The sequence below is a fragment of the Ambystoma mexicanum genome, chromosome 2q, assembly GCF_040938575.1.
Source record: "Ambystoma mexicanum isolate Mex_15411 chromosome 2q, UKY_AmexF1_1, whole genome shotgun sequence".
Taxonomy (NCBI): Eukaryota; Metazoa; Chordata; class Amphibia; order Caudata; family Ambystomatidae; genus Ambystoma; species Ambystoma mexicanum.
Genome location: NC_090924.1, coordinates 1,042,127,883 through 1,042,272,061, shown reverse-complemented (window position 1 = coordinate 1,042,272,061; position 144,179 = coordinate 1,042,127,883).

Sequence of the window (144,179 nt, the reverse complement as noted above, 5' to 3'; positions counted from 1 at the left end):
ACCTTGGTCCCTAAAAAGCCACAATGCCTTTACAGCTGGTTAATAGAGGATCTAGAATCCCTCTGTAGACACAAACAAGCCGTCGAACACCTCTGGAGAAAGCATCCCACCACTGCCAACAAGGATGCCTCCACTTCCACTGCAAAAACTTATAAAACTTATCACCACCAAACCCAGCTCCTAAAACACCAGGATCACCAAAACTAGCTCCAACACAAGAGAGCTTGAGACCCCTGCCCCTCCCACTTCCTATGTTCTCAAAGACAAGACCTGGAGCACCACCATCCAATCAGCGCTCTCTAGTAGAATTCACAATCTGAGAGACAAAACCATTTCCAAAAAGTCCTCATTCATCTCCAAAACCTTCCTCCACTCCCACTCTCCTCCCCCTCCATCCTACTGGCTTTGGCCCTCTTCCAATTTTCCGCAGTCACTGTAACTGATGTCCTCAATACTATCAGAACTGTCAAACCCTCTAACTGCAAAGGGGATATCAGCCCAGTGAATATCATCCAACTCTGCACTGAAACTCTTGACCCCGCCATTTCATGAACTCATCATTTGCCTCTGGTGTTGTACAAATAAATATTCTCAAAATACTGGATTGCACTGCCTACTCGCAAAACCAATCCTATCTCGAATACCACATCCTACTCGGTGCCGACCAGTCCGGGTTCAGCTCGTACCACAGTACTGAAACAGCCATCCATTTCCTCAAAATTCAACTCGACAACATCCACAACTCAGGTAACCTTATCGTTCTCCTCCTCCTCGATCTCTCAGCTGCATTTGAATCATTGACCATGACATCCTGTGTGATCATCTCAGATCGAAATTCCTCTTCTCCCCAGAGACAACCACATGCGTAAAGTCCTTCATTGGCAACAAGGTCGCCGACACCGTCACGGTTCCCTTTGGTGTCCCCCAAGGGGCACATGCATCTCTCCAACCCTCTACGACATCTACATCAAACCCATGTTTGATCCCTTAGACAATCTGGGCATTCCGTACACTAATTTTGCTGATGACACACAGATCCTTCTAAACATTACAGGCAACTACCCCCATAATGAATAATCTCTGTGGCATCATACAGAATTGGATGGCCAATCACCACCTCTGCCTCAATGACGAAAAAACTGAGACACTTGTCATCGGCTCCCCTGACAGCCTGAAGAACCTTGACCCTTCACACGTCTCCCTCACCATTGGTGGCAATTCGATCCCTTTATCGAGCCATGTAAAACACTAGGTGTCCATCTAGATTCTGAACTCAACATGGACAAGCACATCAACTACCTTGACTCCTCCACAGCCTACACTACCAAACTCATTAACCTCAGTAGAACATTTCTGTCACCAGCTAACTGCCTAGCACTCGCCAGAGCCATCATAGGCAGCAAACTGGATTACTGTAATGCACTATTCACAGGCACCTCCATTATGAACCTATCAAAACACAAGGTGCTTTAAAGTACTGCCATCAGAGCTGTCTGAGGTTTAAAATACATTGACCACATCTCATAAGCAAGAAGAGATGCCCACTGGCTCCCCGCCAAAGCTTGTTTTGAATTTGAGATCCTCACGATCGTCCACTGCTGAATTCACATCATCGCCCCTGACTACGTTAACTCCAACAGAACGCCCTCTGAATGCCTCTTACGTTCCTCTTCCTCCCTCTCTACTCACCCCTGTTGTCATTGCCTCCACTCTCTGGAATGCACTCCAACCTCTCATCAAATCTGAACCTTCTTAATTTACCTTTCGAAAACCTTTAAACACCTGACTTTTCAACAAATGCGAATTATTCATTTTGCACAATGAACTATGGACCGTATCTTATACATGTCTCCCTGATGCTCTGATTATGACGTTGGTTTAACTGTATTTTGTATTTTGATACCAGTGCCATGATACCTCGGTCTGTGGCGCTTTACAAATTAAATAAATTAAAAAGAAAAATGAATCAAGCTCCTTCTATGGTGACTTGCCCATATTTCCTTGAACCATTGAAGATGAGTCAGACTCCTTCTATGGTCACTTGTGTCTAATGTATTCGTATCTGCTGCACCCGGTTACCTACGGGTTTGGTGCGCATTACCAAATAAACAAACAAACAAACAAGAAAACCTTCACGCCAATCAGTGAAGATGAGTCAACTCCTTCTGTGGTGACCTGCGCACCTTCCCATCAATCCATGAAGATTAGTCAAGCTCCTTCTTTGTTGATTTGTGCACCATTACACCAATCAGTGAAGATGAGTCAAGCTTCTGCTTTGATGACTTTCAGACCTTCCCGTCAATCCATGAAGATGAGTCCAACTCCTTCTATGGTGACTTGTGCACCTTGCTGCCAATTCGTGAAGATGATTCAAGGTCCTTCTTTGGTGACTTGAGCACCTTCTCGTCTATCTGTGAAGATGAGTCCAGCCCCTTCTTTAGTGACTTACACACCTTCTCATCAACCTGTGAAGATGAGTCAAGCTCCTTCTGTGGTGACTTGCGTACCTACAAGTCAATTCATGAAGATGAGTCCAACTCCTTTAATGGTGACTTGTGCACCTTCTCGCTAATCAGTCTGTGAAGATTAGTCAAGGTCCTTCTTTGATGACTTGCGTACCTTCTTGTCAAGCTATGAAGATGAGCCCATCTCCTTCTGTGGTGACCTGTGCACCTTCCTGCCAATCAGTGAAGACGAGTCAAGCTCCTTCTTTGATTACTTTAATATCTTCCAGTCAATCCATGAAGATGGGTCCAATTCCTTCTATGGTGACTTGCACACCTTCCCACCAATCTGTGAAAATGAGTCAATGTCCTACTTTGGTGACTTGCATACCTTTCTGTCAACCTGTGAAGATGAGTCAAGCTCCTTCTTTGGTGACTTGCACACCTTTCTGTCAACCTTTGAAGATGAGTCAGGCTCCTTCTGTGGTGAATTGCGTACCTTCAAGTCAATCAAGGAAGATGAGTCCAACTCTGGTGACTTGTTTACCTTCTCGTCAACCTGTGAAGAGGAGTCCAACTCCTTCTGTGTTGACTTGCATGCCTTCAATCCATGAAGATGAGTCCAGCTCCTTCTGCGGTGACATGCACACCTTCCTGCCAATCCATGAAGATGAGTGCAGCTCCAGCTGTGGTCACTTGTGTACCTCCCTGCCAATCAGTAAAGATGGCCCAACTCCTTCTATGGTGACTTACACACCTCCCCATCAATCCATGAAGATGAGGCAAGCTCCTTTTGCTGTGACTTGTGCACCTTTACGCCAATCAGTAAACATGGGTCAAGCTCCTTCTTTGGTGACTTTCATATCTTCCCGTCAATCCATGAAGATGAGTCTAACTGCTCTATGGTGACTTCCACACCTTTCAGCTTTCTGTTAGCTTGTGAAGATGAGTTGAGCTCCTTTTGTGGGGACTTGCGTACCTTTAATTCAATCCATGAAGATGAGCCCATCTCCTTCTGTGGTGACTTGTGCAGCTTCTCGTCAATCTGTGAAGGTGAGACAGTTCCTTCTGTAGTCATGTGTGCACCTTTCCTCTAATCCGTGAAGCTGAGTCAAGCTCCTTTCGTGGTGACTTGCATACCTTCAAGTCAATCCATGAAGATGAGCCCATCTCCTTCTGTGGTGACATGCGCACCTTCCTGCCAAATCCATGAAGGTGAGTGCAGATCTGGCTGTGGTCACTTGCGCACCTTCCCGCCAATCCATGAAGATGATATTAGAAACATTAAATAATTCCTTTTTTTATGGTTTCCTAAAACAAGACATTCCTCCTTGATTTCCAGTAGCATTTGAAAATAGCATTTGAAAATAATTCAGTGAACAGTGTAGATCTGGATATGACTTATCTAAAAGAGAGAGAGAAAGCAGTATGGTGTCTGGGTGATAACACCACCCCTGTAAAGTACAAAGCGAAAAATATATATGAAATAGTTATCTTCAAGCATGTGAGGTCACCGAATTGTAACTATATTATATGCATTCCCTCAAGTTCTGCTACATCACTCAGTCTGACTTAAGACCAGTCAGAGGGACTGAGAGCTCACTGGCAGATGTTAGAGAGAGCCTCCTCAACATTTGGAAATGTATGGCAGGCTGTCCATTCTCAATCCCTCCCGGCATCTCTCCACAGCTTAGAACATGGTGGACCACAGGATTCTAGTCAATTGCCTGCAAGATCATGCAGGCGTAACAGGAACTGCACAGAATTGAACACTTTCCATCAAGCCACAACCACCATTCAGAATAGTCACAGTCTAATCCACCCCTTAAAGAGGAGGTTATGGGTGGGGTACCTCAGAAAGTCATTTACTGCATTCTTGTCACTGTTGGAGAATGTATTAGGCCTGAACTGAGTGAAATCTTCCCTTCATATCATATGGCTACAATCCCTTTTAGTAAGCCTATTCACTATACAAAGAGTGTCATTTAAAGAAGCTATTTTTGAAAGGCTTAATTTTTTGTCTTTTTTGTTTGTGCCTTTGGTTATATAAAACCCTTAGCACATAAGAGCAAATAAACCATAAACACATCAATGAACATCCTATTCAACAAATGTTACAAAAGAGATAAAATGTTAAAACATGTAATAAAACATCAATCTTAAATTTGCAATTCATTATCAATAAAAAGGAATTTCATTTGTTTAAAAGAACCATAAAATAGGCCCTAAAGTGCATGGACAGAATGTAGCTAATCCCACAATATAAGAAACAGATACATTCATAAAATCAAATTTGATTGAATTGCGAAAAGGCTAGATTCAGCACCAGGGAGACCACTCCAGAATTGGTCAGTCTTGATAAAAATCCACAGAGGGCACAAGCGTTGCATAGCCCTTCTCCAGAATTGGTTGGTCTTGATAAAATCCATAGAGGGCAAAAGCATTGCATAGGCTTCATTTTGGTCATGCACTTTTTAATCCAATCAACCAATTTCATGTACATTACATGGCCTGCGGTAGTTATGGTTGAGTTGCTAAACCCATTAGAAGAGCACTTTTTGGGTGGCTTATAACTTCGCTCCCGCTGGACGAATCCTCACCAAACTTTGCAAAAAGAAGTATATAAAAAAGTATATGGCCCACTCTGAATTTTTTTGAAAAGTTTGGTGAGGTTTGGTCAAGGGGGGGCAAAGGTATAGGGGGGTCCCAACATTTCTTTTTTTCCCATTGACTGAATGGAGAAAAATGTTTGCTCACGCCAACAGCCCAAACCCCTGGATGGATTTTGACCAAATGTACAGCAGGAGCGGCTGCTTGGTCCCAAAAGCGTGCTTTTGTAAATTTGGGGAAAATCCATACAGTATTTATTTTAAAACGACCAAAAAGTGGGGCTCAAAAAATGTGCGATATCTATGTCCGCTCCGCAGACACACTTCCCCGTTCGCTCCATGGACCGGACCCCGATTGGCTTAGAAGGCAACGTGGTGTCCACGGACATCGGATGCGCCCATTGATTGGATGGTGAAAAGCGTGAAGTGCATCATATTTTTGGAAACGCCCGCAATCTTGGATTCGCGGACAGCAGCCGGTGTCCACAGACATCACGGTAAAACATTAAAAAACACAACATTGCACTTGTCTAACTTATTAAATAACCTCTGGGGAGGTGAGGGGTGATGAGGATGGTATGGGATATGGCTGCAAGAAGCAAAACAACAGGTTTTTTGCTCCATGAAAGTCAGCTAACCATCCTGAGAAGGTCGCGGACACCTCAGCATTACAGGGTTGGTGAAAAGCAGTTCGAAATTTTAATTGAAAAATGGCGCTCATTGATGCATCACTGCTCTAACGTTCACTCATAGACAGAAAACTAACATTTTCACAAATGTGAACATGGACCTTTAACGGAGGAACAGGAACGCAAGAAAAAGTGGTTGGTTCCATGTTCACCTGCACACAAAGCACTTGAGAAGATCGTGTTTGATAAAACTCTATCAAGAGATCTGAAGGGACTCACAGAATTCTGTCACACATGAGATTTTGAGATGTTCCACAATATGTGCCTAATGTACCGGCCCAAGAGATTGCATTTCAGTATACATGGTATGGAATCTCGTAGGCTACTTGCATTATTAGCGCATAAAGAGAACATAGGCAGACAACAATCTAGAACCGCTGGCAAATTTGGGATGCTTCGATACGAAATGGCCTTTGGAAAAAGAAACAAAAAGTGGGTGGTCAAACTAATATACCAGGAAACGAAATTCGATTTCGTGAAAGATCTGATTTTGACTGTGTTTGTCATGCATACTCATGGAATTGTTCGTGGATTTGTTCCTAAGACACATACATTGCCACAAAACATGCAAACGTGCGTTGTCTGCAGAAAGCAGAACTTGTGGAACGCTTTGCATCCTAATACAAAGGATTTTCAGCTATTTGTATGTTCAACAATTTTGATACATTGTACATGACCAATGGAAAACATATGTAACTTGTATTTCAAAGCTATCAAAAGTGATGTCATCAGTGATGTCATCAATGATATTTGTGAGGTCATCTTTGATGTCCTGGGTGTTATTCTTAGCAGTGCACGGTGGTGGCACGAGTTATGGTTGCTTAGCTTACCATAACTGGCGAATTTCAGGGGGTTTTTGATTTTACTTGTAACCATAACATCCTTTTAATAACATTTTTTTACTGAATTTCATAGGTTTTTATTAGTGCAACTTAACCATAATGTCCCTTTAACAAAGTGTTTTTGATGAATATAGATCTATATGTATATGTGTTTGCAGGCGTAAGGAAGAATGGGGAATGGGAGTAGGGGGTCAGGGCTTAGTTAGTGGTGTATGGAGGAGGAGCATAATAATAAAAGCTGGTCGAATTCCAGTTGACCAAAAGAGCACACCCAAAATCAAGACTTGCAAAAACAAGTCTTTCAAAACACCTGGCCTTCAGATTAACCCTGAGCACTGCTGCTGACAGGGTAATGCAAAGTTCAGGGCAACAGACCTTCTAGTTAAAAAGCACAGGAAGATAGTGCTACTTTTCCAACACAAAGGGCCTCATTAGGACCCAGGCGGTAAGGGGTTTACGGCGGCGTAAACAGTGCCGACCCTTACCGCCTGATTCCGAGGTCCCTTAGCGCCATGGAGGATTTAACACCTGCTTTTAGCAGGTGTTAAAATCCATGGCGCTAAGGGACCTTGTTGTTAATTACGCCACCGTAATTTACGGTGGCGTAATTAACGCCTTCCCCACTCCCATTATGCCCTATGGGGCAAAAATGGGAATGGGGAAGGGTAAATGGGGATTAAGGATTTACCGCCCCGCCAACCTCGGAATGGGGCGGTAAGTCCGCCAACCACCATGGCGTAAACATAGTTTACGCCATGGTGGTAAAGGTACGACCCAGGCGGTAACTTACCGCCTGGGTCGTAATGAGGCCCAAAGACGTCTTTATGGGAGGACAAAAAGGGGCACATGCCCTTGGCCCCCACCTTGGACGGCACAGAAGGCTGCCTAAACTAAAGAAGTCAGTGCTCATTGTTCACTAAACTTAAATGCACTTTATGGCATGCCATGCTGCTGAGGCACTAAACCTATTGCATGTCTAATGTTGACAAGTACATTCTGCTCTGATCAATACATACTGTCATGCTTTCTGTGTTATACATAGGTTGTGTGGTCACCATGATACAACGTTTTAGAGTTCTCACAGTTCTGTGGGAATTGTATTGACCATGTCCAATACCTAAAGTTGAAATGCATGTTGATAACTTTGTATGCCACAATGGTTCGGAAGATAGCTCAGTGTGTTAAGCACTCATTGCAGAGATTTGCGTTCATATTCAATATTACAATACCAAATTCCAGCAAGGCTGACTCAGCCTTTCCTATGTCTGAAGTTGATAAACCTGCATGTATACGTGCTATTATCACCAATGCACCTTCACCCAATAGCGGTTGCTATAAAAAGAAACATAGCATCAGTATGGCAAAGATCTAGAAATCGGTTCTATCAGATGCGGGATGTAAAACCTAGGCAATCACTCTCCTGGATGAGCACAAAGTGTTAGTCTAGAGAGGTGATTAGGCATCTAAATTCAAGACTATGGATGTGTTTGCAAGCAGACGATGCATGGATCCTGGACAAATCATATTATATCACTCACAGTGCAGTCTTCTGGGGAAAGATTTGAATTCCGACATACTGGTGTCATTGTTCAGCCCATTCCATGATCTTTCATTTTTATGCAGGCCATTTGAACGGAAGGGGTTCTGGATAGAAGAGAAGGAACCAGAAATCACAGGCACTAACAAGCATATTTTGAAGTCTGCTTACTTGCTTTTTTTTGTACAATTCTGCACATCACAAATAACTATTCATAGGTCTGTGCTTTGGGTGTAATTAAAGCTTTAACATACAAAAGAGAAACCAAGTTGCAATCTTTTAAGATTACAAGAATTAGTATGTTGGTATTCACTTGATGATGGAGGCAATAAAGCTAGAATCATTCCCATTTGGCATAATATGCTTCTGTAAAATATTGTTTTGAAAAATTGTCATGCTTGCTTATGTGTTTTGTGTACTTTGCAAGTCAGTTCTATAAAATGGGATTAAGTGCATGGTAAATTCTGGTAAAGAAATTGGTTACGTGTAGAAATTGCAGATTTGGAGCAAATCCCAGCTTCACCTCTTAACCATAACCTAGTGTGTGATCATGAGCATCTCATTCAATCTCAGATTGCTTAACCTGGTGAAATTGCCAATCCCTAACCCTTAAAAAACTGTCGGTCCTTCAGAGTGATTTTGTTCTCAGGGTATGATATTAAGGGCATGATACTTATTGCATTAAGTAGGAAAGAAAGAGTATCACTAGAAAATGACAATAAAATTAGAGTTTGTTATCATGTATACAAATGAAGTGTGTGTTTGAGGTCGTGCTTATTTCCCCCTGTATGTGCACCATGACCTGAGGCCAAAACATAAAGAAAGTACTTTAACAACATAGGGCAAGGTTAACGTCTAGATATAAAGCATCTCTTCAATTTTAAAATTCTTACTGTCAGTGAAGAAAACCACCAGGTATAGATATGTCAGTGAACAAAAACAAGTGGCCTAGATATGTGATGTCATCAGTGATGTCATCAATGACATTTGTGATGCCATCTTTGATGTCCTGGGTGTTAGTCTTAACAGTGCACGATGGTGGTGCAAGTTATGGTTGCTTAGCTTACCAAAACGGGCAAATTTCAAGTGTTTTACTTGTAACCATAATCTCCCTTCAACAATGTTTCTTCATTGAATTTCAAGGGTTTTTGTTTGAGCAACTTAACCATAACATCCCTTTAAGAAATATTTTTCAGTGAATTTCATAGGTTTATATTAGTGCAACTTAACCATAACGTCCCTTTAACAAAGTTCTTTCATTTAATTTCATGGATTTTCTATCAATGCACTCTAATTTGCTATAACCTCTTAATATACTACCTACCCCCAATATAGCAGCATTTTCAACCAATATACAAAGTTGTTTTAACTTAAAACTGTGGCATTACTCACCTCCTAGCAACATTTTGTAACACATTTGTACAGTTTTTGTAACTTTTTCCACTGTTTTTGTGTTCGCCGATGTCCTCGAACGTCTGACGTCACTGCAGACTTTCCAGACAGTGTCACGTGACCCTGCGCACACGTGCGGCATGATGATGTGTCCACAAACACATCTGGACTTCGCGAACAGGTCCGTGCTTCGTGAACAGTTCGGAACTGTATTTCTAGCTGATCTGGGAAGTTTTAAAGTGAAAGTGTACCCTTGCATAGCTCCTAGGCTTATTCTTCTCCATCTGCAATCTAGGAGAAAACACATCCTTTGATGAATATTAGCAGAACTGATATTTATCTTCAAAAATGGCATCAGCTATTGTCATCCCTTCTCACCACCACCACCACCAGCTGGAGGGCCTACACAATGGAAGAAGAGCACAATCATGCAGAAAACAATCAAGAGGACCAGGAAGATGAAGTAGAGAAAATGGCTACCTCCAGCACCCAGAAAAAATCATGGGTGCGGTAGTTCTTTACCACTGTTAGGGTAGTACCAAATGCTAAGGCTGCCAAGGTGAAATGCACTGAGTGCAACGTAGTACTCAGTCGCGGACAACCTGGCCAGTACTCCTACGGGACCAACTCCATGTGCCACCACACTAAATCCAACCACGGGGATTCTCTGAGAAAGGCTGTTCCTTTCTCAGGAAGTAGTAGGCTCTACCTCATCTTCCTCAACCAATACTGCCACCACACAAGCTACTCTTTTGGGGCCGAACATCCCACCAGCTACCTTGCAAGCCTTAAAAGAAGCTGTTGATCCATATCTTTCTAAAACAACAGTACTGTGTATATACTGCAACACACTACTTTGCAGAGGGAAGCAATTTCAAAGTGCTTTCAAGGCTGTAAACAAGGACCATGAGAAACACTGCCCCCTACCTTAAAATTAACGCACACCTGGACCCAATGACTAGGATCCACAGCTTTTCCCAACTAAAAATGGCCGCCTAGCGTGAAAACGTTTTCCATCCCTCCATGATAATCATGCATAGGATCAAAGATTGACCCATGCATTTGAATGATCATGAGATCAAGGCTGGGAGAGTCACAGAGCCTCATTTACAAAGTCTTTTTCAATGGAATTCCCATTGAAAAATGCCTTTTTAAATCAGGCCCATAGAATATAGTGGCTTGCGCTGTTTCTGTGCCTGAGTGCCTGTAGTTCTGCAGACTGAAAGTGCATGAGTATGTGTGTTTGTGTGAGCGCGAGTTTTAATGCTTCTCACCTTGAACAGATGTTTCACTGCTTGCTCCCCACTTATCAGCTGCCCCTCTCTGAGGCTTCCTCTGGGCATCTCAATGACCACACTAAATTAGACAAAATCTGATGGATTTAGGTGTTCTGTCTGTGGGCATCTGGCAGTTCAAATTGGTTGGCCATCATCCTGGGGGGCGCTAGTGCCCTGAATCTACCTTTGGTAGCTAAAGGCCTCCGTCCCAGCTCCCATGGGTTTGTCTTTCAGGATGGGTGCAGCCCTACCTGTGCCCAGCCATTCACATCAATTTCTGTTTTCGCAGGCCTGAAACATGATTCAATTGTCTTTGACCTATCGTGCCTGAATGCCTCTAGGTTTGATTTCCCTGCCTGGGCTTGGGATGGGAATGTGGTTCAAAACTCATTGCCATACTGTACTGCTACTTTTACCATGGCCTGCGGCAGACTTGGCCTCACTCTAAATATGGCAGTGTTTCAGTATTTCTCGCAGGTGGATCAGGCCTGATGTTTAGATTGTTATTCATTAAATTTCAACTATTGTGCTCTTATCTCACACCCTATACATGGACCTGCCTACGTTTCCACAACTGCTACAAAACGCTGCATGTGTTACAGCTATTTTGAATGTTTCACCCCCCTCCAGCCGGGCATGTTAATTTTCTCGTCACTACTATATTTTCCTCAACATAAATCGTTTGGGAGGACATGGGAGCTGGATGTGCATCCCAACAGTTTTGAACTTTTGCTTCAACCTTTTCATAAATTTGAACTTGGTTAATTCACTCAGGCTTACCTTTTATAAATGGAAGGATAGGGCACCTGTAGTGAAATTGCCAGAAAGACAAATAATATGTTATGTTATGTTATGTTATGTTACTTCGCATTTATATAGCGCCTTATGTACAATTGGTATGGTCTGAAGGCGCTGGTAGGTTGAACGCCCTTGGGAACCGAAGTTCAAGTCAGTAGAGGGAGTAGAGAGAGTCAAAGGTGCGTGTGAGCACCGGGTATGTGTGCAGCTGGTGTGGCATTCGTGTAATAGCTGCTTCTTAGCGGTAGGTGTGGTGGTTGAGAGATCAGGAGTATGTGTTCGTTCTGGCAGGATTTATCCAGACCGAATGTGGCTGCGTTAGGCCGGAGGAGAACGACTGGCTGGGGGGTGTGCAACCAGCGGTGTGTACTTAGAGTGATGGGGAGTATGCGGCAGATGTTGGTATGAGAACAGTTATACCGAATGGTGACATAGTATCTCTGTGTTCTAGTTGAATGGTGGTGTAAAGAAGAGAGTAGGTTTGGTAATGTGCTGTGATGGGTTACATGCTCCTTCAAACGTTCCATGTACTCCAAACTGTTCCATGTAAGTCACTCAATTCTATGCGCTCCAATCCGTTCCATGCACTCCAGTCTGCCCCATGCACTCCAGTCTGCTCCATGCACTGCAGTACGCTCCAGTCCGCTCCAGTCCGCTCCATGTGCTCCATGCACTCCGGGCACTCAAGTCCACTCCAGGCAGCTCCAGGCACTCCAGTCTGCTCCACGCACTCCAGTCCGCCCCACGCACTTCAGTCCGCCCGCCCCACGCACTCCAGTCCGCTCCATGCACTCTAGTCCGCTCCACGCACTCTAACTGTTCCACGCACTCCAATCCGATCCACTCACTCCAATCCGTTCCACTCCTCCAATCCGCTCCACGCACTTCAATCCGCTCCACGCACTCCAATCTGCTCCACGCACTCCCATCCGTTCCACTCACTCCAATCCGTTCCACGCACTCCAATCCGTTCCACGCACTCCAATCCATTTCATGCATTCGAATCTGTTCTATGTACTCCGATCCGTTAAGTGTATTCTAGGTTGTTTTGTGCACTTTATCCACGTACTTCACCCGTACCATCTACATACTTCATCCGTTCCATCCACTTATTTCACACGTTCCATCCACATACGTCACCCATTGCATCCACATACGTCACCCGTCCCATCCACATACGTCACCCATTCCATCCACATACTTGACCAGTTCCATCCACATGCATCACTCTTTCTATGCATATACGTCACCCATTCCATTCACATACTTCACCCGTTCCGTTCGTTCTACGCATTCAGCGGCTCTTATGCACTCATCCGTTCAACGCACTCCTTCGTATTACGCACTCATCCGCTCTACGCACTCATCCGCTCTACGCACTCATCCGCTCTACGTACTCACCCACTCTACGCACTCACCCGCTCTACGTAACTCATCCGCTCTAGGCAGTCATCCGCTCTACGCATCTGTCCGCCCTAGGCACTCGTCCGCTCTAGGCACTCGTCCGCTTTATGCCCTTTCCCGCTCTACGCACTCACCCGCTCTACGCACTCACCCACTCTACGCACTCATCGGCTCTACACACTCCTCCGCTCTATGCACTCATCCGCTCTACGCACTCATCCGCCCTACGCACTCACTCACTCTTACGAACCCTTCCTCTCTTACTCACTCGTCTGCTCCATACACTCGTCGGCTCTACCCACTAGACTGTTCTAAGCCGTCATCCACTCTACACACTCCTCCATTCTTACACACTCCTCCGTTCTTACACACTCCTCCGCTCTGTGCACTCTTCCACACTGCGCACCATTCCGCTCTGCGCACTCTTCCGCTCCGCGCACTCTTCTGCTCTGCGCACCCTTCACGCTCTGCTCACCCATCCGCTCTGCTCACCCATCCGCTCCACGCACTCATCCGCTCCCCATACTCATCCGCTCCCCGTACTCATCTGCTCTATGCATTCATCCGCTCCATGTATTCGTTCTTTACACGCACTCATCTGCTATATGCACTCATCAGCTCTACAAAGTCGTTCGCTCATACGCAGTCATCCACTCTACACACTCATCCGCTCTATACACTCATCTGCTCTATACACTTATCCGCTCTATACACTCATCCGGTCTGTACATTCATCTTCTCCCGCGTTCTACACACTCTTCCGCACTTCGGCACTCATCTGCTCTACACCCTCGTCCGCTCTACATACTCATCCGCTCTACACTCATCCGTTCTGCACATTCATCTGCTCTACGCACTACTGCTTTCTACACACTCCTCTGCACTTACGCACTCATCCGCTCTACACACTCATCTGCTGAACACACTCATCCGTTCAACATACTCATCCATTCTATACACTCATCCGATCTACACACTCATCAGCTCAACGCATTCATCAGCTCAGCGCATTCATCCGTTCCACATGCGTCATCCTTTCTAACGATTTCATCCACTCCATTCACATTGTTCATTCATCATGCATTACATCCATTTCATTAATTTAAATCTCGTTACTGTTTTCGTACAATTTATTCTTATTATCCACTTTACTGCTTTGATCTACTTTACTTGTTCTATTCTGTTTGTCCTTTTAGTTTATATTAGCAGTTATTAGATGTCAATTTCTCGCATGGATCTTGATGTTGTATTGTTATTTCTCTTATTGTTATTCAAGATCTAGTAGTTTGTTGGATTGGTGTTATTGAGATGCTGTTATTCTGTTTGGGTTCGTTTGCGTACGGGTTGGTTTTAGGGGAAGAGCCAGGTTTTCAGTAGTTTGCGGAAAGACATTAGATCTTCAGTTAGGCGCATGTGGGGTGGGAGTGCGTTCCACAGCGTGGGGGCCAAGGCTGAGAATGATGATCCGCCTAACCTGTCTGAGTTTGTCTATGGTATGACTAGGAGGCCGGTTGAGCTTGATCTTTGAGTACCTGGAGGGTGATAGGGTTTTAGCTTGTCTTGAGGATATTGAGGTTCCGGTTTTATGAAATGCTCGATGAGAGATGCATAAGGTTTTGAAAGTCACCCTTCGGGCCACTGGAAGCCAGTGCAGAGTCTTAAGGGCTGGGGAGATGTGGTCTCTTGGGCCGAGCGTAAGTAGCAGTTTGGCTGCGGCATTTTGTGCCCTTTGAAGTTTATTCAGTTGGTAAGCGTGGACTCCGAGGTAGAGGGGGTTTGCGTAGTCCAGTCTTGATATAACAATTGATTGGACCGTGGAGAGTCTGTTGGGAAAGGAGAGATATGGAAAGATGTGCCTAAGGGTTTTAAGGTGGTAGTGGCAGGACTTTGAGACGTTGTTGACTTGGTGCGAGAGTGTTAGGTCAGAGTCAAGGGTGTATCCAAGGGTTATTACTGAGTTAGAGGGGGTCGGTGAGTTGCCCATGGCGGATGGCCAGGGTAGTGGGTGTGGAAGAAGTTCGGAGTTGCCACATACCATGATTTCAGTTTTGGGGGGGTTTAACAAGAGGTGGCTTTGGGTCATCCAGAGCTCTATGTCAAGGAGGCAGGAGGCGAGGTCAGGTCGGCAGTTGAGTTTTGAGTTCAGGAGTTTTAGAATTAGTTGAGTGTCATCAGCGTAGTTGTAACACAGGATGTTGTGTGAACGAATTATTGGTGGGAGGGTGATCAAGTAGAGATTGAACAGGAGGGCAGATTAGCATGCTCCTTGTGGGACTCCTGTGTCGACTAGTCGGGCTTGGGAGGAATAGGTGGAGAGTATCGTTATTTGGTACCTATCTTTGAAGAATGAAGCTATCCATTTAAGCGCGGTTCCACGAATTCCTAGGGAATGTAGGTGGTCAAGGAGGATTGAGTGATTGATTGTGTCGAAGGCGGCGGATAGGTCAAGAAGGATTAATGCGGCACATCCAGTGGTGTCTGCCATCATTTTAAGGTCATCCCAGATTGAGGTTAGGGTGGTTTCAGTTCCATGACGGGCTCTGAAACCTGATTGTGCGGGGTCTAGGAGATTGTTAGCTTCGACAAAGGCATTTAGTTGGGAGTAGGCGGTTCAGTCAATGTGTTTGGCAAGGAACCTGGTGTTTGAGATGGGGCGGTAGTTTTTGGGCTCGAGAGGGTCAAGGGGAGGTTTTTTTATTAGAGGTTTGACATTAACCATTTTGAATGCGTCGGGAAAGATACCCGAGGAAAGGGAGTCATTTATGATGGATCTTGCGTGTTCTCTTGCGCAGGTGGAAGCGAACATTTCTTTGAGGGTTGTGGCCGGGCAAGGGTCTAGCGGAGAGCCGGAAGGTTTGCGGGCAGAGAGAAGTTTGAGAAATTGGTCTGGTGATATTGGGCTAAACGAGTCGAACGTTGGTTGCGTAGTGGTCGCAGGCGGTAGGTTGCCGGTCTGGGGGGAGGGTTGCCTGATGGATGTAAGAGAGCCAGTCTGGTGGTTAGAGCATTTGTTCTTTCGAGAGCCGTGGCGTAAATGTGGAGAGAGAGTGAGTCGCACAGTGATTGTGACGGGGTCGGGACGGTCGTAGTGCATGCTGGTTTGGTGAATTCGAAGATGATTTTGTGAAGTTCTTTGCTGGGGTTTTTGAAGTTTAGGATTCGGGAGTTGTAGTGGGCTTTTTTTGCTTTCCGGATTTTGGCCTTGTACTGATGAAGGTGTCGGGCCAAGGTGGCTCTGCTTTCCTGGGTTTTGTCTTTCTGCCATTTGCATTCTAGGTATTTATATAGTTGTTTAGGAGTCTTCAAATCAGGTGTGAACCATCTAGGGAACAGGCCACGGCGGGCTGATGGCTTGCAAGAGGGTGTGAGCCGCATTAGTGAGGTGTTGAGCCATGAGTCAAAGGCGTTGGGGGTTAGTTGTTTATTGAGTTGGCAGGTAGGTGGTGGAGACTGGAGGAGTGCGTCGGCTAGGTCCGGAATGATTCGTTTTTTCCAGCATTTGCGTAGATTTGGAGTTTCAGATTCGAGTACGGGAAGGGGGTCGGGTGAGTGAATGGCGAAAGAAACAATGAAATGATCGGACCAGATGATAGGGGTGGGGGGCTTAGATGTATCAGGTTGTGGGAGCTAAAGATGGCATCAAGAGTGTGTCCTTTATAGTGAGTCGGGCCGTGGGGTTGGAGGTTAATTGCGTCTAGACCGTCAACTAGAGAGTGTGTCATAGTTGGTGGGGATGTCGAGCCATATGATGAAGTCTCCAAGAAGGGTGATGTTGGGATGGTTTATTTGAAGGGTGGCAATAGAGTCGCAGAGGTTGTTTGAGAATTGTCTATCGTAGCCAGGGGGTCTGTAGATTATTAGGAAGCTGTGTGAGAATGATGGGCAGAGGGTTAGTTTAACGAGGAGTGATTCGCAGGAAAGAATGGAAGATTGGTTGTCAGTGATTGAGGCGTGAAAGTGAGACTTGAAGACGAATGCTATTCCACCACCTCTAGAGGGACGGTTCAGTGGGATGAGGGAGTAGTCAGGGGGGAAGGCTTCATTGGCGATTGGGGCGAAGTCATCAGAGAACCAAGTTTCGGTGATGAAAACCAGGTCTGGTTTGTCAGAGGCGAGGAGGTCAAAGATGCAGTCTCTGTTTTTTGCTACAGATCGGGCATTAAATAGGATGCAGTTCACTTCAGTAGGTGAAGTTGGTGTCGGAGCTGGAGCGGAAGGGGGTGGGGGGAGAGAGTGGAAAATGGGGAGGGAGAAGGGTAGGGTGGTTGATGATCGATGGGAAAAGTGGGCGAGCAGAATAGTTGGTGGGTTTCGGGTGGGAGTGGATGGATGCGTGTGTTGGGGTGATTGGGTTTAGCCGAAGGGATTTGAAGGTGGGGTGTGGGTGGTTAGGAGTTCCAGTTGCTGTTGGTGAGAAATCGAGGGAGAGGTGTTTCAGGAAGGGTGAAGCGAGGGGGGACGGTGGTGATTGGGTGAAAGAGGCGGTGGGTCGAGAACGGGAGAGCGATGAGGCTTCTGTTCTTGCTAGGGTTAGGCATTCAGTTTTTAGGGAGGGGGAAGGATGTGGGTGTGGGGGAAAGGCGGGGGGTGGATGATTGCAGGGCGGGGTGTTCCCGGTATGATAGTGAGGGGAGCAGGCACGATCAACGTAGGCTGGTCGGTGGGGAGGTTCGGGGGAGCAGTGGTCTTAGGGTGGTTGGCTCACCAACGTGCCCCTCTGGCTTGGTAGTTGGAAAGGGGAAGGGTAGGGGATGTGAAGAACGGTGGGATGATTTGGGAAGGGGGGTCGTTTCCAGCAAGCCCTGGTGGAGTGGGTGCACTCATGGTTAGTACGAGCTATTAGGTGTAGTTTCAAGTGCAATTTACACTTTATTGGACTTTATAAGTTCGGCTACATCACTGGGTGAGATTAGTCTTGGTTTCAGGGATATTATGTAGACAGAGAGGCTATTGGGCGCACTTCTAAATTCAACTTTTCACATAGGAGCTATTGGGTACACTTCTAAATTCAACTTGTCCCAGAGAGGCTATTGGGCGCACTTCTAAATTCCACTTTTCACAGAGAGGATATTGGGCGCACTTCTAAATTCAACTTTTCACAGAGAGGAATTTGGGTACACTTCTAAATTCAACTTTCATAGAGAGGCTATTGGGCGTACATCTAAATTCAACTTTCACAGAGAGGATATTGGGTACACTTCTAAATTCAACTTTCACAGAAAGGATATTGGGTGCACTTCTAAATTCAACTTTCACATAGGAGCTATTGGGTACACTTCTAAATTCAACTTTTCACAGAGAGGATATTGGGCGCACTTCTAGATTCAACTTTTCACAGAGAGGATATTGGCCACACTTCTAAATTCAACTTTTCACAGAGAGGATATTGGACGCACTTCTAAATTCAACTTTTCACAGAGAGGATTTTGGGTACACTTCTAAATTCAACTTTCATAGAGAGGCTATTGGGCGTACTTCTAAATTCAACTTTCACAGAGAGGATATTGGGTACATGTCTAAATTCAACTTTCACAGAAAGGATATTGGGCGCACTTCTAAATTCAACTTTCACATAGGAGCTATTGGGTACACTTCTAAATTCAACTTTTCACAGAGAGGATATTGGGCGCACTTCTAGATTCAACTTTTCACAGAGAGGATATTGGCCACACTTCTAAATTCAACTTTTCACAGAGAGGATATTGGGCGCACTTCTAGATTCAACTTTTCACAGGGAGGATATTGGGCGCACTTCTAAATTCAACTTTTCACAGAGAGGATATTGGGTACACCTCTAAATTCAACTTTCACAGAGAGGATATTGGGCGCACTTCTAAATTCAACTTGTCCCAGAGAGGCTATTGGGCGCACTTCTAAATTCCACTTTTCACAGAGAGGATATTGGGCGCACTTCTAAATTCAACTTTTCACAGAGAGGATTTTGGGCGTACTTCTAAATTCAACTTTCACAGAGAGGATATTGGGTACACTTCTAAATTCAACTTTCACAGAAAGGATATTGGGCGCACTACTAAATTCAACTTTTCACAGAGAGGATATTGGCCACACTTCTAAATTCAACTTTTCACAGAGAGGATATTGGGCGCACTTCTAAATTCAACTTTTCACAGAGAGGATATTGGGTACACTTCTAAATTCAACTTTCACAGAGAGGATATTGGGCGCACTTCTAAATTGAACTTTCACAGAGAAGCTATTGGGCGCACTTCTAGATTCAACTTTTCACAGAGAGGATATTGGCCACACTTCTAAATTCAACTTTTCACAGCGAGGATATTGGGCGCACTTCTAAATTCAACTTTTCACAGAGAGGCTATTGGGCGCACTTCTAAATTCAACTTTTCACAGAGAGGATATTGGGTACACTTCTAAATTCAGCTTTCACAGAGAGGCTATTGGGCACACTTCTAAATTCAACTTTTCACATAGGAGTTATTGGGCACACTTCTAAATTCAACTTTTCACATAGGAGCCATTGGGCACACTTCTAAATTGAACTTTCACAGAGAGGCTATTGGGCGCACTTCTAAATTCAAATTTCACATAGGAGCTATTGGATACACTTCTAAATTGAACTTTTCCCAGAGAGGATATTGGGCGCACTTCTAAATTCAACTTTTCACAGAGGGAATATTGGGTACACTTCTAAATTCAACTTTCATAGAGAGGCTATTGGGCGCACTTCTAAATTCAACTTTCACAGAGAGGATATTGGGTACACTTCTAAATTCAACTTTCATAGAGAGGCTATTGGGCGCACTTCTAAGTTCAACTTTCACAGAAAGGATATTGGGCGCACTTCTAAATTCAACTTTCACATAGGAGCTATTGGGTACACTTCTAAATTCAACTTTTCACATAGGAGTTATTGGGCACACTTCTATATTCAACTTTTCACATAGGAGCTATTGGGCACACTTCTAAATTGAACTTTCACAGAGAGGCTATTGGGCGCACTTCTAAATTCAAATGTCACATAGGAGCTATTGGATACACTTCTAAATTCAACGTTTCCCAGAGAGGATATTGGGCGCACTTCTAAATTCAACTTTCCACAGAGAGGATATTGGGTACACTTCTAAATTCAACTTTCATAGAGAGGCTATTGGGCGCACTTCTAAATTCAACTTTCACAGAGAGGATATTGGGTACACTTCTAAATTCAACTTTGATAGAGAGGCTATTGGGAGCACTTCTAAATTCAACTTTCACAGAAAGGATATTGGGCGCACTTCTAAATTCAACTTTCACATAGGAGCTATTGGGTACACTTCTAAATTCAACTTTTCACAGAGAGGGTATTGGGCGCACTTCTAGATTCAACTTTTCACAGAGAGGATATTCGGCGCACTTCTAAATTCAACTTTTCACAGAGAGGATATTAGGCGCACTTCTAGATTCAACTTTTCACAGAGAGGATATTGGGCGCACTTCTAAATTCAACTTTTCACAGAGAGGATATTGGGTACACTTCTAAATTCAACTTTCACAGAGAGCATATTGGGCGCACTTCTAAATTCAACTTTCAAATAGGAGCTATTGGGCACACTTCAAAATTGAACTTTCACAGAGAAGCTATTGGGCGCACTTCTAAATTCAAGTTTCACAGAGAGGCTATTGGGCGCACTTCTAAATTCAACTTTTCACAGAGAGGATATTGGGTACACTTCTAAATTCAGCTTTCACAGAGAGGCTATTGGGCACACTTCTAAATTCAACTTTTCACATAGGAGTTATTGGGCACACTTCTAAATTCAACTTTTCACATAGGAGCTATTGGGCACACTTCTAAATTGAACTTTCACAGAGAGGCTATCGGGCGCACTTCTAAATTCAACTTTCACAGAGAGGCTATTGGGCGCACTTCTAAATTCAACTTTCACAGAGAGGCTATTGGGCCCACTCCTAAATTCAACTTTTCACAGAGAGGATATTGGGCGCACTTCTAAATTCAACTTTCATAGAGAGGCTATTGGGCGCACTTCTAAATTCAACTTTTCACATAGGAGCTATTGGGCACACTTCTAAATTCAACTTTTCACAGAGAGGCTATTAGGCGCACTTCTAAATTGAACTTTCACAGAGAGGCTATTAGGCGCACTTCTAAATTCAACTTTTCACATTGGAGCTATTGGGTACACTTTTAAATTGAACTTTCACAGAGAGGCTATTGAGCGCACTTCTAAATTCAACTTTTCACAGAGAGGATATTGGGTACACTTCTAGTTTAAACGGTTAGTTTCATGCTTTATGAAAGCAACTATATCACAGACATGTTTGTAAATGCAAACTTCTAAATGTAATGCTACCACAGTAAGAAGATTTTACAATGGTTTAGTTTCAAGGTTAAGTGGTAGGGTAGTATGGTGGGAAGTAATTGCTTCTGACCCTGCCCTTGCCACACTTACTTATTGTCAGCTTCTTGCTTCTCCTGAGACAGAGGCAGTGGCACAATTGAAGGTACATTTATTTACACAGCTGGGAGAGTTTGTGACACCCTCGCAGGAATGTTACAAAGTCTCTCCAAAGTCAAAATCATTAGGCAATTGTGGGTGAGGACCTTAAGCCCTGCCCATTTACCCAAATTGAGCCCACCTCTAAAATTAGTAAGTGTGCCTTTGTCCATAAAGCAAGTTTATTGTACAACAGCTGGGAGGGGGGTTAGATGACATCTAACAGTCAAACTAACCCTGATCTCCCTGAACAACAAAGAACACATATTATAAACAGTGTGCAACAGTTAATACACTCCCCTAGATACCGTTACAAAGACATCCCACCAAGCATGATTTGTTGCCCTGTACAGAGAAATCTAAAACCCACACAGTTCATTGGACACAAACATCATAACACAATCCCCTAAAACATATAAATACAAGGTTTACATGTTCAGCACACCCCTTCCCAAAAACCTCTGCATATTTGGTGGCAGCCTTGCCTCTTAGTTACAAAATTACAAAATTCATGTTACTGACACACACAGACCTGCCCTAAAAATACCTAAGCACATGAAGATGCGAGAAAGACACATAGATTCCCTTTGACCTATGTGTGCTTGCTAACTGCATTGCCCAAACCTGTCTGGTGTCCGATTCTTATGACCATTGACCCTTCCTTTTCACATGAGTTCAGCCCACTCTCTGACAGCACAATCGCTCTCCTGAAATGTACGACTACTGATCTCCATAGGTATTTCTCTAAGTGTCCTGGGTGAAGCCATCTGTTCAAACAACCCCGCGGGTTTCATCAATGCCTATCCCTTACAACAATGAACTCTCCAGTTTAGCAGAGATCATATCTTCCCTTCGCCCTCCAGCACTTGAGCCATCTGCAAAGGGACTGCAACCACCCCGTTGACCAGCTTATGAAACCTGTTCCCTGAATGCTGACAGGCCTTTGCCATGATTGCGCAAACACCCCTCGATACATAAAGCAACCATCCTTCATATATTTAATATCTTTTATAAATTGGAAACATACTTCCCATACATGTATACCATTGTGTGTGCATTTTATACCTATTATGATATCCTCCCATGACCGCCATTCATACAGCTAAACTCCATGTGCACATATTGATCGCCTGCTTTACCTGAGTGTGCAGGGGCCCTCCGTGTGACAGTGTTTCATCGTTGTGTTTCTGCGCGCATGCAAATCTACAAATGTAATGCCTCTACACAAAATAACACAAAGTAACCTAAATGTAACATTTATCCCATTTACCATAAATATTGTAATATTTGCAGCAATATTTGAAAGTGACAGAAATGAAGATGATGACGTGTCCACCCCCCACTCAGAGGTATGGCATGCAAAGTTCAAACCTTTCCAATTTAGCAGCACAATGTATACAGGTTTCATACAATGGTCAGCAGATCTCACACATAGCAGTGTTGTGTTTACACATCCTTATCATCAGCTTGGGGTAAGCTTAACAATCACCAGTCTGCTCCTTCATTTACACAACCTTGTCAGGAAAGACCCTTCATGAGTCAGCTGTTCTTCAGACAACACAGTTGTGTTTGCGAAACCCAAGACCTTGTTTCACAGGCCCCTACCCTAAATGAGCATCACATAACCCTTCATACAAAATAGATGCAATACAGAATGGATGGCAGGCAAAATCCAAATGGCACCCAACTAATCAAAATGGCAGCCAATTACATTACAAAAATGAAAAACGAATCACCTTATTCCAATTTCTTCCTTCACACACATATGGCAATAGCATATGTGCAGTGCAAATGATATATTGGTTATGTGTCATTTAGAAGATACTTAATGGACAACACAGTATTATGGTTCAAAAACACCATCAAGGCAATCAGGAGGCATAATAAACCATGAAGCCAAATGCTGAGTAGTTTATAAATATCACATGGACCCTATGCAATCTCTTTAAGAGTTGCTTAGATTAAGGGTTGGTGGAGTAACTCACTTAGAAAGATGGTAACATATTTAGAATAATGTATTATGTGTATCCTTAATTGCATATGAAACTCTAAAGTTCTCGTTTCTTTATTGTATATGTTTGTTTCATATTAATTTAAAAGTGTGATAACAACAGTAAAAAATGAAAACAATTAGCAACAAAGATTTCATTATCACATTATATAAATCAGTCATAGTTTCCAATTCATACAGTGAATAGTATGGTTCACAGTGCATAGGGCCTAGTAATGAAGTTTTCATCTAATCCCTTCGGCGCCACCCATCTTTCACCCCAAACTCAACTGCGAAATACTTAACATGACCATCAGGACAGTACTCTTCACAGGGACATCATTTAGGGGTCGCCAGGGGTTGCAACTGCTACCCCTGTGGTCTCCCTTGCTACGCCTAAAAAAATTATTAAATTGCAGCTCCTGGGCCGTGGCCAGCAGCATGCGGCCCTTTGTTTCTGGAGTGGCTGGTTTTCTGGTAGCTCTAGCCGGTGAGATAGCTCGGTGGATTAAGTGCTCGCTGCTGGAATGTGTGTGTATGAGGTGCAGGTTGCAGGTTCGACTCCCGGCAAGGTCAACTCATCCTTTGATCCTGCTGAGGTTGATAAATGAGTACCAACACAGGTTGGGTGGTATTGAATGTATATTTGTACGTTATGTATCGCTTAAGCGTAAGTGCTATTTAATAACATATCATTATCGTTTGGCCTTACACGTCTGCTTGCATTCACAGTAATTTGGTAATATGGGCTTATAAACACTGATTTTAACGATATATATGGTGATTCATTCTTGTATGCAATGTATATCACTTTACAGTGATACCGCAACCATATTTCTCGCAGTGTACTTAGAAACAATGCTATGTAATGCCACTTCCTGTTTGGTCATGGGGTGAATGGTCGTGTTCCATCACTTCCTGTGATGTCCCTTTGGGGTGGGAGTCAGATGACATCAGATGTCAAGGGTCGTGTGATGCCACTTCCACAACCCCTGGCATTTTGGTGAAATGACATCCCTGACTCTTCAGGATTAGGTATATTTTTGAAAAGAGAACTTTTACAGAAATGAAAAGTCAGGCTTCCCAGCCGTCTTTATGTTTTGCAGAGACCATTCGAGGTTCTGCTGCCGAGACCAGGCAACTATTAGAAACAATTTAATGCAAAGTTTATGCCATCCTGAACAGCATATGTCTGTTCCACTCTCTCAAACTAGATAGCTTTATAAAATGTCAATGCCTCTTTCCTAATAACACAAATCTAGCAATTCGTCTTCGACTGAGTTGTCCTTCGTCGTTACAGGGTTTTAGACATGTTTATCTTAGAAATAGTTTTGACATTGAAATGTAATTCATCTCAACAGATGTAAATGATTGTTCTTTCATGATTAAGTTGTTTATGTTTTTGAGTTATGGCTGAAAATACTGCTTGCCAAAATCCACTGTAAAATATCAAATAAAGGACTCGAGTGTTCATCTGATATGTGTGGATGACCCAGTGTTTGTGGGAGACGACTGGGAGCAAAATATACAGCAAGAAATGAAAGATCAGACTCCCCCAAAGTAAACAATGTAAAACTATATGGAGCATTTGGCAGCATTCCCACAGTAATGTACAAGTATCCCCTAAAGATGTATCTACACTAACACATGCTTCACTCCAGTTGCACTTGCAGGGGGTGCAATGAGGACACATGCTATTGGTTTGGGAGGTGCTAGTTCAGAACCTTGAGCTTAACCATAGATTAAGATTTGCGTGTGTGTGTGTGTGCCTGCGTGCGTGCATGCCTGCGTGCGTGTATGTGCCTGTGGTGTGGCTGTGCTGTGTGGCTGCGGCCTACCTCTACTAAAGTGTGACCCTGACAGTGGCTAGCACAGATGCAAAGCCAAACCTCATATTGCATCTCCACCTCTCTGTACCCCGGAGGTACAGACATGCTGAAACAACTTTCCCCTTGGGCTTTGTTCACGATAGTCACTGTAGAAGAACCCTACACTATTTACAACCCATTATCACAAAATCCGTACATACAGTAGCCCATGTGAAGCTGCGAATCTCAGGGCAACTTTTACACATGTCATAGAAATTGTTGACGGGCTACATCCTGGTCAAAATGTGGAACAAAATGTGTACAAACATTTCTCCAGAAAATAAAGCAGCCTGAAGATGCAGGGCTCATGATGAACCATGTTGGAGGAATGCATTCACTTTGATACTTGCTGATGTTACTTCTCTCATCACAAAAACGCAGTCTTGTAAAGGGGATCTGTGGCACATGTGCACACACCCGCTTAGTCCATTGCGCCCAAAATGGTCAGGCAGACCTTGGTCTGGTGTTGCATATTGCATGACATTTGGAGATCTCCCATGCTTTTGAATGTCCATTTAAGCACATCTATGCCCTTAGTTATGACCCCTGGGGAAGACATGCCTTTCACAGATGATAAACCGTACCCCTTAGTGCAGCAAGCTTCTTTGTATACTGGAGACCACACCCACGACTTCTTGACTGGCAAATCATGTACTGGAACATTGCAACGTAACCTATATGACATGGCCACGACAATGTAGCAACCACATCAAAGACAAATTGAACTTCACGCACATATGACAATGGTAGGATGCCTGACTGGCTGGTCTTGTCGGTTGGGGCATGTGATGTAAACATGGATTTTCATAGTTTGTGAATACATGTTCAAAGGTTTTTATATAATAGTAAAACGGGTAAAGCCACAAAACATGATGAAAACAGGAGAGAGAATTGTAATGCAACAGATACATCTAGGGGGAATTCAGGAAAGTCAGAGGCGCTTCAGGCTAGCGGAGCACACAATAAGTATATACAGATCAAGTCTGATTAATGATAAATTAATTGTCCTCGGACTTCTCAGCCATGCACTCACCTGCCACCCCCTCCAATCTCCTCCTGCTTCACCTATGTACCTGGGGTCCATTGCCAGGAAGCAGTGGAGTGGAGATGGAGATGGGTGCAGTGTTTTTAAAAGCACCCTCCTATTAGGGTGATTGAACTTCCAGAAGGGGTAGTATGAAGGAGAGAAACTGCACAGTACATTTGAGCAACAGGTCTCTGTGTCATCGAGAGATGTTGCCGAATGCTGCCGACAACCTCCCTCACCTCATGAAACGCACCTCTCACCTCTGCAACACTCACCCTGATACTCTGAGCACCCTCCCTCTCCTCCTGGGATGCCCCCTCAGCGCCTGTCTTGCCTCCGTGGTAACCAGGGCTACTGCCCAACTTGCCTGCCACAGCATGCCTCTCCCCCTCTTCACTGCTCTCCCTTTGCAGCTCCTGCATGCGCACCAGGATGACCTCAAAGCAAGTCTCATTAAGTCCAGCAGCTGTTGCAGAAAGTCTTCCCCAGCACCACCAGGTGTGACCTGTTTCCTGATGTCGTATGGCAGGTCACTAGAAGCTATTGGATCTGGTGCTTTTGAAGTCGGCAGGGTTGTCAGCTCTGGAGTAGAAAGTGGTTGTACCAGCACACATGACATCCTCTTGTCTTTGGGAAAGCCGTCTTCTGCAGGCATGGTATCCCCACAAGATATGTCCTCAGTGTAGGATGCTGGCCGATGTCAAGTAGAGAAGTCAGACTTGCAGGGAAGGCTGTGGGAAAGAATGAACATGCTGAGGGTTACCCTCCCCAGGTTGCTCCGATGGATCCTCAGGCACAGAAGAAGAAATGGCACGAGGAGCAGGGGTTGTGTGAGCCACTAAAGCCACTACCCCAGATATTGCAGGGGGAAGATGTGATCCCTCCTGGACTAGCTGCTACAACTCCTCCTCCCAGTTTCCCTCATGTGTACAATCCTCCACCTCCCCCACCACCACTGCCTTCTTCATGCTCCTCCTGGGTGAATGCTGCAGCTCGCCTGTACCCTCCTGCTGCCGAGGGTCCTGGACCTTGTTGTGTACGTAGTACACGAGGTGCGCATGCGCAGCCCAGGTGGCCGGCGCATGCGCGTTAGAATAATAAAGGCAGTGCCCGGCAGTTCGCGCCGGAGCACCGGAACAACCAGACGTCTCTGCTGTGCGTTCTTGCGCGCCCGCCCGCGCGCGCTGGCGCTTAGACCCTGGGGGCCCGCACGCCATCACTGGGCCTACCCGGGTCACCACAGACCTGGGCCACTGCTTCAAGAGACCAGGAATACACACATTCCCTATCTTACACTGGGTTATCAAAATATGCATTTGCATTGCCATCTTGCCATTGTGATTACATGTGTACTTCATACAACTGGTTTACAAGATGAGTCAGTCTAGATTAAGAATTTGAATGAAAAAAGCAAACCTTGTAAGCAAAGTGACACATGACTGTGAAATTGGCGCACAGCATAGTGCAGGGCCTGAACATGTGGATGTCATGATTAAGCCGGCAGATACCCTATTAAGAATCATCCCTTTCCTGGTATTCAACCTCATGTTGCCTGTGGTTGACACCTGTACTATTCATAGTCACCTCTTCCCTTTGTCAGTCATGGGGGCAACCACACCATGTATACTGGAATGTAGGCGGGGGTGCATTACAACTAGTGCATGCCTAAGACCCATGAATAACTAGGAATACTTATGACATGCCCTATTACAGGCACCCACTCACATATGTCCTGGGGATGAGTGCCTTTGTCTGCACCATTGGGTTTGTAGTTAGAGACCTGCTGGAGGAACAAACCATTCAATATGGTTACTTTGAAGACATCTCGGAGTGATACTGTGCCTCAACAACTTTGTATGCAAGTATCAGATTGACACCTACTACAGTTCACATGTAGATAGATGGTGCAATGTCTGGTAGGGAAATGACCTATGGAAACTTCCTCTAGTGCGACTGGCCTCATAATGGCCACTCCATGTTATTTAGCTGATGGAAGTGCCCATACAAGCATGAGACTCAGCATGGAGTGCCAACATCTTTAGCACAATGCAGTCCCTATCACAATGTGATCTATGTAATACTAAGCATGACAGAATATGTGTGCGTATTAGCTGACCACCTCATGCATCAGAAGATGAACATTCTAGTATAAAAGGTTTGATCACAAGGATACATGACCTTTGATAAGAGCTCATGACATATCCTGCCAGGGTAGGCTGTAAGGTCCCTACAGCGTCCTGGTGTCTACTGCACCATCCTATCCCTACAGTTGTGTCGTTGGATGACCTGATTTATGTTACATTTTGGACAACTTGCACAGCATATGCAGACAGTTACATAACAAGACGTGCTGTAGATTTGTGCACTCAGAAGCACTGCCTGGGGGGTGCTGCAGATCCCTACCCACTGATACTTCCCAGGATGTGTCCATTGGAAGACTGAGAGCTACAGAGGGCTAATGTGGGACCACACACAATCCTAGTGTGCATGCATCTGAGGTCATTCCAATGCTTCTTCACCCACCTTGGGTTGTGTTAGTAGACCGCAAACACAGAGATCTTCTCAGCATTGTTGGCCCAGGATCTTGTCCTTGCAGCTGTAGCAGATTTTATGACATGGCACACTCCAGCCAGGGACTTCTTCCACTGACAATGAATGTGGCGCACAATAAAAAATATTTTTATCTTTAACTTACCACGGGCCCTTTCTTTGAGAAGGCACTCAACCCATCTCGCACCCAACCTAACAAACACCCCGTGTCGCAATGGACCAGTAATCAGGCCGGTGTGTATCAATATAAAATGTATTAATTTTATGGTTCAAGGAAAATAAAATGCAAAATCAAACAGTTGGGCAGCAACCACCAAAGTTGTGGCAATACAATTCAAAAGATTCCTACAACAGTCAGATCACAATCCGCACAATTTACATTAATCTTTAATTGGCAAGACAAAAAAAGGATTGAAGCATGTGATGGTGCAAAAGTTAAGAACTCCCCCTGCAACACTTCCCCCAAACCTCTGTTAACTTTTCTTTTGGATAGGAGGCAGGGCAAGGAGTCAGGAGAAAGAGGGAAAAATCGAACTGTGAATTCAGCCCACCACCCCAAGATGGGAGGCCAGAAATGAAAATGAAAACCTTAATCAGGAGCAAAACAGCATAATCCGATTTGACTTGTTTCTCCCACAGCAGTCTACAACCGCAGCGGGATAGTTAGGAAAGAATTTCTTATTGCTATACTTTAAAGGTAAAGGCGTTTACAGAGTACTAGCAGGGCCCTAATGCAATATGAACACAAGTAAGAAAAACGATTTGGGAATGACAAAATTGCAAAAAGAAAACACATGCGGCCGAAGGCAATGCTTTTTACACAGGACTTGAATGACAGAGAGCTAGGAAAAAGAGCTTGAGCTGTCAAATCGGAAATCGGTTTGCATGGAGAAGAAAGCACATGGAAAGGAAAATTACACACGCCAATGGAATTCCGTTTTATACACGATTTTGAAATGACAGGCTGCTGTGTAAAAGTTTATGGCTGTCAAATTGAAAGTCGATTTTCGCGAGCAAGGACAGATGTGCGTTCAGGTAAGATTCTAGGAAAAGAAGTTTGCTCACAATGGACTGTAGTTTGAATTTTCGCTGGGACAGCTACAAATTGGGATTTGTGTGAATGCACACAGTACAAAGGCACCCTCGGTTTCAATTACACCAAGGCTAATTCTGATGACTATATTTTAGAGACTATAGTTAAGAAAGGCATCTAGCATAATGTGGTTAATTTCAAAATGTAACCAAATTACACTGTGAATCTCTTTATGTGGGAATTATTTGATTGACTTGCAAACAAATGCTAAGGACTTATACAGATTCCTAAAATATTTCTCACAGGAACACGCTAACATGCACAGGCTAACACGAATTCTACTAAGAAAAAGTGAATAAATCAGATTGGCAGTTTTGGGATTTTCAATAGGATATTCTAAGGGATGCAGGATTCAAAAGAGAGGGGTATGCAATATTGGACTTTCAATAAGATTGTCTATGGGATGCAAAATTAAAAGAGCGAGATATGCAGTTTTTTGGGACTGGGGATAGGTGATACTTACAATGTAAGATTTGGTTTGAGATTATTGGAAAGCCAGCGGCTCTGGACAGCTAGGCCAAAGGATCTGGTCACTAGGCTCTCCTGAATGGGATCCGCTGGGCAAGGGCTCTGGTCACTGGGCTCTCCTGAATGGGATCAGCTGGGCAAGGGTTCTGGTCACTGGGCTCTTCTGAATGGTATCAGCGGCCTCCCCTTCTTTTTCCCTGGATTCTTGGGTGTGTGCCTGGATCTTGATGGATGGATCTGCTTTGCCGGACCTTGAATGAGTTATGAGTGGATTCCCAGTCGATTCTCTTGTTTGTTGTCATTGGATGGTTGTCCTGTGCGGATTGTTATGTCTAGTTCCTGGTGTTTCTCTGTCTCACCCTTAAATAGCCAAAGTGACACCACTCATCTTTTCAATCTGGGGGGAGTACCCTTGAATTACTCATGTCCTGGGATAGGACAACCCATCCTTCCAACCTCCTCCCCCTGGCCCTTTTGTTTCAGGAGAAAGAGCATAATTTTACTGTGTAGATTTACGATCTTTCTTTGTCTCACAAGCATATTCCTTGACAAAATGAGTTATGGATCAAAACATCAGATTTTTACTAGCCACCGTCATGAAAAGTAGATATGCAGATTCAATGGCTCAACGGGAATTGGGCAGGCAGATCGACGACTCTGTGCAAGGTAGCATTGCTTTTTGACACATGTTTGCCATTTGTATGAGATACATAATATTTAAAATTATGGCAATGAGTACAAATGTTCATAAGTAAATTTTGCATATTTTCCCCAAGTTTCATATTGTTTCAATTTATAGAGTTTGTCCTGGCCTTTTCAGTTCACCATGGGCTAGAAACATGCACATGGTCTCTTTCTATTCACCAAATATTTACATAGAAAACTAGCATAACATACAAATTCTTATTCATTCAAAGTGTTGAGAAAAATGTCTTAAACTGCAGCAGTCCTTTAGTGTCAATGGGGAAAGTTGGTCACGTGGGAGGGCAGTGCTACAAAACCCCTCCAGCCAAATTGTCTGCTCTTGGCTCAGCTTGCACAAAGGACATCCTGGGAATGGGTGCTGAAGGAAATCACACCTCTTGGTCAAACACAGGGCCGAGTCACTTTTTTTGTATTTTCTGGTGGTCCTGCCGGCCAGTCTAGTAGAACCAATAATTATGAAACCCTCAGCCCCAGCACATGTCCTTGTGGAAGAGTTCACTTCTAGGTGTGATTTCCCTTGGGATGTCAGGCTTCCAATTGAGCCCAAAAATGGTTTTACCCGTATTCTGTGTCTCAGGTGCTTGAAGTCTTGTGGGGGAGGAACATAATATACATGGCTTTGTCAGCCCCCACACACTGACATTTCTGTGCAAGCAAAAGTTGCAATTTTACATTGGCTTTTAAACATCATGTTTTCTTTCTTTTACATGTGTGCAGCTGCATTTGTCATTTACTGTTTGAAATGGGGTTTTGAAAGTCAGGATTTCTTTTAATTTAGTCCGTTTAAGGGGTTTGTATGTACTGTTCATTTATGGACGCAAAAGGAAGCTGCACAGGATTTCTTTGATATTGATATGGAAGAAAAGCCAAGCCATTTTTCATTAATTTTCAGTGTTTTGAGGGCAATGGTTCACATCAAAGAAAAACAAAGCTGTGTCAGTTGCAAGGTGAAATCCTTGCCCCTCAGGTGACTGAACAGTCAGACAATGCCGTTTTCGGATGTATTGCCTCAATCTTTGGCATTTCAGGTCTGTGTTTTAATGGATTACATAACTTTGTGGTGTTTTAGATGAAAGAAAGAATGAATTTCAGGGCCGTCTGGAATGTCATGCGCAACATGAGGATTTAAAGGACAGAACAGCAAATCTGGTGCCATTCTGAATGCAGGTCCTTTTCTTATGATGCAACTTGAAGTACAGCAAATTCAGAGCCATTCTTAGGGTGGTAGTGTCCGATGCTCGCCACCCATGTGCCAAGAAAAGAAAAGCAGAGCCGTTTTTCATGGCACTGTTTAATGTGGTTGTAAAGGTGAAGGGGATTTCTGCACCCCACATAATCCCCCGCCCACTCATCCATGGCCTTTTGTTGAGGAAGAGTAGGGGAGAGTGGGGTTCATTCAGCAGAAGTCTCCTTCATTAGGAAGAGGCACTCAGGATCCCCGTCCATCTTTAGTTGGAGGGTATGGGGCGGCAACCTCTTTCCTTCCGTCCATGCCAGGACTCCGGGGTGATCCTCACCAGGCTAGGCCAGACTAGGAGATAATGAGGTTAATTATCTAGTAGAAGATAGAAAAAAACAAGTTTAGTATATTTTATTGACATTGCTTCCCGGAAGCTTTACAACAGTGGAACCATGATTACCATTTACAATTTATATAGGGATCTTTCTAGTTTCACAATCACACCAAGTAAATTACTCAACAGAACAAGGTCAACAACTTGACTTTTATAACATCTTGGTTTCATTTTTACAATAACATCAAGAAAAATACTCCCTGTTAGATAGACATACCTATGCATCTCAATACTTCCCTCTGCTTTGTTTTCTTTCTTCTCATTCCGTTGGTTCCTTTGCTTTATTTACCTTTGGCTCATCAATCAGCTTCAAAGTGTGTCTGGGGTGACAGCTTTTTAACTGATAGATGTGGACCCATTTTTCTTCTGACAGTTCTCTTCTGGGGATGCGGATCCTATAGGCGATGGGTGAAATTTTGTCCACAATTTCAAAGGGATCGCGCTAGGAGGGGAGGAATTTCCTCTCCTTGGTCTGGTTCCTCTGAAAAATTGTACAAGTTGAACCCTGTCTCCTCCTTGATATTCTTTTTTAGTTGTCTGTAAGTCATAGTGGGTTTTTATCCCCTCTGTCGATTTCTACAGATTCTCCTGAGCGTACGCAATAGAATGCTGAAGGTGTGTTTTTCAGATTCTCAACATATTCATGTGTCGTAGACGCATTAATCAGTGTGTGCTCTTATGTTCTATAGAGCAGATAGTGGGGTAGCACCATTTTTCGTCCAGTAATTAGCTCAAATGGAGACATTTTGGTCACAGAGGATGGTGTAGATCTGATGGCCATCAGGACAAACAGTAATCGGATGTCCCAACTAGGTCCTGAGTCTTCCACAAACTTCTTAAGAATACTCACAATGGTTTCATTGTACCTCTCAATTCCCTGACTAGAGGATGGGCGGTATGCAATATGAAGTTTCCTTTTTACCCCAAGTATCTCCCACATCTTTGTTATCACTTTGCTGATGAAGTGACTTCCTCAGTCTGACTCAATCCTTTGGGGAAGGTCAAAACATGAGAAGATGTGATTGATCATCAGGGCAGCTGCTGTTTCTGCCTTGCAATTTGGGGCCAGGAAACATTCTACCCATTTGGTAAACAAGCATGTTATTGTTAACATGTACTCTTTCCCCCTAGAGGAGTGAATCACAGGCCTGTTGAAATCTACTTGTAAATCTGACGAAGGCAGTGTCATCCCCCTCTTCTGGAGGGGAGCTTGGTGTGTAAGTGAACTTGGCTGAAATTGTGCATACACAAGACACCCCTTCAAATATTGGTCTAAGTCCTGACCCATGTGTGGCCAGTATGCAACCTCTCACAAGATTTCTACAGTAGTATGAAACCCCTGATGACTGGCTATGGCCGCATCATTGGCGTGACTTAGCATCAGGTTTCAGAATGAGGTAAATTCCACCCACTGGTCACATCCAGAGATGGATCTCCTTACCTACAAACCGTCTTGGATTCAGAACATTTTGGGAAACTTCATCAACACCTGGAGATTCTCTTTCCCAATGTAATCGGTTTCCATCAGAGGAAAGTTCATAGGGTCCTCAATGTGCTGGTAAAATGTCCCAATAATCGGATGCCCCTTTTGTGCCGTGTTCAAATCAGCATCTGGGGTATCCTTACTCCACTGAGCAGTTGAGAGTTCATTGTAGGCATATGTTTGGGACCTGGTGACGGCAGGGATTTCAAGGAGATCCCCCTGGATGGCTCTGGTTTTGGCCAACTGATCAGCCAAGTCATTTCCAGTTTTGCCTGGTCCCTCTATTCTGGAATGACTTTTAATTTTTTCCGAAAGATGGTCATCCCACTGGGTGACCAGATCATCAATGTTTTGTATTAGTTTGCCATGCTTGAGTGATTTATTGTTTGCACACAGCATGCCTCTGGTTTTCCAATTGATCAGGTGCTCCACAAACCCATTCTGGACATAATCTGAATCAGTGATTGTGACCAGTTCATGGAGTCGGTGTTGCATGGCAGTGCAGATGGCCTGGCGAACTAGCATCAACTCTGCAAGCTAACTACTGCAGGGACCGATCTTGTACCCAGCGGAGGGCTTGGGGCATCATTCACCCAGGCATTTCCAACGCCGGCCACCTGTTCCTTTTCCCCATTGTTGTCAACATGGTAGGAGCACCCGTCCACATAAACTGTGGGTATCCACTTGCATGTGTATTCTTCATAGATTTTGTGCAGGGAATTCGGGTACGCCTCCATGTTGTCTTGGATTTTGAGACTTTTGTCCTCGAGACAGTTTTCTCTGGCACAATCATGCAAGTCAGCCAAACCTTGCGAGATGGGACTCTTCTTGTTTTGGCCATATCTGACCTCCACAGGAAAGCCTTGCATGGACAGAATCCAGGAGATAATTCTGGAATTACTCACATTCCCTGCCCAGATTCTGTCACTTTGGAGGTATTGCAAAGGCTAGTGAGGAGTCTCGACGATGATGTGCTCCCCCTGGATGAACAGGCAGTCATTTTTCAATGTCCACACCGTTGCCAGGACTACCTTCTCACAATAATTGAATTTTTCATCCACAGAGGATAAAGTCTTACTTGCATAGAAGAAGGCTTTATTGACCTTGTCATGCTTTTGGTACAATACTGTTGTTAAGCACATATTCAAGAACCCCGTCTCCAAGAAGAACTCCTTGTTTTTGATGGGGTAAGATAGAGAAGCTGCTTGTGAGAGGCTTCTCTTTAGTTGTTTCACTGCCTCGGCTTGATCTGGACCCCACTCCCACTTGACCCCCCCATTAACAAATGGGTTAGGGGTCGCATGACCTCTGTGTAATCCTCAATGAGCTTCCTACTGTAATTAGTCAGTACAAGAAGGCTCCTTAGTTCACGCAGAGTTGTGGGGTCTTTTCATTTTAGTAGTGCTTCCACTTTCTTTGCCTGGGGACAGAGACCCTCAGCAGTGATTTCATGTCCTAAGTTGACACGGGTCCTACACCACTGTGCCTTCTGAAAGGACAGTTTTGCTCCGGCAGCCTACCTTGGTCAGAACATAGCAGATTTCTGCTATGTGTTGCTCCACAGTTGAGCTTTTAATTAGGACATCATGCACATAGTCTAGGTTACCCCTTTCACCCAAGTCGGGCATGGCCTTATGCAGAAATATGTTAAATTCATTGCCAGAGTTTACATATCTGAATGGAGTTCGGGTTCAGGTGTAATGCTACCCTCCGAAAGTGAAGGCCAGCTTGTATTGGTCTTCCCTACTTACGGATACCGTCCAGGATCCATTCGTCAAGTCAATGGTGGTATACACCTTTGACCCCTGGATCTGGACCAGTCCCTGGTCAATGTAGGGAAGAAGCCATCAGGACATGTGTACCCGTTTGTTCAGCTCCCTAAGGTCTACGCATAGTCTCGCATAGTCTCCATTGGCCATTTGGTTTTAGAATGCCCAGTACTGGATTATTAAAGGTACTGTGGACTGGACAAATTATCCCATGGGACTCTAGGTTTTTTATGATTTATGTAAGGGACTCCATAGAGGCAAGAGGCAAGCAATATTGCTTCACGAATATGGGAGTCATCCTAGCATTCGGGGGAATTAAGGTAGAATGTATCTCGGTGCGACCACAGTCGTACGGGTCCAAAGCAGGTGCTTTTACAGAAAATGTAAAAGCACCTGCTTCAACTTTTGCTTTTGTTCCTCAGTCTCACAGTCATCAGCCAGGTTGACCCATTTTTCAACCATCTGTCTGAAGCCTGGGAAGACCTCGGGTTTTGCGATCTCAGCCGCCTCCTCCAGCTCCGTGGAGAGATCTCTTTTGAGGGTGTTTGTTTGTTTGTTTGTTTGTTTGTTTATTTGGTATAGCGCAAAACCAAACCCGAAGGGGTAGCTGGGCGCAGACAATACAAGGATACTTGAGAACTTGGTTACAGGAAAAATACAGTTATACAGTTCACATTAGTAACAAAGGTGCATGTACAAGAAAATGCAGTTCTAGCTAGTTAACCAGAAATCAATTCATCTAGTTGCAGTCATTTAAGGTTTCTGGAGCGGGTGGTAGTGGGACAGTCGAGCTAAGTGTCATTGGAACGTATCCAGGTGAGGACTTTCCGCCTGAAGCTACGGTAAGGTTGGTCCATTCTGAGATCCATAGGGAGTTTGTTCCAGGTTTGCGCAGCTATGACCGGGAAACTGGAACCGCCCGCTGTACTCTTTTTGTATCTGGGCACCACTAAGGTGTAGGCATTAGTCATTCTAGTGGGACGGTTTGAAGTTCTCTTGTTGACTCTGTTTTCCAGGTAAGGGGGAGCTATATTGTTAAGACATTTAGAGGTGGGGGAAAGTGTTTTGAGGGCAATCCTGTCTTTGATATTTAGCCAGTGGATATTTTTCCTATAGAGGTGGAGATATGAGCTCTGTTAGGAATATTTAAAGCTACTCTAATAGCGTTATTTTGGAGAGTTTGGAGTTTATCAAGGATATACTTGTTAGATCCGGCATATAGAGCATTACAGTAATCCAGCTTGGATATGATGAGTGCATTAGCTACTGTAATGCAGCTAGTCTCAGTTAGAAATGGTTTACATGCTCGGATCAATTTGCAAGTATATGCCGTGGAAGATGCTAGTGAGTTGGTTTGTTTTTTGAAAGTGAGCGCTGAGTCGAGATAGACCCCGAGGGTTTTGACTGCAGGCATCACTTTGATGACATTATTGTCAATGTTGAATGAGGCATAGTTTGGGTCAAGTTTTTTGATGGCCAGCTCTGAGCCGAGGATCAGTAACTCTGTCTTGTCGTCATTCAGGCAGAGGCCGTGAGATGCCATCCATGCCTGGATGAGGAGATATATCTTATTACTAAGGCCGTGTCTTCCAAGAAGTTGCCTGAAAGGGGGATAAGGATCTGAGTGTCATCTGCATAATTAGTGTAGATGATACCCAGTCTGTCCAACTTGTCAAACAAAGGCTTAGTAAAGATGTTATACATCGTCGGAGATACACATGATCCTTGAGGGACACTGCATGAAACTTGTGTGGGATCAGCGGCTGCTAGGGGACAGAAGACTCTCATTGTCCGGTTTGCAAGGAAGGATTGTACCCAGGTTATGGCATCACTTGAAAAATGAGCAGCGGAACTGAGGTTGACCTGGACAGGGGGTTTCAGTTAGGAGAGGCAGTCATTGTGGATCTGGAATATCACCTCATCCTTCCTGATGTCACAGGTCACCTCTTCCTCCGCGTAAGGGCAGGAAGAGTACACCAAGAAATTCCCCCCTTGCCGGATGAAGATCTTTTCTGGCGGTATGTCATTGTCACAGTTATAGCAGTCATTGGGGACTGGTCCTATAATTTCATTCCCTAAGTCCATGGAAAAAATGCTGGTCATCAACCGCCATTCCAATAAAGGTATCTGCGCCCAGAGTGATACTCCTAGGGTTGCTTTTATCCACCTCTATTAGAATGGTGTTGTGTTCTAAGTCAACTAATGGTGTCAGGTTCAACCCCAACCCCTGCTGTTGGAGATGATGATTTAGGTATACATAAGCATCCATGTTTTGGAGTTTCTGTCCTCTCTTAAATTTTAGGTAACGTGGGCGTTGTCGGGTCCATCCTGGGATGGTGACCTCCTCTCCAATTTGAATTTCAACTGCATACGGTAGCAATTGAGCTGACCGAAAATGCCTTTTCAGAATTATCAAAGCCCATAGGGTTGCCCCCCAGTCAGGACCAGGCTTTGTAATTCATAAGGTCCAAACTGATTGCGTACCGATTGGGAATGTCACTGCCTAAATAGAATGCAGAGGGGAAATCTCGCACAACCCAACAATTATGCGCAATGCATTTCTCACCTATGGACATTTTTAGCATGCACCTGCTAGGCAGGGGATGTTTGGAATTTGTAGTTTCAAGGCCCATTTCCCACTTATCAACCAATTTAAAGGGGGAATGGTCTGATCTTTTGAGAGTTTCCTGTAAAACGCTTCGCTGATGAAGCTATTGCCATTGTTCAGGCATACTTTGGCGAGAACAGGCTCCCTCCCCTCATTTAATTGAATGGGGGGGAACAGCTATTCATCCTGTTTCTGAATCTCAGCCAAGGTTTGGGCTGGTTTTTCATCACCTTCTATCATGGGAATTGGGAGTCAGTATAACATTTCAATGTATTTCCTCCCAGTGTAGAATGCCATTTGAAACTGGAAGGAAGGTTGATTTTCAGGAATGAATAGCAGTTCCCATCACCAGTTTGTTGTCCTACAGTAATTACAGTAATGTCAGGTACTTGATTGTTCTGAAAATGGAACTCAACTTGGTCAGATCGCTGTTCAACCATGTGGCCAGTGCCATTGAGACTGAAATAGTTAGTGCTCTGTCTTAATTTTATTGGCTGGTTAGCCTGAGTCCAGTGGACGTTGTTCACGCAGTCGACCAGGGGAGCCGACCTCCGAAGGAGGTCATTCCTTAATATAAAGGGTGTCCCCTCTGGAGTTACGACTATAAACTGGTGTTTCACCTTGTGTCACCCAATTTGAATCTCCAGATCCGCAGTCCCCTCGAAGGGAATTTCATTCCTGTTGAAGTTTTGGAGTTGTCCAGGAAGAGCAGGGACTTCATTTAGGGATGGCCAGGGGTCGCAACTTTGACCCCTGTGGTCTCCCTTGCTACCCCTTAAAAAAAAAGAAAATCTTTTCTTTTTCCCTTTTTTTTGTGTGCAAGCTCCTGGGCTGTGGCCAGTGCCATGTCGCTCTTTGTTTCTGGAGTCGCTGGCTTCCTTGTTCAGGCATCTTTCAAAAAAATGTATTGGGGTTCCACGAGTCTAACACTTTCAGCAGTGAACCTAAATATGAAAGAATAGGCATGCCAACTAATTTGTCTTTCTGGAATTCTATACAATAATTTGCTAGACTCATGAAAGAATTATTTCAGGCATACTTCAGGGGGTGAATCACTGATTTACAGGGTAATTCATAGAATTTCGCAGAAAAGTGTCGCAAGCGGCTGGCGCAGAGTGTCCGCGTGCGATTGACTGCGCCAGGCACGTGCGCTAAAACCGATTTCCGCGCACAGCGTATTCATGGATTTCAGGCTCCCAAACCAGCCGTGGCGCAGAGTATCGCAGCGACCCTGCAGCAGCGCCAGTAACGCCCCCAAGAACGCCCTCGCGCAAGGAAAAGCCATCAAAATCGCTAAATCATCGCAAAGGGCAGCGCTAACCCTGGACCAGTCCACAGGGCTGCCAAACAAGGAACGCAAAGCGGGTAACGTGCATATCAGGGGTACGCGTGAAGTTTTACACGCGATTAGCCAGGGCACGTGTATCACAGGGGTACGCAGGAATTATCACACGCGATTTGGCTGGGTACGTATATTACAGGGGTGCGCGGGAATTATCACACGCGATTTGGCTGGGTACGTGTATTCCAGGGGTGCGCGGGAATTATCACACGCGATTTGGCTGGGTACGTGTATTCCAGGGGTGCGCGGGAATTATCACACGCGATTTGGCTGGGTAGGTGTATTACAGGGGTACACGGGAAGTTCTACACGCGATTCGGCTGGGTACGTGTATTACAGGGGTGCGCGGGAATTCTCACATGCGATTTGGCCAGGTACGTGTATTACAGGGGTGCATGGGAATTATCACACGCGATTTGGCTTGGTACGTGTATTACAGGGGTGCGTGGGAAGTTGTACACGCGATTGGCCAGGGTACGTGTATTACAGGGGTATGTGGGAATTATCACACGCGATTTGGCTGGGTACGTGTATTACAGGGGTACACGGGAAGTTCTACACGCGATTCTGCTGGGTACGTGTATTACAGGGGTGCGCGGGAATTCTCACATGCGATTTGGCCAGGTACGTGTATTACAGGGGTGTGCGGGAATTATCACACGCAATTAGGCTGGGTGGGTCCTCACAGGTGTTCCCTGTACACCCTCCACAGCCCCTGCAGGCAGCCCACAAAACAGGGGACTACCCTGCACACCTGCTCATGTCCCCCTGCACCCCCACCCCCCAGCCACCAGGGTCACCCTCCACCAGGCCCCCACTCATGTCACCCACCACCCCCACCCCCCAGCCACCAGGGTCACCCTCCACCAGGCCCCCACTCATGTCTCCCACCACCCCCACCCCCCAGCAGTGCAGGGGCAGCCTCCACCAGGCCCCCACTCATGTCACCCACCACCCCCACCCCCCAGCCACCAGGGTCACCCTCCACCAGGCCCCCACTCATGTCACCCACCACCCCCACCCCCCAGCCACCAGGGGCAGCCTCCACCAGGCCCCCACTCATGTCTCCCACCACCCCCACCCCCCAGCAGTGCAGGGGCACCCTCCACCAGGCCCCCACTCATGTCTACCACCACCCCCACCCCCCCGCCACCAGGGGCACCCTCCACCAGGCCCCCACTCATGTCTCCCACCACCCCCACCCCCCAGCCACCAGGGTCACCCTCCACCAGGCCCCCACTCATGTCTCCCACCACCCCCACACCCCAGCAGTGCAGGGTCACCCTCCACCAGGCCCCCACTCATGTCTCCCACCACCCCCACCCCCCAGCAGTGCAGGGGCAGCCTCCACCAGGCCCCCACTCATGTCACCCACCACCCCCACCCCCCAGCCACCAGGGTCACCCTCCACCAGGCCCCCACTCATGTCTCCCACCACCCCCACCCCCCAGCAGTGCAGGGGCAGCCTCCACCAGGCCCCCACTCATGTCTCCCACCACCCCCACCCCCCAGCCACCAGGGTCACCCTCCACCAGGCCCCCACTCATGTCACCCACCACCCCCACCCCCCAGCCACCAGGGTCACCCTCCACCAGGCCCCCACTCATGTCTCCCACCACCCCCACCCCCCAGCAGTGCAGGGGCAGCCTCCACCAGGCCCCCACTCATGTCACCCACCACCCCCACCCCCCAGCCACCAGGGTCACCCTCCACCAGGCCCCCACTCATGTCACCCACCACCCCCACCCCCCAGCCACCAGGGTCACCCTCCACCAGGCCCCCACTCATGTCTCCCACCACCCCCACCCCCCAGCAGTGCAGGGTCACCCTCCACCAGGCCCCCACTCATGTCACCCACCACCCCCACCCCCCAGCCACCAGGGTCACCCTCCACCAGGCCCCCACTCATGTCACCCACCACCCCCACCCCCCAGCCACCAGGGTCACCCTCCACCAGGCCCCCACTCATGTCTCCCACCACCCCCACCCCCCAGCAGTGCAGGGGCAGCCTCCACCAGGCCCCCACTCATGTCACCCACCACCCCCACCCCCCAGCCACCAGGGTCACCCTCCACCAGGCCCCCACTCATGTCACCCACCACCCCCACCCCCCAGCCACCAGGGTCACCCTCCACCAGGCCCCCACTCATGTCTCCCACCACCCCCACCCCCCAGCCACCAGGGTCACCCTCCACCAGGCCCCCACTCATGTCTCCCACCACCCCCACCCCCCAGCAGTGCAGGGGCAGCCTCCACCAGTCCCCCACTCATGTCCCCTATCACCCCCACCCCCCCGCCACCAGGGGCACCCTCCACCAGGCCCCCACTCATGTCTCCCACCACCCCCACCCCCCAGCAGTGCAGGGGCAGCCTCCACCAGGCCCCCACTCATGTCCCCTATCACCCCCACCCCCCCGCCACCAGGGGCACCCTCCACCAGGCCCCCACTCATGTCTCCCACCACCCCCACCCCCCAGCCACCAGGGTCACCCTCCACCAGGCCCCCTCTCATGTCACCCACCACCCCCACCCCCCAGCCACCAGGGTCACCCTCCACCAGGCCCCCACTCATGTCTCCCACCACCCCCACCCCCCAGCCACCAGGGTCACCCTCCACCAGGCCCCCACTCATGTCTCCCACCACCCCCACCCCCCAGCCACCAGGGTCACCCTCCACCAGGCCCCCACTCATGTCTCCCACCACCCCCACCCCCCAGCCACCAGGGTCACCCTCCACCAGGCCCCCACTCATGTCTCCCACCACCCCCACCCCCCAGCCACCAGGGTCACCCTCCACCAGGCCCCCACTCATGTCTCCCACCACCCCCACCCCCCAGCCACCAGGGTCACCCTCCACCAGGCCCCCACTCATGTCAACCACCACCCCCACCCCCCAGCAGTGCAGGGGCAGCCTCCACCAGGCCCCCACTCATGTCCCCTATCACCCCCACCCCCCCGCCACCAGGGGCACCCTCCACCAGGCCCCCACTCATGTCTCCCACCACCCCCACCCCCCAGCAGTGCAGGGGCAGCCTCCACCAGGCCCCCACTCATGTCCCCTATCACCCCCACCCCCCCGCCACCAGGGGCACCCTCCACCAGGCCCCCACTCATGTCTCCCACCACCCCCACCCCCCAGCAGTGCAGGGGCAGCCTCCACCAGGCCCCCACTCATGTCTCCCACCACCCCCACCCCCCAGCCACCAGGGTCACCCTCCACCAGGCCCCCACTCATGTCTCCCACCACCCCCACCCCCCAGCCACCAGGGTCACCCTCCACCAGGCCCCCACTCATGTCACCCACCACCCCCACCCCCCAGCCACCAGGGTCACCCTCCACCAGGCCCCCACTCATGTCTCCCACCACCCCCACCCCCCAGCAGTGCAGGGGCAGCCTCCACCAGGCCCCCACTCATGTCACCCACCACCCCCACCCCCCAGCCACCAGGGTCACCCTCCACCAGGCCCCCACTCATGTCACCCACCACCCCCACCCCCCAGCCACCAGGGTCACCCTCCACCAGGCCCCCACTCATGTCTCCCACCACCCCCACCCCCCAGCCACCAGGGTCACCCTCCACCAGGCCCCCACTCATGTCTCCCACCACCCCCACCCCCCAGCAGTGCAGGGGCAGCCTCCACCAGGCCCCCACTCATGTCCCCTATCACCCCCACCCCCCCGCCACCAGGGGCACCCTCCACCAGGCCCCCACTCATGTCTCCCACCACCCCCACCCCCCAGCAGTGCAGGGGCAGCCTCCACCAGGCCCCCACTCATGTCCCCTATCACCCCCACCCCCCCGCCACCAGGGGCACCCTCCACCAGGCCCCCACTCATGTCTCCCACCACCCCCACCCCCCAGCCACCAGGGTCACCCTCCACCAGGCCCCCTCTCATGTCACCCACCACCCCCACCCCCCAGCCACCAGGGTCACCCTCCACCAGGCCCCCACTCATGTCTCCCACCACCCCCACCCCCCAGCCACCAGGGTCACCCTCCACCAGGCCCCCACTCATGTCTCCCACCACCCCCACCCCCCAGCCACCAGGGTCACCCTCCACCAGGCCCCCACTCATGTCTCCCACCACCCCCACCCCCCAGCCACCAGGGTCACCCTCCACCAGGCCCCCACTCATGTCTCCCACCACCCCCACCCCCCAGCCACCAGGGTCACCCTCCACCAGGCCCCCACTCATGTCTCCCACCACCCCCACCCCCCAGCAGTGCAGGGGCAGCCTCCACCAGGCCCCCACTCATGTCTCCCACCACCCCCACCCCCCTGCCACCATGTGCAGCCCCCACCAGGTCCTCACAATGTGCGTAATGGTCAGCCTCCACAGCCAAAAAGCCCTACCAAGTAACCCATTCACCCACATGGAAATGGAAATCACATGTTACACCCCCAATGTTCATGAAGCAAATGAACCCATGTCCGTCACACACATATTTTCCAATTGAATGGGAAAACACACAACATGACATGCATGAAACCAATGAGATGAAACCACACAGTGAACAATGTAAAAAAAAATGTATTAGAAAAAAATACGAATGCTAAAGAAAGAAAACTAACTACAATGTAAATGTGAAAAAAGAAGCTGCATGTCCGCATAAAAACACAAAACTAGAAAATCTAATCCAAAAAATTTTGTCCAAAGTCAAATGTCAAAACTCTCCGTGCAACAAAGAACTATGTACAAAAATAACAAGGGTCCATCATCACAACAGAACTAAGGAAATCTCCTAAAAAACCTACCAAAATATCAACTATATACAAAAAGTGGAGCAGTGTCCGTCGACTCCAAATCATAAGAAAAAACAAAGGAAACCTAAAACTAAAGAACTATATACAAAGGCGGCGGGCAAGTCCAGCGGCTCACTCTGTGGTGTTCCGGGCCAGGGCATCATCGAACTCCTGTTCGATGTCCCGGAGGCGGTCCAGTTCCATGGCCCCGAGGGTCCGCAGGGACGACGCCGTGTCCTCCTCCAACCCCCTGCGGATAGCCTCGAGGCACTCGGCCCGCCTCAGGGCCCTCCGCATGGAGTTCTCCGCCCTGACCATTGTGAGCCGCGCCTCTTCCGCCCGCCGCCGCTCCGCACCTATGGCGTGGCCCAACCGCTGCCACACGGAAGACACTCTCTGTCCTGGGTCCTCCTGCCCTCCGGCCGATGCCTGCCCCTCCGATGTCGAAGGCCCCGAGCCTTCATGGCTCCCACCATCTTGCTGCTGCTGCTGCTCTGCCTCTGCCCGTGCACTGCCTCCTGCTGCCTGCACATCCTCCGCCGGCTGGGGTGCACCTGTTGATGTGGCCACCCCTGCTGGACGTCCGACTCCCGACTGTGGCAGGGATGCCTCCTCCACCAGCCTGGCCGCACTGTCAGAGGCAGCTCCACAGGGCACCCAGGTGACTGATGGGTGGGAAGATGGCACAGAGGACGACTGGCGCGTAGGGGGTCCAGTTGAGGAGGGGGTCGGAACAAGCCCCATCAGACGGAGGAATCCGGTCTGGGTGACCTGTCCCAGCAGGCTGACGTGGTCAACGAGCCATTCGAGATGACGTGCAGTCTCTCCATGAAAAGACTGCAGGTCACCTCGCATGGCCCGTTGACGCAACGCCACACCAGCCAGGACAGGCTCAACCCGGACCTGGATAGCCACGTCCGCAGGCAGAGGAAGGCCAGTTGACGTCAGCTCATCCCCTGCCTGAAAACGGGTCTGGACGTAGGCATCCCTGCTGGTGCAAGATGATGCAGGGACAGGATCGGGGACAGGATTGCACACAGGCACCTCCGCGGCCGCCTGTGCTGCCTCCTGTCCCTGGTCCTGGACTGCACCACTAGCACCAGTGGGATCCCCACCTCCAGACCCCGTCTCTGGTGCTTGCACGGCCTCCTCCTCCACCAGACCCCCCACCAACCTGGATGACTCCGTGCCATCTTCCCCTGTTGGGCCCTGTGGGGTCCCAGCTGCCCCTTCTGCTGCCGAGGAGTCCAACTGCAACCTCCGCCTCTTGGACCTCCCCCCGGCAGCTGCGGCCTGGGACGCGGCACCGGACTCCTCACTCCCCGACGAGATGACAACACGGGAGGGGAGCCGGGCCTTGCGTCTCCGGCTGGCGGTCGGATCCCCGCCGCTGTGCTCCACAGCACCTTCTCCGCCCTCTTCATCAGTTGACGCTGCAGACAGGGAGAAACAAAACACAGGCATCAGGGCACTGTACAATGGACACATACACGCATGACAGTTGCACATGAGTGGCATTGGCAAACCTCAGACATGTCATCACAATCCCCAACACACATGTCATTGCAACTGGCACACATGAGCCATACCACAGCCATATCGCAACTGCCACCACCATCCCTACACATACAACAGCATCAGCAGCCAAAGGGGAGCCATACATCACATGCAACACAGGAAGTGCACCACACATGTACACACACCACCACACTTGCATGCATGTCTACACCTCTGCCAAGTGTCGCACTGTTCAGACGGGCATCCATGTCACATCTGCCAATCAGGCTTCCACATACCGCTGTCACATGCATCCATGTAGCATCACTGTTGCACCTTTGACAAATACACACACATGCACATGTACACAGTGCTCATACATGCAGCCGAAAACAACATACATGCCTGACATCACGGACATGTCTACTTACATACACATTCATCCAAACATGTGTGCACGCACAACTGCATTTGCCATGCAAGCCCACACACACAAGCACCATCCATGTCTCACACATTACAGCCCTCGCATGTGTCAGCCCCACGGCCCTGTACACCCCCACCCATACTCCACCCCATACAAACAGATGTGCAACCGGCACAATGGGGAATGATCACCACACGCCCTGCTCACAACCAGGATGCATGTACACTCACCGCTCGACTCCAGACGGCTCTGCTTCTCTAGGACCTGGACGTGGAGCGCTGGGGATATGCGTTCCAGGACCCCCATCTGTTCTTCCGACAAGTGGCCCCGGCGCCCCTTGGCATCCGCTGCCTTCAAGAGGCGCCGGGCCTTGTTCAGGGTCCTGGACCTGAAGTCCTCCCAGCGCTTCCTGACATGTTGTAAGTCCCGGACTGCCACCCCCTCCGCGTTGATGGCAGTCACGATGTCAGTCCAGATCCGAGTCCGTCCTTCCTTGTCGGCGCGGGAACTTCCAAAGAGGGCATCATACTGCCCCAGGACTTGCTCCACCAGGACACCAACTTCGGTGGCACTGAAGCTGGTGCCCCTCTGCCTCTCTGGCCGGGGGTTGTCAGTGGTCGCAGATGGTGTTAGCCCCGACATGACAACCCCAGAGGCAGGAGTGGGTGGGCAACTGGGTCCTGGGGCTGGGCTGTGGAGCGATGGAATTCCAGTCGGGAGTCTTCTGTTCCAGCAGGGGTGGTCACAGCAACAGCACCCCTGGCTGATGTGCAGGCAGCAAATGGCAGTGCACGTGGGCAGCAGGCAGTCAGGCAGCAGCAGATAGCAGGTGGGAGCGTGCTCGGGGCTCTGGGGGGCAGTAATTCGGCCTTCTGGGCAGGAGCGTGGTCTCCCGTGTGCTCACGCGTGGCCAGCTTGGTACGGAGTGAATTGGCACGTGAAAATCCTGCACGTCAGCGTGAAAACCGAGGAAAGGCCCTTAGCGCGTAAGCGCGTCAGCACGCATACGCGATTCCATTGGACCAAAGGCCCTCAGCGCGTAGGCGCGTCTGTGACGTGACCCGCACGGGTGTTTCCCACACAGCACGTGATGACAGCACACGTGGAAAGACTGCACGTCAGAGTCTCATTGCGTGTGATTGGTGGAAATGGCCGTACACCGGGATACAGGTGCGCTGACGTACTTGCGTGTGTAAGTGTCCGCGCACACCTCATATACACGTACATAGGCCAATCGCGTGTACACGCACTTTTGTCCAATTACACGCGATGAGACTCTGACGTGCAGTCTTTCCACGTGTGCTCTGTCATCACGTGCTGTGTGGGAAACACCCGTGCGGGTCACGTCACAGACGCGCCTACGCGCTGAGGGCCTTTGGTCCAATGGAATCGCGTATGCGTGCTGACGCGCTTACGCGCTAAGGGCCTTTCCTCGGTTTTCACGCTGACGTGCAGGATTTTCACGTGCCAATTCACTCCGTACCAAGCTGGCCACGCGTGAGCACACGGGAGACCACGCTCCTGCCCAGAAGGCCGAATTACTGCCCCCCAGAGCCCCGAGCACGCTCCCACCTGCTATCTGCTGCTGCCTGACTGCCTGCTGCCCACGTGCACTGCCATTTGCTGCCTGCACATCAGCCAGGGGTGCTGTTGCTGTGACCACCCCTGCTGGAACAGAAGACTCCCGACTGGAATTCCATCGCTCCACAGCCCAGCCCCAGGACCCAGTTGCCCACCCACTCCTGCCTCTGGGGTTGTCATGTCGGGGCTAACACCATCTGTGACCACTGACAACCCCCGGCCAGAGAGGCAGAGGGGCACCAGCTTCAGTGCCACCGAAGTTGGTGTCCTGGTGGAGCAAGTCCTGGGGCAGTATGATGCCCTCTTTGGAAGTTCCCGCGCCGACAAGGAAGGACGGACTCGGATCTGGACTGACATCGTGACTGCCATCAACGCGGAGGGGGTGGCAGTCCGGGACTTACAACATGTCAGGAAGCGCTGGGAGGACTTCAGGTCCAGGACCCTGAACAAGGCCCGGCGCCTCTTGAAGGCAGCGGATGCCAAGGGGCGCCGGGGCCACTTGTCGGAAGAACAGATGGGGGTCCTGGAACGCATATCCCCAGCGCTCCACGTCCAGGTCCTAGAGAAGCAGAGCCGTCTGGAGTCGAGCGGTGAGTGTACATGCATCCTGGTTGTGAGCAGGGCGTGTGGTGATCATTCCCCATTGTGCCGGTTGCACATCTGTTTGTATGGGGTGGAGTATGGGTGGGGGTGTACAGGGCCGTGGGGCTGACACATGCGAGGGCTGTAATGTGTGAGACATGGATGGTGCTTGTGTGTGTGGGCTTGCATGGCAAATGCAGTTGTGCGTGCACACATGTTTGGATGAATGTGTATGTAAGTAGACATGTCCGTGATGTCAGGCATGTATGTTGTTTTCGGCTGCATGTATGAGCACTGTGTACATGTGCATGTGTGTGTATTTGTCAAAGGTGCAACAGTGATGCTACATGGATGCATGTGACAGCGGTATGTGGAAGCCTGATTGGCAGATGTGACATGGATGCCCGTCTGAACAGTGCGACACTTGGCAGAGGTGTAGACATGCATGCAAGTGTGGTGGTGTGTGTACATGTGTGGTGCACTTCCTGTGTTGCATGTGATGTATGGCTCCCCTTTGGCTGCTGATGCTGTTGTATGTGTAGGGATGGTGGTGGCAGTTGCGATATGGCTGTGGTATGGCTCATGTGTGCCAGTTGCAATGACATGTGTGTTGGGGATTGTGATGACATGTCTGAGGTTTGCCAATGCCACTCATGTGCAACTGTCGTGCGTGTATGTGTCCATTGTACAGTGCCCTGATGCCTGTGTTTTGTTTCTCCCTGTCTGCAGCGTCAACTGATGAAGAGGGCGGAGAAGGTGCTGTGGAGCACAGCGGCGGGGATCCGACCGCCAGCCGGAGACGCAAGGCCCGGCTCCCCTCCCGTGTTGTCATCTCGTCGGGGAGTGAGGAGTCCGGTGCCGCGTCCCAGGCCGCAGCTGCCGGTGGGAGGTCCAAGAGGCGGAGGTTGCAGTTGGACTCCTCGGCAGCAGAAGGGGCAGCTGGGACCCCACAGGGCCCAACAGGGGAAGATGGCACGGAGTCATCCAGGTTGGTGGGGGGTTTGGTGGAGGAGGGGGCCGCGCAAGCACCAGAGACAGGGTCTGGAGGTGGGGATCCCACTGGTGCTAGTGGTGCAGTGCAGGACCAGGGACAGGAGGCAGCACAGGCGGCCGCGGAGGTGCCTGTGTGCAATCCTGTCCCCGATCCTGTCCCTGCATCATCTTGCACCAGCAGGGATGCCTACGTCCAGACCCGTTTTCAGGCAGGGGATGAGCTGACGTCAACTGGCCTTCCTCTGCCTGCGGACGTGGCCATCCAGGTCCGGGTTGAGCCTGTCCTGGCTGGTGTGGCGTTGCGTCAACGGGCCATGCGAGGTGACCTGCAGTCTTTTCATGGAGAGACTGCACGTCATCTCGAATGGCTCGTTGACCACGTCAGCCTGCTGGGACAGGTCACCCAGGCCGGATTCCGCTGTCTGATGGGGCTTGCTCCGACCCCCTCCTCAACTGGACCCCCTACGCGCCAGTCGTCCTCTGTGCCATCTTCCCACCCATCAGTCACCTGGGTGCCCTGTGGAGCTGCCTCTGACAGTGCGGCCAGGCTGGTGGAGGAGGCATCCCTGCCACAGTCGGGAGTCGGACGTCCAGCAGGGGTGGCCACATCAACAGGTGCACCCCAGCCGGCGGAGGAAGTGCAGGCAGCAGGAGGCAGTGCACGGGCAGAGGCAGAGCAGCAGCAGCAACAAGATGGTGGGAGCCATGAAGGCTCGGGGCCTTCGACATCGGAGGGGCAGGCATCGGCCGGAGGGCAGGAGGACCCAGGACAGAGAGTGTCTTCCGTGTGGCAGCGGTTGGGCCACGCCATAGGTGCGGAGCGGCGGCGGGCGGAAGAGGCGCGGCTCACAATGGTCAGGGCGGAGAACTCCATGCGGAGGGCCCTGAGGCGGGCCGAGTGCCTCGAGGCAATCCGCAGGGGGTTGGAGGAGGACACGGCGTCGTCCCTGCGGACCCTCGGAGCCATGGAACTGGACCGCCTCCGGGACATCGAACAGGAGTTCGATGATGCCCTGGCCCGGAACACCACAGAGTGAGCCGCTGGACTTGCCCGCCGCCTTTGTATATAGTTCTTTAGTTTTAGGTTTCCTTTCGTTCTTATTATTATTTGGAGTCGACGGACACTGCTCCACTTTTTGTATATAGTTGATATTTAGGTAGGTTTTTTAGGAGGTTTCCTTAGTTCAGTTGTGATGATGGACCCTTGTTATTTTTGTACATAGTTCTTTGTTGCATGGAGAGTTTTTACATTTCACTTTGGACATAATTTTTTTGATTTGATTTTCTAGTTTTGTGTTATTATGCGGACATGCAGCTTATTTTTTCACATTTACATTGTAGTTAGTTTTCTTTCTTTGGCATTTGTATTTTTTTCAATACATTTTTTTTTCCATTGTTCACTGTGTGGTTTCATCTCATTGGTTTCATGCATGTCATGTTGTGTGTTTTCCCATTCAATTTGAAAATATGTGTGTGACGGACATGGGTTCATTTGCTTCATGTACATTGGGGGTGTAACATGTGATTTCCATTTCCATGTGGGTGAATGGGTTACTTGGTAGGGCTTTTTGGCTGTGGAGGCTGACCATTACGCACATAATTGGGGATTGTGAGGACCTGGTGGGGGCTGCACATGGTGGCAGGGGGGTGGGGGTGCAGGGGGACATGAGTGGGGGCCTGGTGGAGGTTGAGCCTTCACTGCTGGGGGGTGGGGGTGGTGGGAGACATGAGTGGGGGCCTGGTGGAGGCTGCCCCTGGTGGCTGGGGGGTGGGGGTGGTGGGTGACATGAGTGGGGGCCTGGTGGAGGGTGCCCCTGGTGGCTGGGGGGTGGGGGTGGTGGGAGACATGAGTGGGGGCCTGGTGGAGGGTGACCCTGCACTGCTGCGGTGTGGGGGTGATGGGAGACATGAGTGGGGGCCTGGTGGAGGGTGACCCTGGTGGCTGGGGGTGATAGGGGACATGAGTGGGGGCCTGGTGGAGGGTGACCCTGGTGGCTGGGGGGTGGGGGTGGTGGTAGACATGAGTGGGGGCCTGGTGGAGGGTGACCCTGCACTGCTGGGGTGTGGGGGTGATGGGAGACATGAGTGGGGCCCTGGTGGAGGGTGACCCTGCACTGCTGGGGGATGGGGGTGGTGGTAGACATGAGTGTGGGCCTGCTGGAGGGTGACCCTGCACTGCTGGGGTGTGGGGGTGGTGGGTGACATGAGTTGGACATGGGTGGGGGCCTGCTGGCAGGTGCCCCACAGTGCTGGGTGGTGGGGGTGGTGGGAGACATGAGTTGGACATGGGTGGGGGCCTACTGGCAGGTGCCCCACAGTGCTGGGGGGTGGGGGTGGTGGGGGACATGAGTTGGACATGGGTGGGGGCCTACTGGCAGGTGCCCCACAGTGCTGGGGGGTGGGGGTGGTGGGGGATATGAGTTGGACATGGGTGGGGGACTGCTGGCAGGTGCCCCACAGTGCTGGGGGGTGGGGGTGGTGGGAGACATGAGTTGGACATGGGTGGGGGCCTACTGGCAGGTGCCCCATAGTGCTGGGGGGTGGGGGTGGTGGGAGACATGAGTTGGACATGGGTGGGGGCCTACTGGCAGGTGCCCCACAGTGCTGGGGGGTGGGGGTGGTGGGAGACATGAGTTGGACATGGGTGGGGGCCTGCTGGCAGGTGCCCCACAGTGCTGGGGGGTGGGGGTGGTGGGAGACATGAGTGGGGCCCTGGTGGAGGGTGACCCTGGTGGCTGGGGGGTGGGGGTGGTGGGAGACATGAGTTGGACATGGGTGGGGGCCTACTGGCAGGTGCCCCACAGTGCTGGGGGGTGGGGGTGGTGGGAGACATGAGTTGGACATGGGTGGGGGCCTGCTGGCAGGTGCCCCACAGTGCTGGGGGGTGGGGGTGGTGGGAGACATGAGTGGGGCCCTGGTGGAGGGTGACCCTGGTGGCTGGGGGGTGGGGGTGGTGGGAGACATGAGTTGGACATGGGTGGGGGCCTACTGGCAGGTGCCCCACAGTGCTGGGGGGTGGGGGTGGTGGGAGACATGAGTTGGACATGGGTGGGGGCCTGCTGGCAGGTGCCCCACAGTGCTGGGGGGTGGGGGTGGTGGGAGACATGAGTGGGGCCCTGGTGGAGGGTGACCCTGGTGGCTGGGGGGTGGGGGTGGTGGGAGACATGAGTAGGACATGGGTGGGGGCCTGCTGGCAGGCGCCCCACAGTGCTGGGGGGTGGGGGTGGTGGGAGACATGAGTGGGGCCCTGGTGGAGGGTGACCCTGGTGGCTGGGGGGTGGGGGTGGTGGGAGACATGAGTTGGACATGGGTGGGGGCCTACTGGCAGGTGCCCCACAGTGCTGGGGGGTGGGGGTGGTGGGAGACATGAGTTGGACATGGGTGGGGGCCTGCTGGCAGGTGCCCCACAGTGCTGGGGGGTGGGGGTGGTGGGAGACATGAGTGGGGCCCTGGTGGAGGGTGACCCTGGTGGCTGGGGGGTGGGGGTGGTGGGAGACATGAGTTGGACATGGGTGGGGGCCTACTGGCAGGTGCCCCACAGTGCTGGGGGGTGGGGGTGGTGGGAGACATGAGTTGGACATGGGTGGGGGCCTGCTGGCAGGTGCCCCACAGTGCTGGGGGGTGGGGGTGGTGGGAGACATGAGTGGGGCCCTGGTGGAGGGTGACCCTGGTGGCTGGGGGGTGGGGGTGGTGGGAGACATGAGTTGGACATGGGTGGGGGCCTACTGGCAGGTGCCCCACAGTGCTGGGGGGTGGGGGTGGTGGGGGACATGAGTTGGACATGGGTGGGGGACTGCTGGCATGTGCCCCACAGTGCTGGGGGGTGGGGGTGCAAGGGGACATGTGTTGGTGTTCATTAGTTCAAGGACACATGTGCCTTTGCTGGGGGGCATGCCCATGTTGGGTGGGCTGCCTGCGGGACATGACCAGGGATGCAGGGTAGTCCCCTGTGGTGTGGGCTGCCTGCAGGGGCCGTGGAGGGTGTACAGGGTACACCTGGGAGGACCCACACTGTCAAATCACATGTGGGACTCCCCGGCACCCCTGAAATACACGTACCGTGCAGAAATCGCGTGTAAAACTTCCCGCGCACCCCTGAAATACACGCGCCCAGGCTATTCGCGTGTAAAACTTCCCGCGCACCCCTGAAATACACGCGCCCAGGCTATTCGCGTGTAAAACTTCCCGCGCACCCCTGAAATACACGCGCCCAGGCTATTCGCGTGTGGAACTTCCCGCGCACCCCTGAAATGCACGGGCCCAGGCTATTCGCGTGTGGAACTCCACGCGCACCCCTGAAATACACGCGCCCAGGCTATTCGCGTGTGGAACTTCCCGCGCACCCCTGAAATACACGCGCCCAGGCTATTCGCGTGTGGAACTTCCCGCGCACCCCTGAAATACACGCGCCCAGGCTATTCGCGTGTGGAACTTCCCGCGCACCCCTCAAATTCACGCGCCCAGGCTATTCGCGTGTGGAACTTCCCGCGAACCCCTGAAATACACGCGCCCAGGCTATTCGCGTGTGGAACTTCCCGCGCACCCCTGAAATACACGCGCCCAGGCTATTCGCGTGTGGAACTTCCCGCGCACCCCTGAAATACACGCGCCCAGGCTATTCGCGTGTGGAACTTCCCGCGAACCCCTGAAATACATGCGCCCAGGCTATTCGCGTGTGGAACTTCCCGCGAACCCCTGTAATACACGTAGCCCGCTCCCCCAGGCCCGATCGCGTGAGGAACTTCCCGCGCACCCCTCAAATTCACGCGCCCAGGCTATTCGCGTGTGAAACTTCACGTGAACCCCTGAAATACACGTAGCACGCTCCCCCAGGCCCGATCGCGTGAGGAACTTCACGCGAACCCCTGTAATACACGTAGCCCGCTCCCCCAGGCCCGATCGCGTGTGGAACTTCCCGCGCACCCCTCAAATTCACGCGCCCAGGCTATTCGCGTGTGAAACTTCACGCGAACCCCTGAAATACACGTAGCACGCTCCCCCAGGCCCGATCGCGTGAGGAACTTCACGCGAACCCCTGTAATACACGTAGCCCGCTCCCCCAGGCCCGATCGCGTGTGGAACTTCACGCGAACCCCTGAAATACACGTAGCCCGCTCCCCCAGGCCCGATCGCGTGAGGAACTTCACGCGAACCCCTGTAATACACGTAGCCCGCTCCCCCAGGCCCGATCGCGTGTGGAACTTCCCGCGCACCCCTCAAATTCACGTCCCCAGGCTATTCGCGTGTGAAACTTCACGCGAACCCCTGAAATACACGTAGCACGCTCCCCCAGGCCCGATCGCGTGAGGAACTTCACGCGAACCCCTGTAATACACGTAGCCCGCTCCCCCAGGCCCGATCGCGTGTGGAACTTCACGCGAACCCCTGAAATACACGTAGCCCGCTCCCCCAGGCCCGATCGCGTGAGGAACTTCACGCGAACCCCTGTAATACACGTAGCCCGCTCCCCCAGGCCCGATCGCGTGAGGAACTTCACGCGAACCCCTGTAATACACGTAGCCCGCTCCCCCAGGCCCGATCGCGTGAGGAACTTCACGCGAACCCCTGTAATACACGTAGCCCGCTCCCCCAGGCCCGATCGCGTGAGGAACTTCACGCGAACCCCTGTAATACACGTAGCCCGCTCCCCCAGGCCCGATCGCGTGAATAACTTCACGCGAACCCCTGTGATGCACGTACCCTGCAAATCGCGTGTGACACTTCCCGCGCACCCCGGTATACATGCACACGTATTTTTTGTCAGCGGGTGTCCGTGTTTGTGGGTACCCCTTTGCACGTCATTTTTCCTGGAGGGCCACAGTATGGGACATTCATCATGGCAGTATATAGGTGCTATTTGTTGGAGCACCTTTTGGCGCACATTTCTTACAGCCGCAGAGACGCTACCGCCTCCTTTCTTGTGGCGGTCGTGTTTGTGCCTGTGCGCTGGTTTGAGCGTGCGCTTTTTTCCCCTATTCTATTCCATGAATACGTGTTGTAGGCGAGCGTGTGGGCGTTCCGCGCACTTGTGCCCTGTACTTCCCCCGTGACGCCCACGTTTTGGCAAGTTGTTCCCCATTCCGAGTGTTACGCCCGTGTTCCGCCTACTTTTATTGCGTGCGCTGCGCTATGTGCGAATTTCGCTGTGGCCTGTGCGATTTTCGCTGTGACCTGGCGCACGCTGTTAGATGGCCTGTGCGCCAACGTGCGCCAACGTGCGCCACGCACTTTTTTATCGCACATCCGCTGGTTTTCTCGCGCACGGCCTTCCATGAATCGACGTGCGCTGCTTTTCGTGCGATTTTCGCACTTGCACTGCGATTTTCGCTATTCCACTGCGATTCGCACGTTTTTGCCCACTTGCGCCGCGCTAATTATTCCATGAATCGGCCTCTTAGTCTGTTCTTAAAGACCTCAACTCAACCTTTAACCCTTCCGAGGTTGATAAATGAGTACCAACGCAGGTTGGGTGATATTGTATGAATATAAAGTGCTTAAGCATAAGTGCTATATAATAACACATCATTATCATTTGGCCACAGACGTCTACGTGCATTCACAGTAATTTCGTAATATGGGCCTATACACACTGATCTTAATGATACATTTGGGATCCATTCTTATATGAAATGTATATAACTATTAGTGATATCGTAACCCTATTTTTCTTAGTGTACTAAGGAACTATGTGATGGCACTTCCTGTTTTGTCAAGTGGTGAAATGTTGTGTTACATTGCTTCCCGTGATATCACTTCGGGTTGGGGTAAAAGGACAACACTTCCTGGGACGACATCAGAGGTCAAGGGTTGTGTGATGTCACTTCCACTACCCCAGGCATTTTGGTGAATTGACGTCCCTGAGGGAGAGGGGTGAGAGGAATTTGGTGGCTCTCCCCCATTCCTGAATTAAGCAATTCACATTGCCCTTGCACCTAGACGGGCGCATTAAAACCTACGTTCTTTCTCTTCCAAGGGGCAAAGGAACTGGGTATTTTGGGCATGCTGGGCTGTTAGTTTCTTTATTTTGGACTCCGACACTGTAGGATCTCGGGCATTCTTCTGTGTCGGAGTTCGGGAATCTGTAAATAAAATTTAACATCCTGAAATAGTTGGGATTTTGGAATCCCCTTTTTCCCTTGATTCTGTGCTGTCCTCCTTTCCCTGAAGACAGTCAATCGAATCAGTTGGTGGGGAGGGTCCCTCAGTCATTGTTAAGTTCTTAGGATGACATTTCTGGGGTTCAGGGATGGGCGATTCTGAGCCAGTCCCCATACCAACCCAGTCTGGGGTATGGTCTTTTGGGACCCATTTTTCTTTAGGTGGAACTCCCCATCCTTGAAAGAGAAGACTTTCTTCCCAGTATCCTCCAAGGACTCTTCCCCTTCAAACTGGTGTACACTGACTTCCTCCACAAAATGGGGTTTCTTTGTCTCTTTGTTTCCGCTACTCACCCTCTGTTCCCTGGGTTGCAGTATTTCGGGGGCAGGAGATTTAAGTTCCAGTTCCGGGGTGACTAGGGGCTTTTCATGGGTGGGGAAGGCAGCTTCCTCTAGGGCTTGGCATCCCCTTCCTCCTGTGCCGCCTCCTCCTCTAAAACCGGTTGGTTGTCGGGTTTCACACCCTGTCATTGTTCCAGGGTGCCAGACCCTGGATTCAAGCTATTCTGAGCAGCCATGTTCATCTGATGGTGCTGCTGAGCCCTCAACATGCGACTCAGATCTTGAGTTAGGTTCTGGACCTGGTGCTCCAGTTGGGACACCCGCTCTGGCTGGTACGGGGGTCTTGTGTTAAATCTGGGCTGTTCTCCGGAACGGTAACTATCCCTTCTCCCGGAATAACCCAGGTACTGAGGGTTTCCCTGGTAGCCCTCCACCCTTGGCCTCCCCTCTCCCGGATTTGGGGATCTAGACTTTTGAAAGCGGGTAGAGTAAGAAGGGCTGTCCTGCATGTTGGGGTTTTAAGGGTACCTGGGGAAGAAACTTAACCCAGAATTTGGAAGATTACTGCCCTCCTGAAGGAAGTGTGGAGGGAAGTTTCCTGGGGCCGTACTCACCTGATTTGATCCCCCCCCTGGGCCGGGGAGTCCACACATACACCAAGATGGGTCTGCTGTCCTTATACCTAGGGCTGATGTAATATTCAGAGTTAGGGGGCACACTTGTGGGGTACCCTACCTGACTCCCACTGGCTTGTGATTGGTCAGAGGGTTTTCTCTGCCTCTGATTTGGTTGGGTTTGGGAAGGTGTATTTTTACCCCCCCCCCATTTCTAGGTGCAAAATGGGGGTAACCTTCACCTCTGCAACCTTGGCAGCAGCAAGGCTGTTAGTTTGTTTGCATTTCTTAGCTAGATGTTTGTTTTCTATGGGTTTTAGGACCTCATATATCCGGGTAGCTTGCTTTATTACCCTGTCCAGGGTCCTTTCATCATGGAAGTCCCTTACCAACTGCATTATGATGTACTTTGGGAGTGCATGAAAATAGGTATTTATAAATTCCCTACTATTTGTGCGTACCCGCCTAGTAGTTTGCGCAAAAGCCAGCTTTAACTCCTGAACAAATTCTCTGGGGACCTGATCTTCTCCACACTGGAGCTTGCAGACCGCCTTTCGAGCCTCCTGGGGATTTCTGTGCGTGGATAAGTGCTTCAAGATGGCCACTTTGTAGGTGGACCACCTTGAATGGTTCTGGTCTTCCAGCCCAGCAAAGAAGCTGGAGTACTCTGGAGAGAACATCCATTTTGCAAATTCTATGGAATTCTGAGCATTTTTAATGTTAAAAGATGTCCTCATCTGGTCGCATAGCTCCAGATGCTCCCAGACTGAATATATGGCATTTTTATGGTATGGAGTTCTCTTTTGCTTGGCAGCGCCTTCATTTTCCCCTGCACCTGAGTCCATTTGGCCACAGACTCAGAGCTACTGCTATTTGGGGTCCCCTTGCTATCCTCTAGACATACCCTAATTCTTTGAGCTCCCAGAATGATGAGGCCTAGTCGCTTCTCCCCAGTTGTACTTTGGGCTCTCTGGGTCACTCCCCTTGGACTCCCTCTTTGGCATAGGGGAGTAATTGTCTGACTCTTCCCTGCTTCCAGTGTTGGTGGAGAACTCCCCCCAATTCCCTCATTGGGTGGAGGTTTTCATAATACGCTTTTGGGGCCTCAACTCAGACTTCTTTTTCTCTGCAAAGCGAACCAAATGGTTCCTTTGTAGGTGATGCTTCTGTAAGTCTAGCTCCCTGATTTTCTCCTCATAGGAGTCTTCCAGGTCAGATCCATCAGCCATTATATTTTTGAACCTGGACAGGGATGCCAGTCCATCAATCGATGATGGACACCGGCCTGTTGGTTCAATCATGCTGGGCTATTTGAGTCTGGCTGCCTCATTGTTCCCGGTTATTGTGAACTGCTGGACATGAAGTCAGCAGTGCCTTGTGCATACAAGGTGGTTAATGGGTTTGAGGCCCTTGGTACAGAGGATATCACACTGTGATCAGGTGTTGCTCTGCCACTCTCTGCCTGTTTGGGGTCCCTCAAATTTTGATTTAATCTAGCACATTCTTTTTCTAACTTCCTAAGTTTCTCCTTCTCAGCCCTTACCTCTTAATAGTATGAAAAGGCCTGAGCCTTGTGCTCTGCTATCAGGGCTTGACTGACCTCTGTTACCTTCCCTTGTGCTGCTACGTGGCTCTGGAGTCCCATGTTCTCGTCACAAAGGGCCTCATTGTCTTTTTGTGCTTCTTGTATTGCCTGGGAACACTCAGACTATTTTTGTTGCAGGAGATACATCTCCTCATTCTGAACAGCTTTGGCCTCTATGGCCTGCTCTAGATCAGGTTCCATTTGTCTCCTATGTCCCATACATATTTCGTACTTTGCTTTTAGGTTAGTCAGCTCCTGAAGGTCTGACTCTCTTTTCTGTAGGTCTGTTTTTAATTTGCACACTTCCTGGCCTATGGCATCTTTTTCATGATACAGGGTGTCCGCCTGTTCAGTCAGGTTGTCCCTCTGTTGTTTTATAGCGCCTAACTTCTGGCGTTCTTGGTCAAATTCGGTTTGGTAATGAACTGCTTTAATGATTAATTTATTATTCTCCTTGTCCAATTTCTCAATCTGTTTTTGTAGTGTCCATGTCCTCTAAGCAGACTCTGTTGTATGTTATTTGTTGCTTTACTTTTTGTTGACTCTCTTTCAGGGAATCAACCCTTTCCTGACACTCTTCTTTTAATGTAGCTAGTTGGGCCTCCTGTTCTGAATTAGTTAGTTGCTAGCTCCTCTTTTAACTGTTTGATGAGGTTTCTCAACTCTTACTCAAAACTTTGGCTCTCTTGCATTTTTTCTTCTACCTGCTTTAATTCACTCTGGGTTTGATTTAAGAGGTCAGACTGGTTTTGTGCAGAGGTTATACTTTCTTGGTATTTTTCTTCCATAACTGTCAGGTGGAAGTATATGTACTCAGTGAGTTGGGCCACCCTCCTCTGCTCCTCTTTGATATTCTGAGTCAAATAAAACTCAGTCAAGGCTTGATGTAACAGGCCACTGTCCTGCCACACATCCATGCTTGTGGAGGTGACATATTGCATCATGCTGGATCGCCAGGCTTCCTGCTCCTGCTCTGCCCATTCCCGTCTAATGAATAGTTTGGATAGACGGTGCTGCCTAGCTATGTTAATCTCCACGGTGCTCATTATGAAGAGTGTTACACAGGCCTGATACCTAGGGTATACGTTTTGGGATGGCGCCTTTACAGTGTAACACAGCTTTCTAACCACCAAGAGTATCACTACCTTTTCTGGGTTAGCCTGCTGTGTTAGACTGTCACAGGTGGAAACACTTAGCTCAATCACGGCATGAACCCCCACTGCGTAGCAGATTTTATGACACGGCACACTCCAGCCAGGGACTTCTTCCACTGACAATGAATGCGGCACTCAATAAAACGCTTTTTAGCTTTAACTTACCATGGATCCTTTCTTTGAGAAGGCACCCAACCCGTCTCACACCCACCTTAACAAACATCCTGTGTCGCAATGGACCACTAATCAGGCCGGTGTGTATCAGTATGAAATTCATTAATTTTATAGTTCAAGGAAACTAAATGCACAATCAAACAGTTGGCCAGCAACCACCAAAGTAGTGGCAATACAATTCAAAAGATTCCTACAACAGTGAGTTCACAATCCCCACAATTTACATGAACGTGTAATTGGCAAGACCAAAGGATTGAAGCATGTGATGGTGCAAAAGTTAAGCACTCCCACTGCAACACTTCCCCCAAACCTCTGTTAACTTAATTCTTTTGGATAGGAGGCATTGGCAAGGAGTCAGGATAAAGACAGAAAAATCGAATTGTGAATTCAGCCCACCACCCCAAGATGGGAGGCCAGAAACAAAAATGTAAACCTTAATCAGGAGCAAAACAGCATCATTGGATTTGACTTGTTTTTCGCACAGCAGTCTACAACCACGGCGGGATAGCTAGGAAAGAATGTCTTATTGCTATACTTTAGAGGTAAAGAGTTTACAGACTACTAGCAGGGCCCTAATGCAATAAGAACACAAGTAAGAAAAACGATTTGAGAATTACAAAATTGAAAAAAGAAAACACATGCGGCAGAATGGCAATGCTTTTTACACAGGACTTGAATGACTGACAGCTAGGAAAAAGGGTTTGAGCTGTGAAATCGGAAATCAGTTTGCATGGAGAAGAAAGCACAGGGAAAGGAAAACTACACACGGCAATGGAATTCTGTTTTTACACAGATTTTGAATTGACAGGCTGCTATGTAAAAGGTTTTGGCTGTCAAATTGAAGTCAATTTTCATGGGCAAGGACAGATGCGTGTGCAGGTACGATTCTAGGAAAAGAAGTTTTCTCACAAAGAACTGTAGTTTGAATTTTCCCTTGGACAGCTACAAATCAGGATTCGTGTGAATGCACACAGTACACAGGCACCCTCGGTTTCAATTACGCTGAGGCTAATTCTGATTACTGTATTTTACCGACTATAGTTATTAAAGAAAGGAATCTAGCATAAGGTGGTTGATTTCGAACTTTACCAAATTACACTGTGAATCTGTTTATGTGGCAATTAATTGATTTACTTGCAAACAAATGCTAAGGACAGATTGCTAAAATACTTCTCAAAGGAACACGCTAACATGTACAGGTTAACACAGATTCCACTAAGAAAAGGTGAATAAATGAGAATGGCAGTTTTGCGATTTTCAATAGGATCTTCTAAGAGATGCACGATTCAAAAGAGAGGGGTATGCAATATGGGACTTTCAATTGGATTTTCTACGGGATGCACAATTAAAAGAGCAGGATATGCAGATTTTGGGACTGGGTATAGGTGATACTTTCAATGTAAGCTTGAGTTTGGGATTCCTGGAAAGCCCGCGGCTCTAGACAGCTAGGCAAAAGGATCTGGTCACTTGGGATCAGCTGGGCAAGGGATCTGGTCACTCGGGTCTCCTGAATGGGATCAGCTGGGCAAAGGATCAGGTCACTGGGCTCTCCTGAATGGGACCAGCTGCCTCCCCTCTTTTCTCCCTGGATTCTTGGGTGTGTGCCTGGATCTGGATGGATGGATCTGCTTTCCTGGATCTTGAATGAGTTATGAGTGGATTCCCAGTCGATTCTCTGGTTTGTTGTCATTGGATGGTTGTCCTATGCGGATTTTTATGTCTTGTTCCTAGTGTTTCTCTGTCTCACCCTTAAATAGCCAAAGTGACACCACTCATCTTTTCAATCTGGGGGGAGTACCCTTGAATTACTCATGTCCTGGGATAGGACAACCCATCCTTCCAACCTCCTCCCCCTGGCCCTTTTGTTTCAGGAGAAAGAGCATAATTTTACTTTGTAGATTTACGATCTTTCTTTGTCTCACAAGCATATTCCTTGACAAAATGAGTTATGGATCAAAACATCAGATTTATACTAGCCACCGTCATGAAAAGTAGATATGCAGATTCAATGGGTCAACACGAATTGGGCAGGCAGATCGACGACTCTGTGCGAGGTAGCATTGCTTTTTGGCACATGTTTGCCATTTGTATGAGATACATAATATTTAAAATTATGGCAATGAGTACAAATGTTCATAAGTAAATTTTGCATATTTTCCCCAAGTTTCATATTGTTCCAATTTATAGAGTTTGTCCTGGCCTTTTCAGTTCACCATGGGCTAGAAACATGCACATGGTCTCTTATGTATCCACCAAACATTTACATAGAAAACTAGCATAACATAAAAATTCTTATTCATTCAAAGTGTTAAGAAAAAGGTCTTAAACTGCAGCAGTCCTTTAGTGTCAATGGGGAAAGTTGGTCACGTGGGAGGGCAGTGCTACAAAACCCCTCCAGCCAAATTGTCTGCTCTTGGCTCAGCTTGCACAAAGGACATCCTGGGAATGGGTGCTAAAGGAAATCACACCTCTGGGTCAAACACAGGGCCGAGTCACTTTTTTTGTATTTTCTGGTGGTCCTGCCGGCCAGTCTAGTAGAACCAATAATTATCAAACCCTCAGCCCCAGCACATGTCCTCGTGGAAGAGTTCACTTCTAGGTGCGATTTCCCTTGGGATGTCAGGCTTCCAATTGAGCCCAAAAATGGTTTTACCCATATTCTGTGTCTCAGGTGCTTGAAGTCTTGTGGGGGAGGCCTTATGCAAGAAGATATTAAATTCATTGCCGGAGTTGATGTATCCGAAGGGAGTCCAGGTCCAAGTGTACTGCTGCCCCCCGATAGTGAAGGCCACCTTGTATTGGTCCTTTCTACTGACAGGTACGGTCCAATACCCATTGGTCAGGTCAATGGCAGTGTATACCTTTGACCCCTGGATCTAGGACAGCCATTGATAAATGTAGGGAAGAGTCCATCAGGACATGTGGACCCATTTGTTTTGCTCCCTTAGGTCAGCACAGAGTCTCCACTGGCCGTTCGGTTTTAAAATCCCCAGTACCGGATTATTAAAGGTGCTGTGGACTGAACGAATTATCCCACGGGACTCAAGGTTTTTAATTATTTCTGTGAGGGACTCCATGGATGCAAAGAGGCAAGTGATATTGCTTCACAAACTCTGGAGTCATGGCAGGGTCCGTGGGAATTGTTGTTGTATGGATTTCAGTGCGACCACAGTTTCAATACCTGGCTAAACCAACGCGAATTATCGCTTCAGTTTACGTGGGAAGCAAATAAAAAAGAAATACCTTTTCTGGATCTTCTCATATACCGTACCTCTGACAATAAAATTGGAACTAGTCTGTACAAGACACCTACTCAAAAAAATACACTCCTGCATTTTGAGAGCTTTCATCCGCATTCGCTGAAAGAAAACCTTCCATTCGGACAATTTTTGAGGATCAGGCGAAATTGTTCGGAGAAACAAGATTTCCTAGTCCATAGTGAAAAACTAAAAAATAACCTAAAAGGAAGAGGCTATCCGTCTCACACTATCAGGAGATCTTATAAAAGGGCTAAAAATACTCCGAGAGCTGACTGTCTCGTTAAACAAGATCGTACGCAGCTGGAAAAGATCACCTGTGTTACAACTTTCACTCCGATCAGCAATGCTCTGAGGAGAACTATTCTCAAACATTGGAAAATGATAAACACTGAGGCTTTCTCTATCCCTCCTCCCCGTTTTGCCTTTAAACGGTTACAAAATATCGGGGATAGACTGGTTCATACGTACCCTAGACAGCCAACCCCGTTAGTTACACAACCAACACTATGGAGCCTTCCTCCAGTTGTAGGCCATTTTAAATGTGGAAAATGCCTAATGTGCAATTTCACAAAAAATGTCAAAAACGTGGAAGTAGAAACAGGAACATGGACTCTAAAATCTTTTTCCAATTGTGCGACGAAATGGGTAATTTATTGCATCATTTGTCCATGTAACCTTATGTATATTGGAAAATCCAAACGTACTATTACAACGAGAATAGGGGAACATCGTTCATGTATCAAAAACAACATTAAAGACAAACCACTAGTAGACCATTATAGCAAAATGAAACACTCCTTTAATGATTTAACGTGGTTTGTTCTACAAACTCTCGATCCACACCCCCGAGGGGGAGATCGGGATCTCAACCTGCGCAAACTAGAACAGAAATGGATCCACAAACAAGACTCGGTCAAAAGTGGATTAAATCTGTTTATAGAATGGAACCTGTTCCTACATAAATGATTTTGTGTCAACTTAAAACAATTCCCCTGTTCTGATCTTAGGATCATAATATATCTCAAAAACTGTGGTTGATTCACTTTGTCATCCCATTTTACCGAATGCTTCGAGCTTGTATACAAGAGACACTCCAATAATAGGGCCATGACAACATACTTGATACCATTAGAATCAGTTCAAATAGGTTGTTTTTGCCAATATTCTCCTGAGTAGCTTATTGTACATCGATACAAATATTGGGCCTTTCAACAGATATAGCATCGAGTCCGCGTTATGTTTGAAACAGCGGTAGACTTTCTACATAGTATTTCTTCAAGTTGGCCGTATTGTATTTCTACTCCACCCGGCCACTATCATAATAATACGTCATTACGCTGACGCTGGGACGCAAATCTTTGAAAAGTCGTCAAAGGTATCACATGATCATCGAGACGTATCCCAGATGGAACGCTGCCGTTCAAGATAGAGAACAAGCAAATCTCTCCTAACAAAAAAGTAAGTTGGTCTGTATATAGCGTTCCGCCATATCTGAGAAATGCACTAGAAACCCCTTACTCTACAACATTCCCTATGTCCTGCTATTTTTCAGCACACAGACTTTGTACTAACGGCGTTGTAACAGACGACACGATCTCTGCAGCACGCCCGCGATCCATAGACTAACATTTCGCCGACTGCAGCATTTTTTCTGTTCACGGAAGGTAGGAACATTTACATACACCTACTCTATATCGCATGCGTCGGCACCAGGAGTCATTGTTAAAACATCTTTCTTTTCCTGTCCCCATTTTAGCCATGGAAGGTCATTCCCTGATATATTCCGTTTTTACAGAAATGTTTGAGGGACTTGAATACCTCGAAAATATCTATTGAAAAATATCTAACTACAACTACATTATAAGGTATCTATACCCTGTTACATGAATGCAATGACTAAATTAAATAAGAACAACGTTAAAATAGGAAATGTATATGCACATCTAGTTGTTTTGAAATTTGTACTAAAGACAAAAAAGAGATTACTTAATTTATGTTTGATATGAAGATACATGAAAAGCCATGAAATAATTTCTGTCTTGGGTGCACACCGATCAATAGAAGACAGAGCAGGGCATAGACATGGTGATGAGGCATGTTTACTAATGCTATTTCGAACACAGCTAGTTTTTTAATCTGTTTGTTTTGTTTGTTTATATAGATATACCGGCCAACGATCTAAATCCACTGTGAAGATTCTGAGGCTTGGGTTTAAAACATCTTCTTAATGTGTCCTGATGAAAGCCTTATTTTGTCACATAATGGACAACAGTCATTTATAAATGTTGAAAAGACTGGTTTTGCTCTTTTGCTTATAAGGCTGGAAACAGAGCCTTCCTGTCGACACTCTGTATAGATGGGCTTATGCCCACATATTGTACCAACTGAGGACTTTGCAATAGCTTCACTATTAAAATACTTATGTTTGAAAAGTCACTTATAGAACTACTAACATCACCTTGAGAAATAATAGAGGTTTGACATATGAGTAGTATGAAGCAAGTTGACCTATACAATCATCTCTATACGAATGTTTCATGTTTTCCAACAGGACTGTGAGCATTTTCTGTCGCTCTTTATGTTCTTTTAATATTTGGACCCACTGGGCTCAACATTTTATGAAGTTAAATAAAATAATATATATTATTGGTCAAAGACTAGCCTTGGTGTTATATCTTGTGATATTTGTTTCAACACAAGACCGTGTTTGATATGTGAGAAAAAATCCCCGTCTAGACCCTGAGTCTAAGTGTGTGACACCAATAGGTAGCTTGCCTTTGGGAAATTGTTCTCCTCACCACAGTCAAATGAGTCCACTGAAAAGAGATCCTGAACATCTAAGAAAACTTGCTTCAACCTTTGCTTTTGCTCCAGAGTCTCACAGGCATCAGCTAGGTTGACTCTCTGTTCAACCATCTGCCTGAATCCCGGAAAGACTTCTGGTTTGGCTATCTCAGCAGCCTCCTCCAGCTTGGTGGAGAAGTCTCTGGTCAAAGCATTGACCTGGACTGAGGGTTCCAGGCAGGGAAGGCAGTCCTTGTGGACTTGGAAGATCACCTCATCCCTCCTGAAGTCACAGGTCACCTCTTCCTTGCCATAAGGGCAGGAAGAGTAAACCAGGAAATTTCCCCCATGCCGGGTGAAGATCCTGTCTGGTGTTGTGTCATTGTCGCTATCACTGTCAAAAGAGTCATTGGGGATCGGTCCTTTCAGTTAATTACCTAGATTTATGGAAAAATGTCGGTCATCAACCGCCATTCCAATAATGGTGCCTGCACCTAGAGTGATACTCCTAAGGTCGCTGTTATCCACAAATATTGGAATGGTGTTGTGTTCTGTATTGACTAATGGTGTTGGGTTTAACCCCAACCCTTGCTGTTGGAGATGGGCGTTGAGGTGAACATATGTGTCATGATTTTGCAGTTTCTGTCCTCGAATAGTCAGGTCCGTTCTGGGATGGTGACTTCCTCTTCAATTTGAACTTCAATTGCATACGGCAGCAATTGAGCTGACCAAAATGCTTTTTCTGAATCGTCAAAGTCCATGGGATTATCCCCTAAACGGGACCAGGCTTTGAAGTTTATCAGGTCCAAACTAATGGCAAAGCGATTGAGAATGTCACTGCCTAAATAGAATGCAGCAGGGACATCTCGCACGACCCAACAGTTATGGAATATGCTTTTGTTGCCCATAGAAATTTTGAGCATACACCTGCTAGGCAGGAGATGTTTGAAATTGGGAGTTTCCAGGCCCATTTCCCATTTGTCTATCAATTTAAATGTGGGAAAGGCTGGATCCTTTGGGAGTTTTCGGAATATGGCTTCGTTGATGAAGCTCTTACCGTTGTTCACGCACACTCAGGCGAGAACAGAGTCCTTCCCCTCATTTAACTGAATAGGGATAAACAACTGTTCTCTAATTTCCTGAATTTCAGTTAAGCTTTGCGCTGGGTTCTGTCATGGCCACTAACCAAGGGCCCGTATTTCCTCCTTCCATAGGGTCCAAATGGACCCTGTCCTTGCGCCTTTTTGCGCCAGGCTCATAAGAAAGTGTGCTCTGCACACTTTGGATCCAAGGCACTTTTATCCAGGCCGGGTGTGGCTATTAGAAAGCATTGGAAGGCACGTGCAATCATCTATGGGAGTGGTGAGGTGGGGCCACAAGGCGGAGTTAAAGGGGAGTGGCTAAGGCCAGACTATTTAAGCCGGTCCCACCCACATGTTGAGGCTTCGCGTTAATCTGTTGTATGCAGCGTAACGCTTACCGCCATCTGAAGCTCTTACCTGTCTCCAGCTCTGCATCTTCTGATTCCAGCTTCACATCTTTGGCGCGCACCTACCTGGATCCAGCTATACCATCGCCCGGAGCGCATCCAACCTTGATCCGGCATCCGCAGTGCGCACCTTACCTGAAGCCAGCCATACCACAACTTGAAGTACTATGAACTTCACACCAGTATCTCCAGCGCGCACCTTACATGTCTTCGAATCCATCTTGTGTTGGGGGCCTCTTCCTCACCTGTTGGAGTCTTCATCCATGCAGAAGTCTTCTTCTCATCAGGCATCCTCGCAGTTCTTCCATCTCCCAGCCGCGGACAGCTTCCCGGATAGTCGTTCTCCACTTTCCGACACCAGGCCATCCCTGCAAGAAATAAAGACAGCACAAGGTTAGAAACCGCATAAACATTTAACGCTTGGCCACACAATAATCATTGTTATCAACACTCACCTCCCATGAGGATTGGTTGCAGCTGGTCTGGGCATTATGCATATGGGCCAGTGAAGCAACTGGGTCCGTCTATAGCGCCCCTGCTGAAGAGAAGCAGGACGGAGAGCTCATCTTTGCAAAATAACAGGTGAGAGCCTATGGGAAAACGCTTGCACATCTCATTCTGGCACGAGGGGTTCGAAGGGGATCGCAATTCAGTCACAGCATTCTCACTGCCTCTTACCTTCCACCAAGGGCATTGCCAGCAGCCTGACCAGACCAAATCACTGCAGCTGGGGGTAAAGCAAGATCGAGGGAAGCCAAATCCAGGGAGGGCCCCAACCATGCCCCAACATCCCCACAGAGACTAGGTGAGCGTAACAGAACGCAAAGCCTCTCCGAATCTCTGCCTGGGCGTTATGGAAAACTCAGAGACTGACCAGTTGGCCCAACTGTTGGGAGAACTGCAGGCTGAAGTGCATGCCTCCAGACAAGAGACTAATGCCCTAAGAAGGGATCTTATTGTCGCTCGGGAACGAACTGATGATCTGGCAAGACAGATGCTTCAAACTCATGCAGGGCAAGTTCCTTTACCCAGGGTCGCACCAACCCCTTCGCCGCAGCCATCACCACCAGTCCAAGTGGTCCTCCTAGGGGCTGTGCCTTTGGCCCCGCCCGAACGTTTTTACTGGCGATCCCAACAAATATGCTATATTCATGAACCAGTGACGTCTCCATTTCCTGTGCCGGCCTGGGGCCTTCCCTAACGACAGTGCCAGAGTTGCCTTTGTACTTGTATATTTGGGAGGCAGCGTAGCAGATTGGTCCATACCATTAGTTAACCAAAATGATCCAGTGCTTCACAATTTCGGTGCATTTCAACAGGAATTGGAAAAGTTGTTTGCTAGCACACCCAAGGAAAAGCCCTAGACAACAAATTGTTATCTCTCAGACAGGGGAGCCATGATCTGCTGACATATCTCCACCTTTAATCGCCTCATTGCACAAACCAATTGGCCCGAAGAATAGAGAACCACACTGTTCTATCAAGGGTTGCGTGGGGAATTAAAGGAGGTGCTAGCCCAAGTGGTCAACCCTTAAGATAGTTGTGCGGAATACATTATTCTGACGGTACAACTGGACCATAGACCACAAGACCTGAAAATGGACTGCACAAGATCTGAAGGGAGGTCGGTTTACATGCGACCCAGAGACAATCAAACTAAAACTCATGACCCAACCAAACCTATGCAGATTGGTGGATTACGGGACCCTATATCCAAAGCTGAGAGAGAAAGAAGGAGGCAACAACAACTTTGTTTGTATTGCGGCAAGACAGGACATTTTCTTCAGGATTGCCCAATAAAACCTCCCAAGAGAATAGTACGTGCAACGGATAACAGCATGGACCTAAAGGATCAGATCCCGGGAAACTCCAATGCCCGGCAAGCGTAGGGGTCCACTTGTCAAGCGAATAGAAGAAAGTTGTTCAGACCTCACAATTGGTCATTCCAGTCCTTGTAGTCCACCACAAGCAGCCATCAAGGGTACATGCCTTGGAAGCGTATATTGATAGTGGAGCTGTTGGAAACTATATCGATCAGAATCTGGCCCCACGAATTGGCCTTCCTCTCCAGCAGAAACAACAAACAACACCGCAGTGGATGGCTCTCAGTTGTCGTCTGGCCCAGTAATGCAACATACTGATAAAATTATGCTGATGTGTCAGGACGGTCATCGGGAAGACATTTCCTTCAATCTTATTGGGGCACCTCAGTTCCAAATGATTTTAGGAATGCCATGGCTAAAAACTCACAACCCCAGGATTGACTGGTGAACCCGAGTGCTGACCTTTCCTCCAGAATGCGCCAAGAGTTGCTACCACAAGAGTCCAAAAGTCAAAGTTAAACCCATCCTGGGGCTCTCTGCTACCTTACCCCCCGAGTATCTGGACTACCAGGACATGTTCCAAAAAGAACAAGCAAATACCCTGCCTCTGCACAAGCCTTACGACTGCCAGATCGACCTGATTCCCGGAGCACAGATTCCTTGCAGCCGAATCTACGCTGTAACAGAGCAGGCAACTCAGCATCTACGAACTTACCTAGATCAGTATCTAGCTAACAGATTCATCCGCTCGTCTAAGTCTCCTGCCTCCTCAGCTCTCTTCTTCGTACCCAAGAAGGAGGGGGACCTTAGAACATGCATAGATTATAGGGCATTAAATCAGATCACTGTGAAGAACAGATACCCTCTGCCACTCATCCCCGAATTACTCGATCAAGTGAAGAATGCTCGAATCTACACCAAACTGGATCTACGAGAAGCCTATCACCTCGTCAGAGTTAAAAGGGGTGATGAGTGGAAAACAGCCTTCCGAACGAAGTATGCACTTTTTGAGTATCAGGTGATGCCCTTTGGGTTATGCAATGCACCAACGGCGTTCCAGTTCTTCATGAACGATGTGCTTCACGAACTATTGGACATCTGCGTCCTCGTTTACATCAACGATATCCTAATTTACTCAAAATCTAAGGAAGAACATGTTGGTCATGTAGCGACAGTCCTGCAAAAACTCTGTCAGCATCGGCTATTTGCCAAATTGGACCAATGCTTCTTCCATGTCATGGAAGTCGAGTTTTTAGGCTTCATGCTTACCCCACGAGGAGTTCATATGGACACACGTAAGGTGTATGCCATTCTTCAATGGCCATCGCCAACAAATACCAAAAGAATGCAAAGTGTGCTTGGGTTCGCTCATTTTTATAGGCGATTTATCCCAAACTTTTCACAGATTGTCCACCCAATCACTTCTCTCCTTAAAAAGAACAAAAAATTCTTCTGGTCCTCCGAGGCAGAGAACGCCTTCCTAGAACTGAAATGAGCATTCACCTCAGTGCCTGTTCTTAGAGATCCTTGACCTGACCTGCCTTATGTGGTGGAAACAGATGCCTCCAGTGTAGCCATGAGGGTGATACTATCACAAACGGATCCAGAGACAGGACAGTTACATCCCATAGCATATTGGTCCTGCAAATTCTCAGCACCAGAAAAGAACTACGCAATCACTGACAAGGAACTGTTAGCAATTAAAGGGGCCCTAAAGACCTGGAGACAATATCTCTTAGGGGCAAGACACACGGTCACTGTTATCACAGACCACAGGAATCTGCAATATTTGAAAACTGCTAAGGCTCAATCTTCCCGTCAGCTTCGCTGGGCCCTCTTCTTTGCCGAATATGATTTCATCATAACGTACAGACCAGGTGTACGAAATGGTAAAGCAGATGCCTTATCACGCATGGGAGAGGACAAAGACGCCTTCTCTCCATCAGAACCAGTAGCTATTATTCCTGAAGTACGGATTCAGACTCAGATTGCTACAACCGCTTGCTGGGAAGGCTTGAAGGCTGATCTACAATCTCAAATGGATCAATCAGCCCAACAGGAATGGTTGAGTAAGGGAGATCAGTACTTCATCAAAGACAACTTACCCTATTTTCAAGGAAGCCTATATGTCCAAGACAAGGAAATGCAAAACAAAATAATACCCAACTACCACGAGTCATTAGTGGAAGGACATCCAGGTATAGGAAAGACTCGGGCCAAGATCCAAAAGAACTAACGGTGGCCCACCTGGAGAAAGGATGTTACCAAGTTTATTACAACCTGCGGAGTTTGCGCACAACTTAAATCCCAGAAGTCACGCCCTGCAGGATTATTGCGTCCGTTAACAGTACCTCCAGCACCTTGGCATACACTATCTATGGACTTCATTACCGATCTACCACCCTGTGAAGGGTTTAACACAACCCTGATCATAGTGGATCTATTTTCAAAAATGGCACATTTTATTCTGCTAAAAGGACGTCCCACTGCTGCTACTCTGGCCACGGTATTCTTGGAACAGATTGTCAGGTTCCAGAGTTTTCCATCCGTATTGGTTTCGGACCGAGAAACGCAATTTGTCTCAGCCTTCTGGAAGAGATGTTGTAAGATCGCCCAAATCGACCTACGGTTGTCCACAAGTCACCACCCCCAAACCGATGGTCAAACGAAAAGGACCAACCAGAATCTCAAGCAATACCTGAGATGTATGATGCAGCAGACAGAAGGATCCTGGAAAAACATTCTCTGGCTAACTGAATTCGCTTACAATAACTCTATTCATACCAGCACCGGACAGACACCATTCCACACAATGAATGGTCGGCATCCTAGGACATCTTCCTTTGATCCGCTGGATGAATTAGAAATGCCTGCAATCACTTCCTTACATAACATCATCACCCAGTCGCTTAAAGAAGCTACCAAAAATTTAAACCAAGGCAAGGAACAACAAAAAAGGTTTGCAGACAGACACAGAAAGGAAGGCCCGCAGTATCAAGTCAGGGATAAAGTTTGGTTGGCGTCCAAAAACATTCCATTGAAGGGACCGCAGGCCTTTTCGTCCAAGATATCTCGGACCCTACCCCATCAAAGCCATCATTAATGCAGCTGCCATGAAATTGGAGTTACCAGTCAACATGCGGATTAATCCGGTGTTCCATGTTTCCCTTCTAAAACCAATGAAACCTGATACTCGGATTTCGACACCACCTGAGCCAGAGATCATGGAGGGAGAACCAGAATATGAAGTTAAGAACATTTTGGACTCCAAGGTACGATCAAAACTATACTACTTGATTGATTGGCAAGGTTATGGACCCAAAGACCGCACCTGGGAACCCGTTGAGTTTGTCCATGCTCCATGGCTAATGAAACAATTCCATCGAGACAATCCCACCAAACCGGGGCCAGGAGGAAGAACACCTGTGAGAGGGGTCTTGATGGGGAGTGCTGTCATGGCCACTAACCAAGGGCCCTTATTTCATCCTTCCAAAGGGTCCAAATGGACCCTGTCCTGGCACCTTTGGCACCAGGCTCATAAGAAAGTGTGCTCTGCACACTTTGGATCCAAGGAACGTGTATCCAGACTGAGTGTGGCCATTAGAAAGCATTGGAAGGCACGTGCAATCATCTATGGGAGTGGTGAGGTGAGGCCACAAGGCGGAGCTAAAGGGGAGTGGCTAGGGCCAGACTATTTAAGCCGGCCTCACCCACATGTTGAGGCTTTGCGTTAATCTGCTGTATGCAGCGTAACGCTTACCGCCGTCTGAAGCACTTACCTGTCTCCAGCTCTGCATCTTCCGATTCCAGCTTCACATCTTCGGCGCGCACCTACCTGGGTCCAGCTATACCATCGCCCGGAGCACATCCCACCTCGATCCGGCATCCACAATGCGCACCTTACCTGAAGCCAGCCATACCACTGTTTGAAGTTCTACGAACTTCACTCCAGTATCTCCAGCGCGCACCTTACCTGTCTTCAAATCCATCTTCTGTTGGGTGCCTCTTCCTCACTTGTCGGAGTCCTCATCCACGCAGAAGTCTTCTTCTCGTCAGGCATCCTCACGGTTCTTCCATCTCGCAGCCTTGGACAGCTTCCCGGATAGCCGTTCTCCACTTTCTGACGCCAGGCCATCCCTGCAAGAGATAAAGACAGCACAAGGTTAGAAACCGCATAAACATTTAACGCGTGGCCGCGCAACACCTACACCTACAAGTCAAATTCATTTTGTTCTTGGTGCTGTGGAGCCCTTGGTACCAGAGGAATGATGAATGGAAGGTTTCCAGGTACAATTGCAGGGCTGCCACTTAAGGAAACAGAGTCCTGGGTACCAGTGCCCACCAGTCAGCACTGCTGGGCTGAGCGTGTGAGCCCTATTCAACAGAACACTTTTGAAGGTGACCCTCCCACTTACTCTTTGAGAAGGAGCCACGCACATACAGAAACTAGAGCTTTGACAGCAAGAAATCTCACAACATGTTTTGACACCTTTCTGGAAAACTGAATCTCTGCATTTGAAGATCGATTTCAGCAGTTATGAGATTCAATTAATATATCCTTTGCTGAGGTTCATAAGGATATTTGAAGCCTACAGCAAAGGGTGCATGTTAACAAACAGGCAATTAAGGATACATTCAAAGGAAATGCTGTTAAAGATGTACAACTGGTGAATTTACAACCTGTCACCCAAGACCTTGCATTACACAGTGAGGACCTTGAAAATAGGTAAGGGAATGACAATATTCAAACTAAGAGCATTACAGGAGGGCATGAGGGAAACGATATTGGACCTCACTATAAGTTTGGTGGGAAGTATGGCAGTAATTCCTCCAGAAGCAATTACTGTTACTGGTGTGGTGTCTTGCAGAATTCCCACCTTATTATAAGGTGACTGCACAAACCGTCAGCAGTAGCGGTAATTACAACTGCCGGAATTACTGCCGAAAAGCAACTCTGGGCGATGATTCAGCCAATGATCAGCGGAATTAACATTACCACGAGTAAAGCAGTCAACATATTGCCAGCGGAATTAGCGCCGGGTGGAAATAGTGTCATGTTGCAAATGGGAAGTCCAATGGGGGCCATCTTTTTTGTAAAAGTTAAGATTAAAGCAAATGTAGTCTTTCCAACTTTGGTCAGATATAGTGAGAAGGATGCAAATCACTCAGTACTATATATATATATATAAATATATATATATATATATATATATATATATATATATATTTATATATATATATATATGTATATATATATATATATTTTTAGTGAAAACACTTTAGTTGAAGTGATGTTAAGGTCAAACAATCTGATGGAACAAAACCCTTAAAATTAGTTGACTAAACTTTAGTATAAGTGACGTTAAGGTACTGATTCAATACCACAAAACCCCTTATATTTAAAAGGTGCCATAAGCTGCACCACCTTAACTATAAGGCCGCCATTGTATGGCCCCTTAGCATACTGATGACATCACAAATTACATCACTGATGACATCACATATGACATCACTTATGGCATCATGAGGGACATCACTGGTACAGCAGATCATGTGTGCAAAAAAGAACAATGAAACCTTTAAAAGAGTGTTTCTGCATGTAAGGGTGGATTTAGCCTGGTTGGAGTTTTCATTTAAAAATACTGTTCTTGTGATATGGTGAACAATCCCCGTAAGCTGACCACACATCTACATTTACCAGTATGTCGCACATATGCAAATGACATTGAACTGTGCCTCTGTGCCTGTCACCATGTGACGTTCCATGCACACATACCCTGTCATCTACATATACGTAAACTCCAACCAAGCACTGAATGTATGCCAAGGTGTGTCCACACTATACAATACTTGAAACATGCACAGCCCTTCCACTTAACCGTACTATTTAGCCACGTGTGACAATATATTTTGAATTTTAATGTACCATACTACAAATAATGTAACATTAACTCCAATTCAATTAGAAACATTTGTGAATATGAAACACAACGGTGTTAGTATACAACAACTTTCAAAACGGCAAAAAAGAATATATTAAATTGTATGGTACATCAAATAGCATAGTATGAAAAAGTGATACAATGACATACACAGATATTGTGAGTATGGTTAGTATTATTTGTAATACTAATTTAATCAATATTAATCAAAATTATATTTATTATCAATAAGAACAATACAACATAGGAACATAAAAACTATATCAGTAGTAATCTAAATTACTCTAGATTAGTAGTAAATACAGAATATATAATTTCAGAGCTGAAAACTCCCTCCTTGCTTTCCGGTAAAAAACTAAAAACGACCCTCTTCACCTAATCCCACTCTGTCACTTCTGCTGCTCTCTCCTTTTCTGCTCTGTTAATTAAAATATGCAAATGTCAATGTAACTGTAACTTAGAAAAAAAAGTCTGTAACCAGCGCCACAATGCCTCTTGGCTGCTGTGCGCTCAACAAATGTGAATAAATAAATAAATAATAAATATCCTGAAAATGTTTTAGACATTGTCAGAAACGTTTTATGATTATTTTCCAACCCTTAAGAGGGAAACTTTGACATGCACACTAAATCGTGTCGTCCATTTTACTGAATTCTGTAAAACCGCCAGAGCAGGCTACATTAATTTCTGTAATAGTTTACACAACACAATCACATGCCACTATAATAATTTAGCAGAATGCAAAAGCATAACGTACGTATTATATACAAAGATACAATAGTACTACTATTGATGATTCAGACATTTAATTAATTCCTGTAATAAGCAAATATAATCTTTGAAAATAATCAATATACTGTTTTTGCAAACAAGGTCTACACTACTAATTAAACGTCTGAACCGCTGGACCCATCTACAGAAGACTATAATGACAAATTCTTATTAAAAAAATGAATCTGAAATTGCGCATCCATAGTTGGGCCATGTTCACACATGAAAACTAGTCTCTCGTGTTGTACATTCCTTTGAAAATAACTTAACATAACTGTCTTCTATACCTATAAGATAGTAATCGTACATGTCTTATGAAAACATCACACAGTGCATCTTATCTTTTTACTATAACTTAATGTTTTGTTATTATTAAACAAATTGAGCTAAGAATTAAACTATCTCCAGAAATATTGTAGCCAGGACATCACGCAACCTAAATATCAATAGGAAATGTTAGTACAAATATGGATTGTACACCACATAAAAAAAGAGAAACAAAAGTTTGCAGAATGTTGGTACTATCTGCACTAAGCCAATTTACTAACATTTATACTAAAACAATTACAATTATAAAATATTTACCCATTTGAAGATAATGACACTTTTTATGCATGCAATGTAATATGCATACAGACTACTTAATTACATCACAATCTAATGATGAGTGTCAAAATCAAGGTTCATAGATCATAACAAATTAATATTTATTTGAAACTAAAACTAAAACTAAACTGCAAATTATGGTTTCAATAAAATTAAGTAAGCATTCCTAAGATACCTATGCAACCTGGGCTTCATAGAAACAGAAGAATCATTGCAGATGAGCCACTTTGTTTCTCATCACAGCCAACTGGTATAGTGGCCACTGTGAATGCTTACTCCATTGTGGAAAATAACTTCAAATGTTTTTGCGATATTGAAACCTGACTCTGCACAAACGTCAAAATGTTGACATCTCTCATCCCTCTATCGCAGAACAAAAGTATTACACTGCAAATTTCTTAATGTACAGTTGTAGTAAGAATCACCTGGACCCCAGACCATGTCCTGGTAACCATTGGTAACCAGGTCACAGAATGAAACCCTGTCTCGGTCAGGTACTGAAATGGACACAAACTGCTGAAAGTGTTCACACTCCACAATTTGATGATTTGAACCAGAACAAACAAATAACCACTCATAAGACAAACCGGCAAAAGAGTCAACAGGTACAAGTTCATTTTGCAGAACCTCAAAGATTGAACTCATGTGCATCTATATTATTATTATTATTATTATTATTATTATTATTATTATTATTATTATTATTATCTTTTTTAGAGGTTTCAGAAAAATATGAAAGTTGACTTGCAGCTGCAACCACATGACGAATTTAAGATGTACAATGCACATCCTGTGGAGCTGCCTTAATCAGTGTTTCTAAAGTGGTTGATTCCCCACAGAGGATATTGTCGGCATGACTGTTAACACTTTCCATTAACGTTGTCACCTGAAACAACAAAGTCAAAATTGAATTGCAATAGTATTCAACTGCTGTGTTACTGAAAGCCAATTCAGGGAATCCACAGAAAGAAATAGTACTTTTCCTTCACCAATATTTGCTTTTTCAAGGGGACAATTTCATTCGTTTGTCTTTCAGTAACACCAGCAGTCTTCTTTCTTTTGCAAACAGCTCCCACAGGAACTGAAAGTGCAGCCAGGTGAGGAGCATACTGTAAATGTATACTGTTATATTTTACAACACACTCCATGACAACAGCGACTTTAGACTCCTTAAATGGTATTAAATATTTGAAAACTTCTCACACGAGACAATGGGCCTCATCGCACGGACGGCGGTAAGGGTTAACGTAACCGTTAATGGTACCGGTGACCGTTAACCCTTACCGCCTTACTACGAGGTCCCTTTGCGGGTTGGAGACTTTAACGCCTGCTTTTTGCAGGCGTTAAAAACCAACCCGCAAAGGGACCAGGGTGCTAATTACGGTACCGCAATTTGCGGCACCTTAATTAGTGCCTTCCCCATTCCCATAGAGCCCTATGAGGCAAAAATGGGAATGGGGAAGGGCAATGGGGGAAGGGGGAATTACCGCCCCGCCAACCCTGGAATAGGGCGGTAATTCCCCTTTCCACCAAGGCGGTGCCGGTATTTTACTGGCATGGACCAAGGTGCTAATAGCACCTTGGTCCTCCGCCTACCGTGTAATGAGGCCCAATGTCACATAAGACATGCCTTCCTTAAAGACAGTCCACCCAATATCTAAACTTAAACCTTGAGATTTGTCCACTGTGATAGCATAAGCAGAGCACAGAGGAAACTATGCCCTTTTCACATCAATGTATTTGTAAAGTTGAAATGATGCAGAAGTTCTCCGTACCAACTGTGGTACTTTCATGTGGTAAAAGTGCACAAGAATTAACTATACTTAAGTAGTCTGGGAATAGGGAACAAAACCAACTACTCTTCCCATTGCGCCAACAACAAGTCCAACCTCAACATTCAAGTTACGTCTTGACATAACTCAGGAATTGACACACAATTTAAAATGTTATTCTAATCTTGCTGTTAGAGATATTGGGCCTCATTACAACTCTGGCGGTAGCCGTGCCCTTATTAAGGGCACGGCTGCCGCCGGAGTTGCATTTTTTCCGGCACCCAAGAATGGGCAAGAACCGGGTCATGCCGAGATCAGCAGACCCGGTAATTGCCCATTTTCAGGTGTCAGAATCAAGGGCGTCCCGATCCCCATTCTGCTCCATAGGGCTGAATGGGGATGGGGACGTCGGATGCACCGGCACATGCAGAGTTGTGACGGTGCATCTGACGTGCTCTGCTCGCGGGTGCCGTTACACCCGCCAGGAAAAACCTGGCGGGTGAAACGGCATCCACGAGCAGAGCACCTAATATGGTGGTCTGGGAACTACGGTACCGGCATGCCTACCGGTAACGTAGTTCCGGGACCGCCATGGTTGTAATGAGGACCATTGACTTTTCCAAGTCAACCAGACGTGCCTTTGCTTTTCTATTTAATTCTAATGGCATTTCTTGGCCTCCCAAAACATCTACACATTTTATTTCGACAATGTATTCATGCTCACGTTGCATCATTGCAGAGTTGAATCGATCACATTCTGCAATAGTAGACAAAAGCAAACACATTCTATTTCCCTTTGTTGCAAATCCAACATAACCGCAGACGCACTGCCTCCTTTATGGTATATGTGGGACATTAGCCTACTTCCTAATTTCCTAATGCTTTGCGTGCACCATTGCTCAATACTCCAACACAGATATCTTTTATGGTGTCTGCTTAGTCATAATCTGTAGACTGTCTCATGTTCACAGTCAGTTCATGATATTGGAAATATAACCAGAGGTACACATTTCCTAAACTGCCAATACACTTTTGTGAATCTTTACTATGCTGGATCTTAAAAACAGGCTGACTTTTGACAGTAGTTTACTGCAGGAGATCCCCAAAAACAATCATGTGTTTTCCACCAAACAGTTCCTCATAGTCTGTCATCAGCACCTCCTGCATTCTCAAATGTATAAAAGCAAGCATAGGATTGGACACCATGCTAACTTCATCGTCAATGAGAATTTTCATTTTACAGAGAATCCTGCCAACTTCATGAGCAGCTTCTCCAGAGAGTTTACAGAATTCCAGCTTGTTGTTGCGTCCAACAGGTAACATCAACAAGTGGTGCAGATAAAAACCTCTTATGTTAAATGCTGCCAAACCAATCAGAGAAGTGACAGCACAAGACAGAAACCAGCTGGCCTTTTCCTGAACAGAGACTCTCAGGAATGAATTAAGAAGGTTTTCCCTGTTCCAGCTTCTCCACTTACATCCAGCAATAAATAAAGATACCCTGAGCATGAACATACCTTCCTTTCATTGCCAAGGCTATGGAAAACAAGTTCACTAACTTCTTTAAAAATGGCTTCCTGCTCATTATTTAGTTTTGTTACTAAACCAGGTAAATTGAACCTCAGAATCCTTAGCTTGCTGCATGACATTTTCCGCTTTGTCCATAGCAATTTCTCCCTCATTGCATAAAAGTGGATTTCCAAGAGCATTTTTACTGTTATCAACGTACTCTTGACTTCCCTCAGAAGTTGCGTGTGCAATTTTAGCTGCCACCTTATCCTCCTGGCGAATCTCTAGCATCAGTAATTAACTGGCAAATTTGGGGTAAAAGATATCCACTTTTTTGTAAGCAAATTCTGCTTGATAAGACACAAAAGTACCAAGCAACTCTTCCAAATTATGCCAGGGTAAGAACAACTGCAAGATACAAAAGAAAAACAATTATATTGTTCTGCAGATGGCGGTCTCTCTTTGAGCTCTGCATGGGGCTCCGACAAATTCTGCTGAAATAGTTGCTTCTGAGGCAGCATAACCTCGAAATACGGTTAGTTTGTGTGCTCTGGTGGTCCCTCTCTGAGCCTGGCAGACCGGTGTGGCGGGGACCCCTGCTGGGCCCGTGAAGCAGACCAGACCGCCCACCGGTGTGAGGAGGAGCCGACAGGCTGTGGAAGGCCCTCTAGGCCCGCCTGGTGTGAGGGCCTTCAAAAGAGTCATGGTCCCTTCTCCTGCGGGACAGACTGAGACTGGTGTGGCGGAGAGCAAGAAGCTAACGTGGCCCTATCCGGGAAGCAGTGGGGGAGCAAGGCACCTGTGAATCTGTGCCGGGAGCAGAGGCAGTTCAGTGCCGGCCCCCGAGAGAGGTAACATGGACCACAGCCGCCTTGCAGCCCGAGCGCTGATGGTGAGCCGAGAGGGGGCACTTGGTGATGCAGTGGCCCATCCTCACCCCCAGCTCCCTGATACTTCAGCTGGTGCCCCCCCAGTGAGTGGTGGCTGAGGCTGGCCCAGAAGCCCGGACAGCGGTACAACTCAGCCCAGGGGTGGAGGTAGTTGGGAGCCCACTTCTGAGGCCCAATATTTGACCCGGGATCCCTGATCAGATGGGAGGAAGGCCCTGACAGTAGGCGCTGCTTACGGATAATGGGCCTCGGTATTGGTTGAGTAGTAGCGGCATAATTCTATGTTTCACACTTAGGGAGCAGAGCATGCTCCCACTGTACAGTAATTTTTTCGACAACAGAGCAGCATAAACTCAGAAGAAGACCCCAGTAGTGAGGACGCAAGGCCAGTGACACCTCTGTGCCGATGCAGAGGACGGCAGATCGCTGGCCCTGTGCTGGGGTCGGTAAATGGGGCCCACCTCAGTGCACGGTGGTGCAGGCGGGCCCAGGAGAGGGCGCAGGGGCGACATTGGGACCAGTGCTTGGACCCGGAGCGCCATACCACCTGGGTAAAGGACCCTCCCAGACACTTGATGGATAATTGCAGGCCCCCAGTAATATACCAGACCCCAAGGCACTGCATGTGGCCTCCTCTCCTGGAGTGGGGGGCTGACTTGGCTGTTCCGCCCCTGCTCGGGCGATACCGGGGTGCCGGCAGGGGGCTCTTGCATCCCACAGGCCCCGCTGAATAAGACTCTGCTGTGACCTTGTGGACACGCCCCATATGTCCAAGGCCAAGCACTCCCCTCTCACCGGGAGAGGGCCGGGGAGACCTGGCTGCTCTCTTCCCCAGCTGCTCGTAATGGTGCTGCAGCACCAGTAAGGGAGCCTTGGGCCCCATGATCCCTACCAAAAAGGCACAGCCTGAGCCCCACCAGGGCACATAACAGAAGCACAGCACAGAGGGAGAATAGTGGGAGTCAATTGTCATGATGACTACCCCCAGACATCCGGACCAAGCCCATCAGCCCCGGGAGCAGGCATCTAGACATTTAGTAAAACCTCAGCAGCCCCTTTGGGGCTATCTGGGTTCAGTCCTGGTGCCTTAGGTGTCAGGCTCATAGTAGGAATCAGTCCTGGCGCCTAAGGCGCCAGGCTCATTGTCATTATTTACCTCAGGCAGACCATGCTGCAAATGACTCCAATCCAACATGAAGCCTGAAAGGGACTATTTTCCTACAGGGACTATTTTTTACTCGGGTGTGGTTCTAGGGACTTCTTACCTGGGACTACTTTTGAGGCTATTTAAACCACACCCGACCAGCAACACACGCTTCACGTTATTCTGCATCCAGCAGCGTAACACTCACCGTGCCTGCAGCCTGCATCCAGTCTTCTGCCACGCCGGCCTCGAATCCAGAGCTCCTAAAACAAAGAGGAAAGAAATGGACAAGGTTAGAAAACAAACTTATTTCTATTCCACCCCTGATTCTGGATCCATCTTGTCTTCGGACCTGTAAAGAACATAATTTCTGCACACGCCGCACCTCCAGCTGCAGCGCCACACCATATTCAACAGTCTTCACAGCATCCTTCGGGTCGGCGCTGCCTCCATCATTTCTTCGCCGAACTTCGGCACCTAGGAGACAAAAGAAAACCACAAGGTGAGCCGAGGGAGCCAACAAATATAATTCTTACCACCATAGACTTACCTGATTTACCACCGGAGGCATCCTTTTGTGACTCTCCATATTTTCACGTGTCGCATCTGTAAAGAGAGACAAAACAACACGTTTTCCTAGTGCAACATTTACCAGACAGCGCCGGGTGACACAGACTCTTACCTGAGCGCCACCAGCTGCCACAAGAGCATCTTTTCACAAGCCAGCTGCAAGACAAGAAAGGAAGGGGGGAACAAGAGTGAACATCGGACATATTGAACTCTATGAACTTAATACTTACTGGTCCTCACCAGGAACCTCAGAGTCAATACTCTCCGGAACTCTCCCGAGCCTTCAAACCAGTGAAGTGACTGGAATCGACGCGCCCCTGCAAATCCACGCAGGATGAAGAGCTCATCTTTCAAGAATATAAGGAAAATATTTCTAAGGGTTAAGCAGACAAGATTAGGAGGGCAGATCCAGTCAGTCATCGCTGCACTACGCATCACGTGGGTGGAGACCGCAGCTGTCCGGGTCCGACCGACGCCCCTGTGGGAGCCAGGTGAGTGTAACATCAATCCAGATGCCACTGCCTGCTGTGACAGCCCCTGCGAGGATCTACAGCTGCATCATATCCAGATCCACTGCAGGGGTATTTCCCATTGACCACCCCCCCGGAACCGAGGGGATCCCCGCAATATGGGCAAGGCAGACAACACCCAGTGAAAATTCACCTGCGATGGGGGACATCCTCCAAGACATCCAGGTCACAACATCAGGTGGAGGCACCAGAGCCTGCAGAAGAGATGGCACGGGGAGCCGATTTGATCCCGCAGGTGGATATCAGGGAGATAATGCTCGACCTCAAGTCAGGTCTCAGGGGATTTGACTCGAAGCTGGATTCACTCTCCTCCAAACTTAACCTGCTCCAACACCGACTGGACAAACACAGAGACTGCCTAGACAAGATAGAGCACAGAGTATCCGGACTGGAAGATAGTTTGGCCTCGCTGGTTGCCAGAGTCTCATGACTCGAAGTGCAGATCATGGCGGTGGTGGCTAAAAATGAAGATCTAGAAGGGAAAACTTGCAGAAATAATATCTGCCTGGTGGGGGTCAGAGAAAGACACGCCCAGCTTAATATGGAGCAATTCATGGAGGCTCAATGCAAGGAGCTCTTTGCGGACCCGAGCTGTCCCCATTGTTTGTGATGGAAAGGGCCCACCGTATACCTGCAGCTCGGCCAATACCCGGAGTAGCCCCCGCACTATCACCGCACACCTCCTTAACTACAGGGGCCGAGATATGATTCTGCGCTTGGCTAGAATGAAAGGGGAGCTGCAGTACGATGCGGACAAAATTCATACATGTCGAGACTTCTCTACGGAGGTGCAGGCCTCCCAGCAATCCTTTGCCGGGGTCAAGAGATGACTGAGAGACCACAGCATCCAATACTCTATGTTGTTCCCAGGAAAACTCCAGATCCAACTTGGGCAGAACACAATTCTTCACATCGCCGGAGGTGGCGAGTTCATTTCTGGACGCAATCAGCATACTCCCCCCGCACCAACCCAAGGACCCGAGTAGATGCTTGAGAACGGGACCGGGGCAACCAGAGAGATCCGGGATGATGAGACTCAGATGGCATGACAGAGAGGGAACTATATAAATAATAGTGTGATGACTGTCCGCACCATAATCTTCAGCTAGTTTGCTTTAGTTTGGTTATATACCGCTGATTGCTGGTTGAGCCCTGCAGGCTTGGCAGGGCTCAAGCACCCAATGCACGGCATGCTTTGGTTGATGGTTGGGGAGAATGGGTGGCACCAATGGGCGAGTTGGGGGTTGCCTCTGGGGGAGGGAGGTCTGGATGGGAAAGGTCAGAGGATGGGTGGAAGGTACAGGGGTTGAAGGCGAGTATGGATCTAATGTGGGAAGGGGTTGGTGTTTGTTTGGGGTCTTTGGAGTCGGATTCTCACCAGTGCTTCCCGCAACTATGTGGGGCAGTCAGATTTTGTTAAAAACAAGGGGGATGGTGGATGGGGGCATGGCATCCCCCCCAATACTTGAACAGCCCTGCCTAGATCTGGAAGGTCGCACAGTACCTTAAGTGACACCGGATTGATATGGCCTTTATCCAAGAAACTCACCTTACCCCCTCTTCTGAGAGTAGATGGGGCACCAACTGGGGATGCCACAGGTACTTCTCTTCCTACTCCTCTTATGCAAGAGGGGTCGCCATCCTGATCAGCAGGGTTGTCATGTTTTGCCTGATCTCAACGGTGAGTGATGACGAGCTGTGGGCCCTTCTGGTGTATGGGGTTCTTGAGGGTGTATCAGTGGCTCTACTGAACTCATATGGCCCAAATGTAGATAGTTCAAATGCATTCGACTGGCTAATGGTGCATCTAGCAGGATGTCAGGATGCCACCATAGTGTGGGGGGAGGGGCCTGAACACTGTACTGGATCCCTTCAGGATAGGACCAGGGGTGACAGGGTAGGTTGCCCCAGGTAAGTCTACAAGTACAAGAAATATGCGTAACATACAATCTAAATTGATGCCTAAAGACATCAATATCGAGGGGTCCGGGACTACACCTACCCCTCCGGGGTCCAGAACTCCAGCTCTAGGTTTGACTATCTGTTGGTGTCCCATGAGGGGAGGTTTCATTGGGGCACCTGCCAAATACTCCAGCGGACTCTCTCTGATAATGCTCTGGGATTCTTAGAATGTGCGCTGGGCAGACTGGGAGGGGGCAGTTACTCCTGGTGATTTGAACCTGGTGCGTTACAAGACACGGTATTCCATCAGGAACTTCCGGCTGACATTCAATCCTTCCTCCAGGATAATGAGGGCTTGTCGGTCGGAGTGCTCTGGGAAAACCTGAAGTGTTTCATTAGAGGGGTGTGTATGTCCAAGGAAAACAGGATTCTTTGGGGAACGAGGGAAGAACTCACGAGGGGGAAATTGAGGATCAAATAGCTAGAAACTGAGCATGCGGGGAACCTAAACTCCTGTACCTGTGCACAGAGGAGCTCGATAGATTCAGAGCCAACGCTGACCGGGAGGTTTGGTTCCTGGCTCACGGCCATCAAATAAGACAATATGGCGAGGGACAGAAGCTGGGGCACTGTTAGCATGACTAATAGCAGCAGATAGATGACCCCCGCACGTGGAATGCGTGGAAGACCCCCAGCGCAATCTAGTAAACTCTGAGGAGGGTATCACAGAAGCGTTCCAGTCCTTTTACTGGAAATTATATAGATCGAGGAATTTGCAGGAGTTGGGGGCGCGACAGCGCTACTTAGATGAGGTGGAGCTATTTTGGGTGGAGGCACACCTCAGCGAACCTCTTGAGCGGACAATATCCCTGGAAGAAATTCTTAGGGTAATCAAGGAACTCCCGGGTTGAAGGCGCCGGGACCTGATGGTCTAACCAGTGAATTCTACAAGGCTTATGCCCCTATTCTGGGCCGAAACTCCTCCGACTGTATGAGGAATCGCTTGCGGCGTGCTCGCTCCCACCCAAGCTGTGCGAGGCCAATATAGTGCTGATACACAAACAAGGGAAGTCTCCCGAAGACTGTGGCTCATGTAGGCCTATCTCCCTGATAAATGTTGACAATAAGATATTTGCCAAAATCCTAACAAAACGGTTGCTCCCACTGATGCTTGGATTGGTGTTGGCGGACCAGGCGGGATGCATTCCCGGGAGGAATACAAACCATGGTCTCCATTGCCTCTTTGGGGTACTGGAGGTGCTTGACAGCACGTCCCAGGTGACTGCAGTTTTTTTTAGATGCCGAGAAGGCCTTCGATTACATCAAATGGCCTTTCTTGATTAAGGTACTCCGAAAACTGGGACTTGGCTCCCACTTCATCAATTCTCTATTATACACTAATGTATCAGCAAAAACTGTAGTGGGGAGAGCAAAATAGGCAGGCTTCGAGATGGGAAGGGGGACCCGACAAGGATGCCCCTTTTCCCCGCTCTTGTCGATGGAACTGTTGGCGGCGGCCCTCAGAGAGCGACACATCCAGAAGGGACTCAGTCTCGCCCTGCACAAGTTGATCATATCTTTGTATGCGGATGACGTGGCTCTTTATATTAGTAACCCAGAGGACAATTTATGCCCAGTGATGAGGGAGGTGCTATGCTTTGGGGAATTCTCAGGCCTGAGAATCAACCACAGCAAGCCTGTGGTGTTCCCTCTTATGGCATGTACAGTGGAGTTCAGGGACGAGTTTCGCCTCAGGTGGGAAACCACAGGAGTCTGATATTTGGGGTGCTGGTTTCTTATAGTCGGGAGGGGTTATTCAGCGATAAGTTGGGTGACCAAGAGGCTACAGGAGATGGTGGGTAGATGGCGAACGCTTCCACTGACACTGATTGGGGCAAATTTCAATTGTCAAGATGATCATTCTCCCCAGGTTTCTCTACCTCTTATTCAACATGCCCCTGCTGTTGTCAAGTAGCTTCTTCTGGTGACTACACATGCTTATCCTTGATCTGGTGTGGGCTGGGAGGACAGCGAGGGTGGCCTACATGACACTGACACAGCCGACAAGGAGCAGAGGCCTGGCTTTATTCGATCACGAGCGCTACTATTGGGTGGCTCAGGCGCACTTTCTTGGACATTGGTATGCCACTCATTTTGTGAGACCTCACATACAGGTAGAGAGGGCACTGGTGGCCCCTCATCTGCTGCGGGCAATGTTTCTTGGGGAGATCCGGGTGATGCCTAACACTCTGAACGTGGTCAGAATTACCTGTGCAATTTGGCATAAGATGGCGGGGAGGATCGGCATCACTATTCTGTTTTCACCTTTTCTCCAGCATGCCAGATCCGCGGCTTGCCTCTAGCCAGTGAATGGGTCTACTTCCAATGGGCAAATAAGTTAGGAATGGAGACCCTCAGGATTTATTCATTGTTGGGGAGTTCCTCACAGTCCAACAGGCAAGAGAACGGGGGGCAACTCGGCGCTGGACATTTTCATATATTTCCGATTGTGACATGCGCTCAAGGAATTCCTTACATCATTCCCCAGACATCCCTCGGTGTGGCCTCTATTGCAGGGGGTGATTCGATCACAGGGAGAGGGCCACTTAGTCTCTCAGATCTACGAGGGCTTGATGTTAGCACTGCCATGGGAGCGAAGCGGCCCGCGGAATCGATGGGAGATAGCACTTGAGGTAACCATTAGTGATGAAGACTGGGGGTAGTGCTGAAACAGACCCAGAATGTGTCCCTAAACTCCCAGTACAAGCAAATACCCTCTAATTTATTGCACTAGGTCTACCACACCCCAGCCAGGCTCCATAAGCACTACCCCGCTACCTCAGCTACATGTGGTAGGTGTGATTTCGCCCCAGACGGGTTTCTTCACCTGGCATGGTAATGCCCACAGATCCACAAATTCTGGTTAGAAGTATTAGCCAAAAGCTCTCTAATTATAGGCAAATCACTGGAATCCCTGCTGGGATGTACAAGGGCTCTGCAGCCCGCTAGGAGGCTCTTGGCAGGACTATGGCTGGTACTGACATGCAAGAGGGTGGCCATGGCCTGGGGACGGGGTCACCCTCCCAGAGCTCAAGGTTGGCTGCAGGACATTGCTTACTGTCATGATGTTGAGACTGCCTTCATACAGACTCTGCCACTGCACGCCCATTCCCCAGAGGTGTGGGGCCCATATACCTGGGGTATGTATGGTTAGACAGCAGTTCCCACGTGACATACCTGTAGTCAGCACATCTATTGACACGCTGGCTCTGGTCTGCAGCAGTCGGAGCGAAGATCCTGCAACACTGGTGGTGATTGGAATGAATTCTTCGATTTTCAACGCACTTGCAGCATTATGTCATGAAATGAATGGACCACAATATGCCAGCACGTTGTCCATGCCCCCCAATTGCCAACAGACATACTTGCAGAAAGAGCCAGTCCAGCGCACCACCTGATAGACCCATTGGAGATGTTTTGCTAATCAATTAAGTGCTTCTTCTAAAATAAGTGCTTCATGTAGGGCACCACTTAATTTGAGGGATAGGAAGTATAAACCTAGTACTGTAATCTTGGCAGCCTTGACTCAACTGCCTTTTGACCACAGAATCTGGGTTATGTGGACTTGTTTAGCAAATAAAATTTCAAAAACAACCAGCCTACAGTATCTTGATGAAGAATTGTCTCTTTTGTGGTCATAGCTGATATACATTGCATGGCCTTGGTCTGACTGGATAACACACATGAAGGCATAAACCTGAGTTTATTTGGGATGCAGCCACATACAGAATCATGCCTCCCTATGGCTATATCTCTTTGAAGTCTGTTGTATTTGATTTTTTGTTTGTTTTCTTTTGGATACAATTATTGCTTGGTATGCTAGTTTGACATGGGTTGACTTTATTTAAATTCCTGCAATTAATGCCAAATCTAATTGGTCTTCAAGCTAGAGGCTATCAAAGAACATCATGATAATATGGTGTCAAATTAAGGCCCACCTCAGAACAATGTGTCAGTCAAAGGTCCTCTAGCTAGGGTAGTCTCTGAATCTGTAAGATTAAAAGTGCCTCAGAGTGAAAATCCCTCTAATTAAAAGAGTCTCAGAGTCAGAACTCTTGGGCTAGAAGGGTCCAGAGTATGAATCAATTATTGCAACAGGGGCATCACTACAGAAACTCTGCACTGGTGCAATTGCATTTTGCATGGTATTAGAATGTAGGTAAATAATTCCCAGAGCAAAAAGGCCATATAGTTAGAGTCTGCTCTTGAATCAGGCTAGTGGGTCCTCAGTCATAGCCCCTACAATGTGGAGCTTTCTTTGAGTCTAACTCAGGGACTATTAGACTAGAAAGATATACGTGATAACACGTGGGCCCTTCTTGGGAGTGGGGTATCAGACTACCAACTGTAGACAACAAGCATGTATAAGATATCCTTCTAATAATCTGGAGATCAATGAGGAAAAAAGGCAGCTACTTAGGTAAGTATCTTTCCTGGTAGACACTGCAAGCACATCAAAAGATAGGTTGGAAAGGTAGTTGAATTTAAGTATATGGAGCAATTACAGACAGATAGGAATGGTGATAACTGGCTCCAGTCAGCTCTAACTGACACAAATGACGCAGGTGGAATACTAGGGAAGAACCTGTCACTCATCCAGGGTACTATACACACAGAGGCAGGCAAGCAAGAAGACACAATATGGTAGAATCAATGTCAGAATCTCTTAGGCTTGCAGGCTATGAGAATGAGACATGGAACGTGTAAGCTCTAGGCCTCTGCTAACTCTGAAGGTATCAGTCAAACCCCTTTAGGTTAGGGTGGTGTTAGAGTCAAAGAACCTCAGACTTTGTGTTTGGACTCAAGGAAGAGTTGCACCCAAGCACCACAGCCCAGTCACAGAGCAAGTACTGTCAAGCAAGGCTAGTAAACGAGAACAACCCAAAAATAATTTCAAATAACATTTTCTTAACATCTTCCAAAATATCGTGATTGCATCTGATATGCTCATGTGTATCAGAGCTACTGTGAGGGAATGCACTGGCTGTGTCAGCTGAAATTGTAGTAGTTCTACTACTCCTTCATATTAAAAATCTTAACACATATCAAGTTCTGGTTGGGGGAGGACATTTAAGTACATAAAAACAAGTTATTAGGGGGGCCCCCAGACATCATTTTGATGATGACCACCCAATTTGTTTACAGTTGCAGAGATCCACAGAATATGCATCTATCTCAGTTCCACAGAAGACTGGATATCCTCTCACTCTCTCTAGGCAAATGCTTTTTGTTGTTCAGTCACTAGTTTCTGCACTTCCTATTCAATCCTGGATTAACTCACTTCCTTTTTCTTTGTATTACCTCCTTGTTATACGCAGCAGCCCACTTTTTGGTCTTCATTTTGGGCATGACCCCAAATTTAAAGGTTAAAAAAAGAGTATGTGTAGTATCTGAGCAACCAATCAATTCCATATGGTAGATATTTACACATGTGTGAAGTGTCTCCAATCTGCAGAACAAATTGATCAGGCACAGAAAAAAAAGAAAGAGTTAAGGCCCTCTGCATATTACATTTAGAATCCATATGTATTTCATTTGTTCTAGACACAGTTCATTATTACAATAGACAAAAATTGTAGTCACTGTCAAAAGGGAAACGAAAGCAGAACTTTCTTCCCAGTTTGTATAGAGACAGTCGGCCCTATTCTCTGGGTATGATGAGACAGTATAGCACTAATGTCCTTCTTCTTAGCCTTCCATACTCCACTCTGGTCCCTCAAATCTATTTCCAAATTCAGCGTCTTGTCTGAAGGCAGATATTACAAAATTCAAGCACGCTGTTGCATCCTCTGCATTTGCTCCCTCTACCTCTTGCGATTTCGGTTAATAGAAACATGCATTACTACACATAGGTTTGCTCACATCTAGTCAATGGGCCTCATCACGAGTGGGCAGTGGTAATGGTATTACCGCCTCATTTAAGGGCTGGCCCTATCACGAGTAGGGTACTAAATGGGCTCTTTTACCTCCAGCTTTTTTCTGGAGGTGAAAATCCCTGTATTTGGCGGTATTACTGCCGGCTGTATTAGTCTGCAGTATTAGTGTTGAAAATATCCCATTGGATCCAATGGACCCAATGAGGAATGGGGATTTACCATTAATGCCCAACCCGTGATCTCGCAGTAATACCACCGGACCGGTGGGTGCTAAGGCTATTACAGTCGAGTGGTATCACAGCCAGGATACAGCTCAACTCATGATGAGGCCAAATGTATCTAGGTAACACTCTGTACCACTGGCAAGTGTCCCAGTCATGATTTATTGGCCTCTGCTCCCTCTCTATAGAACTATCTTCCCTTAACAAATAGATGAGCACCTGATTGTCCTCTTTTCCAAAGACATCTTAAAGGTAATATTTTCCTATTCTATTTTGCTCTGCAATCACATGTGAAAGAGGTATGTAATAGGTAACATTAACAGAAATAAATGTGTTCACCTACGCATTGCATGGCTGTCTAATTCTGGTTCACCAAGACCCAGGGCTAGCACTGAAAGCCGCATTTCAAGGCACCATTTCAATATGGTGTAGGTAGGGTTTGAACAAACAAGTCCATGAACAGAAACCTCAAAGGCATACTTGCTTATGTAGTGGATTGAATTTGCATAGTTGGAAACCTTCATTTTTACCTCACATGAAAAGTAATTGCAAGTAAAAATACTACTTGTTTCCTATCAGCAATCAAGGTAGGCTAATGTAGCAATATGTTAAAAATCAGGAGGTTCTCAAAGGAGTCATTCTCACACCTTTCCTCTCATCACCATAAAAGTGTTTTGGAATTGTAAACATCTAGGAAAATGGGTTGTGATGAAGTGAGATAGAAGGGGAGATAGGGTGCCAAGGCTATGGAAAACAAGTTCACTAACTTCTTTAAAAATGGCTTCCTGCTCATTATTTAGTTTTGTTACTAAACCAGGTAAATTGAACCTCAGAATCCTTAGCTTGCTGCATGACATTTTCTGCTTTGTCCATAGCAATTTCTCCCTCATTGCATAAAAGTGGATTTCCAAGAGCATTTTTACTGTTATCAACGTACTCTTGACTTCCCTCAGAAGTTGCGTGTGCAATTTTAGCTGCCACCTTATCCTCCTGGCGAATCTCTAGCATCAGTAATTAACTGGCAAATTTGGGGTAAAAGATATCCACTTTTTTGTAAGCAAATTCTGCTTGATAAGACACAAAAGTACCAAGCAACTCTTCCAAATTATGCCAGGGTAAGAACAACTGCAAGATACAAAAGAAAAACAATTATATTGTTCTGCAGATGGCGGTCTCTCTTTGAGCTCTGCATGGGGCTCAGACAAATTCTGCTGAAATAGTTGCTTCTGAGGCAGCATAACCTCGAAATACGGTTAGTTTGTGTGCTCTGGTGGTCCCTCTCTGAGCCTGGCAGACCGGTGTGGCGGGGACCCCTGCTGGGCCCGTGAAGCAGACCAGACCGCCCACCGGTGTGAGGAGGAGCCGACAGGCTGTGGAAGGCCCTCTAGGCCCGCCTGGTGTGAGGGCCTTCAAAAGAGTCATGGTCCCTTCTCCTGCGGGACAGACTGAGACTGGTGTGGCGGAGAGCAAGAAGCTAACGTGGCCCTATCCGGGAAGCAGTGGGGGAGCAAGGCACCTGTGAATCTGTGCCGGGAGCAGAGGCAGTTCAGTGCCGGCCCCCGAGAGAGGTAACATGGACCACAGCCGCCTTGCAGCCCGAGCGCTGATGGTGAGCCGAGAGGGGGCACTTGGTGATGCAGTGGCCCATCCTCACCCCCAGCTCCCTGATACTTCAGCTGGTGCCCCCCCAGTGAGTGGTGGCTGAGGCTGGCCCAGAAGCCCGGACAGCGGTACAACTCAGCCCAGGGGTGGAGGTAGTTGGGAGCCCACTTCTGAGGCCCAATATTTGACCCGGGATCCCTGATCAGATGGGAGGAAGGCCCTGACAGTAGGCGCTGCTTACGGATAATGGGCCTCGGTATTGGTTGAGTAGTAGCGGCATAATTCTATGTTTCACACTTAGGGAGCAGAGCATGCTCCCACTGTACAGTAATTTTTTCGACAACAGAGCAGCATAAACTCAGAAGAAGACCCCAGTAGTGAGGACGCAAGGCCAGTGACACCTCTGTGCCGATGCAGAGGACGGCAGATCGCTGGCCCTGTGCTGGGGTCGGTAAATGGGGCCCACCTCAGTGCACGGTGGTGCAGGCGGGCCCAGGAGAGGGCGCAGGGGCGACATTGGGACCAGTGCTTGGACCCGGAGCGCCATACCACCTGGGTAAAGGACCCTCCCAGACACTTGATGGATAATTGCAGGCCCCCAGTAATATACCAGACCCCAAGGCACTGCATGTGGCCTCCTCTCCTGGAGTGGGGGGCTGACTTGGCTGTTCCGCCCCTGCTCGGGCGATACCGGGGTGCCGGCAGGGGGCTCTTGCATCCCACAGGCCCCGCTGAATAAGACTCTGCTGTGACCTTGTGGACACGCCCCATATGTCCAAGGCCAAGCACTCCCCTCTCACCGGGAGAGGGCCGGGGAGACCTGGCTGCTCTCTTCCCCAGCTGCTCGTAATGGTGCTGCAGCACCAGTAAGGGAGCCTTGGGCCCCATGATCCCTACCAAAAAGGCACAGCCTGAGCCCCACCAGGGCACATAACAGAAGCACAGCACAGAGGGAGAATAGTGGGAGTCAATTGTCATGATGACTACCCCCAGACATCCGGACCAAGCCCATCAGCCCCGGGAGCAGGCATCTAGACATTTAGTAAAACCTCAGCAGCCCCTTTGGGGCTATCTGGGTTCAGTCCTGGTGCCTTAGGTGCCAGGCTCATAGTAGGAATCAGTCCTGGCGCCTAAGGCGCCAGGCTCATTGTCATTATTTACCTCAGGCAGACCATGCTGCAAATGACTCCAATCCAACATGAAGCCTGAAAGGGACTATTTTCCTACAGGGACTATTTTTTACTCGGGTGTGGTTCTAGGGACTTCTTACCTGGGACTACTTTTGAGGCTATTTAAACCACACCCGACCAGCAACACACGCTTCACGTTATTCTGCATCCAGCAGCGTAACACTCACCGTGCCTGCAGCCTGCATCCAGTCTTCTGCCACGCCGGCCTCGAATCCAGAGCTCCTAAAACAAAGAGGAAAGAAATGGACAAGGTTAGAAAACAAACTTATTTCTATTCCACCCCTGATTCTGGATCCATCTTGTCTTCGGACCTGTAAAGAACATAATTTCTGCACACGCCGCACCTCCAGCTGCAGCGCCACACCATATTCACCAGTCTTCACAGCATCCTTCGGGTCGGCGCTGCCTCCATCATTTCTTCGCCGAACTTCGGCACCTAGGAGACAAAAGAAAACCACAAGGTGAGCCGAGGGAGCCAACAAATATAATTCTTACCACCATAGACTTACCTGATTTACCACCGGAGGCATCCTTTTGTGACTCTCCATATTTTCACGTGTCGCATCTGTAAAGAGAGACAAAACAACACGTTTTCCTAGTGCAACATTTACCAGACAGCGCCGGGTGACACAGACTCTTACCTGAGCGCCACCAGCTGCCACAAGAGCATCTTTTCACAAGCCAGCTGCAAGACAAGAAAGGAAGGGGGGAACAAGAGTGAACATCGGACATATTGAACTCTATGAACTTAATACTTACTGGTCCTCACCAGGAACCTCAGAGTCAATACTCTCCGGAACTCTCCCGAGCCTTCAAACCAGTGAAGTGACTGGAATCGACGCGCCCCTGCAAATCCACGCAGGATGAAGAGCTCATCTTTCAAGAATATAAGGAAAATATTTCTAAGGGTTAAGCAGACAAGATTAGGAGGGCAGATCCAGTCAGTCATCGCTGCACTACGCATCACGTGGGTGGAGACCGCAGCTGTCCGGGTCCGACCGACGCCCCTGTGGGAGCCAGGTGAGTGTAACATCAATCCAGATGCCACTGCCTGCTGTGACAGCCCCTGCGAGGATCTACAGCTGCATCATATCCAGATCCACTGCAGGGGTATTTCCCATTGACCACCCCCCCGGAACCGAGGGGATCCCCGCAATATGGGCAAGGCAGACAACACCCAGTGAAAATTCACCTGCGATGGGGGACATCCTCCAAGACATCCAGGTCACAACATCAGGTGGAGGCACCAGAGCCTGCAGAAGAGATGGCACGGGGAGCCGATTTGATCCCGCAGGTGGATATCAGGGAGATAATGCTCGACCTCAAGTCAGGTCTCAGGGGATTTGACTCGAAGCTGGATTCACTCTCCTCCAAACTTAACCTGCTCCAACACCGACTGGACAAACACAGAGACTGCCTAGACAAGATAGAGCACAGAGTATCCGGACTGGAAGATAGTTTGGCCTCGCTGGTTGCCAGAGTCTCATGACTCGAAGTGCAGATCATGGCGGTGGTGGCTAAAAATGAAGATCTAGAAGGGAAAACTTGCAGAAATAATATCTGCCTGGTGGGGGTCAGAGAAAGACACGCCCAGCTTAATATGGAGCAATTCATGGAGGCTCAATGCAAGGAGCTCTTTGCGGACCCGAGCTGTCCCCATTGTTTGTGATGGAAAGGGCCCACCGTATACCTGCAGCTCGGCCAATACCCGGAGTAGCCCCCGCACTATCACCGCACACCTCCTTAACTACAGGGGCCGAGATATGATTCTGCGCTTGGCTAGAATGAAAGGGGAGCTGCAGTACGATGCGGACAAAATTCATACATGTCGAGACTTCTCTACGGAGGTGCAGGCCTCCCAGCAATCCTTTGCCGGGGTCAAGAGATGACTGAGAGACCACAGCATCCAATACTCTATGTTGTTCCCAGGAAAACTCCAGATCCAACTGGGGCAGAACACAATTCTTCACATCGCCGGAGGTGGCGAGTTCATTTCTGGACGCAATCAGCATACTCCCCCCGCACCAACCCAAGGACCCGAGTAGATGCTTGAGAACGGGACCGGGGCAACCAGAGAGATCCGGGATGATGAGACTCAGATGGCATGACAGAGAGGGAACTATATAAATAATAGTGTGATGACTGTCCGCACCATAATCTTCAGCTAGTTTGCTTTAGTTTGGTTATATACCGCTGATTGCTGGTTGAGCCCTGCAGGCTTGGCAGGGCTCAAGCACCCAATGCACGGCATGCTTTGGTTGATGGTTGGGGAGAATGGGTGGCACCAATGGGCGAGTTGGGGGTTGCCTCTGGGGGAGGGAGGTCTGGATGGGAAAGGTCAGAGGATGGGTGGAAGGTACAGGGGTTGAAGGCGAGTATGGATCTAATGTGGGAAGGGGTTGGTGTTTGTTTGGGGTCTTTGGAGTCGGATTCTCACCAGTGCTTCCCGCAACTATGTGGGGCAGTCAGATTTTGTTAAAAACAAGGGGGATGGTGGATGGGGGCATGGCATCCCCCCCAATACTTGAACAGCCCTGCCTAGATCTGGAAGGTCGCACAGTACCTTAAGTGACACCGGATTGATATGGCCTTTATCCAAGAAACTCACCTTACCCCCTCTTCTGAGAGTAGATGGGGCACCAACTGGGGATGCCACAGGTACTTCTCTTCCTACTCCTCTTATGCAAGAGGGGTCGCCATCCTGATCAGCAGGGTTGTCATGTTTTGCCTGATCTCAACGGTGAGTGATGACGAGCTGTGGGCCCTTCTGGTGTATGGGGTTCTTGAGGGTGTATCAGTGGCTCTACTGAACTCATATGGCCCAAATGTAGATAGTTCAAATGCATTCGACTGGCTAATGGTGCATCTAGCAGGATGTCAGGATGCCACCATAGTGTGGGGGGAGGGGCCTGAACACTGTACTGGATCCCTTCAGGATAGGACCAGGGGTGACAGGGTAGGTTGCCCCAGGTAAGTCTACAAGTACAAGAAATATGCGTAACATACAATCTAAATTGATGCCTAAAGACATCAATATCGAGGGGTCCGGGACTACACCTACCCCTCCGGGGTCCAGAACTCCAGCTCTAGGTTTGACTATCTGTTGGTGTCCCATGAGGGGAGGTTTCATTGGGGCACCTGCCAAATACTCCAGCGGACTCTCTCTGATAATGCTCTGGGATTCTTAGAATGTGCGCTGGGCAGACTGGGAGGGGGCAGTTACTCCTGGTGATTTGAACCTGGTGCGTTACAAGACACGGTATTCCATCAGGAACTTCCGGCTGACATTCAATCCTTCCTCCAGGATAATGAGGGCTTGTCGGTCGGAGTGCTCTGGGAAAACCTGAAGTGTTTCATTAGAGGGGTGTGTATGTCCAAGGAAAACAGGATTCTTTGGGGAACGAGGGAAGAACTCACGAGGGGGAAATTGAGGATCAAATAGCTAGAAACTGAGCATGCGGGGAACCTAAACTCCTGTACCTGTGCACAGAGGAGCTCGATAGATTCAGAGCCAACGCTGACCGGGAGGTTTGGTTCCTGGCTCACGGCCATCAAATAAGACAATATGGCGAGGGACAGAAGCTGGGGCACTGTTAGCATGACTAATAGCAGCAGATAGATGACCCCCGCACGTGGAATGCGTGGAAGACCCCCAGCGCAATCTAGTAAACTCTGAGGAGGGTATCACAGAAGCGTTCCAGTCCTTTTACTGGAAATTATATAGATCGAGGAATTTGCAGGAGTTGGGGGCGCGACAGCGCTACTTAGATGAGGTGGAGCTATTTTGGGTGGAGGCACACCTCAGCGAACCTCTTGAGCGGACAATATCCCTGGAAGAAATTCTTAGGGTAATCAAGGAACTCCCGGGTTGAAGGCTCCGGGACCTGATGGTCTAACCAGTGAATTCTACAAGGCTTATGCCCCTATTCTGGGCCGAAACTCCTCCGACTGTATGAGGAATCGCTTGCGGCGTGCTCGCTCCCACCCAAGCTGTGCGAGGCCAATATAGTGCTGATACACAAACAAGGGAAGTCTCCCGAAGACTGTGGCTCATGTAGGCCTATCTCCCTGATAAATGTTGACAATAAGATATTTGCCAAAATCCTAACAAAACGGTTGCTCCCACTGATGCTTGGATTGGTGTTGGCGGACCAGGCGGGATGCATTCCCGGGAGGAATACAAACCATGGTCTCCATTGCCTCTTTGGGGTACTGGAGGTGCTTGACAGCACGTCCCAGGTGACTGCAGTTTTTTTTAGATGCCGAGAAGGCCTTCGATTACATCAAATGGCCTTTCTTGATTAAGGTACTCCGAAAACTGGGACTTGGCTCCCACTTCATCAATTCTCTATTATACACTAATGTATCAGCAAAAACTGTAGTGGGGAGAGCAAAATAGGCAGGCTTCGAGATGGGAAGGGGGACCCGACAAGGATGCCCCTTTTCCCCGCTCTTGTCGATGGAACTGTTGGCGGCGGCCCTCAGAGAGCGACACATCCAGAAGGGACTCAGTCTCGCCCTGCACAAGTTGATCATATCTTTGTATGCGGATGACGTGGCTCTTTATATTAGTAACCCAGAGGACAATTTATGCCCAGTGATGAGGGAGGTGCTATGCTTTGGGGAATTCTCAGGCCTGAGAATCAACCACAGCAAGCCTGTGGTGTTCCCTCTTACGGCATGTACAGTGGAGTTCAGGGACGAGTTTCGCCTCAGGTGGGAAACCACAGGAGTCTGATATTTGGGGTGCTGGTTTCTTATAGTCGGGAGGGATTATTCAGCGATAAGTTGGGTGACCAAGAGGCTACAGGAGATGGTGGGTAGATGGCGAACGCTTCCACTGACACTGATTGGGGCAAATTTCAATTGTCAAGATGATCATTCTCCCCAGGTTTCTCTACCTCTTATTCAACATGCCCCTGCTGTTGTCAAGTAGCTTCTTCTGGTGACTACACATGCTTATCCTTGATCTGGTGTGGGCTGGGAGGACAGCGAGGGTGGCCTACATGACACTGACACAGCCGACAAGGAGCAGAGGCCTGGCTTTATTCGATCACGAGCGCTACTATTGGGTGGCTCAGGCGCACTTTCTTGGACATTGGTATGCCACTCATTTTGTGAGACCTCACATACAGGTAGAGAGGGCACTGGTGGCCCCTCATCTGCTGCGGGCAATGTTTCTTGGGGAGATCCGGGTGATGCCTAACACTCTGAACGTGGTCAGAATTACCTGTGCAATTTGGCATAAGATGGCGGGGAGGATCGGCATCACTATTCTGTTTTCACCTTTTCTCCAGCATGCCAGATCCGCGGCTTGCCTCTAGCCAGTGAATGGGTCTACTTCCAATGGGCAAATAAGTTAGGAATGGAGACCCTCAGGATTTATTCATTGTTGGGGAGTTCCTCACAGTCCAACAGGCAAGAGAACGGGGGGCAACTCGGCGCTGGACATTTTCATATATTTCCGATTGTGACATGCGCTCAAGGAATTCCTTACATCATTCCCCAGACATCCCTCGGTGTGGCCTCTATTGCAGGGGGTGATTCGATCACAGGGAGAGGGCCACTTAGTCTCTCAGATCTACGAGGGCTTGATGTTAGCACTGCCATGGGAGCGAAGCGGCCCGCGGAATCGATGGGAGATAGCACTTGAGGTAACCATTAGTGATGAAGACTGGGGGTAGTGCTGAAACAGACCCAGAATGTGTCCCTAAACTCCCAGTACAAGCAAATACCCTCTAATTTATTGCACTAGGTCTACCACACCCCAGCCAGGCTCCATAAGCACTACCCCGCTACCTCAGCTACATGTGGTAGGTGTGATTTCGCCCCAGACGGGTTTCTTCACCTGGCATGGTAATGCCCACAGATCCACAAATTCTGGTTAGAAGTATTAGCCAAAAGCTCTCTAATTATAGGCAAATCACTGGAATCCCTGCTGGGATGTACAAGGGCTCTGCAGCCCGCTAGGAGGCTCTTGGCAGGACTATGGCTGGTACTGACATGCAAGAGGGTGGCCATGGCCTGGGGACGGGGTCACCCTCCCAGAGCTCAAGGTTGGCTGCAGGACATTGCTTACTGTCATGATGTTGAGACTGCCTTCATACAGACTCTGCCACTGCACGCCCATTCCCCAGAGGTGTGGGGCCCATATACCTGGGGTATGTATGGTTAGACAGCAGTTCCCACGTGACATACCTGTAGTCAGCACATCTATTGACACGCTGGCTCTGGTCTGCAGCAGTCGGAGCGAAGATCCTGCAACACTGGTGGTGATTGGAATGAATTCTTCGATTTTCAACGCACTTGCAGCATTATGTCATGAAATGAATGGACCACAATATGCCAGCACGTTGTCCATGCCCCCCAATTGCCAACAGACATACTTGCAGAAAGAGCCAGTCCAGCGCACCACCTGATAGACCCATTGGAGATGTTTTGCTAATCAATTAAGTGCTTCTTCTAAAATAAGTGCTTCATGTAGGGCACCACTTAATTTGAGGGATAGGAAGTATAAACCTAGTACTGTAATCTTGGCAGCCTTGACTCAACTGCCTTTTGACCACAGAATCTGGGTTATGTGGACTTGTTTAGCAAATAAAATTTCAAAAACAACCAGCCTACAGTATCTTGATGAAGAATTGTCTCTTTTGTGGTCATAGCTGATATACATTGCATGGCCTTGGTCTGACTGGATAACACACATGAAGGCATAAACCTGAGTTTATTTGGGATGCAGCCACATACAGAATCATGCCTCCCTATGGCTATATCTCTTTGAAGTCTGTTGTATTTGATTTTTTGTTTGTTTTCTTTTGGATACAATTATTGCTTGGTATGCTAGTTTGACATGAGTTGACTTTATTTAAATTCCTGCAATTAATGCCAAATCTAATTGGTCTTCAAGCTAGAGGCTATCAAAGAACATCATGATAATATGGTGTCAAATTAAGGCCCACCTCAGAACAATGTGTCAGTCAAAGGTCCTCTAGCTAGGGTAGTCTCTGAATCTGTAAGATTAAAAGTGCCTCAGAGTGAAAATCCCTCTAATTAAAAGAGTCTCAGAGTCAGAACTCTTGGGCTAGAAGGGTCCAGAGTATGAATCAATTATTGCAACAGGGGCATCACTACAGAAACTCTGCACTGGTGCAATTGCATTTTGCATGGTATTAGAATGTAGGTAAATAATTCCCAGAGCAAAAAGGCCATATAGTTAGAGTCTGCTCTTGAATCAGGCTAGTGGGTCCTCAGTCATAGCCCCTACAATGTGGAGCTTTCTTTGAGTCTAACTCAGGGACTATTAGACTAGAAAGATATACGTGATAACACGTGGGCCCTTCTTGGGAGTGGGGTATCAGACTACCAACTGTAGACAACAAGCATGTATAAGATATCCTTCTAATAATCTGGAGATCAATGAGGAAAAAAGGCAGCTACTTAGGTAAGTATCTTTCCTGGTAGACACTGCAAGCACATCAAAAGATAGGTTGGAAAGGTAGTTGAATTTAAGTATATGGAGCAATTACAGACAGATAGGAATGGTGATAACTGGCTCCAGTCAGCTCTAACTGACACAAATGACGCAGGTGGAATACTAGGGAAGAACCTGTCACTCATCCAGGGTACTATACACACAGAGGCAGGCAAGCAAGAAGACACAATATGGTAGAATCAATGTCAGAATCTCTTAGGCTTGCAGGCTATGAGAATGAGACATGGAACGTGTAAGCTCTAGGCCTCTGCTAACTCTGAAGGTATCAGTCAAACCCCTTTAGGTTAGGGTGGTGTTAGAGTCAAAGAACCTCAGACTTTGTGTTTGGACTCAAGGAAGAGTTGCACCCAAGCACCACAGCCCAGTCACAGAGCAAGTACTGTCAAGCAAGGCTAGTAAACGAGAACAACCCAAAAATAATTTCAAATAACATTTTCTTAACATCTTCCAAAATATCGTGATTGCATCTGATATGCTCATGTGTATCAGAGCTACTGTGAGGGAATGCACTGGCTGTGTCAGCTGAAATTGTAGTAGTTCTACTACTCCTTCATATTAAAAATCTTAACACATATCAAGTTCTGGTTGGGGGAGGACATTTAAGTACATAAAAACAAGTTATTAGGGGGGCCCCCAGACATCATTTTGATGATGACCACCCAATTTGTTTACAGTTGCATAGATCCACAGAATATGCATCTATCTCAGTTCCACAGAAGACTGGATATCCTCTCACTCTCTCTAGGCAAATGCTTTTTGTTGTTCAGTCACTAGTTTCTGCACTTCCTATTCAATCCTGGATTAACTCACTTCCTTTTTCTTTGTATTACCTCCTTGTTATACGCAGCAGCCCACTTTTTGGTCTTCATTTTGGGCATGACCCCAAATTTAAAGGTTAAAAAAAGAGTATGTGTAGTATCTGAGCAACCAATCAATTCCATATGGTAGATATTTACACATGTGTGAAGTGTCTCCAATCTGCAGAACAAATTGATCAGGCACAGAAAAAAAAGAAAGAGTTAAGGCCCTCTGCATATTACATTTAGAATCCATATGTATTTCATTTGTTCTAGACACAGTTCATTATTACAATAGACAAAAATTGTAGTCACTGTCAAAAGGGAAACGAAAGCAGAACTTTCTTCCCAGTTTGTATAGAGACAGTCGGCCCTATTCTCTGGGTATGATGAGACAGTATAGCACTAATGTCCTTCTTCTTAGCCTTCCATACTCCACTCTGGTCCCTCAAATCTATTTCCAAATTCAGCGTCTTGTCTGAAGGCAGATATTACAAAATTCAAGCACGCTGTTGCATCCTCTGCATTTGCTCCCTCTACCTCTTGCGATTTCGGTTAATAGAAACATGCATTACTACACATAGGTTTGCTCACATCTAGTCAATGGGCCTCATCACGAGTGGGCAGTGGTAATGGTATTACCGCCTCATTTAAGGGCTGGCCCTATCACGAGTAGGGTACTAAATGGGCTCTTTTACCTCCAGCTTTTTTCTGGAGGTGAAAATCCCTGTATTTGGCGGTATTACTGCCGGCTGTATTAGTCTGCAGTATTAGTGTTGAAAATATCCCATTGGATCCAATGGACCCAATGAGGAATGGGGATTTACCATTAATGCCCAACCCGTGATCTCGCAGTAATACCACCGGACCGGTGGGTGCTAAGGCTATTACAGTCGAGTGGTATCACAGCCAGGATACAGCTCAACTCATGATGAGGCCAAATGTATCTAGGTAACACTCTGTACCACTGGCAAGTGTCCCAGTCATGATTTATTGGCCTCTGCTCCCTCTCTATAGAACTATCTTCCCTTAACAAATAGATGAGCACCTGATTGTCCTCTTTTCCAAAGACATCTTAAAGGTAATATTTTCCTATTCTATTTTGCTCTGCAATCACATGTGAAAGAGGTATGTAATAGGTAACATTAACAGAAATAAATGTGTTCACCTACGCATTGCATGGCTGTCTAATTCTGGTTCACCAAGACCCAGGGCTAGCACTGAAAGCCGCATTTCAAGGCACCATTTCAATATGGTGTAGGTAGGGTTTGAACAAACAAGTCCATGAACAGAAACCTCAAAGGCATACTTGCTTATGTAGTGGATTGAATTTGCATAGTTGGAAACCTTCATTTTTACCTCACATGAAAAGTAATTGCAAGTAAAAATACTACTTGTTTCCTATCAGCAATCAAGGTAGGCTAATGTAGCAATATGTTAAAAATCAGGAGGTTCTCAAAGGAGTCATTCTCACACCTTTCCTCTCATCACCATAAAAGTGTTTTGGAATTGTAAACATCTAGGAAAATGGGTTGTGATGAAGTGAGATAGAAGGGGAGATAGGGTGCAGCCGTTTCTCGCATTTGCTGAGTGGCACCCTAGTTCTTGAGGTAGAGCACACTCCAAATATCTAAAACGAAGGTTCTTTAGTGGTAAAAGAACGTGAACTCACTCAACGATTATGACACTCACTTCAGTGACAAAAAGTGTTCTTTCACCAGAAACTGTCGTACATGTACGCTGACAGTCTTGAACCATTTCTTATGAATATCATGGTCTGTGAACACATTTCGTGACACGGTTGTCTGGAATTTGGTTTAGTACCCAGTACCTAGATGTTACTCCACTCCCTTTGCTCTTGAGGCTGAGCACACTGCAAATACCTTGAAGAGGGGGCTTTTAACGATCAACCGTTTATTTCCATCAATTACCAACTCTCGTATATAAGTCATTACTAGTGCACATAGTTGGTCTTTAATCCCCAAAGGATATTTTGTTTTTTTATCCATTTGATCACGCTTTAGTGATACTACTATCTGTCATATTTTCTCTACGACGGTATTATTTGATCATCTCTCCAAATTCATGTTAAATGGGCAGTACGGTTGTCTGACCTGGGATTTAACACCTAGGTTGCTACTCTCCGGTTGTATCTGTACCTCACAGTAATTCTCATCTATGTATCCCCATCTTTGAATATCAGCATACCTATTATGCTCTGTATATATTTTGATTTTTAGTAATGTTCGTTTTTACACATTTAGAAGGGGTGCCATGTATTTATTTATCTATTTAATTATTAATTTATCACACCTGCTATCAATATTATACCTTGAGGACCTAAGCATTCGGTTCTCCCGCATCATTTTTACTTTTCTTTAACTTTGCTAATTCTCAAAATTAAGCATGGACGAGTGTCCATAAAGTTACATTTTTAAAAAACAGCTTTGTTGACATATGACGTCACACGCGCTTCGGCGTGGTGGCGTCACATTGTTACGACGCTGGCCACTCAACGGCCCTCATTAGGACCCTGGCGGAGGGTCCATGGCGCTAAGCTGCCAACTCCGCCAAGGTGGTTGGCGGACTTACCGCCCCATGCCGACCTTGGCGGGGCGGTAAGTCCCCAATCCCCATTTTACCCTTCCTAATTCCCATTCTTGCCCCATAGGGTATAATGGGAGTGGGGAAGGCGTTAATTACGCCACCGTAAATTACGGTGGCGTAATTAACAACAAGTCCCGTAGCGCCATGGATTTCTCCGCCTGCAAAAAGCAGGCGTAAAAATCATCCATGGCGCTACGGGAACTCGTAGTCTGGCGGAGAGGTACGCCATGCACTACGCCAGCGTAAAACCCTCTCCGCCAGGGTCCTAATGAGGCACAATGGGCCTCATTACGACCCTGGCGGAAAGTGACTGACCGGACCGCAACAGCGTAAATAGCGTTTCCGCCATTGCACGAAGGAGCAAAGTGCGGCCAATCACGACCCATCGGGCACGAGCATTACGCCATGGCGGAATCCGAAAGGCTGCGATGGCGGAAATGACCCCAAAACGGCCCTTACCGCCGCCGTACGCTGCACCAGGTGCAATACCGCCACCCATCTTAGCGGTCACCGTAATGAGCGGTCACCGTAACGAGCGTGCACCGCAAATTACGGCCACCGTAAATATACGGAAACGGAAGTAAAAGCATGTGGCCGGAACGGGAAACAGCACGCCGCACAACTATAAAATCCGAATCCCAACACAACCATAAAAAATCCGACCCTGACACACATCCCAACCCGTTAGCAACCCCAGTTAAAAAAATAAATATGGGAAAGGTAGCCAAGAAAGCGTGTGACCGCAAGCGGCAGGTACACTTCTCCCGAGAGGAACTGACCGTGCTCACCGAGACCCTCCAGGAAAATTCCGCCGTCGTCTTCTCCAGTCAAATGACCAGGACGGCCCTTGCCAACAAGAAGGCCATATGGGCCCTGGTGGCACAGCGCGTAAGTGCGGTGGGGACAACACCCCGCACGCCACAGCAATGTCGCAAGCGGTGGGACGACCTGCGGATCCGCGTACGCAGCATACTTTCTGCGAACAGGAACATCGCCACAGCTACCGGGGGGGGTTCAGAGTCGCCCATCAAGTTGACCCCCTGGGAGGAAATCTGCGCCTCCACCATAGGAATGGAGAGCATAGAGGGAGTCGGAGGGATGGAGAAAGGAGTGCCGACATCCGGAGAATCAGGTAGGTTGGCCAAGAGAAACAATGCGAAATCCACAAACCACGAACATGTGCAGTACCATGTGACCCCATAGTGCAATACATACTTTGCCCTGACAGCGCCCTCTAAAAGTCAGAATGAACAAACAAATCAATCAAGAAGCCATAAACAACCCCTACATGTGCAGCATGCACCCCCTAACTGCAGGCAGCCAAATGAATGCATCCTCAATCCACACGAAAATGAGACCACCTCCAAGGCCCAGTCCCAAATCAGCCTCATGTACCACCCCAATGCATTTGATACGTTGCCATTCCAAATCCGACAGACCCATAACTAACGCTCGCCCCTCTTTACTCCACCACAGGGTCCGATACCAACGACGAGCTGCAGGACACCCCTACCAGCACGCCTGCAAAGAGGGCCAGGACCAACGTCCCAAGAGCCTCCACCTCAGGTGCAAGGATCAAGACACGGCAGCAGCAGGAATCAAGTGGCAGCACACTGGAGGGGACTGCAACAGGCACCCCAGCAGCCAGCAAGTCCACAACCCCAGCACCACAGGTCCCCCCAAAGAACGTATCTGATGGCACTGCCTCTGGTGGTAGCAGCACCATAGGTGACACAGCTGTCATGCCAGCATGCTCCGACACGGAAAACAGTGCTGGCGACGTAGGTACCATCCATGACCTTTCCCAATCCCCCTGCATGTTCCATCCCCTACACCATGACGAAACCACGCAGGGGCACCCTGAAGACGACGACTGGCCAACCCCCACAAGTCCTGTGCCAAGGCAACATGTGTTGAGCAGCCCCCCTGTCACACCACCGCAAATGTCCATGGCCCAGCAGAGGCAACAGTCCCTCGACCTGCTGATCGAGCAACAGCAGGAAGCGTCCACGCTACTCAAGGACCATGCAAATGAATGCGGGGGTTCCAGGGCAGCCATGGAAACATCCACCGAGACACTCAGGGCACAAATAGAGAAAAGTAGTGAGAGCCTCAGGGGAGAAATGGAGAGAAGCACCGAGAGCCTGAGAGCACAAATGGAGAAAAGCACCGAGAGCCTGAGGGGGGAACTGCATGCGACGTCCAAAGACGTTTGTGCTGAACTTGCTGCTGTGCGCCGTGTGCTCTCGGAGCTCTCACAAACCCTCAGAGACATGCATGGACGCGAGCAGGCAGAGACATCATCCGTGGCAAGTTCCGTCCAGGGCAGCCCCCAACGCAGATCTGGCAGGAACCTGCGCTCCACGGGCAGGGGTGCCCCTGATACCCGTAGAGGGGGCTTGCAATAGCGTCTACCCACGGACAGCATGCATATTTGGACACTGGTGTTGGGGGGGGAGGTAGTAGGGTGGAGGGGGTGTGTTGGGCTTCACTGGGTGGCGGGTCCATAGGGTGTATAAATCAAATCACATTAACAATACAGCACCTCATTATCATCCAATGACATGTGTGGACATTGATATTTGCGTACGAGGCCTTCATAGGCGTACAGTCCACAATGTGCCTGTACTACACACACACAGTGCCACAGGTCCCCTTTCCGTGTAATAGGCACCATGCGTGGTTGCTAGAAGCATGCATCTATGATGCTCTGTCGGATTGCACGTACATCCTGTGCCTCATGGACTCCTTGAGGTGCCTCCACATCCCCACCCTCATCATCATCATCATCTTCAGGTGCATGCAGTACAGCGTCAGGGGGCATGGGCACATTCCTACGTATGCACATGTTGTGCAGCATGACACATGCCATGACCATCTTAGAAACCTTCTCATGGCTGTACATGAGTGCCCCGCCAGACCTGCTGAGGCTGCGGAAACGAGCCTTCAGTAGGCCGAATGCCTGTTCAATGACCACACGGGTACGTGAGTGGGCATGGTTGTAGTCCTCCTCATGCTCGTTCTGTGGGTTCCGGATTGGTGTAAGGAGCCATCTCTTCAGTCGATACCCGGCATCACCTGTATGAGACGAATAAAGGGTGTCAGTGGAATGATAGTGCTAAGTAGCCCCCCCCCCCCCCTGCAAGGTCATTGACGCATCAAATGGGCCACGATGTCATGCATGGAATGAGACTCACCGAGTAGCCAGGATCTGTGCCCTGCGTGTCGCTCCATGTAGCGTGGTATTCTTGTGTTCCTCAGGACCATAGAATCATGGGTAGATCCTGGAAATCTGGCACAACAATGCGTAAATATCTTGTTGGAGTCACACACCATTTGCACATTGATTGAATGAAATTGTTTCCGGTTGCGGTACTGGACCTCCATGGCATGTGGGACAACCAATTCAACATGGGTGCAGTCGATGGCACCAATGCAACCCGGGATGCCGCCAAGTGCATGGAATCCCACTTTAGCGTTGGTAATCTCCTGGTACGTGCGTGGTAGTGTGATGTGGTCGTCGGCGTGCTTCAGGAGGGCATCGTGCACTTGGAAGAGTGTCCGTGAGAACAGTGGCTGTGAAATGCCATGCAACTGTCCCACTGTGTGCTGGTAGGTGCCTGTGGCCAGGAAGTGGAGTGCAGACACCACCTTCAGTAGGGGTGGGATGGCGGTTGGGCTATCTATCATGCTCACGAGGTCAGCATGTGTCATGTCCACAATGGCGATTATGGTGTCCCGGTCCAAACGGTAGAGGGTGTGGATCTGCTCAGCAGTGAGGTTGAACGGATCGGCTCGGAGGCGTGGGATTGCGGGCCGCCTGCGTGGTGGTAGTGGCAGTGCTTGTGGGCCTTGCTGACCCTGCCTTGCCCTCCTCCTCCTCCTTCTCCTCCGTCTCCCCTGTGCGCCCGGTTGTTGTACCTGTTGTTGTTCGTCGTCTTCTTGTAGTTGTAGCACTTGCAGTGCTATCTGGTACCCCAGGCCCAACATCGCTAGTCCTGCCGGTAGCATTTTGGAGTGGGAGTGGTTGTGGGAGGGGTTTGGGTCTGCAATATATGTGCTGTCGGCCTGTATGGCCTCCACCTGTGCTGATTGAATGAATCTGTGGCAGATGCAATCCCTTCTGGCCGAGCACGTCCCGCACGTAAGGCTGCATTTGGCCGCATGGCATCTTGGGATTTGAATCATGTATCAAATCCCGATGGCAGTGTGATGTACTTTGACTGATCTTCATGCTATGCTCCCATTGTTACACATGCTATGATTGCAGCCGCTTACATACCTGTGAAGAGTCAGTGGTATGTAGGGCTCGATCGATGGCCGACCCTCATGCAGCACAGTAACGTACTTCACCGACGGGCGTGGCGTGCCATTTGTGATTGCAGCCAGTTAGCATCATGACACACAGCCGCACTACATTGATGTAATTGTGAATGCAAGCGTTCACAGAAGCCTTTTCGACGTAATGTTGCAAGTGAGGAATTCGAAGGCCAGCATTTTGGGTTTTGAAGTAGCGGCGAGGATACGCCCACAGGTCTGGCTGGAAATGTAACGTTCTATTGTAGAATGTCCTTGGGACATGGCCCATAACGAGCAGGCAATGAATGATATGAATTGAATGGGATGCGCAACAGCGTAGTGGACGATAAGGCAGGACGTTCCCAAATCCATCTTGCTTCACAACACTACAGATCCGGCCAGGGGCACAGTGGTTTTTGCGGACTGCATTACGCACAGACGCGATGGAAGTTTCACATATTATGTGAGTGAATATTCATGCGTTTTCATTGCGGGATGAGGGAATGATGTGTGGATGCATGGACTGATGATTCCGTTTAGGGTCTGCCATGTACATGGGTTTTTTGATTCACTCCCCTTCCCCTGCGTTATGTGATGCAAGGCTGCCATAGTGGGACATACGTCTATCTGCCCTTGTCGGATCCTCCCTGTCTCGACGCGCCTTCATACACTTGTGTCTAGGCACGTTACTAATCCCATGTCATGGGTTCTATCTTGACGGACGCATGCACAGTAACCGACGTTGACAATGGTGTATTTAGCTCGATTGGTTTCGTTATGATTCGATACTGATTTAGGGGTGTGTATATTTCTTTGGAGTGGGCTAGCATGCATATGGGTGTGGATTTGGTGTGTTGAATGAAGATTGTAATGCATCATGAGTCCCGTAATGCAATCGGTTGATTTGTGTTTCTTTTGGGTGACAGGTATCTCCTGCCCTATTGCAGATGCCATCTCTACGCCACTCCTCCAGATGGTTTTTACTCTCGACTCCTGCAGCTTCGGGTGAATCAGTGGAGCACCATTTCGATCATATGGGACGATCGCCAATGGGCCACATGCCCTTACGCTGTACTGGTGGCTAGGTGCAACATTTCGGCCTTTCAGCTCGACTAGTGCCTGCCTCATGGGACGGACCTGCGGTTCTTGCCGCTTCCATGTTGCCTTTTGGAACGTTGATGTAGGCCCTGTGTGCCATGATGGTACAGGGCGTCACACAAGTGGAAGCCGGTCAATTATTGCAGATGCAGCCCTCGGTGATGATGGTTGTTTTGGTGGTATTTTGCAAATTGCTGTGGGGCCTTTGTCATTTGGATGTGCATTTAAATTGTATTCCGATATTTGTCGTGTTGCGTTGTTCTTTGCAGGTGATGTGGCGATTTTCGCTTTGTGGCGGTATGTATTGCGTGATGATCTGCATTGTGTTCCGGCTTCTGAGTTGAGTTGTGTGGTACAGTACTGGCCGCGTTTGCCTACGTAGCACAGTATGGTCACGGATAGGGGCTGCCATTGTGACTGTTTACATGATGTGCTGTTCAGGGGCGGGGGATTGGCTTTTGGCCGACTGGTGCCTGTCAGCCAGGTCGATTGGTGGAATGATGGGTTGTTCAGAATGTGGCTGGTCACAGGTGACTGTGTTTGCGTGCGTTTGTTGGAGGGGGACTGGGGTCATGTCCATTGGAATAGCTTCTGTATTGATGCCATCTGTGCCCTGCAGCTCCCATCGGCCCCTCTTGGGATGAGCCTGGCTGCTCAGTCACTCTGCCGACTTGTGTGGTACATGCTTCTGCTGATGGTTGGTTTGTTTACTGGCATGAGTACAGGGCTGGTGCAATCCCCCTCAGGATGCTGTTTTGGATGTTGCCTTGCGCTGGTGGCAAGCGATGGGGGACTACTGTTGTTTTGTGTCATGTGTTCTTGATTTTCATTTTGATGTATTGTAGCTTCACATGCCTGTGCTGCGTCAGTACGGCTATGGTGACATGCCGTACATGGATGCCCACTCACGGGGCGCTTTGAGCCCCTGCATGCTTTTCTACGTTGGCATGCATGGGTGAATTGTGGATTTCACTGGTTGCATAGTGTGAGTACATTGCGCCTGCCAGGAGTTGTGCAATGAGGCCAGGGAGTGGAGTACAGGCACTCAGTGGGCCATTTACGGTTGGTTCGCGTTGCCGTATTTCTCGCCATGGCGGAATGGTACTTTACGACGTGCTTGATGGCGTTCAGTACATGTCCGCTAGGGTCAGAATTCGCGTACCGTTGCGCCATGGCGGTGATTCCGGTTTTGCAAGGCGCGCGTGCGCGTACTTGGTGCAGTTAGCGTTGCCGTTCACTGCGGTGTCGCTAATGGCATCGTACTTTACGGTGACGGGTCATGATCGCAACGAGCGGTGTTCGATGGCGGTATTGCATTTCCGCCATCATTTTTCCATTTCCGCAAGGGTCGTAATGAGGCCCAATATCTCATCGAGGTAACTGCTCGCCATCACTACTTGTAACCTGGCGTGGCAGTGTTGGACAGCATTTTTTTTAGTAGCGAGACTTCTCTGGCTACATAGTTAAGCGCGCTCTAGACGTCTCCTTCATACATTTCACTTTATTCCACGCATCTGAGCTCACCCCTCGTTATTTATATCCTTGTAGATCAGTAATCCGAACAAGGATCGCATCCAGTGCTTGCTGCATGAACGGAATTCATCTGTGATGATCCGGCCGCCCCTACAGCTTCCGACTTTGAATGTTACATCATGTAAGTCATTAGTAGTAAACTCTGGTGTACTGCTATCCACACAAGCATTTGCACTATCTACATAGGTTCCCCCTAATGTAAGAATACCGCTAACTTGGCTCACTAATAGTATTTTAAACATTAGTGATGTGCTGCTTCCTTTCTCTAGACCCTACAATTCTTGGCACTTTATATTAAGTTGTTGCCTTGCTTAGCGATTACATTCCCCGCCACCACGCGGCCAGTCCAGTCTAACAGATTAGTTGGAGCTTGTTTTCAGTAAGCCTTTACACTGGACGACTATAATTAGCCCATTACTCCTGCTTTTTAAAAAAATGTTTAGAACCTCAGACATGGCGCCGCTCCATTATTGTGGTTTACTGCACTTGGACTGAGCCACGCAACAAGTCTTCCAATGTTCTGGTGACATGGCAGGTAATGATCTTTCTTGTACATTAGTGGCATTGGTTTTACAGCAACCTCTTAGGTTCCTTTTCGGGTCTGAGGCAATCATAGTACCAATTTCAACTTTGACAGGACACCAGAATGACTAATGAAAGACCTTACTTACTACACTCCGTTGTTCAACGGATTTACAGGCCGATTCATGGAATTAATGTGCGCCGAAAAAACGGCGCACGCGTGCGAAAACGTGCGATTCGCAGTGAAATCGCGAAAATCGCAGTGCAAGTGCGATTATGGCACAGAAAACATCGCACATCAATTCATGGAAGTCCGTGCACGCGCGAAGTGTGGGATGTGTGCTGAAAAAGTGCGCGGCGCACGCTGGCGCACGCTGGCGCACAGGTCATCGAACGCCGTGCGATAAGGCCACAGCGAATTCGCACATAGCGCTGCGCACATAACAAAAGTAGGCGTAACACGGGGCGTCACACGCAGAATGGGGAACAACTCGTGAAAATGTGGGCGTCACGGGGGAAGTACAGGAGGCAAGTGCGCAGAACGCCCACACGCTCGCCTACAACACGTATTCATGGAATCGAATAGGGAAAAACAGCGCACGGCCAAAGACGCGCACAGGCCCATACATGTCCGCCACACGAAAGCAGGCGGTAGCGTCCCTGCGCAGGAAAAAAATGTGCGCCAAAGTCCTACACGCGCGAGAAGACCCACACGCGATCGGGCCTGGGGGAGCGTGTGCGTGTATTTCAGGGGTGCGCGAGAAGTTCCACACGCGAATGGCCTGGGCGCATGTATTCCAGAGGTGCGCAAGAAGTTTCACACGCGATTGGCCTGTCCGCGTGTATTTCAGGGGTGCGCGGGAAGTTCCACACGCGATCGGGCCTGGGGGAGCGTGTGCATGTATTCCAGAGGTGCGCGAGAAGTTCCAAACGCGATTGGGCTGCGTGCGGGCATTTCAGGGGTGCGCGGGAAGTTTCACACGCGATTGGGCTGCGTGCGGGTATTTCAGGGGTGCGCGCGATGTTTTACATGCGATCTGGCCTGGGGGAGCGTGTGCATGTATTTCAGGGGTGCGCGTGAAGTTCCACACGCGATTGGCCTGGGCGCGTGTATTTCAGGGGTGCGCAAGAAGTTTCTCACACGCGATTGGCCTGGGCGCGTGTATTTCAGGGGCTCACGGGTGTTTTCACACGCGATCGGGCCTGGGGGAGCGGGGTACGTGTATTCCAGGGGCTCGCGGGTGTTTTTACACGCGATCGGGCCTGGGGGAGCGGGGTATGTGTATTTCAGAGGCTTGTGGGTGTTTTTACACGCGATCGGGCCTGGGGGAGCGGGGTACGTGTATTTCAGGGGCTCGCGGGTGTTTTCACACGCGATCGGGCCTGGGGTAGCGGGGTACGTGTATTTCAGGGGCTCACGGGTGTTTTGACACGCGATCGGGCCTGGGGGAGCGGGGTACGTGTATTTCAGGGGCTCGCGGGTGTTTTTACACACGATCGGGCCTGGGGGAGCGGGGCGCGTGTATTTCTGAGGTGCGCAAGAAGTTCCACACGCGATTTGCCTGGGCGCGTGTATTTCAGAGGTGCGCGAGAAGTTCCACACGCGATTTGCCTGGGCGCGTGTATTTCAGAGGTGCGCGAGAAGTTCCACATGCGATTTGCCTGGGCGCGTGTATTTCAGAGGTGCGCGAGAAGTTCCACACGCGATTTGCCTGGGCGCGTGTATTTCAGGGGTACGCGAGAAGTTCCACACGCGATTGGCCTGTGTACGCGATTCCATTGGACCAAAGGCCCTGACAGCGCAGGCGCGTCTGTGACGTGACACGCGTGGGCGTGTCCCTGTACCCTGTGCCATGGTGTGTTGGGTGGCGGTGCTAGGGAGGGGTTGGGTGACATGGCACTGTTGTCATGTTGTGTCTTGCAAGGGGGTAATGATTTTAGCAGCATAGAAGTGTGTCTTTTGAACACAGCATTGGTGGTGTTTGTGTAGGTAGGGAAGCACACAATGGAACACTTCCAGATGTACAATCTCAGGCTGGTATGGTTGTGACAGTTGACTGTCCATTGACACATCATAATTGTCAGTTACAATCATCATTGATTGTCAGCTGGTATGTGCCAGGGCTGTGTGCACTCCACAGGGGTGTGATTTTATGTGAAGTATTTAGCCACGAGCTGCGTACGGGCTGCCTCACCCCGTGCCCTTTCCCCTCCCATGCACAGTGGGCATGCATGTGGTTGGGGATGTGGGGGCACCACCATGTCCACGGCCAGGCCCCGGCGTGTTGCAACGTTGTGCAGGACACATGCTGCCACTATGATCCTGCACACTACTGGGGGAGCGTATAACAGCTGCCCGCCAGAACGGTCAAGGGAGCGGAAGCGTGACTTGAGCACTCTGAATGTGCGCTCCACGATACCCCGGGTTGCAATGTGGGCTGTGTTGTATCTTACCTGGGGTGGCGTGGTGGGGTTCCGAATTGGCGTCGTCATGTGGGTGCTGAGAGGGTAGGCACTGTCCCCTGGGGTGGTGGTGATGGGTATCATCAGTGGGGTTGTGACATTACTCAGTATCTGACATGCATGCATGCGCAGTGGCATTTATACTCACCGAGCAGCCATGTATCGCCATGCCGCCCAGCTTCTATGTTCCAGTTTAGGGTAGACATTCTGTAAATGAAACTGTCGTGGGTGGAGCCTGGATAGTTGGCGTATACTGAGGTGATGATTCCCTTGGCATCACATACTACCTGGGCGTTGATGGAATGCCAGTGCTTGCGGTTTCTATAGATGTGCTCAGTTGCCCTGGGGGGACGTAGAGCCACATGGGTGCAATCAATGGCACCTAGCACTTTGGGGAATTGTGCCACCCTGTAGAAATCCTGGGCAACAGCCTGCCTTTCTGCAGGTGTTCTGGGCAGGTATATGTGCCTGCGGACTGATGGGCGTGCAGTGATGATGGCCAGGACCTGGTGTAGGCAGCGTGACTGCGTGGCCTGTGACACCCCCCCCACTATGGCACTTGTCCGCTGAAATGATCCAGTGGCCAGGAAGTGCAGTACATTGAGGACCTTCTCCAGGGGGCTGAGTGCTTGGGAGCACAGGGTGGTTGATGTGAGGTCATCCTCCCACTCACTGACCAGGTTGAGTATTATGTGAGGTGGAAACCTGTACCTCCCATACACATGGTCATCAGGCATCCCAAAAAGGCTGGTTCTGGGTGTAAAAATTCTGGCCCGGACTATCCTCCTCCTCCTCCTGCGGTATCCCACAGCCACTGCTGCTAGGAACGGTATGTTCATCCTGGCGTCTGAGCTTGTTTGTTGTTGCGTGCACTTTTATGCTGTGCGGGTGGATGTACGCCTACTTCCTGCTGGCGTACGTGTTTCCGGATTGGCCACGTTCGTTTCCATGAATACGTGTTGTAGGCGAGCGTGTAAAACTTCCCGCGCAGCCCTGGAATACACGCACACGCTCCCCCAGGCCCGATCGCGTGTGAAACCACCCGCGAGCCCCTGAAATACACGCGCCGAGGCCAATCGCGTGTGGAACTTCTCGCGCACCCCTGAAATACACGCACACGCTCCCCCAGGCCCGATCGCGTGTGAAACCACCCGCGAGCCAGTGAAATACACACGCCCAGGCCAATCGCGTGTGGAACTTCTCGCGCACCCCTGAAATACACGCACCCAGGCCATTCGCGTGTAATACTTCTCGCGCACCCCTGAAATACACACACACGCTCCCCCAGGCCAGGTCGCGTGTGAAACTTATCGCGCCCGCGTGTTCCCGACACCCGTAATACGCGTTCCCCACTTTGCGTTTGCTGTTTGCCAGTCCGGTAAACTGGTACAGGGTTGGTGCAGCCCTTTGCGAGGGTTTTGCGAACTTGATGGCTTTTCCTTGCGCGAGGGCGTTCTTGGGGGTGTAACTGGCGCTGCTGCAGGGTCGCTGCGCCACTCTGCGCCACGTCTGCTTTTGGAGGTGGGAATCCATGAATACGCTGTGCGCGGAAATTGATTTTATCGCACGCGGCTGGCGCAGACATTCGCACGGGCACGCTGTGCGCCAGCCGCGTGCGACACTTTTGAGAGGAATTACATGAATCGGCCTGTTGATGTGGTAAGACCTTGGGCCTCATTACGACCCAGGCGGTAAGGGGTTTACGGCGGCGTAAACAGCGCTGACCCTTACCGCCTGATTCCGAGGTCCCTTAGTGCCATGGAGGATTTAACGCCTGCTTTTAGCAGGTGTTAAAATCCATGGCGCTAAGGGACCTTGTTGTTAATTACGCCACCGTAATTTACGGTGGCGTAATTAACGCCTTCCCCACTCCCATTATGCCCTATGGGGCAAAAATGGGAATGGGAAGGGTAAATGGGGATTGGGGACTTACCGCCCCGCCAACCTCGGAATGGGGCGGTAAGTCCGCCAACCACCATGGCGTAAACGTAGCTCTATCCTTGAGCTGTTACTAAACACTACTAAAGACCCATCTTCCGACATGCTCAACTCCTCTTTAATACAGTAATAAACATCATATTTCTTTTCAATGAGATCTTTTCTGGGCCAACCACTTTTGGTCCACACTTTTACTTGCCCTAAGACCTCATCCATGACATCAGCTGACTGCCACTCCTCTTTGCTTATGGCATTGTGTACTAAAGCACAAATACCCACAGTACTTTCTGCACTCACATCCTTGACACTCTCGTTCTGTGCAGGAAGTCTGGACAGACAATCAGCAATCACATTTTCGTAACCAGGTATATACACCATTCTAAAGTCATATGCTAGCAAGTCAACCATCCAACGAGATATTCTAGGTGAGCCTTTGGCCCATTCCGCACTGCCCAGTAGCTGAACTAACGGCTTGTGATCAGTCTTAACAACAAACGACTGACCCCATAAAAAAAATTTAAAATGAGCAACAGCCCATGATACAGCTAGGGCTTCTCTCTCCACCACAGAATAATTGCTCTCCGCCCCCCTCAGAGGTCGGGAGGCAAAAGCTATGACATGTTCAATGTTGCCATCATATTGAAAAAGAGCGGCACCCAGACCTAATGTGCTTGCATCTACAGCCAGCACAGTTCGTCGGCCAGACACAAACCCTCCTAAAGAGGGTGCCTTCACAATGCTATCTTTAATTTTACTAAAGGCATTTTGACATTCTTCTGACCACACATATTTAGTTCCTTTTTTCAATAAATCTCTCAGAGAAGATGACATTGTAGCAAAACCATCCACAAACTTGTGGTAGTACTCCGCCAAACCCATGAACGAGCGCAGTTGCTCCTTGTCAAGGGGTTGGGGAGCACTCACAATGCTATCCACTAAAGACTTCCTGGGGGCAATACCATCACATGAGATTTTATGCCCCAAGTAATCCACTTCCGTAACAGCAATTTTGCATTTCTCCCTCTGAACAGTCAGGCCCGCTTCTTTTAGTCTGACTAAAACCGACCTAAGTATTTTATCATGCTCAGGACCATCATTTGCAAATATCAAAATGTCATCTTGAAACACTGTTACTTTCTCAAGACCTTTCAATACCGTTTCCATCACTCTCTGAAACACGGATGCCGCAGAGGCCAACCCAAAGGGCATCCGGTTGTACTTGAAAACACCCTCAGGAGTGATGAATGCAGTCAAGTGTTGACATTCCTTAGACAACGGAACCTGATGGTAGGCAGCAGAGAGATCTATAATGGAAAATAACTTGGGTTCCCCTAGCTTGGACAAATCTTCTGAGATATTAGGCAACGGGTGTCTCTCAACCACTATGTTCTGATTGAGGCTACGCAGGTCAACACACAATCTCATCTTTCCATTGGCCTTAGTAACTAAAACCACTGGGGACAACCATTCCGTGGCTACAACAGGTTCAATCACCCCTTTGTCAACCAGGCTTTTTAGTTCCTCCTTAAGTTGTGCTCTCATCTTCAGTGGTACCTGTCGTACCTTGTGTACTACTGGTTGAGCATTATTCTTAAGCCTGATGTGGTGTTCGAAATCTTTAAGCCTTCCCAAACTCTCAGAAAACACTTGTGGAAATTCCTTGGTCCAAGAGTCCCCCAACTCAGCAATGGTGACAGGGTCCGGTGCATTGGCTTGTACCCTTAAGCCCAGCTTCCTCTGCTCCTCCCAGCCTAGCAGAGAGGTCCCTTTTTCCGCCACCAGGATTGTGGCTTGGCATCTTCTTTCCTTGTACATGATTTCTGCACGGAATTGACCCAAGATATTTATATCAGAGTCTGCATATCCACACACCCTGACATTGGTGGCTTGTATAATGTTACTACTCCTTCCCAGAATGTTAGTTAGTGTCTCTTGGGATATGATGGTCCAAGGGGAACAAGTGTCCACTTTCATTTGGAGCTCTATTCCATCTACTTGGAACTTGTCCACGGGACCTTTGGTCATTCCAGACATCTCTGAAATCTCGAATATGTGCCTTGGTGTGAGTTCTTGAGCGCTGGATACTTCTTGGATATTGTACCCCTTTCCGATGCCGTCCTCGTAATTGTCCACTGGCCTGAACTCAATACTATTTACAGCGTTACCCTTGCAGACATTGGCAAAATGCCCTTTATTTTTGCACTTGAAACATTCCGCATATTTTGCAGGGCAGGCCGGGTAGTTCATACCATGTCTTGAACTGCCGCAACGAGAACATGCATTTCTTGCATTCCCTCCTCCTCTCTTGACTGTGGGAACGCCAACTTTCTTCTTTTGATTAACGACACAAACCGAGGACGATGAAGGATTGGATTTGTCAACCCTAAGTTCCTTGACATACTCTGAAGTCTGCTCAATACTTCTTGCTAATTCTACTGCCTCATCCAATTTCATATCCTTTGCAAGAAGTTTTTCCTGTACTCTCACGTTATTGGTGCATCTAACCAGCTGGTCTCTGATTAGGGAATCAGTCAAATGTTCAAACTCGCAAGTGTAACTCAGGGATCTGAGACAAGCGATGTAGGACTCCACCGACTCTGACTTCTCTTGGGCTCGCTGGAAGAATTTGTGTCTCTCAAAGCTGACATTCTTCTTCGGTTCGAAATGATCCCGAAGTTGGTTAAGAGCAAACATATATTCATCCATGTCCCCTGCCTCAGGGGTATGGTGTCTGGAGAGTCCATCAAAAATTCTGCGTCCTTCTATGCCAAGGTTGTGTAGTAGTAAGGCCCTTTTTCGCGCAGATGGAAATCTTTCCCCTCCCATCGCTACCAGGTAGTTCTCAAACATATCCTTCCACCTGTCCCATGTGATTGAAGGCCGCCTGGTTCACTCAGAAAGGGCAAGGGAGGTGGAATGGAGGCAGCCATGGTTACAGGACGATTTTAAAATTCAGGCAGACTGTTGCATAAAGTGGGAGGTAAATGTTTTTTTTTTTTTTTTAAAGATTGCAGGGTTTGCAGTCCACTCCTAATATTCTGTTAATCACTGCTTGCATATATATTGCTGGGAAACACTGTCACAATGGGAAGACCAGGGCTTCTGGAGACTGAAATATATTGGAGTGGGCGTGGCTAACCAACCCACGTGAGCGGCGAGCGCTCGCTGTCAGCTGTTCCGGGTAGCCCAGGGTTCCCTCTTCAACTTGGTTTTTCGCGCAGCCTCCTAAGAACGGCAGCCACTGCACAAATAATGCTCCCCAGCTGGGCTGCGGCTCGCGCTGGGTCCGCGCGATGCTCCTCGCTGCCAAGGGGGCTCCCGTAGGGCTCCACGGCAGTGATCGCTGTCCCAGCGCCGAGATCACAGCTGGGTCGCGGCTCGCGCTGTATCCGCGCGACGCCCCTCCTTGCTTTTGGGGCTCGCGCGGGGCTTCACAGCAGCAGCCGCTGCTCCTGCGCCGTATACGAAGCCCGCTGCAGCTCGCGCTGGGCTCGCAGCAGCCGCTGCCTCAGCGCCGAAACTAAAGCCCACTGCAGCTCGCGCTGGGCCCGGGCAGTGCCTCTCCTTTCCTCAGGGCTCACGTGCGACCCCCCAACGTAGCGGTCGCTGCGCTGTAACTTCAGGGAGCCTGGCTTGTCTGGGTATGGCCCTCACTCCACCTCCTGCCCGCCTCTCACCTGCTGTCGCCGTCGGAGGAGGAGATTCTCTGGGAAGGACCGGAGACCGGCGAATTCCACATGAAGTGCCAATCCTCATCGCCAATGTTAAGTATGGGTCCACGCAGTGACATAAGTTATTAGGTATGATACAGGGACAGCAGGTACCCCCTCAAGAGGCAGGCTCCAACTGACCAAACCCAGAATACACAGTGAAACCAAACATTCCAATTAGAATTACATGACATCACAATGCCACTCTTTTTGCTAAACATATTATAATATAAGGTGGCACAATGATAACACTGGGAAGATTCATCTCAACAGAAAACCTGATTGAAGAGGTTTGCGGGTTCTGCAAAGGGGACTAAATGGCCAAAGGCTGCTGATGAGGGATCAAAATACTCTAAGCTTAACCAATATCAGAATCCTTTTTCTACTAAACCTTTCAATCTTCGAATCTTAGTCTTCAACATTATTAAACTTTTCCATTATTTTTTCCTTTCACATCCTCACTACAATCCCATTGAACTGCTTCTCTAATCTTCTCTAATCTTCACACCCCTTTACTTGCCACCCACCCGAACCCTTGATCCCAACCCAAAACTCCTTTCCTTCTTATCGTGCCCATATTCCAGTCTCTCATCTCCTGTGCCCCTTCCCCTACTCACCTGGCCCCACACAGCAACTTCCTTTGCTCTCTCTCCCATACACTCCCCCCTCTTGCTTAATCACCTCATACCTCTTGCTCTCCAAACCAACCACCACTAATAATCAACCATGCACCCACTGTTACACTCTTATCGCGTACTCTACCTCCATTCCTCCCATCTCTTCCCTATCTCCTCTCCTCTCCTTCCCAATCCCAAATCCCTTTCCCTCATCCCCCTCTTCATCCTCTCTCTCTTTATTACAGAAACTTCTCCCTCTTTCTCTGCACTGTCCAACCTTCTCCCTATATCTTTGCTTGTTTCTCCTTCCAGCTCCCCCTTGTCACCTACTCTTCACTATCCTCTTGCCTCATCCCTACACCTCTTCCCCAGAGCACACCCTTCCTCACCTTATTCCAAAACCTTCCTCTCCAATTCTACTATATCTCTTCTACCCTTCTCCTATTCCCTCCTTCCTGTCCATGCTATTTTTCTTTCTTTCCATTTGTTTACCCCTCACATATAAGCTCTGCTTGTCACCCTGCTTCAATTCCCTATCCCCATCTCACACCTAACCACTCCCTTTCTATCCGCTCTTCCTCATCAACCCCATCTGCTTTCCCCTGTCGCCTCCTTAAAGCCCTCTTACCTTTTCTATCAACTTCACCTCTCTTTTCTATCAACTTCTCTCTCCTTCCTGCCTCCCACCTTTCCCTGTGTCACCTTCCAAATCCCCTCTCTTCATCTCATCCATTCGATTCTCCTCTATCCTTTGACCCTTTCTCCATGCCCCCTTAGCCCTCTGGCTGTAAACTGTCTCTCCTTTCTTTCCACAATCCCATCTTAACCCTCCATACCCAACTCCCCTTCCACTGCATGTCTACCCTTTTCCACTCATGAAGGCAAGTCCCTGATGTGCACACACCAGAATGAAGTCAAGAGATAGCTTGCAAGGATAACAAGGTTTAATTGTACAGAATATAAAATATCAGCAAAGGACTCTGCTGCTCGAGAACGTTCTGACTCCAGACTGAATGTTGATGCCTTTTGAGAGGCTATAGTGTCACAGATAACATCAAATATTTGGTCTAAATCCACACAGATGATTGGTAAGGCACTATATATGTTCCTGCTCCATGGGGGATGCCAGGCTACAATTGGTCCGTTTCTCAGTCGTCCCTCAATTCCCACATAGGTCAGCTGGGATCACCTCTCCATGGAGTGAAGATCAGGTCTCTCATGTGTTACATTGTAAAAACTATAATACTAGGCTAAGCCTACTACTACATCACTGTGGCATGCACCTGGGAGGCTCGGTGACTGGTGCCAGGGGGAAGGAAGAAATACAGTCATACTAACCCACACATTTTGGGCTTTGTTGATACTGCACCTCTCGCACTCAAGGCTTCCACCCATGTTTCAATCTATAATTTATCCCTCCCTTTACCTCGTGGCACAAAGAATGTATTTTATGCTGAGGGATGAAACAGTTGTACACGCTTAGATCTTTTATGTTCGCTTGGTTTATGCTAGGGGTTGGGGGTCGCTCACTATCATGGGGTGTAATGCAGGGTGTGGGCTCTGGGTTGGCTGGGTGGGGGTTAGAGTCCCGCTGGCAGCTTGGTTGTGATGAATGGGCACTGCAAAGAGCCTGATGTTGTCTCACGGCCTTGCAGGGCGCATTCCTTCCAATGATGCTAAGTATTTGCAACAATGAAGGGACAGGAGGAAGTGAGCTTCTGTGAGAACTGCTGGTGCAGGCTCATTCTGCATTAATCATTTGGGCCTAGTCAAATCTTTGCATGGGGTTAAAACTGGTGCAGCGTAGCCATGCATGTCTCTGCCATGATTACAAAATGGTGTTTCGTTCTATGCGCCTTCTAAGGTTATGCATCTACTGTTCGTGCTATATTATATCTGCACCAAGTTTCATAGTGCGGCTCTCTCCCCCTTGTACACTAAACTATTTCTTAGGGGATTCGCCTCCCCTTAAAGCGCCTAGAGGGTGGATAGACACCATCGTCATTGCGCCATCAGGCACTGCTTTAGCACAACACGGAGACCCAATTGGCATGCGCAGAAGATCACCAAGACAAACACGATGATGGGCACCAACATTTTCACTAATGTTCCAAGCCATGATGGGGCCCAGCTGAAGGCTAGGGAGAACCAATCTTCTTAAACGCCACCTTCTTTTTTCCTCCTCACTCCCAGGTCGTGCACTGCAGTGATTACATGTGACAATGTCTAATTTTCTGCATCTTCGGAAGGTGCGAATGTGCAACATGTGAAGAGGGAAAATGGGATGATCCCTTCTTCCGATTCTCGTCCAGACCATGGCCTATGACGACACGACCTAAGCACCCGCCTACTGCTGCCCCGGATGTCAAGATCCACCGTGGTCACACCACACACACCCAGGCAGGCTGCACGGCATCCCAACCTCGGGCTGGGACCTCGGGTGGAGCTGACACCGAACATATGGACCAACTCGATTAGACATCATCCACCAACATCACCATCGTTAGAGATGCCATGACAACATAGCCAGCAGACAAGAACACACGTGCCACCAAGCACATGGATCACACACACACCAACCTACACGAAGAACATACTCAGTAGTATGACATAGAGGACCACTCACACTCACATATGCATCATTGTTATTTTTCACATAGGCGAAGTACAGCACCGCAGAAACGCAAGACGCCAGAAGAGCTCATGTACGTGCTTGCAGACGCTTCCTTGCTACTAAAAGCTATGACGATGTAGCCCTATATATGGACTAATGCATAAGAACCCATGTCGCCCCCGTGACCCTCGTATTACGGACTGCATACCGCCACTCATGAGCCAGGCCAAGGTAGGCCGCAAACCAGAGTTCCCAGGCCGGAGCAGCTCAGACGAGGCTGCAAGACGCTGATCATGCAGAACGAACCCTGACGAGAGCCCACAGCCAAGGCCAGGAAGTTATAATCTACACGCCGCGCTCCCCGTGCCAAGGTTACACCTGCCACTGCTAAACGCTCCTCAGAGCTGAAATATAAATCAAATACTTGTAATTCTGCTCCAGCTACGGTCTCACCACACGTGACCAGGCTGACCTGATATGATGCCAAGCCCCAAGGACCAGGGATGCTCTGGGGTCTCACGTCTGGGACACAGACTGCAACAATAAAGTGACAACTTGGACACTGACAGCGATGGGAAAGGGACACCCAATAGCCCATAGTCAGACCTGTCATTGTCCTCCACTGACACATAGTCATACATTGTTGCCAGCACCAGGTACAGCGCAAGCTGGGAACGGCAAGGGTCCCAGGCTTGGGGGCTCACGGGTGAACCAATCAGAATATGAGGGGCTAACCACTGACGCTATTATAGTTTAGCCAATCACTAATTTTCCCCTTGTAACACCTTTCCTGTAGCAGCTATTAGGGCCGACCCAAGCGTACCACCTGACCCTTTCTCTACCAATAACATCTTCTTCTATATGGGCCTATACTGACCCTACCACTCGGGGAGCCAACCTGAGATAGCGTTAGGTTTTGGGGTTAGTTTTCCCAGGTGACGCATGTAGCCGCGTCATACAGCTAGAAAAAGGGCCTGCGAGCCCACCAAGGTTGAGATGTTCCCGGGTTACCTATGATCCTAGAACCTTTCCCTGTCTGTTTTGTGCAATAAACAGCAGTAACTCTTTTTGCTCTTGTGTGTGTCTCATACTCCTTTGTGACGCGGAAGGAGTTGGGGCCTCCCCACCCCCAAAGGTCCACAGACGGTCCTGCCGACCCCCTGCGAAATTACCCCGACAAGTTGGAGGCACTGCTGAGATAGTGAGATAGACCACAGCGAGGCCGCTTGCGTCAAGGTAGCCCGGCAACGCGGCCCCCTCTGCCGTTGCCCCCTTTAGAGGACTGCAGGACCATCGCAGAACTGCGAGACGACCGGACAGCACAATCCGGAGATTGGCCGTCGGGAGCTGACTTCAGAATGTCCAGATGTGGTCCAGACGAGTGGAGGCGGCAAGCTGATTGGGAGGGGTGCCCGCAGTCGAGCGGCACCGGCAGGCGACAGCAGCGGTAGGCAAGAGCACGATGTGAGTATGGCACACACAACCAGCAGTGTAATGTTGTGCGGGTGGCGGGAGGTATTATAACTAGGGTGGAGGGTGGCTTTCACAATGTGTTAAGAAAGGATATTGGTCATTGAGCCCAATTGTAATAACAAAGTGATTAATGAATACTGCATTCCAAGCGTGGTGGGAAGACAGCTGTGGAATTGTAGGGAATAACATTGTCGAAAACAGTGCGCATTTCATTTTCTGTTATAAATTGTACGTACCGGTAACCCATTGTAGTAGTTGGTGACGTCACCCATAGGGTTGCATAGGGCGCCGCAGTCTTTTCAAGTGTGATCGGGGCAGAGACACGCGGTAAAGGAGAGGTCAGGGGGACAGGCGGCCACGCACGGAGAACGCCGGCACGTCCTCGATGACGGGGGTTGCACTGAAAGGTGGTGCGACCAGTGGAAGATGGAAGGGTAGCGTATTCACTTCAAAGGCGGTGAAGGATAGAGGGGAAGGAGGAGGAGTGAGAAGTACTTTGCAGGTGCGCCGAGCAGGGGTGGGGCAGAAAGGGCGGGGTGGCTCAAAAGCACACTGCGCAGGGCACAAAGCCACACGGGGCTTCGCGCGCCATGTGTTGAAGGGGGCCCTAGCTCTGGAAGGAGTACACAGGAAAGTGATAGTGTTGTAAAGATCAAGAGGGCAGTGGTGCCCACCATGAAAGTAATGTAACAAAAATTGCTTTTCTTTGCAGCGGAAAGTCGAAAGTCCCCGACATATGGGGCCAGGTAACAGCGATATTGAAAAGTTGGAGATTTCAAAAATGTCTATGTATTACGGGATAGGGGCCGGATACAGGGCCAACACCTTAACAACACCACTCCAGCATATCTGCGCACTAACACTGCACAAGGATAAAATAGTAAAGTACAGTGTTGCATGGACTCAAGGGACGGATAACAGAATTAGGATACCATAGCCGCCCAGCGGCAGCTTTGACATGTCTACTCAACATTCATTGCTAGCATACTTGCACAACACATATAAGTAGAAGAAGCAAGCAACCTAGAAGTTTTTGATCTCTGGAAGATGTTTCAGTGGTACATAACAGGAGGGCTGTTCAGCATGCAGGAGGTAAAGAAAGAGGAGGCGAGCGAAGGGGCCGGGAGCAGCGCACACAAATCGCCTCCCAGCACTGAAGAGAGTGAGGAAGAGGCAGAAGGATCATACCCAGTTGCTGAAGTAAAGAAGGAAAACGAGAGAGAGGTACCCGCAGTCAAAAAAGTGAAGGAATAAACACAAGGGCTGTATCCAATAAGGGAACTAAGAAAAGCGACACAATCACAATTGATGGCAGCTGAAGGGTATTCGAACCCTATGTACAGCCCACCACCATACGCACCAGCAGACAACTACCAAAAAGGGTGGGGTGCGGGGAGCACAGCAAACACTCAACAGGTACAGGTGAGCTCCGGGAGCATAAAAAAGACACACTTAGACTTGGCAAATATAGGACCAGACGAATGGATAGCAGCGCAGGTGTTAATGAAACTTCGGGGGACACTAACGGGAGAAGAGGAAGAAACAGTAAACAGGGTCGTTAAGGAGGAAGTGGAACATGCGCAGGGAGGGTACTAGGTAAGTCCAAAGGAAGAGGGGAGAATGACAAGGGAAGAAGAGGGGGTGTTGGAAGCGAAATTAGCAGAATTTAGGGAGGCGCGGAGCGTATTGATTAGACAGTTCGAGCAGGAGGAACGGGAGAGAAAGGCGAATAAGAAAGAAGGTAAGGAGGATCGAGCGGGATTAAATCAGCAAGAGGTAGAAAGAAAGAAACAGGAAGAAGACTGCATAAGGGGGATTGCAGAAAGAGTAGCATGCATGGAGATAAGGAGGAAAGCGAGCGTCCCCTGATAGCACGATCCTCCCCGCAATTAGAGACAATAATGGACTCTCCCAAGATGGGAATAAGGCTAAGACAAAGTGCGGGTGAGCTTCATGGGAGTTTATCTAAGTCGAAAATAGGGCATGCAAAGGACTCTGCAAACTTCGAGAGCGCTCTGTCTGACATTAGCAAAGACAGGCGTATATATTTACAAAATGCGTCACAAGAACCTACACACTTTAGGGGGCACATGTTCATGGGGATTGGGTGGCGATGACTAGCTATAGGTGCAGCTGTGATGTGTTACGCCGTGGTTGGTGGACGTCACTGGTTGCCAACGTGGGCAAGGCAGGTCAGCTGGGCTCATCCAGGCGGTGCTGTTGTGCCAGGCGTGGCCAGTGTCATTGATGAACGTCTTCCTTGGCTTTCTGCCCTAAGGCCACGCACACCGCATTCATTCAATACCGCAATATTATCTTCCCCTGTAAATCCTACAATAGGTTATTCTACAGGTTAATGCAACACAGGAGGAATGCACCTAGAGTGGGATCCTTTGGTGATATATCAATACATGGTTACCATCATCCTGTTGGCCGCTGTAGGGGAGGATTGGTCCAAAAGACCCCCCCTTGCCTACATCCCCTCCCCCGGTGAGAGCCATGGCTCATCAGGCGTACCCTCCTTACCACCAGGGCCCAGATGGTGGATGGCTCACCTGTTGAAGACATTGCCCAAACCTATTGAATTTAGCTAGGCGTCAGAAACCATTTTGTCTAATAAAGATGGTGTGAGCTTTGGCGCACTACAGCGCGGCCCCCACCTTTGGAGAGTTTCAATTATCCCTGCGGTCACAGCTCCCTGGCAGATCCGCTGTGAGCCCGTTCCCACGAGCAAGACGGACATGAGCTAGTGTACGATACCAACACTGTAGCATTTCACCTTCCGCAGTGTATCACTGATCCCAACATGACCCGCCCAGCAGAGCCTGGGTGGAAAAAAAGAACTGTAAAATGGCCCTCGGAGAAAAGCAAAAGTTCCCAAATACTAATGCCAAAACTACCTGCGATAGGCACATTTTCTCCACAAACCTCTTTGATTAAGAAAACCTGTAAAATGTATAAATATGGTAGAATGCATGTTTACATGGCATTAGCAATGAAGCACCCACACCACTACAGTTATGTACAAATAGTAGAAGCGTCCCGGGGGGTTATTTGTTATGCGTATTATTGAAAAGTTTACACCCCACGGTCCCGTGCCATAACCAAACTAATGCTGCTAGAGTGCAAAGAAAGACAAATGCAACCATACTGAGGGCTCATGTCAAGGACGCGCAGGAATGCACCCTTCATGTGTGTATGTCCAAGCCCCTTATGTGCCACTACCGTCACGTACGGTGGCGAGTCGTTTTCTATGTGCTCCACCAACCTCACTACTACCTCACTTACTGCAAATGTATATGCATATAACAAAATGTTGTAGTTGTTAAAACATAGTCTACAAATAATGTGCTCAGACTGGCTATATTTGAGAGGCATTTAGCAAAGTTAAAACGTAAGCTTTGGAATGATTCAATGAGTATTGTATAGTATTCAAATGTTTATGATGCTTTCACCTAAAATCGGCAACACCCGAGGAAGATAACTGTTATGAATATGTGCAAGGCCATTCCCCCTCCCTCCCTGCGAAGCCTGCCAGACGAGAGAGCAGAGGCCCGCACCGCGCGGCTCCACCTCCCCCAACTAGGCTGGAGCCGCTTCAAAGATTTGTAGTTCCCTCTGCAGCATCCAAGGCCACGGCCCGCCACCTGCATTATTTACAGCCCAGCAGTAAACCTCCGCCTGAATACACAAATCCAGAGGCGCCCTCTCTTAAACCCCACAACCCACCGGATCACCTTAGGTTAATGGCCCCTGTAAAATTAGGACACCCAATATTATGGCAACATTACAGCAACACATTCATAACGACTTCTAACAAGACAGGAGGACATGTACCGTCTGTCCCATGCCCTGAGACCCAGCCCCACGACCTATGGTACCCGGTCAACAGGACACTGGTAACCATGTACTGATGAATCACCATTAAACCCCTCTCAAGGTGCATTCCTCCTGTGTTGCATTAACCTGTAGAATAACCTATTGGAAGATTTACTAAAGAAGATAATATTGCAATGACAGAATGACTGCGGTGTGCATGGCCTAGGGCAAAGAAGTCAGGAAAAGACATTCATCTCTGACACTGGCCACAATGGCACAACAACACCGCCCAGATGGACCCAGCTGACCCGCCAGGCCCAGCCCAACCCACGAGGCTGACCAGTGACATCCTCCACCCAAGACCAACCACATCACAGCAGCACCTATAGCTAGTCGTCGCCACCCAATCCCATTAAACTTGTGCCCCCTATAGTGTGTAGGTTTTGATGACGTTTTTTGTAAATATATACGCCTGTCTTTGCTATTGTCAGACAGAGCGCTCTCGGAGTTTGCAGAGTTCTTTGCATGCCCTATTCTGATTGATAAACTCTCATTTACGCTCACCCGCACTTGTCTTGGCCTTATTCCCATTCTAGGAGAGTCCATCATTGTCTCTCATTGTGGGGAGGATCGTGCTGGTTGGGGACGCTTGTCTTCAGTGGTGACCCCGAAAGCGTGATTATTATTTTCTCCCAACATATCCCTACCGTCCCCTTTGGCACAAAAATCTCCGGTCGAAAAGGGATACGCACGGTGCGCCGGCTCCGGGAGGCTGCCCGCCAACGGCGACCGGTACGCTCAGAAGTGCGCACTCAACAGAGAGAGGGTACGGGATCCCGGTTGAAAAATCCCCTTTGAGTACCGCTCGCCGGAGCCGGGGCTGACTGTTGAGCGTACATCAGCACTGCCTGGACGGACCCAGTTTCGGAGACTCTCGGTTCAAGACGGGCACGTGAGTATTGAGTGCGAGCGATCATAAAGGGAGTAGAGGAGGAAATGTAGGACAGGGAACGAGGCGGGGTAAACAGGGGCACATTGGGTCTACTAAGGACCATCTTAACCTTTCTTTGCTTTTCTTTGCATATGGCCATTAGGATTAAGAGGTGATTAAGAGATGAAAGTGACGGGAACCTAGCTCCGAGAGGGGGTGGAAGGCGGCGCCGCATAGTGCTATCTTGACTAGTACTGGGAATATATGAAGAAGTGGAAAATAAGATAAAAGTGTCTGGCAAAGGGAGACATAGAGAATATATTAGTGACTGCTATTCTTTCTATTCTTTTCTTTAAGGTTACGGGAAAAATAAAAGTGGGTCAGTACCAAACCAAAGAGATAAAGTAAAGAGACAGAGAGTTTTACTCTAAAATTGAAGATCAATCCTATATATATATATATATATATATACATATATATATATATACACAGATATCTGAATAAGACGGACAGGGACAGCCGGCCAGGGAGGAAAGGGAGGGCAAATTGAACTGTGAATAGAGTGTTGCAGAGGGGTGTGTGCACATCGTATGTGTCATGAGATAATTTGGTGTAATGGGTGTGTAAAAATGGTCAGAAATGTATAGCCATTAAGTGGTCATGGTAAGTGTGACCAGACGAAAAATCATAAAGACAAGAGTAATGTGGTGAAGTGAGTGTGTACCTCTCTGTTTTTTTTTAGGTGAACATTGTTGAGATTACTGACGGTTTGCTCTTGTACGTGCTCCCTAAAGAGAACAGAATAGAGACTGTGCGCAGCCAACCTTATGGGGTGCAGGCAGAGGGAGGAACACGAAGGTCCCCACGATTCAGTAAGACATAAAATACGTGAACTCACATGGTGATACGTTTGTATTGAGATATCAAGATACATAGATATACACAAGTACCAGGTGTGCACTAGGTATGGGGGCAGAAACACCCTTATCACATATTTGCAAGAACCTACCTGGGTACGCGGAACGGATTAAGAAATATCATGACCAATGGATCACAGAATTGAAGGGAGAGGGGTTGCCTCAGATATGGCCCGAAGGGGGGTCATTTGACAAGAGTGTCGTAGATATGGTAGCCACATGCATTTGTTTGAAATACAAGGGTAAGCAGTTGCATAATAGGAGAGAAATATTAGATCTCTGGAGGCTGTTTGAAGAGATACCGCCGCCTAAGGCAAGGGAATTAGATCCTAATCTACCATCTACCACTGATAATCCACTAATGATACAAAAGGATGATAAAGTATTGCCAGAAGAAGAGCCACCGATAGAGGTAACAAGGCTGTACCCAATACTAAACAATCCAGTGCCCGCAGAGGGATACAGTGACCCTACTTATGTGCCCCCACCGACAACTATCACAACCCAAGGGCCAACAGCACCCCCTCCTTACGAGAGTCATAGGGAGCGAGCTCAGGTGAGCACGCCGAGGGTGGACATAGAAAAACTAACAGACGATCTAGAATCAAGGCTCTCCATAGCGAAAGACGAGCTCTCGAGGATAAAAAGCATATGTGAGCGGACCGCACTTAATGCAGCCAGATCAGAGCACGCATCTAGAACATTTGAAGAAGGGTGGAAAAAAGGCGAGATACTGTTCAGAATTCAGGAAGAACCAACCCGAATAATTGAACTAGAGGCAAGAGAGGGACGTACTGACAATGAAGAGAGGCCTATAGGGGACAGGGAGGAGCTACTATGTGATATAAGGGATGATTTGGAAGAAAGCGACAGGTTGAGTATGGCAATGGGAGGGGGAAGCGAAGGGTTGGATGGTGCATGCTCAATGAGAACACTGGATGATGAGTGGACGGGGCGATTAAGGAACCGGGTGGGGAAAATGGCATCATTAGGAAAATCAGGAGTGAAGACGGATACAGATACGACAACGAAGGGAAAGTTGCAGCTCCCGCTAATACATAGGGGAGGAGAGAGGCTGAATTACATACCCTGGGCTCAGATGGATAAGGCCAATTTACGAAAGTTATTGCCCCCGTTATCAGGAGGGGCGAGCAAGTGGATATATGCCTTTGAGAAACACACAGCTGGGGTAACCCTGGCAATAGGGGATGTGAAGAGCTTGCTTGTATCAGCAGTGGGGGATCAGGCCGACAGAGTATGGGTCAAGGCTGGGTTCCCGGGAGTAACATTAGACTGCGATCGCCATGATGGGGCCTCCGGGTCCAAGAGATGTGGAGAGCAGAAACGGGCACGCCCTGGAATCAATCGACATCGTTATTTTACTTCATTATAAAGAGAGGGCTCCCAAAAGAGGTGCAAAAGGCGCTTGACAAGATAGCAGGTATTGAGGCGAAAGGATGGCCTGACATTCAGAGCATAATAGTGCACCACTGTAAGCGAATAAAAGAAAGGGAGAAGGAGCTGGCGCAGAAAAGATTGGCAGACGAAGCAAAACTAGTGCAGACAAAGTTGGTGAAGGTCGCAGTAGCAGTAGCCGCATTCCCACACAACAGGGAGGGAGATGAGGAAGAGGAGGGGCTGGTAGCAATACAAGGAAGGATGTAATTGGGCAGGAGCAGGACAGCGGCAGTGGAACGAGCAGGAGCAGGGCGGAGGTCCGCAGTGGCAAGAGTGGGCCCCTGGAGGGGGACGAGGTGGGTACAGGGGCCGAAGAGGAGGTGGACCAGGGTACGGGGGAATGGGAGGAAATGGATGGCAGGGTCCCAGAGGTGCGCAAGGGAGTTGTTGGAACTGCAGAAGGTGGGGACATTACTCTAGGGAGTGCAGAAGCAGACCAAGCAACGGATTTCCAGAGGCAGAACATTATGGCCATCCCCATCCGGGGAGCCCATATGGTCTCCCAATGGGACAACAACAAAGAAACCCAGGCCAGGGGTACAATGAGCAACAACAGGGACACCAATACAGAACACAGAATCACCCACAAAACAATGACACTATGCACCACACGCCAGGCAACCCTTTCGCGACAACTGCAAACGGAGCCCCAGCACCAGCCCCCTATAGTGGCGTGTCAGTGGTTTCAGGGAGCGTGTTCAACCAAGGGGGGGCAATGAGACACCCCGCATAGGACAGCCCACAGAGAACACTTGCGTGTCCAGTTCTATCTACCACCTACGATGCAGCAGAGGAACCATTGGTAGGGGCGCAGATAGGAGACAAGCAGTTCATATTCATGGTGGATTCGGGAGCAGAGAAATCATGTATTAGGGAGGGCCGGTTCCCGTTATCTAACCGGACGTTAGAGACGCAGGGGTTCTCTAGGGCTGCAATTGAAGTTCCTTACACAGAAGCATTGGATGTGACGGTAGGGGGTAAAACTGTAAAAACACCCTTACTGTATTATGAACATTCACCAATAAATTTACTAGGGAGGGATCTCCTTAGCAAACTCAATATGACGATATCATTCACTGAGAGAGGTATAGTGTGTTCAACACCAGGAATATGCCCATTACGTGTAATGCTGGTAGTACAGGCTCACAGAACCAGACCAGAAATATGTGGTTTGCCAGTGGACGAGAGAATGTTTATTGAAGGACTAAAGACACTGGCCCTCATAATTCCCGAGTTAAGAAGAATGGATTGGAGAATTCCGGCGGAGTTCCTCTTCCGCCCAATAGTGTACCCTAACACAGCACTAGGATCAGTGGTATCATTAGACTTGCACGCTGTACAGGTATCTGCGAAAAGGATCTCTGTGATTGGAATGGATATAGAAGGATGTGAGTGGCGTACAGTGCTGTGTACCAATGCCAATATTGCCCTGAGAGACTTAACTGATGAGGATCTCTTTTCAGATTCGGAAGGGGATGGTGAAATAGTAATGGAAATAGCAATGCCTGTGACATTTTGATTCAAGCTAGAGAAATCCCTGTCCATCTAATGGCAGTGGTGGGAGCACCACCGTCATTCTTCGATGATGACATGAGGCTAGTACCAAATAATTTGTGGACAACAGGCCCCCATGACGTAGGGTTGTTGCATGGAGTACAACCAGTGATAATAAAGCTCAAACAAGGAGCGATTCTACCCCGAGTGAAACAATATCCATTGTCCCGTCAAGCTGAGGAAGGGATAAAAGAGACAATAAATGCACTACTAGCACAAGGGATAATAGTGCCTTCAAACTCCCCATGTAACACATGCATTTACCCAATTAATAAAGCAAAGGGAGGGTCTTGGAGGATTATCCAGGATTTACGCCCCCTAAATGATGTAATACAGAAAGAGTTCCCTTTGGTCCCGAACCCTGCATCAATATTATGCAGCATCCCAAAAACGGCATCACATTTCACGGTGGTCGATTTGAAAAACGCATTTTTCTCCATCCCCCTGGCTGAAGAGAGCAGATACCTGACAGCATTTACACTAGGGGGGAAGAGATATGAACATTGCAGATTACCACAGGGATACTGTGAGAGCCCGAGCATATTCAACCGCATACTACATGAAGACTTAGGAAACTTATCAGTTGAGAGCACAATTATTCACAATTATTCAGTACGTAGACGATTTACTCGTCTGTGCACAGGATGAAGAAGCATGCCGAAAAGATTCAATAACACTCCTGACCCTGTTGGCCACTAAGGGGTACAAAGTAGACAAGGAAAAGCTACAATATTGTCTGACAGAAGTTCTATACTTGGGACAGCTAATATCAAAAGATGGAAAAAGAATAATCCCCGACAGGGTAGAAGCAATAAGATCAGTAGGAGAACCCACAACAGTGAAGGAGATGCAGAAATTCTTGGGAATGTGCAACTATTGCCAAGCATGGATATTAGATTATGCAGCATACACCAGACCCTTACTGCAAGCGCTCAAGGAGGCCCAACAGGAGAACAAGAAAATAGAATGGTCAGAAGAAATGAGCGCCTCCTTCAAATCATTAAAAGAGTTGATTTCAAGCGCTCCAGTGCTCGCAAATCCTGATTATGGGCGCGAGTTTTACCTGTTCTCACACTGCAAGGGGACACTCATGACAGCTGTACTGACACAAAAGACGTCCCTAGGGCACAAACCAGAAGGGTACAATACAATACCTATATCACAAATACTAGAGTTGCAGGGAGGAGCAAGTGCAGATGAAAAGGCGATGTGGGTAAAACGAGGGTGCAGCCAATCAGCAACAGACTTACTGTGGCGACAAAATAACTCAGGAAAAGTGGTAATGCCAGTAAAATTATTAGAAATAGCGTTTCAACAACTACAATTCCCAGCACACAACACGAAACAACACATTGCAGCAGAGATACAGGAAGAGTGGTTCGTGCCCTGTCTTCAGGAGCACTTGTCTAGATTGACATTGGAATGCACAACATGCCAGATATACAGTTCAGGAATGACATTAGGTACACTAAGGGGAACAATTCCAAAACCAATTGGGCCATTCAGAGAGCTACATATTGACTACGCGGACATGGGAGAGAGGTGTAATGGGGAACGTTACATGATAGTGGTTGTGTGCCCATTTTCGCGATGGGTGGAAGCAGGCCCATGTGCACGACCTGATGCTAAAAGCGCTGCAAAATTCCTAGCGAGAGAAGTATTTCCGCGCTGGGGAATTTGTGACGTGATTCGCTCAGACAACGGCACTCACTTTGTAAACGAACTCTTCAAGGAAGTAACAACGCTATTGGGAATAAAGCATAAGTTGTGTTCTATTTATCATCCTCAAAGTAATGGCGTGGTAGAAAAGATGAACGGCCTGTTAAAAGGAAGATTATCGAAACTATGCTTTTCATTAAAAAAGAACTGGATTTACTGTTTACCCCTTGCACTGTTTGAGCTGAGAAATCAGCCAAGCAAGGACCACCATTTGTCCCCGCACGAAATTGTGACCGGGAGATGAATGCACACAGCACACTCCCCGCTGCGCGAACACTCAGATGCACACAGAAGCGCTGCGATATTGGGAGATGAGTTCACGGACTACTTGAAAAAGTTAACAAGGGCAGTGCGCGTAATATCAAAGCAGCTTTCACCACCGTTCACGAGAGAAGAGGGGAACACAACAGGGTCAGTTACAGAGCCTGAAGCCCAGGTACAACTGACACCGGGTGAATTCATTTATGTCCGGAGCTTTGTGCGCCGGTGGAATGCACCACGGTTCCATGGCCCGTACGAAGTGGTGTTTTGCACCCCTACGGCTGTAAAAGTAAAGGGCATCAAGTATTTGATACATTTGACGGATGTACGAAGAGCATATAATAATGTGCAGGAAGAGGTGGATGAGGGGGCACAGACAACAGCAAACAATGCAAATGAAAAGAATGTGTGAATATGAACTTGTGTGTGTGACAGAAATGCACCAGATTGAGAAAGTTGCTGACAAGTATAATTACATTTAAGGGTATTTAAAAATAAAAAAAAATAAAAATGTGTTATGAACTTATATGTAAATAATGATGTGATGAAAATATGTAGTTTCTGCTCCCTTGTCTGTGCATCTCCAACCCTACTGCCCTACCGGCTTCCATTACCTTTCAATATATACTGGCACTGTAAGTGCCAACAAAATGTTTACATTCATGCACTTAATGCACTTTTATATCTCAAACAGGAGCTACCATGGCATCTAACGGGCAGCCTGCAACGGATAGATTAATTAGATATAGAGAATTGTTAGCTGAGAGATGCAGATACTCGTATGAGTGTGGATTGTCTGTGTGCATCACATTGTTTTTTACAATCATGTTTGGCCTGGTTATATATTGGTTCATAGCGTTCATCTCTATCGAGATGAACGAGGGGGGAGGGATTAACAGCACTACTGTGACCAATGCGACAGCAAGTGTAAATACTAAAGAAGGTGATTTTTTGGTATGGGACGAACTAAACTTGTATGGGGATATTATACCACACCATCCAATGCTGTCATCTCGAAAAATGAAGGGCTACAGGGAAAAATGCAAAACAACACAGTGTCTCCGCCAAAAATATCTAATTACAATGCCCGCAGTTTAAATGACCGAAACCCCTCCGCCATATCCTGGTTGTATAACACCCCCACCAGCCAGCCTGCCCCCATAGCCAAAAACACACTGTCAGATAACATGAAGGAAGTAAATGAAAGAATGACAGCAAGACATGAAATATTATATGATGATTGGGCAAAGGGGGGCGGGAAGGAGAAAGGGGGGCCCACTTTGTCCATCGCCCATGAAGCTGGGAGGTACATTAGGAACAAAAATAACAGACGAAAAAGGGAGGCGGGAAGGAGGAAGTATGATGAGTATTATGGGTTAGGACTAGATAAAATGGAAGACCCGCGACACCCCCACCAGACAAATAAATGGTATGCGGACATGAGTGCAACAGCTAAACAAACAACAAATGAAAGCTGTTATGTCTGCTCCCTCATTCCCCATGCTTCAGGCATGCCCAAAGTATTGTTACCCAAAGAGTTGCCTATTGTAGATGCCCAATGTCTCCTTCATCTCACGTTGTGCAGAATTAAGAACACCTTCCAGGCACATGAGGTTACTTTTAGGATGCTGCAGAACGAGAAAACTTGCTATCCAAAGACAGTAGGAGTGGTATGTCTGGAAGAACCATTTTTTATAATACAAGGGACACTTTTTTCAGACAACACATGGAAGGACGACGAAGTAATGTGTAAGGCGGAAGCACTGAGGGGTGTGGCACCAGAGAAATTGCAATGGATAGAAGAAACGTGCACACCAGTATGGAAGGAACACATTTCAAAACTAACTTGGGTAACAGCCATTGAAAAACCCTTCAAGCTGCAGAAGGAAATAGACTATGAACTGTGTTTTAAAGGAGAGGGGAAAGCCTCCATGGGGATAAACAAGAACTGTAACAAGACCCTCACCATCCCAGATTTGAGAAAAGGGACAGCGGCCCTGATGGACACGTATTGGGTATGTGGCAACCAGGCATACCTGCACCTCCCACAATCATGGAGTGGCAGCTGCTCAATGGCCACTCTGCACTCAGCACTAATGGTAATCCCAGAAAGCCACATTGATGGGAGCAAAATGACGCGAGAAAACACCCAACAGAGTGCGGCCCAGCCAACTGCAGAGTCACAAGTCTATGTCCTGTCTTCTGGGAACAAGGAAGGGGTGCTGTCCCGGAACAAACGATCATCGAACTATATATCAAAGGCATCATCGGAATTGCTGGCACAGATCCCAGATAGATATCGATTATTCAGCTCTGCAGAAACGTTCTTTGCCTCACTCATCCCAAGTATCCAGGCGCGAGCAAATGCAAAATGGCTCCAAATAATACGTTGGGAGCTGATCCAGCTGGCAAATGACACTGAAGAAGGGTTCAACGTAATAAAAGTGGAACTAAGAGCATTACGGCTGATGACCATGCTAAACAGGTATGTCTTGGACCTGTTGACAGCGATGGATGGAGGTGTTTGCTGAAAAATCGGAAGTGCCTGCTGCACTTTCGTACCTTCCGAAGACGCAGACAACGGCTCCCTGTCCCATGTGATCGAAGCAGTACATAACCTAGGAGAAAGAATGAGAATGGAAGGTGGTGCGGAAGAAAGCACTTGGTTCGACAATATTTTCTCCTGGGTTCCATCATGGCTGGGAATGACTGTGAAATTTTTTATGCCGGCTGTGGTGTTCCTCCTCTTTATTTTTTGCCTGTGCCAGGTGGGTCTTCGATGTTGTGCTAACACAGTACCGAATGGTGCAATGATGATGGTGACAATGGGCAACACCCGTGGTACAATACAAGCTATGCAGGAAGTGCAAGTACAAACAGGAACAGATGACACACCAAGATATCAGCTAGTGCCTAGGTATCACGACAAGGATATAGTAGATAAATTGTGGCATACTACCATTAGAGAGCCCCGTATACTAGAATGGTACAAGGAGGTATGGGTAGACTTGGAAGGAGAGGGCGGATGTATATACCTGACTTGCACCCCAGATGAATATGCTAGGAGAGGTGAGAGCTTAAGGGGGGTGTGCAGAGCATGGATGCCCATGAAAGGCACACCTGCATGGGATGACGCAATAATTGACGAGGAAGAGTGCAGGAGATTGGAGGATCTAAAGAATTTGTTACTTAAGTAACGAAAGGGGGGAAATGTAGGGGAGGATTGGTCCAAAAGACCCCCCCTTGCCTACATCCCCTCCCCCGGTGAGAGCCATGGCTCATCAGGCGTGCCCTCCTTACCACCAGGGCCCAGGTGGTGGATGGCTCACCTGTTGAACACATTGCCCAAACCTATTGAATTTAGCTAGGCCTCAGAAACCATTTTGTCTAATAAAGATGGTGTGAGCTCGGCGCACTACACCGCGGCCCCCACCTTTGGAGAGTTTCAATTATCCCTGCGGTCACAGCTCCCTGGCAGATCCGCTGTGAGCCCGTTCCCACGAGCAAGACGGACATGAGCTAGTGTAAGATACCAACACTGTAGCATTTCACCTTCCGCAGTGTATCACTGCTCCCAACATGACCCGGCCAGCAGAGCCTGGGTGGAAAAAAAAGAACTGTAAAATGGCCCTCGGAGAAAAGCAAAAGTTCCCAAATACTAATGCCAAAACTACCTGCAATAGGCACATTTTCTCCACAAACCTCTTTGATTAAGAAAACCTGTAAAATGTATAAATATGGTAGAATGCATGTTTACATGGCATTAGCAATGAAGCACCCACACCACTACAGTTATTTACAAATAGTAGAAGCGTCCCGGGGGGTTTTTGTTATGCGTATTATTGAAAAGTTTACACCCCACGGTCCCGCGCCATAACCGAACTAATGCTGCTAGAGTGCAAAGAAAGACAAATGCAACCATACTGAGGGCTCATGTGAAGGACGCACGGGAATGCACCCTTCATGTGTGTATGTCCAAGCCCCTTATGTGCCACTACCGCCACGTACGGTGGCGAGTCGTTTTCTATTTGCTCCACCAACCTCACTACTACCTCACTTACTGCAAATGTATATGCATATAACAAAATGTTGTAGTTGTTAAAACATAGTGTACAAATAATGTGCTCGGACTGGCTATATTTGAGAGGCATTTAGCAAAGTTAAAATGTAAGCTTTGGAATGATTCAATGAGTATTGTATAGTATTCGAATGTTTATGATGCTTTCACCTAAAATCGGCAACATACGAGGAAGATACCTGTTGTGAATATGTGCAAGGCCATTCCCCCTCCCTCCCTGCGAAGCCTGCCAGACGAGAGAGCAGAGGCCCGCGCCGCGCGGCTCCACCTCCCCCAACTAGGCTGGAGCCGCTTCAAAGATTTGTAGTTCCCTCTGCAGCATCCAAGGCCACGGCCCACCACCTGCATTATTTACAGCACAGCAGTAAACCTCCGCCTGAATACACAAATCCAGAGGCGCCCTCTCTTAAACCCCACGACCCACCGGATCACCATAGGTTAATGGCCCCTGTAAAATTAGGACACCCAATATTATGGCAACATTACAGCAACACATTCATAACGACTTCTAACAAGACAGGAGGACATGTACCGTCTGTCCCATGCCCTGAGACCCAGCCCCACGACCTATGGTACCCGGTCTACAGGACACTGGTAACCATGTACTGATGAATCGCCATTAAACCCCTCTCAAGGTGCATTCCTCCTGTGTTGCATTAACCTGTAGAATAACCTATTGGAAGATTTACTAAAGAAGATAATATTGCAATGACAGAATGACTGCGGTGTGCATGGCCTAGGGCAAAGAAGTCAGGAAAAGACATTCATCTCTGACACTGGCCACAATGGCACAACAACACCGCCCAGATGGACCCAGCTGACCCGCCAGGCCCAGCCCAACCCACGAGGCTGACCAGTGACGTCCTCCAGCCAAGACCAACCACATCACAGCAGCACCTATAGCTAGTCGTCGCCACCCAATCCCATTAAGCTTGTGCCCCCTATAGTGTGTAGGTTTTGATGACGTTTTTTGTAAATATATATATGCCTGTCTTTGCTATTATCAGACAGAGCGCTCTCGGAGTTTGCAGAGTTCTTTGCATGCCCTATTCTGATTGATAAACTCCCATTTACGCTCACCCGCACTTGTCTTGGCCTTATTCCCATTCTGGGAGAGTCCATCATTGTCTCTCATTGCGGGGAGGATCGTGCTGGTTGGGGACGCTTGCCTTCACCGCGTATCATAGGTCACGAGGTTAGGTCTCAGGGCAAGGGGTGAGCTGTCCAAGTTTTCGTGTCTCGTTAGAAGTCATTATGAATGGGTTCCTACAGTGTTGCTATAATATTGGGTGTCCTAATTTTACAGGGGCCATTAACCTGGGGTGAGCTGGTGGGTCGTGGAGCCTAAGAAAGGGCACCTTTTGGCCTGTGTTTATGGCCGGGGTTTACTGCTGGGTTGTAAATAATTCAGGTGGCTGCTTGCGGCCATGGGAGCTGCGGGGGAAAGTGAATGCTTGAAGGGGCTCCAGCTGAATTGGGAGAGGTGAGGCAGAGCAGCCCGGGCCTCTGTCTTTCATCTGGCAGGCTTCACTGGGGAGGGAGTGGAAGTGGCCTTGGATATGCCCACAATGGTATTTTCCTCGTGTGTTTGCAGGTTATACAAAAAGACATAATAATTCATATACTGTACAATACTCATTGAGCTTTTTCTTCACAGCTTACATGTCTACATTGTTAGTGCCTTTACATGGCCATTTCAAATGCGTTACCTATACCAATGTTGCTACTGTTACCTATATGTTAAGCATTTAACAACCACAACATTTTGTTATGAAGTGGGAGAATGGAAGAACAGGCTCCCGCCCTTCCCCTCTCGCGCTTGGCCTAGAGGATCGCGGCCTAGACACCCGCCACGAGAGGAGTTTGCCTATTTACCAGATGACCAAACACCCTGGTACAGGAACATACGGATGTGCCCACCTACCTGCCCAGCAGCCCGCCCTGCCCAGGCCGACACCTGCGGCATGGATCAACTCGACTAAACCTACACGTCGTTAGAGATGCCATGACGACCTAGCCAACGGTCAGCACACCTGTGCAAACATGCACACCGGACACTCCCACACCAATCCACACGAAGAACATACTCAGTGCTATGACGTAGGCGACAGACATACCCACGGACGTGCATCTTTATTATTTTCCACATAGGCTCTCAAAATGCAGAAACGCAAGGCGCATAATGAACTTATCTAAAAAGGCTTGCTCACGCTTCTTCTGAAAATCATGTACCATAATGAAGAATATAACGGAGACACGATACTGGGGATAGAGCAATATGATACCGTAACCTAAAGCGCTCTGCATCAAACGGTTCCACCTATGCACCAGGCCCAAGTAGGCCGCAAGCAAAAGCTTTCATGAACATTAAATGAGCAGGAGCTCGGTTGCTGACCCTGCAGAATGAGCCCGGCGAAAGCACACAGCCAAGGGCACGATGTTGCAATCTTGCACGCCGCAAGCCGACGCCAAGGTCGCACCTGCAAGATAAACCAGGCACACAGTGGGAAAAACAATATTAATTGTGCTGAATTCTGCCTCAAACACGGTCCCACCTCACGTGACAAAGCCAAACCTGACAGGATGCCAAGTCCAGGAGGGAGGAGACGCCTGAATCCCACGTTTGAAGACACAGGCAGATACAATTAAAAGACTCAATGAACATCTGCAGCAGTGGGAGTAGTCGACCTTCCAGCATATGAATAAATCCTCACATTGTTTACACCTACCCATAGTAAAACATTGTTGCAAATGACAGGTGCACCGCGAGCTGGGTACAGCGATAGTCCCAGACTGGGAGGCTCGCGAGCGGACCAATTAGAACATGGGGCTCTTATCACTGACGCCATTAACATTGACCAATCCTCAGAGGTCTTCATGTAACAATTTTCATGTATCAAATTGAAGGGACAGCCCCAGTATATCACCTGACTGGCCCTCAACCACTAACACCGTTCTCTATATGTATGCTATACTAACCCTACTACTCGAGTAACCAATCCAGAGTGGAAATAGGTTTTCTGCTAAACTTTCTAAAGTGACGCAAGTAGCGCGTCATACTAAGGTAAAAAGGGCCTGCGAGCCCCACGATTGTGTGTGTGTCAGGACGGACGCGTACGATCCTTGACCCATCCCTGCCGTTTTGTCTAATAAACAGCAGAATCACCTTGCTTCTTGTGTGTGTCTCATACTCTATCTCTTTTGGGATACACGGGAGGAGTTGGGGCCTCCCTGCCCGGAGGTCTGCGGACGGCCCGGCCGACCCCGGCAGAATTTCCCCCGGACAAGTTGGAGGCACTGCTTAGATCTGTTTAAGATCTGCTTTTTATTTTTATTTTTCCAGTACTCCCGTTGCGAGGAGGCCCGGCGGCGCGGCCCCCTCTGCCGCTGCCCCCTTCTGACGACTACAGGACCATCGCGGAACTGCGAGAAGACCGGACAGCGCAATCCGGATATTGGCCGTCGGGAGCCGGTTGAGAAGTATCCCGCCCGCGGTTGGCGAGTGTCCAGACGTGGTCCAGACGAGGGGAGGTGGCGAGCCGCTTGGAGGGGTGCACGCAGTCGAGCGGCCCCGCATCAAGAGAACTTGGTGAGCATGCCACG